At 44.8% G+C, this 144,179-nt stretch overlaps 1 protein-coding gene and 1 pseudogene across 1 annotated transcript; both read right to left on the bottom strand.

Annotated features, from left to right (window-relative positions):
- Window positions 1–30,802: 30,802 nt before the first annotated feature.
- Window positions 30,803–46,392, bottom strand: LOC141088508 (mediator of RNA polymerase II transcription subunit 28-like). Its single transcript, XM_073574634.1, has 4 exons — window positions 45,944–46,392; window positions 40,181–40,247; window positions 37,879–37,991; window positions 30,803–31,091 (listed from the first exon to the last, which is right to left on the bottom strand). Exons 1-4 carry the CDS (start codon window positions 46,094–46,096, stop codon window positions 30,894–30,896), a joined length of 531 nt encoding a protein of 176 aa, XP_073430735.1. The 5' UTR covers window positions 46,097–46,392; the 3' UTR covers window positions 30,803–30,893.
- An 11,482-nt stretch (window positions 46,393–57,874) lies between these two features.
- On the bottom strand, window positions 57,875–100,668 carry LOC141088507 (cytosol aminopeptidase-like; annotated as a pseudogene).
- Between the last annotated feature and the right edge of the window lie 43,511 nt (window positions 100,669–144,179).

Here is a 144,179-nt window from a genome sequence, read left to right as displayed (position 1 = left end):
CAGGTTTCTTTTTTGTAAAGAAAAAAGATGGCGGGTTACGTCCCTGTCTCGACTTCCGGGAGCTTAATCAAATTACTGTACGGAATACGTACCCCCTTCCGTTGATTCCCGATTTATGTAACCAGCTATCAGGGGCAAAGTGGTTTTCTAAACTTGACCTTCGGGGGGCATATAATTTGATAAGGGTCCGGGAGGGGGATGAATGGAAAACCGCGTTCCTCACGACCGAGGGACTATTTGAAAATTTAGTCATGCCGTTTGGTCTTACCAACGCCCCTGCCATATTTCAGAATTTCATCAACGTGGTATTCTCGGATCTCATTGGTCGTTTTGTCGTTATCTACTTAGATGATATTTTGATATATTCCCCCGACAAGTATTCTCATTTGGAACATGTACGAACTGTGCTCCAAAGGCTTAGAGAAAATCATTTGTATGCCAAATTGGAGAAATGTGTATTCTGTGTACAAGAGTTGTCCTTTTTGGGGTTAATTGTATCCGGTGAGGGTTTTCGCATGGACCCCAAGAAGGTGCAGGCCATTGCGGATTGGGTGCAACCCCGAAATCTTAAGGGTCTTGAGCGCTTCTTGGGGTTCGCCAATTATTACCGCAAATTTATCCGGGGGTTTTCGCAAGTGGTCAAACCTCTCACGGATCTAACATGCAAAGGTGCGGATGTGAGAAATTGGTCCTCGCTCGCAAAAGAGGCCTTTGCAACGCTGAAAAAATGTTTTATGTCTGCTCCTGTGTTAGTGCAGCCAGATCCGTCCAAACCATTCGTCGTGGAAGTGGACGCCTCTGAGGTGGGGGTGGGGGCGGTGTTGTCCCAAGGGCCTGCCACTCTAACCAACCTCAGGCCATGTGCTTTCTTTTCCAATAAGTTCTCTGCTGCGGAAAGAAATTACGAAGTAGGCAATAGAGAGCTTCTTGCGGTCAAATTGGCGTTTGAAGAATGGAGGCACTTTTTGGAGGGGGCCAGTCACCCGGTTACGGTGATCACGGATCACAAAAATCTTTCGTACATTGAGTCTGCTAAAAGACTAACGCCCAGACAGGCCCGTTGGTCACTTTTTTTTTCCCGTTTTCAGTTTACGATTACATTTCGTCCAGGGTCTAAGAATGTCAAGGCTGATGCCTTATCACGCAGTTTTCAGCCGGTGTCGCCCCCTGAGCCACCGTCCTCCATTCTTCACCCTGGGGTTGTGATAGCAGAGGTCTCATCTGAATTGGAACGGGAGATTCTGGGGGACCAGTCGCAGGCCTCGGCGGCCAAGCCGGAGGGGAAGTTGTTTGTCCCAGAGCGACTTCGCCTGAAACTCTTGCAGGAGTTCCATGAATCCAAGCTGAGTGCTCACCCTGGTATTTCAGCCACACGTCTGGCGGTGGCTAGGATCTTTTGGTGGCCTACCCTTGGTTCGGACATAAAAAAATTCATTGCTGGTTGTGGGGTCTGCGCTCGTTCTAAAAGCTCTCATAACCGGCCGGCAGGGGAGCTGATACCCTTGGCAGTGCCCGAAAGGCCATGGACTCATTTATCCATGGATTTTGTTACCAATCTCCCTCCATCTAAGGGTAATACAGTGGTATGGGTAGTGGTGGACAGGTTTTCTAAGCAGGCTCATTTCGTACCCCTGTCCGCACTACCGTCAGCTGAGACGTTGTCCAGGTTGTTTGTGCAGCATGTGATCCGGTTGCATGGGGTACCCCTGAATGTGGTGTCTGATCGTGGTGTGCAGTTTGTGGCTAAGTTTTGGCGTGCTTTCTGCAAAAAATTAGGTATGTCTCTGTCCTTTTCGTCTGCATACCATCCTGAGAGCAATGGGCAGACGAAGCGCACTAACCAGTCCCTGGAACAGATCCTCAGGTGTCTAACCTCTGCTAGACAGAATGACTGGTGCGATGCACTGCCGTTGGCTGAATTTGCCTTCAATAGTTGGGTGAGTCAATCCACTGGTAGGTCCCCTTTCTTGATTAACTATGGGTTCAGTCCTCATTTTGGTGAGTTTTCTCGTCTGGATTCGGGGTGTCCCAGGGCTGAGGATTCTGTTCAGCGGTTAAAAGATACATGGGCAGAAGTCCAGCGGTGTATATCTAGGTCTCAAGGCAGGTATAAGTTTTTCGCGGACAGGAAACGAACACCTGGTCCCATGTTTCGTGTGGGAGAGAAAGTTTGGCTCTCCACGCGAAACATTAAGTTAAAGATTCCGTCAGCCAAGTTGGGACCCAAATTCATTGGCCCGTACAAGATTGTGGAAAAAATCAATCCAGTGGCGTATAGGCTGTGCCTTCCACCCTCTTTCAAGATCCCTAACGTCTTCCACAAATCTCTACTGAAACCTTTTGAAGCAGTACGGGGAGACTCCGAGTCTGCTGCTCCTCCGGTTTTGGTCGAGGGGCAGGTGGAGTACGAGGTTGGTCATATCGTAGATTCCAGGTTGGTACGGCGGTCGGTACAGTACCTGGTTCATTGGAAGGGGTATGGACCGGAGGACAGGTCCTGGGTACCAGCCCGGTTGATGCATGCTGATCGCCTGGTGCGGGCTTTCCATGCTAAGTACCCGGGCAAGCCTGGGGGTCCAGAGGCCCCCCGTTGAGAGGGGGGTACTGTCATGATCTCAGTGCGGGTTTGACTCGCACACGTGGGGTTAATGTTTGGAACCAGTGCTGATGACTGGCATTTCTGGGGTTAAAGGTTGTGATCCCGGTGCAGGCTTACCTGCACACCTGGGGCTATGATTGTGGCCTCTCCCTGGTTCTGGGGGAGGCTTCTTATAGCCTCAGGACTCTCCCATCCCTGTCAGTTATACTTTCGCCCTTGGCATTGTGTGGTGACCCCTGAGTGTGTTAGTGCTGTGTTCTGGTTACTTGATTCTCTGTGTATGACTCGGTCTGTTCCCTGGATATCGCTTTGGATTCTGCCTGGTACCTTATATGTCTGTTTGGTTTTGATCTCTGCTTGGCCCTGATTATCCGCTCTGTCTCCTCCATGGTACTGTACTGTGATCCCGTGTATGACCTTTGGCTTTGTTTGACCTCCCATCTGTTTATCTCTCCTGTACCTCGCTGGTCTGTACTGTGCATAACCTCTGCTTTGCTTGGACTCTGAGTTCTCTTCCTTCTCTGTGTGCAGGACGCTAAGCCCCGCCCCCTTGCAGTCACATGACCATTCACATGACCATAGGTCCTATGCTGGCTTCCTAAACTTCAGCATCCACAGGTCCTGTGCATCGGTACTTTCTGGCTGTACCTGACCCCGGTACCCCTACATTGCGGGTGAGTCACTGCTCAGCGGAGGCTGCACGCCGGCGCTGACACTCAGGACACGTGCACTGGCTCAGTGAGCAAGTACAGTGCGGTGTTCCTGACAGTTTGTGTGTGACAATGGGTGGAACCTGGTGGCTGGTCTTTGGTGAGGCGAGCTCACACACTTGCCATGCCTGGTTCATGCACTTAACCAAATTGGTCAATGTTTTTTGAAAAGCGACATGGAGCTGGCAGATCTGCTGGTAAAAATACAACGCTCTAAATACCCATTTTAGAAAGTCAGCTACAGCTTCATCCGCCATTGCCGTGATTTCATCAGCGCTTGCTACTTCTGGCTCACTGACTGGTGTGTGATGACCCCAGGTCTTGGAACTCAACACTGCAGATGTAGGAAAGGATTTCTGAGCAGAAAAGGGCAGTTGGTGACTAATCTACCAGCATCAATAAGGTTGTCGGTATTCTATTCTGTCTTCACACATAATATATGAGGTGTGGACATGGATGTCTGACATGTGTGCCATCCTCCAAAACTTTGAGAAATCCACCAAGATGGTGAGCTTCAAAGACAACATGACTAATGTCTCCATCCTGCTTTTCTGTGTTCTAATTTGAATCTTGAAAGTTATTATAGAGCGAAAACATACTTACAGCTTTACAGTTTCAAACACAACAGTCCTAAATAACAAGGCTAACAATAATCAAATAATTAAACCCAAATAAAACTACCCTGCTTATGACAGCTTACAAGCTACAGTAAGCAACAACGATGATAATAATTCAACCCAAACAGAACAATCCTGCTCGTGACAAATTACAATCTAAAATTAGGTGGGGGGATCTTAAAACTACAGTGGTGTATTTACAAGAAGGTATTTACAGCAATGTTTGTACTCTGATCTTACTGAGGTTCGTTGTAAGTGTTGTAGGCCTGAGGACAAGGAGGAGGAGGACAGCATGATCAGTCATTCTGTTGGGGCGAGGACACGGAAGTGTTGCCTGTTAAGAGTCTGGGACTCATTGGGCTGACTTTATGCTGCGCTGCGTTTCCCTTGACCCTCGCATTATAAACATTTTCAGTGACACTCATTACTGGTTGGTGACACTACTAGATCCACGCTACAAGGAGAACTTTCAATCTCTTCTTCCAGAGGCAGAGAAGTGTACAAAAATGTTGCTGTACCAGAGGGCCCTTGTAGCAGAATTACTGAAAATATTCTCATGTGAGAACGCTGGCAGCAGACGTCAGAGTTTGTTGTACAACCAAGGAGTCCAAGCGACAGAGACAGAAGTACTATCCAGCTCAGGCAGGGGAACAATGGCAAAGTTCTGGGCCACTTTTCTCAGACCCTCCCATCGTGCCGGCACAGAGGCAAGGGGTGCTGGCACAAGAAGTGCAATGTTTGGGAAGATGCTGAGGGAGGACCTTGCAGATTGTACAAACATCCTCCGAGGTTCCTCTGTGCCTTTTAATTATTGGGTATCCAAGCTGAACATGTGGCATGAACAGGCTCTTTACGCCTTAGAGGTCCTAGCCTGCCCTGCTGCTAGCGTTCTGTCAGAGGGGTTTTTAGTGCCGCTGGTGGAATTATAACAGATAAGCTCATCCGCCTGTCAACTGACTATGCTGACAGGCTGACTTTTATAAAAATGAGCAAGGCCTGGATTGGGAAAGACTTCTGTACACCACCGAAAGAAAACAGCGAAACATAACCTCAAATACATTGTCTTTTTTGTGGAGGTGTATTCTCATGCACCTCTTCACAACCACACATCCGCTTCATGATTTGGTCTCCTTGGTGTTATCCTCCTCCTTATCCTCATTCTCATCATTCACAACCAGTAGAACACCCGGGTGAACGTATTCCGTGATGCAAAAGTCACTCAATTTTTGAGCAAGGGTGTTTGTATGATGCCCGTTACTAATTTGAAACCAAAACAAATGTTACTCCCCCAGGGGGGACTGTCATAAAAATGAGATGCACGTTTATTCTTCCCATTTATTCTTATATTTTCCAGTTTTACTATGTCTGGACCATCCTCTAAGGACCTAGTGTATACCTCTACAATATAAAAATATTGAAATACTATTCTATTATATTTTAATTTATATCCCTGTCTCTGAGCTGTTGCTAGGGACAAACATATCTCATTGGGCACATTCTGGCTTCATATCTATGAACCTGTGTTCGCCCCTCCCTTTTGTTTTTGCTTTCATAGGTGGTTTCACATTTTTTATTTGTTTGATTTCAGTATGATTTATCATTATGTCTCCTCATTCTCTGCCACTAAATCACGAGGGTTAACGTGCTCTGTGCTGCTACAGGCAGTCCAATTTTTGGCAATGGTGTCTATGATGCCCATAGTATATTTTTAAAAACTGTAGCCCCCATGGGGAAATGTTTGTCAGCCCAGGCACTGCATGTATATAACGAGAGTGACAGACTGGCCAAAAAAGGGAATTTAGGCCTAAAATGCCTCAATTTTTGGCTCACGGATGTTTGAGGCATGTCAGAGATAGACCCCACTGTAAAATGTGGCCTGTTTTTCAAAATAATGCAACATAGTGCTGTATATAAGTTGAGTACCAGACAGGAAATCACTGGCGCACCGGCCAAAATTCCACAAATTTTTATCACACGGACGTATGAGGCGTGTCACAGATATACCACACTGTCAAATATGTTTCTTTGTTTTTTGGTGGATGCAAAAGACCGCTAGATATAACGAGAGTGACAGACTGCCAAAAAAGGGAATTTAGGTCTAAAATGCCTCAATTTTTGGCACACGGATGTATGAGGCGTGTCAGAGATAGACTGGCAAAACTTTGAGCACACACAGATATGAGCTGCCAAGGAGATACCACTATGACAAATGTATGCCCTGTTTTTTTTGACCTAACTAGTGCTGTATATAAGTACAGCTTAACCCAGGAAAAATAAAGAAAAGCGCCCTACACTGGCAAATTATTGAGCACGCAAATATATGAGCTGACACGGAGATACCACTACATTAAATGTGAGGCCTGGTTTTTTTTGGGCTAAATACTGCTGTATTTAACCAAAAGTGACAGGCAGCCTAAAAAAAGATAACAGCCTTAAACTGGCCAAACTTCGAGCACGCACAGATATGAGCCGGAACGGAGATGCCACAACAAAATATGTGTGGCCTGTATTCTAATTACACCAGGGGCTAGCTATATACGGCTAAGATATCCCACAGGTAGTAGTAGCAGAACCAGAACACAGGAAGGGAATGGACCCTCTTGATATATGCAATGCTCTATATACACACATAAAGTGCCTGCAGGCCTGGCACTGATGCGTATACAGCGACGTACACTACCCTGCCTGCCTAACACTGGAACCTATATTCTCCGGAATCAATTCTTAGAAGGACTGTTGGTTTACCTGGATGTGATTAGTTAGGATGGTAGACCCCACACTCACTAAGAAATCCCCAATTCTGACCCTATCAAGGCAACCGCTCTCCCTACACTCTCTCAATCTGGAGCTGAATGCGCTGAGCAAGATGGCATCCGGTCTTTTATAACCCCTGATGATGCTGTGTGGCCAGCTAATCATTGCACGACCATAACAAAGATGGCTGCGGCGCTTCATTGCCTGGCAGACAATCCCTTCAGCGTGATTGGGTCTCTAAAGTCCGCCAAAAGTGCTGGGTGGAGACCCGAGTTCCCGCCGAGTAATCCCAGAAATGCTCGGTGCTCACCGTGTAAAGTGATACTCGGGCGAATACCGAGTAGTGGCAAGCACATTCGCTCAACACTTGTTACTATATCTCCTGTGCACACTTTGCTGCATTATACATGTTTTTATCACTTCCCTGGAATATGCAGCACACATTCTTCTATTGATTGATACTCGTCTATATAAGATTTGATAATTATCAAGAGGTTGATAGTTTATATGTAGGATTATTATTCCACTATATATATATAACCATCATATTGATGTGATATGAATTACCTATTAGATTAGATTCTCACCTTCATATTGGGATACATTTTGAGTGCACCATTTTAGCTCTACATTTGGAGGCTTCATGTATGGTTATTGTATGTATGTTTATGTCTGACAATCTTTTAAATTTGATTTTGATATTTGTGTAATAAAGAAAATCTTTCCAGTACCCTTGGCTAGTGATCCAGTATCTGTCTTTATAGGTTTTCTGTATTTAGTGGGAGAGCTCATTCAGGTGCTTAAAAAAATACCGTGTTGTATATTTTATATTATTGGGCTATGTAGTTTGGGTTATGTGCTAATAAATGAGGGTCCGTGCCATATCCAGAAGTCATTTAATATGATGTTTTATTTCATTGCTGTAAATGATGGTTTGCAATGTCAAAGATGTTAAATTATAATTTCTGGCATAAATAAAGAATAAAAGAAGAAAATTAGGATAGAAGGATGAGAGTCAGTGGTCACAGGTAGCTGGTGAAGGTCCTTCTATACAACTCCATCGCTGATGGTGGATCTGCTGGTCTTCAGGGCGCTGGATGCTTAGGATTCCTGTGCTTTAGATGGTTCTAGGGCAACAGTAACAACAAGCAAATATGCGAGCAGCCCTGGATAATCCGCGCCGGCAGGATGCTAATGTCCGGCGGAAGATGGAACCTATGAGAAGAGAAGTAAATATAATGTAAGTGATGGGACTCCATATGACATGATACTATTGTGCGGTCACTGGGGCCGGACGGCAGAGGAATATTATCACACAGAGGTCAGGGATCATTGTCAGCCATCATACATGTGATAATCCCATCACTGACAGATGACATCTGCTCCCCACGAATGATTCTCACAGACATCACATAACATGGAGCTGATTCTCACACTTACCTCGTCTCTTTTTCCCCTTTTCTGGTTTTTCTGTATCATTACTCAGATTTGTTGCAGATTTTCTTTCTTCCTGAGCTGGAAATTCTGATCAGAAAATAAAAAAAAGTCAGTAACGATTTGTCCTTATAGGATCTGCTTTGTCATAACATGGATGACATAGGAAACCTATAGTATTCTATAAAAACCATCTGGAAATATTTGAGCCTTGAAGTCAACATTCCCATTGTTGGTGCTGCAGACATGGACATACCTGACAGTGTGGACGAGGATGGCAAGATGGTAGTAACGTTGTCTCTATCAGGTTCGGGGACAGATTCTTTCTGCCTGTTTGGAAAAAGAAAAGCACGTAAATCACAGGTAAACCCAGTATAAGGGGTTGTCTCACTATAAGAACACCGACTATAAGGCCTAATAGGACATGTGACTGTCATAGTGGGGAAGGTCTAATGCTCAAAACTAACTTTTATAGAGCAGAGAGGAAAACAGCTACCAAGAATGTCTGACATGTAATACTACATCTCTCCTACAGTGTGGGGGGCAGCACGAAAAATGCATGACCGGCTACAATAATGATGGGCTGTTATCACAAGCACTTTGTAATGGCAAAAGCACAATGACCGCTAACCATGGGGCTGTGGATGCTGCATGTGAGATTATGGTATTTCTGTCCTATATTTGGTGTTATGCACATATATCTGCCCGGAGCTCCCAGTAATGACCCCATAATCTACTCACATTTCTGAGCTGTCGGTGTTGGATGTTGGAGTACACTCTGGAGAGGACTTGGGATCCTCATCATTCTTCATCCCGATTTCTGTGGTAGAGAGCTAAATGAGGACAACAATAAGGTATGAAATATTGTTTTTACTCTTAAATATTTTTTTACCTAACTTGGATTTATTGATCACACACTTACTTTAGCATGCCTTTCAGAAGATGACATAAAATTTAGAAAGTCAAGACTCTCATTGTCCACACTAGTGTCCTCCTCATCCTGTGAGACCAGCTGGTTGTTTATATCAGAGTTATCTACAAGACATAAGTAATGAAGTGTTATTAGAGGTTGTCAGTATAACACAGTCTCCATTTATCACTAATATTGAAGGGAACCAATGGTCACATATTAGGGAATAGGAGACAATCAGACACGTAGTCTATATGACGTCTCATTCTACTTACTGATGAAGCAGCTGGTGTCCATGTCTGATAAAAGCTGAGGGACATACTCCGGCTTCTGACTTAGGAGGTTGTCAAAGTCTAAGTCATTAAGGAATGGATGATCCTTGATCTGAAATGCTCCTCCTGGAAAATGAAAAACAAAAGTGATGCCGATATTGTCAGCCACTGCTCCATATCTGAGCAGTATATCATAATCTGACCTAATGATATAACTGAGCCGACATGAAGGAAAATGACTGAAAGTCTTAGTGCGGAGATCAAGAATTGGAAGAGCAGATAGAGAAGAGCTGATATCCTCATAGACATGAGCGATATGTCCTTGGTGTAACAACTAAATATTAACTCTATTATTTCTGTTACCTGTCCCAAGTCTATGCTCAGGATTTGTTCTGAGCAGCTCAGTGATGATGTTCTGAGCATCCAGGGGAGGAGCGCCGTCACAATCCCAAACTATGTCTCCTGTTGTATGGAAAATTATAGAAAATAAAACCTCTTTAATGAACTACAATATAAAGCAAAAGAAATAACTAAACCAGTATAACCAGTCAAAAATTATTACATTATTCTACTTACCAAGAAGAACATTTTTATATAGCTTATTCAGGGAATCTTCATCAAATGGTACACATCCCAGAAGAAATTCATGAAGGATGATCCCCATTGCCCACCAGTCAACAGGTCTTCCATAGCCTTGTTTCAGGATGACCTCAGGGGCTGTGTAATATAGGGTGCCACAGACCTGGAAACCAACAGAAAAAAAGATCAGATTGATGAAACTATACTGTAGTTATTACAAGTTCTCTCCATGAAAACACAAAGAAAGAAGATAGCATCAATGGAAAAGTTCTCTAGAAATGAAGAACGTAGAGAAGAGACAGTACTGTGATGAGTTTTATAAAGAACTAGCTGAGTTCTTGTAAGTAACGCCAACCTCACGGTCCTGGAACTCTCTGCTGATGTCCTCTGCTGATTCCTTGTAGATGTTGGTGTTTGATATCATTAGACCAAATTTTGCCAGCCCGAAATCGGTGATTTTTATGTGTCCAGAAGACGTTATCAGGAGGCTGTGAAAGAGAAGATGGGTTTAGTCTCACAGACTGTGAGATAATAAATGATAACTCTCCCTCTTTACTACACTACAGGTATTCACTTACTTATCCGGCTTCAGGTCTCTGTGCACCACACCGTAACTATGCAGGTATTCCACACCAAGGACCGCTTCTGCAAAGTACAAGCGGGCCAACGGGACAGATAAAGGACCTCTGGTGCTTAGAAGGGTCCCACAGTCTCCACCTATAGAAGAAAGGAAATATGACCGGTGAGGGGTTTATACAGCAGATCACCACGATGTATGATGAGAAGTGAGTAAATGCTGTGTGGGGATGTAACCGTCCACGAGGACAAGTCTTAATGATATGAGAGGTGATAAGATGTCAGCAGACTGGGCTGAATATAATACAATGTACGTTTCCTACCTCCTACATACTCCATGACCATACACAGGTGAGATTTAGTTGGGAAGGAGCAGAGCATGGAGACCACGAAGGGACAATCTGCGATTGCTAAGATGTCCCTCTCCAGATAGGCCCATTCCACTTTCTGTGGAGTATCCAGGTTCCGCTTGGCCATTTTCTTCATAGCGAAGATCTGTTGAGAGTCTTTATGGCGCACTAAGTGGACGGACCTGGAGAGAAGGAGAATCCATGGTTTATAATGAACCCTTATTAACAGTCTGTATATACAAGTCATTATATGATCTTTTGTAGTAATGTTTGATACCAGCAGTCCGGCCATCACTAGAAATCCATGAAATAACACTACATAGATCACCTATGGGGGTCTGCACAATGCCACGTCTGCCGGACCCTCACCCAGGTCACATTATAGATGAGAGAATCTACCGAAACTCATCTTGGGCAGATTCACTATAACCGACCAGTAGATACGATTCAGTCCAAATATACTGTAAATTGGTGTAAATTGAAAGTTCTCTATTTGCTGGAAGAAGACGCTTATTATGTTCTCCACACCCTAAGGCAGAATAAATGGGAGTGAAGGAGTCAAGTCCTCCGTCCTCTGCGCCCGTCTTTGGTTGTTCTCCCTTCTGCTGCTGAGGTCAGTGATCCGACTCACATGGTCATGGTGGAGGGTGGGGGTGCAGATGTCATTGGCGTCAGTATCGTGTCACCCCTCACGTGACCGTGTGCAGCCAATCATTATTCTAAGATTCATAATGGGAGCCAAGAAACTCAGAAGATCGGTTCGGAGGACGGGGAAGCTGAGGTGGAGGTGGCAGCATTAGAACAGATGAGGTCTAGGACCGGTGGGTGTAATGTATTATATCATCCCTTTCCTTACAGACTGATTTGTTACAGATCTGGTCGCTCAGCTCTATATAACTGAGCTGAATAGTGACATTGAGATGTGGACAGTGATGTGGACTCTGATCGTTTCCCTATGATAACACTGAATGGCAGAGCACAGAGGCAGCAGCATTGTCATAGGGAACCCTGAGAAATGGGGATTATGGGAACAGAAATCTCACCCAAAAGCTCCACTGCCGATCAGTTTAGATGTCTCATAGTCGCTCATACGCGGCTCTCCTGCCGGGATCAATGATCTGATCACGTCCTAAAAAAGAATAAGAAATTATATTAAGATATAGAAGCTGCAGGAAAACAGCTCAGACTGTAAAATCTTCTCCTATATTATGTCCCAGCCGATTTACACTGATGCGATGTAGGGGACGATACAAGCCGGACGTTCCTCATGGATGTAATATAAGGGAGATCCTCTATACATCGGTATTATTGTAAAGTGCTGGATAATACGAAAGATCACACAGGCAAGAACTTAATAGAAATCTGTCAGCAGGTTTTTCTATGTAATGTAAGAGCAGCATGTTGTAGGAGTAGAGACCCTGATTCCAGCTACGTTACTTAATATTCCATGTGCTGGTATTTCAATAAAATCAGTGTTTTATCAGCAGAAGAATGTCACAAAAGGACTAGCTATATTGTGTCATGTAGTCCCATTGTTCTCTGTAACCCTGCCCCCATCAATGATTTGCAACTTTCTGTCTATATACAGTGTACACAGAAAGCTGCCAATCAGTGGTGTCTGCGGTGTTATGCAAAGATCAGCATTCAGAGCACTGCTAGATCTGCAGCATAGAAGACTCACAATTTTTGCACCCAATAAAGTAAGTGATACATCGCTGGAATCAGGGTCTCTGCCCCAAAACATAATAATGCTCTTAGATTGGGTAGCAAAACCCAGGGACTGACAGGGAGTCCTGTAAAATGTAACACCAGATCTTGCCATATGTAACTGGTGATCCGTGGAAGATAGAGAGGATGAAGGTGCAGTGGCGTAGCAGTCCAGTGGCGTACCAGTAAATGTGGCAGACTACGCATCCTGGATTCGGATACAGTTGAAAGCAATGATGGAAGTGGGAGCTGTCAATTGACAGTGGGGGCCCTGTTTCGGGGCCCTAAAAGAGTTTACGGGGCGATACGTTGGCCATTATACTATTTAGAGGTCAATGATGAGGCCATTATACAATATGGAGGGTTATGTTGGGGCTATCATACTGTGTATTAGGGTTCTGCAGGGGCCATTATACTGTGTGGAGAGGAGTAAGGGCCATTATACTGTGCTGGGGTCACTGTGGGGTATTATACTTTGCGGAATGGGGGGTAATGTAGGGTCATCAAACTATGCGTCTGGATGTTGCTATCTTAGAAATCCCCGGGGTATCATACTGTGTTTAGAGGGCAACTTTGTTGACTTCTGCTATGGGGCCCATGATTTCTATGCATGACCCTGGATGGGTCCTTACCGGTTGATCCAATGGGCGGGTCGGACATTCTATTACACACAGGACTTCTTCGGCCAGTTCTTTAAGAAAAGCCAAATCTCCATTTTGATATTTTATTTCAGCCTATAAAGAAGAAAAAATAAAATCCTGAGATTATGAGAAGGGACATAATGGGGGCGGCCATTGTATGTGACATCTGCTCCTCTCTGCAGATACAACGACTCCATATCTGGGGACTCGTCGTGTTTTATATAGGAGGAAAGAAGAAGCTTCTCTCCCACCATTATTCTCTGTGATTATGGAGAAGTTTTGTGCGGAGCGTCCGCCATTTACCTGGAGAAGTAATGTCCTGATGTTGTGACATAAATCCGTCAGATACTCTGACGTTAGACGACGTTGTCGGTGTTTCCTCAGGCAATCCCTTACTAGCTCCAGCACCAGCTGGTGAGTGAAGCTGAGGACGCCATCGGGTGGTAGAAGCAAAATGTCCGGGCGATTATTGATAACAATCTCCCACAGTGCTTGTACCTGATGATTTTCCAAAAGTAATTCAGCCATAGTGAAAAATTGCAAATGCTCTCAGTCACTATAGAACCAAAAATGGCGCCGGTGACCCAGTGTACATTCTAGAAGTAGTGACTGAGCTGTGATGTCACAATGGCCAAGAATCACCAGTGATGTCATAATGGAATCTTGTGATAGAATCTTCGTGCTGAACTAACGCCAATGGTGAACATACCCTAATGATGCGCTGCGTCATATCATGGGAAATATTGGACATATTTTGCACCTCACGTGTTTTTTTCACCATAGATCATTTATTTCACTGTTTGCAAAGTTTACTATTAAAAACTGCTAAACCTACAGAGCGTAGAAGCAGCAAAATATCCTGTCCTAAGATATTAATGCAAATATAAAATGATGGAAATAAAAAATGCCAGATTGGGAATACATATAAAATATTAGAAAGCTTTATTGAAAAACCATTAAAAAAAGGAATAAGAGACCCAAGCCGACACAAAAATAAAACTAAACAGAAAGGATGGTATAGATGGCAATAATGGCTGCAATGATCCATGACTGCATATACAGGAGCTTCTCACAAAATTAGAATATCATCAAAAAGTTCATTTATTTCAGTTCTTCAGTACAAAAAGTTAAACTCATATATTATATAGAGTCATTACAAACAGAATGATCTATTTCATGTGTTTATTTCTGTTAGTGTTGATGATTATGGCTTACAGCCAATGAAAACCCAAAAGTCATTATCTCAGTAAATTAGAATACTTTATAACACCAGCTTGAAAAATGATTTTAAAATCAAAAATGTTGGCCTAGTGAAATGTATGTTCAGTAAATGCACTCAATACTTGGTCGGAGCTCCTTTTGCATCAATTACTGCATCAATGCGGCGTGGCATGGAAGCGATCAGCCTGTGGCACTGCTGAGGGGTTATGGAAGCCCAGGTTGCTTTGATAGCAGTACCAATACCTGGTTTATAAACAACAGTATCACTGTGCTTGGTTGGCCAGCAAATTCGCCTGACCTTAACCCCATAGAGAATCTATGGGGTGTTATCAAGAGGAAGATGAGAGACACCAGACCCAACAATGCAGATGAGCTGAAGGCTGCTATCAAAGCAACCTGGGCTTCCATAACACCTCAGCAGTGCCACAGGCTGATCACATCCATACCACGCCGCATTATTTATGACTTGTGTTTTGAAACTGTTAAGCTGCAAAGCGCTGCGGAATATGTTGGCGCTATATAAATAAAGATTATTATTGTTATTGATGCAGTAATTGATGCCACAGGAGCCCCGACCAAGTATTCAGTGCATGTAGTATACATACAGTACACTTCAGTAGGCCAACATTTTGGATTTTAAAATAATTTTTTGAAGCTGGTGTTATAAAGTATTCTAATTTACTGAGATAATGACTTTTGGGTTTTCACTGGCTGTAAGCCATCATCATCAACATTAACAGAAATAAACACGTGAAATAGATCACTCTGCGTGTAATGACTCTATATAATATATGAGTTTCACTTTTTGTATTGAAGAACTGAAATAAATTAACTTTTTGATGATATTCTAATTTTGTGAGATGCACCTGTAAAGTAATAGATCAAGGGACATCGCCAAATTGATTTTGAATAAAGTGTATCACAAAGATCATTATACATGAAGCTCTATGGGCAGGAGCAAGTAACTTGTACATAGTTGGTAAAAGCCAAGTTAGATGAAAGATGTGAGAAATATATATGCAAATGGAATAAGATATCAGAAAGAAAAGGAGTCCACTGGCGCCAATACTCAAATGAATAGTGGTGTTAAGCAGCCTGCTGGGAGGACAGTAACCACCTATTGTATAGTTACAATACACGTACAGAGATCTTTGGAAATATCCCCACGCGGTAACTCAATTTGTTTGCCGATATTTGATCACAGCAGCCATGAATCTGTTTTTATTCATGATTCAATAAAAATTTCTGGATTTTATCTCCTGGAGCTGGACCTTTCTTTTCTTTTCTGGACTTCCATATACGTCTTGGCAGAGACGTGTCCGTGCTCGGAGCTTTCAATCAGTTCTCATGAACTTACTAAAGGTGAGCTGAAATTTATCCTTCACAGTACTTACGCTCTGCCAATGTGACATGGCACCCTCAAACCATTCCAGCAAAATCTGAACTCCAATATGGCGCTTCTTCCCTTCTGAGCTTTGCACTGTGCCTCAAACATAGTATTCCCCCACATTTGGGGTACGGGCGTACTCAGGAGCAATTACACAATAAATTGTATGGTGCAATCTCTCCTGTTACCGTTATGAAAATGCTAAATTTGTGGCCAAAATAACATTTTTGTGGGGAAAATGTGATTTTTTTTATTTTCATGGCTCAAGGTTATTAGCTTCTGTGAAGTACCTGGTCTTCAATATGCTCACCACACAGCTAAATACATTCCTTGAGGGGTCTACTTTCCAAAATGTGGTCAATTGTGGGGGGGTTTCCACTGTTTAGGCACATCAGGGGCTTTCTAAATGAAACATGATGTCTGTTAAGGATTCCAAGAAATTTTACTTTCAAAAAGTCAAGTGACGCTCCTTCCCTTCCGATCTCTGCCATGCACGCAGAGTAGTTTTCTCCCTCATATGGGGTTTCAGCATGTTCAGGAGGAATTACACAACAAATGTTGGGGTCCAGTTTTTCCTGCTACCCTTGTAAAAATAAAAAAGTTTCAAGCAATTTTTTTGTGAAAAAAGTTAAATGTTCATTTTTTTTCCACATTCCACAAATTCCTGTGAAGCATCTGAAGGGCTAATAAACTTCTTGAATGTGGCTTTAAGCACATTGAGGTATACAGTTTTTAGAATGATGTCACTTTTGGGTATCTTCTATCGTATAGACCCCTAAAGGGACTTCAAATCAGATATGGTCCCTAAAAAAATGGTTTTGCAAATTTTGCTGTAAAAATGAGAAATCGCTGGTCAACTTTTAACCCTTATAACTTCTTAAGATAAAAATTTTTTGGCTCCAATATTGTGCTGATGTAAAGTAGACATGTGGGAAATGTTATCCGTTAACTATTTTGTGTGATATATCTCTGTGATCTAAGGGCATTAAAATTCAAAGTTTGAAAATTGCATTCTATAATGCTGTAGATAAGCCCCCGGTCCGACCTGCAAGATAAGAAAAATAAGTTTTATTATACTCACAGGGGGGCGGTCCGATGCGGTCTGGTCTTATGGGTGTCGCAGTCCGGGTCCGGCGCCTCCCATCTTCTTGTGACGCCGCCCTCCTGCTTGATTCTTAGCTCCCCGGCATTGAGCTCCAGCACAGGCGTACTTCTCTGCCCTGTTAAGGGCAGAGCAAAGTACTGCAGTGCACAGGCACCGGGAAAGGTCAGAGAGGTCCAGCGCCTGCGCACTGCAGTACTTTGCTCTGCCCTCAACAGGGCAGAGAGTTACACCTGCGCAGGAGTGCGACACAAAGCAAGCAGGAGGACGACATCGCATGAAGATGGGAGGTGCCGGACCTAGACCTGCGACACCCATTAGACCGGCCTGCAACGGACCGCCTCCCCGGATGAGTATAGTAAAACTTATTTTTCTTATCTTTCAGGTCGGACCGAGAGCTTATCTACAGCATTATAGAATACTGCAGATAAGGCTAGGTTCACATTGCGTTAGGGCATCCGTTTAACAAATCCGTTAAACGGATGCGCTAACGCTTATGTCATTTTTGGAATCTTTAGCGCCATAGCGCTAACTGTATGCGTTAACGCATGGTAACGCTCCGGTACCTAGCGCTACCATGCGTTAGCCCATACATTCCTATGCACAGTGAAAGGGTCCATTCGCTGTGTGTTAATGCCAACGCACCCAAAAATGCTGCAAGCAGCGTTCGAGGGTGCGTTAGGAAATAACGCATAATTGCTAATGCATGCCGATTTCGGCATGCGTTAGTATGCGTTATTAACATTGCGGTCAATGGCTGTGCTAACGGATGCGTTAGATAGTGTTTGCGCCGCTATCTAACGGAAAGCGCTAGCGGATTGACCCTAACGCAATGTGAACCCAGCCTAAGCCCTGAACGGCGGTGGCCACATTTTTATAGAGGCAAAAAGAGGTGACAGGTTCCCTTTAATTATCAAATCATAATAATTTTGTCTAAGGAGGTAATCACTACAAAATTAAAATGGCTGCCATCCTCTTAAACTGACAGAAACCTGTCCTAGAATGTGAGGACAGGTACCTGCGAGCATGTGCAGCAGGACGCTGCGCCCTCCTTCATGTATAGGAAGATGTGCTCCACTAATACTACTGGAGATCCCAGAGGTGCTGCGGTAAGAAAAGGCCACTAAAACTTGTGTGTGTCCTATCTATGTGATCTTACACTGGAGATACCAGGGTTCATTCAGAAAGAGGAGACTGCTCACACTGCTGTCCACCATGTCTATCTGATCTAATACTAGAGATACCGGAGTGCTAAGGTCAGAAGAGGCTGTCTATGGATTTAAATTTGACACAATCCAACATATCAATGAACATAATACTTTTTCTATCTAGAAAAAAGAACGTTCAAGAATGGCTAAATAAGGAGGCAACTCCCATGGAAGTATATGAACCTATATAGAAATGGAGTGTAACGCCAAAAAATTCAACAAGGCAGTTATATTATAGTATCAAAAATATTAACTTTTTATTAGTACAATAGCAAAACAAGTACATTAAAAAGTACAATCAAAAATGATCAGGGAAAGTGAATGACACAGAGGAATGGAATCGCCGCACATATATGGTGAGTACAATGGTACAAAGAATTGTCCAAAAACTGCCTAAAGACCCATGCCCATGCCGCAAAGTCTCACATATGGCCATCTATTAAAGCAAAGTTACTGCCAAAAGGCATAGGGAATTCATACAGAGGCTTCCATCAACATGCTGTGTGCAAGGAAAATGGACAGAGAAAAAGTTAGTCACCAAACTTACCCATAAGGGAGGTATGTGTGCGGGGTGTCCAGTCCCCAGAGCCCCTACGCACGTTTCGCGCTGGGCTTCATCGGGGGGCATATGTGGTGCTGTTGCGTGTGCGGGGGATAAAATATGTATGGCACAGGTGTCCGGAATTAGCATCGCCGCGGGAGGATGTGAGCGCATGAGAGGCCGGCCCCAATCGCGGAACGTCACTTCCGGCCGTCATAATCTGTGGGAGGGACAAGGAGAGGTGCCACTCTCCTGACGTCATTGTCCCAGCCCAGATATACTGACGCCTTCCGGGACGCCCGCTCAAGACAGGACAAGCCGCGCATGCGCAACCCCGCGGCGGCCATCTCTGATATTGGCAGAGGGAAGGGCAGAATAGAATAACACGGCCTACAAGGAGGCACAAAAGGGAAAAGGAAGGGAAACAGGAGAGAGGGAAGGAAGGAAAAAAGGAGGAGAGTTCAACAATGATACCAATGGCCATACAAAACCACAATCTTCCACAAACAAAATTAACGTGATTCACCGAACCCACGTAAAATATGTTTAACAGCCATTGTGATTTACGAAAGAAAAAAACAACAAAACAATATTAAACATATGACAGAAAAGTCTAGATATATGCAATTATAACTATTAATATAAAAAGCACCATACATTGATATCCAAATGTGACCAAAGCACATATTTACTCATAAATAGTATAACATCATACAATTAGGGCATAGCCCATAATCAATTTCATTACTGATCTTTATATCAAAAGAGTGCAACATGTCATCTCATCTAATCAAGATACCATTTAATATGCTATATATCCAAACATTAAATTAAAACACAAAAAATAATAAAGAACACACAAATGGCTCTGCAAGATCTGCATGGAAAAAGGTCAGTATAAAACCTGAGAGAACTTTCTTCCCTCTTCTTAAACTCCATATCCAGCATACAAAAGGGTTCCACATAAGAGTTTCTCCACCCTCCACTCCACGATTCCGATTCGTGCACCCAGGATAAACCCCGCAATACGTACAAGGATTCATATTAATTGTACACTAAAAAAATTAAAATAAAAACAGCAATTAAAAACAAGAACGAAAAACACCTTATATATACATATATAAAAAGCCAGAAAGACATATTAACACTACAAAAAGGGGGCAAAGGATAATTTCTCATTGAGTCCATGAGGTGTCATGGACCCTAAAGTGACTATCCACCGACACTCCAGCTGGGCTAAGATCTTCTTATAATCTCCACCCCTAGTCCCAAGATGTACTTTGTCAATCCCTTTCACTTTAAATGTCCGTGGATCGCAATTATGGACTTGCTTAAAGTGCCGAGGGATAGTCTTCAATATTGCAATATCTGAGATCTCCTTTGCCACCCTTATGTCCCTTACATGCTCCCTAACCCTCATGCGAAGCTCCCTAGAGGTGAGTCCCACATAGATCAAGTCACATGCACATGTGGCATAATATACCACATGTGTGGTACTGCAAGAGATATAATTTGTGATATGGTATTCCATACCACCATCGGCCGCCTTAAAGGTGGTTGCCCTAACAATATTTTGGCAGGCCAGACATGAGCCACATGGATAACATCCCCACCTCTGGGGCCTGGCACAAAAAGGGTTAGTGGATTTAGCCACATAGTGACTTCTCACGAGATGGTCTTTTAAATTTCTTCCCCTTCTAGAAGTCAAAAGGGGTCTATCAGGTAGGATTCCCTTTAGTGTAATGGATTTAATAGCATAAATTGATCCCATGGGATATTCTACCAAACGGGCAGGTGACAGGCATTCATAAGGATGGGTCTGTAGGTCTTATGGTAAGATTTTATCAATAGTATTTTTTCCATTTGAATAGTGACAGTATATCTAAAAAAAACTTTCTGATAACTATATGTTTATGTAAATTGTAGTTAAAATTAATTTGTATTAAAACTAATAATTTCTTAAATGAATCTTACAATCTCGACCATATAAAAAATATGTGTATAAAACGTTCCCAGAGGGGCAGATCTGCACCAAGTCAGCGACCCCAATACAGTAGTGTTCAAAATAATAGCAGTGTGTTCAAAAACATGAGTTATGCACAAAATCTTCATACTAGTTTTTATTTCCAGCATAGGGAATATTGCACACTGTTTTCTAATTTAAAACATGAAGAGAAATATAGATAATTTTAACAACTTTACTGAAAATAGCAAAAAAATGAACATTGTGCTGTTCTAAAAAATAGCAGCGTCTGCTATTGTCTTTACAAAGTCACAATATGTATTGTTTTTGTGGATTTAGGATTCCTGTGAATCAGTAACCTAATATTTAGTTGTATACTCACACTTTTATACACCTGCTTCACATCTATGTTGCATAGAGTCAACCAACTTCTGGCCCCTGACAGCTGTTATTCCAGCCCAGGATGCTTGGACTACGTCCCACAATTTTTTGGTATTTGTTGGCTTTGCCTCAGAAACGGCATTTTTGATGTAGCCCCACAAATGTTCTATCAGATTAAGGTCTGGGAATTTGGCTGGCCGCTCCAAAACCTCAATTTTGTTGGACTGGAACCAAGATTTTGCTTGTTTACTGGTGTGTTTACCGTCGTTGTCCTGGAAACATAATTGCCGGTAGGTCTAATACCTATTTTCTAATACCTATTTTCCAGGACGTCCCTCCTGACAGCACCATGGAGAATACCAAAGTACCTCCTCAGGGTGGGATTACTGCCTGGAGAACTTTTCTCCCAAAAGCAGTCTGTTAGCTAGATAACATGTCTAATTTGTAATGACTGCAAAATGTATTAAGCCTAGCCCAGGTTGAAGCCTTAAAAATTTGGTCTACTGATGCCACCAACCCTCTTGGCCCAGGAGGTTGATACCACTCTAGCCGAGTGGGCTCTTAAAGGGAACCTGTCACCCCCCCAGGCGTTTTTAAGTAAAAGAGCCACCTTGTGCAGCACTAATGCTGCATTATGTCAAGGTGGCTCATTATTTAGCGTCCCTTCCACCGCCGAAATAAGAGTTTTTAAAATTAGTCAGACATACCAGAATTTTGACCAGGGGGCAGGTCTTTCCCCCTCTGACACCGATGCCTCGCATCCATCATTCATTTCCTCCTTATGTCTTTGCTCCGCCTCCTCTGTGTTAAATTCAAATGCTGGCACCTGCGCTGTAATATATTTTCTTGGGCATGCGCAGTTAGCGCTGCCTGTTCTCTCACATCACTTCATGGCCTGGCTATCGCACCTGAGGTGGACGTGCTGCCAGAGATCCCGCCCCACAGTCGCTTATGATTTATTCACACTGCGGCTGAGTATCTTGGGCATGGGAGCCGCAGAGAACTACTGCACATGCCCAGTTTTTCTTCTCTCTATTCTTTCCCCCAAACAAGAGGAACAAGTTATAGTCCTGCCTCCAACTACAAGTGGCTTCTATGTAATCCTTTCATTTAATGGTACAATCTCTGCTCCTGCTACATTCCCTGTTTGCTGTCATCTAGTGCAACCTTTCATTTAATGGTATCTAACAGTGCCTACTGAATGTTTGCTAAATTCATTTGTTGCATTGAACTCAATACTTACTGCTGTCCAGCCATGTTGGGGCCAGTAGAGATGTTATCAGGTGTAAGGTGTTACTAGCATATGGATGTAGCCAGGCCCTGTGCCTTTGATTGTCACTCTCACTTGATCCTCTACTCAGTTCTATATATTCAGATGCCGCCTAGGGGGGCATGTGTGCGGGTCAGGCATGTGTGTCTCCCTGGAGCATAAGTATCTGAACATGCAGTTATTACTACGGCAGCTATTCTCGGCAGGAGTCAGGACCCCACACTATCTACCTGTCCCTTTTGGGTATGTCTGCTGAGTAAGCCCTTCTTATTACTTGGACTTAGCTTTTCTTAACCTATCTTATTTCATCACCATGTTTACATATGCCCTCACATTGTTTGCTCCTTTAATCCTCACTCTCCTTCACTATCCCCAAACCCCAGCACCCTCTAACCAAATAATCATCTCCCCTTCCCTCCCCACCTGACCTCCTCTGCTGAACTGCTACTCAATCTCAAATCTGTCTGAATGAAACATAAAACAAGCTGCCCACTCTCCTTCTCCCATCTGCTCTCCCTTTCTCTGCTTCTCCTCATTGCTGGTGACATATCTCCCAATCCTGGACCCCCACAGCTCATACCCCCCATTACTACCCCTTCCTATCACTCCCTATCTAATAAGAACTAACGCAATCTTTCCAACTTAAAACCTGTGCCATTGACACTCAACCCCCTGCTCCCTCTCTCGGGAGCACTTTGGAATGCCCGCTCCATCTGCAATAAGCTCCATGTGATTCATGACTTCTTTCTCTCTTGCAATCTTGCCTTCCTCGGCCTCACAGAAACATGGCTGACATCCTCTGACACCGCCTCCGCTGCTGCGCTGTGTTACGGCGGCCTCCACTTCACCCACACTCCTCGCCCTGCCAACAGACACGGTGGAGGAGTGGGTCTTCTCCTTTCTTCCAACTGCACCTACAACCCAATCCCACCTCTTCCCTCCCTAATCCTCCCCTCTTTTGAAGTCCACTCTGTCCGCATCTACTCTCCCTCCAACCTCCAAGTGACTGTCATATACCGACCTCCAGGCCCAACCACTGCCTTCATTGACCAATTCTCTACCTGGCTTCTTCATTTTCTTTCAACTGACACCCACACTATCATCATGGGTGACTTCAACATCCCCACTGGTACCCTTCAGTCAGCAGCCTCCAAACTCCTGTCCCTTACTTCATCCTTTGGACTTACTAAGTGGTCCTTCTCAGCCACCCACACAGACGGACACACATTAGACCTGGTCTTCACCCATCTCTGCTCTCTTTCTAACTTCACCACCTCCCCTCTCCCTCTATCTGACCACCATCTACTCACTTTCTCATCCCTGTCCTCCTCACCAGGCACCTAGGTCCAGCAACATGCGCACCCCCGCTGAAACCTTGTGCACCTAGATACCCACGTGCTGACTCTATTCTACCACTGGCATCTATATCCTCACTCCATGACACACAGTGCCACTGCTTTCTACAATGCCACTCTCGCATCAGCTATTGACGCGGTTGCCCCTCTCGTTCATGGCAGAATGCGACGTATCAACAGACAACCCTGGCATAACAACACCACTAAAAAGCTCCGGCAAGTGTCCAGGATTGCAGAGCGGCGCCGGAAGAAAACAAATTCGCAAGATGACTTCACCACATTCAAACAGGCAACACTCAATTTCAAATTTGCCCTCACCTCTGCTAAACAGGCCTACTTCACAACCCTCGTATCTTCCCTATCTTACAACCGCAAACAGCTATTCAAAACTTTTAACTCTCTCCTCTGCCCACCACTACCTCCTCCAACCTCCCTCATCTCTGCCGAGGACTTTGCCACACACTTCAAAAACAAGATTGACCAAACAAGGCAAGTCTTCATCACTCAACCACCACAACCCCTTTGTATACCAGACCAATGCCCAAACCCCATAACCTCACTCTCCAACATCACTGAACGGGAGCTTAGTCGTCTCTTCTCCAAATCGCACCTCACAACCTGTGCACTCGACCCCATCCCATCCCACCTCCTCTCCAACCTCACCACCACACTTATCCCATCCCTAACCCACCTCTTCAACCTATCACTAACGTCCGGTACCTTCCCTTCTGCTTTCAAACATGCCACAATCACGCATATCCTTAAAAAGCCAACCCTCGACCCAACCGCTATGTCCAGCTATCGCCCAATATCGTTGCTCCCATTCGCTTCCAAACTCCTGGAACAGCACGTCCATGCTGAACTTTCCTCCTACCTATCATCTAACTTGCTCTTTGACAATCTACAATCTGGTTTCCGCCCCCATCACTTCACTGAGACAGCCCTGACCAAAATTACTAACGAACTACTTACAGCCAAATCAAATGGACAATACTCTATACTCCTGCTTCTAGACCTGTCCTCTGCATTCGACACAGTTGACCACTGCCTCCTACTACAGATCCTCTCCTCCTTTGGCATCAAAGGCCTTTCCCTAAATCTGAACTCATCATCTTTCCTCCATCTCTCAGATCTTCCTTACCCGACCTAGCAATAAAAATTAATGACACCACACTTTCCCCAGTACCGGAAGTCCGCTGCCTCGGAGTAACCTTTGACTCTGCCCTGTCCTTCAAACCACACATCCAAGCTCTTTCTACCTCCTGTCGCCTCCAGCTCAAAAATATTTCCAGAATCTGTCCTTTCCTCAACCCTCAGTCTACTAAAATGCTTGTGCATGCCCTCATCATCTCCCTCCTCGACTACTGCAACATCCTTTTCTGTGGTCTCCCTGCTAACACCCTCGCACCTCTCCAGTCCATCCTTAACTCTGCCGCCCGACTAATTCATCTCTCTCCTCGCTACTCCTCCACTTCTCCCCTCTGCAAATCTCTTCACTGGCTCCCATTCCCTCAGCGTATCCAGTTCAAATTACGTATACTGACCTACAAGGCCATCTATAACCTGTCTCCCCCATATGTCTCTGAACTAATCTCCCAATACCTTCCCTCATGTAATCTCCGGTCCTCCAAAGACCTCCTTCTCTCCTCCACAGTTATTCGCTCCTCACCCAACCGCCTCCAAGACTTCTCCCGAATAGCCCCTATTTTCTGGAATTCTTTGCCCCAACAAATCCGACTATCAACCATATTTGGATCCTTCAGATGGAACCTGAAAACCCACCTCTTCAAGAAAGCCTACAGCCTGCAATGACCCCGCTACCTCCTTCTCTCTCACCACTACCGGTGATCTCACCTCAACCAACACCGAAACTGCTGCAATCCACCAACCTACTGTCTCCTTCCCCACCATCCTGTAGCATGTAAGCCCGAAAAGGCAGGGTCCTCTGTATCAGTCTATGATTGTTAGTTTGTTTACTGTAAGTGATATCTGTAATTTGTATGTAACCCCTTCTCATGTACAGCACCATGGAATCAATGGTGCTATATAAATAAATAATAATGAAAAAAAAAAATAATAATCAATGACAACCTGTCTGACATATAACTTGTGAAGGGCCGCTCCTTCTCATTTGAGGGGTTTTCGCAGAACGAGGGTAGAACAATTTCTTGGTAAATACAAAAGGCGCTCTAATTTTAGGATTATACGGTCATCCCAAATCTGAAGATATGGGTCCCGAATGGACAAGGCCTGAATCTCCCCTACATGTTTTCCTGTAGTACCAGCTACCAAAAATGCTGTTTTTATGGTATGCTGTGAAATGGACATCTTTTCCCCAGGGACATAAGGATTCGAACATGGGGACATAAGGACCAAATTAAGATCCCAGGAGGGAACTGACCACCTGATTGTGGGGCACAGACGCTGGATTGCCCTGACAAACCTTATTACCCATGGGTGAGTGGCCAGAGAGTAGGCAAAGTGCTTAAGGTCGGGGTCAGACTTGCGAGAAACTTGCATGAGTCTCACATCTCAATATCCGGCACTGCCACCAGTACTCGGGACCGGAGCACTCAGCTGCATGTATTTCCATGTAGCTGAGGACTCTGGTCCCACGTGCCGGTAGCAGTGTCGGGTATTGAGATGCGAGACTCGTGCGAGTTTCTCGCAAGTCTGACCCCGGCCTAACATCGCTATATGGACTTTTAAAGTACTGGGTCTAAGCCCCTTATTAAAACGAGCCTGAAGGAAGTCTAAGACGCTTGGGATATCGGGCTTCCCCGCAATAAAGTCAGAACTGGCACTCTAAAAACAGATCTTCCAGATCTTATAATATATTGCAGAAGTAACTGGCTTTCTACTGGCCTGGATTGTGGTTATAACCTGGTCTGACAGCCTCCAAGCTCTCAGGATGTCCTGCTCAGGGTCCAAGCTGAAAAATGAAGCCTTTCCGGATCCTCATGGAAGACTGGGCTTGGATGGATGAGGTCTTTACTCCATGGAAGCAGAACCAAGTCTTCTAATGCCATAGTTAGCAGCAGCAAAAACCAACTTCTTTTTGGCCAGTACGTGGTGATCAGAAGTACCTTCGCCTGATCCTCCTGTATCTTCCGGAGGATGGCAGGAATGAGTGCTATGGGGGGGGAAAGCGTAGGACAGGGACCGTCTCCATCTCTGACTTAATGCGTCGACAGCTTCTGGATGGTATGATGAGTTCAGCGAGTATAATCCGTCTGTCTTTGCATTTTTCCTGGTCACGAACAGATCTATCTGAAGCCTTCCCCAGAGATGACAGAAGTACAGGAACACCTCGTTTAGCTCCCATTTCGTTGCCAGACCTTTCATCTGCTCAGGTAGTCCACCACAACATTTTGAGACCCCCTCGAGATGAACTGCTGTCGGACTGTCTTCTATGCCCATGAAAAAAATCTCTTTTGCCATATCCTGGAGCATTCAATGTCTGGGACCCCCTGGAGACACAGGAAGGACACCGCCGTCACATTGTCCGACAGAATCTTGACGTGCTGGCCCCTTAACAGTGCTCGATTAAATCTTAGGGATTCCGACACAGCGTAGAGTTCTCTGTAGTTGGAAGACCTGGAACGCATGTCCGATGGCCATTCTACCTGGAGAATACTTCCTACCAGGTGCTCTCCGCATCGCTACTTGCTGGAGTCCGTGGTAATTACCACCCATGAAGAGGCAATCCAATGAATTCCCACTTTTACGTTTCCTGGCTGAATCCACCAAAGTAGTGACCTCCTTTCTGCCGGGGATAAGGATGTTTTTCTGTCAAGGGTAGACTGTCGTCGATCCCAGGCTGACAAGACCTCTCTCTGCAAGGCACGAGTGAAACTGTGCCCAATGAACACAGGGGATACAAGCCATCATGAGGCCCAAAGCTCTCATTGTGGATATGATGGAAACGTGACCTTTCAGGAGCTCTCTCATTCTGCTCCTCACCGATTTCTGTTTCTCTACTGGCAAGAAAGATGTTCTGTGACTGGAGTCCAGCAACACCCCTTAGAAAATCTTCCTTCTCTCTGGTGCGAAATCTGATTTCTGTCTTTTTCTGCGCAAAAGAGGGAACCAGTCAGGGGCTGTGATCAGAGGCAGCGGATTGCGCACAGCGCCCTTACCCCTTCCTGCTCAGTCCTGCCCGGATTCTCCATTGCACTGCTGTTATTCTGTCCCCCGCGAGATTCAGGGAAGGCACCACCTGTCTTGCCGAATTCCGTGTTCCTTTTTGGAACGCACACCGACCTTTTGCCCCGACGTCTTGCTCTGACGTCACTGGAATTGCGACGGCCTTCTCCACCGCGCAACTTCCGGTAGTAGCGATGACTTGCCGACCAGTATCGGAGCCGAGAGCCTCCCTGTGGGAGGAAGCGGCTCTTCTGAGGAGCCTCGTCCGCTCACTGATCTCTGAGGCTGAGGGACTCCCACCCAGGGAAGTGTCAGTCCCGGATTCCTTGACAGGGGGAAGGATTGGACAAGCTGCATGATCCCCCTGGGCCCATCCGGTAAGCAAACTTCCCCTTGTGCATTCCTCCATGCAGAGACAGGAAAAACACTGAGGGAATTGGGGTGAAGAGGGGCCTTTTATCCTCTTGTGTGCTTTCCTGTCCCTGTCAGGAGGAGGAAAACCTCCATGGTGCTGTCAGGAGGAACGTCCTGGAAAAGAACAATTTTACTTTCATCAGTCCATAAAATGTTTCTCCATTTCTCTTTAGGCCAATTGATGTGTTCTTTGGCAAACTGTATCCGCTTCAGTACATGTCTTTTTTAACAGTGGGACTTTGCAGAAACTTCTTGCTAAGATATTAGCTTCACTCAGGCGTCTTCTGTCACAGTGCTCACAGGTAACATGAGACTGTCTGTGATCATCTGGGAGTTGATCATTGGCTGAGTCTTTGCCTCCTGGCTTTTCTTCCGTTTCCTTTCACGTCTCTCTGGTTTGGCTTTCCATTTTAAAGCACTGGAGATCATTTTAGCTGAATGGCCTATTATTGCACTTTTTCATAAATTTAACCCTCTGCAATCAACTTTTTAATCAAAAGTATGCTGTTCTTCTGAGCAGTCCCATATTTCTTTGGCTTTCAGACAGAAATACATGTACAGTGCTGTGCAAATTAATTGGGACAAAGCATTTTTTTAAAGTAAAATCGTAAGTTGGCTACCAGTCAGTGATTCAAACCAGTTTTAACTGCTTTGAACTGGCACTCACACCTGCTCAAAGCAGTTAAAACTGGTTTGAATCACTGACTGGTAACCAACTTACGATTTTACTTAAAAAAATGCTTTGTCCCAATTAATTTTCACAGCACTGTACAACATGTCCTGGCTTGACCCTTAAATAAGGAAGAAAAGGGGGAAATAGGGGAAGTGGAGTTTTTAATAAAATTGTCCTTTATTATAAATCATAAATTAAAATATTAAATTTAAATGAAATTATCATACATCATAAGATGTACATTGGATCATAGTATTTATTTTATAAGCACCACTATGATCACTAGTTCCCAAGTGACTGTCTCAGAATTATGATATGATATCCCAGCCACTGATCCTAGAATAGGCTGGGTTTCAATTTAATATGGGCATTAAGAAGATCCAATGGCTTGATGTTGGATTGCCATCATTGATGTCACACCCTAAACGTTCCCGTTATTGTATTAAATTCAGAGGCTTGTATTATGCAGCACTTGGATAATTATTATTATGTATTACCTGCAGATACATAATTGTGGCACTGTAAAGCTGTGGGCAGAGAAGTACATCGGTGTCGGCTGGGGGTATCATCGGCACTGCAACTCAAACCACTCTGCTAGTTGCACAACTGCAAACTAAAGAAGATAGGCAATTGTGCCGCCGTCTGCCAATAGTGTAGTAAGTATGAATGCCGGTGATCCCCGATCCACCTGTCGGTGTTAACTACGGGGATCGTCTGCGCTGCAATTAAGATCGCTCTTCTTCACGTCTCGTGTCAGGAGACCATGTGAGGATTGATATCAGCCCGCCAGTCCCTAAATCTCATTACCCGTGTCTCAATCAGAGATCTGACGGGGAGTAGCGTGGTGGTGGATATACGAATAGTGCCTTCATTAGTCTGAGATAATATTCTACTTGGGATGAAGTCACTGACGTGCATTTCGCCGGGGTGGCCAGCTTTCTCTAAGGGCGGCGCTCATAGCAATACGGCAGTGACAATCATAGATATCTACCGGAGACCTATGGTAGTCATGCCAACCCATCGGTGACCCGCAATCACGTGACGGGGGTCACCGATAGGCGGATTTCCGGCTCGCTTGCCGAAAGTGCGTGTTAAATGCCGCTGTCAAGAGTTTGACAGTGGCATTTAACGGGTTAATAGCCGAGGGTGGATCGCGATTCCAACCGCGGCTGTTCTGGGCACATGTCAGCTGTTCAAAACAGCTGACGTGCTGGAAAAGAAGTGGGCTCACATCAAAAGGAGGTTGTCTGAAATTGGCGTATTATTATGCCCAATGTCGGAAAGGGGTTAAGGACCAGGCAGATGTGCGGCAGCTTTGCACAACTCAGAGCCTGTGAGCACAAGCCTGGATTCTAATGCAGAAATTGTGTTCTCTCATTTCCAGATGGACAATTATAAGGATCTGTTGCAACTAAGACCGTTCTTTCTATTTCAACGGTAGCACCCTCTGGTCTGGGTGTCAGCTAATTTGCCAACAGATCACAAGTTGGATTCATTTGATATATGTTCTATAGGAGTGTATAAAATCATGGGTATTCATCGTGTATATAGTCCAGCCTGATGAAGGGGCTAGACCGTCTCCGAAACACGAAGCAACGATGAAAGCTTTTATACAATGACCCCAGTGGTACATCACCTCATCATCCATGGCAGCACTGAACCAAACCCCGATTTTTCTCCCTTCCTTGGATTTCTGCCTGGATGTCAGAGTCCAGCAGGTGGAGCAACAGAAAATCAGAATCGCCTCATTATTCCTCAGCGCTGTGCCTGCTCTGACACAACAGGCTCAGGTAAAAAACAACACTCTTACTACGATCTGCGCAAGGTACGCTTTCCTTTCTCTATCATGTACTCAGATGGACACTTCTATTATTTTTGCACCACCTCAGTTCTCTGCCCGTCATACATGTGACACTTACTGCGCAGGACAGAGTATTTTAGCTTTTTTGAATCTGACACTTGGAAACATTAAGAAACACTGAAATACACCAGTTTATAGAAGCATTTTTTAATTGACTCCCCTTTCCAAAATATAGTATAAAAAAAAACAAACAAAAATATTCTTTACAATTTGTCCTTCAGGTCACGTCTGCTTCATTGGCGCAGGGATATTGGCAGAGGCTTGCTCCAGGAATGCCAGAGGCCCTTGTGGCATTTCGCTTGGCTTCTTAGGCGGACCATTAATCTCCTCTAGGACTTGCTGCCAGCTCCGTAGCTTAGCCAGGTGCTTCTGAATGAGCGCTTCCTTCCTCTGCAGCTCGCTCCTCAGTTCTGTCACATCCTATCAGGAGCAAATGTAGAAAAAAAAAAAAAGGCAATTTATATTGTAGCAAGGGTTTGATGATGGCAAACAGCAAACAATGCTTCCTGGCAGGAGGAGGTTTGCTGTTATGTCTACCAGGGCTGTGGAGTCGGAGTCGTGGTCGGTGCTCATTTTGTTGGAGTCGGTATAAAATGGACCGACTCCGACTCCTAAAATATATAATAAATTGGGTACAGTAGTTCAATGCAGAATGTGCTGAATATTTTTTCATAGGAATTTGGGAAAGTTATGAAATGTCCTATAAATGGCTGTTCTATTCCTGATCTAAGGCTACATTCACACACAGCGTTTTTCCAGCGTTTTTTGAGGATACGTTTTTCAGTTGCAAAAGCAGATCAGCTTTTTAAAAAAAACGCATCACGAGCTCATAGATAATGTTTTCAATAGCAAAAGTAGATTAGAAATCTGCTCTATATATCCATTTATCCATATCACATCTGTACCAAAAAGAATGAAAGCTGGATAGCACACAGACTAACACTCCTTTTTTTAGCACCAGTCAGGTACATCTCATAGCTGCCCAAAAGGACGCCCAGGACAGGCATTGCTCGTCTTCAGTAACATCAACTGATAGTTGGAATAAATAGACTGCATTCATCACCACATCTTCTTAAGATGCAGGCTTTATTTTCAAGTGTAGGGGTGTGAAGTATGAGGTTCTGCAGCAGCTGAGGTGTGCAGTATGAAATTCTGCGGAACAGTATGAGATTCTGCCTCCCCCGCTAGGTTTGATCCTGGCTACGCCCATAGTGTGAATGAAGCCTGAGGGTTAGGGGTTTATCTTAGCCGAGATAAGTCATAGTGTGTGTGTTTATATTATATACACACACACACACACACACACACACACAGTACAGGCCAAAAGTTTGGACACACCTTCTCAATCAAAGCGTTTTCTTTATTTTCATGACTATGAAAATTGTAGATTCACTCTGAAGGCATCAAAACTATGAATTAACACATGTGGAATTATATAATTAACAAAAGAGTGTGAAACTACTGAAAATACTGTATGTCTTATTTTCTAGGTTCTTCAAAGTAGCCACCTTTTGCTTTGATTTCTGCTTTGCACACTCTTGGCATTCTCTTGATGAGCTACAAGAGGTAGTTACTGGAAAAGGTTTTCACTTCCCAGGTGTGCCCTGTCAGGTTTAAGAAGTTGGATTTCTTGCCTTATAAATGAGGTTGGGACCATCAGTTGTGTTGTGCAGAAGTCTGGTGGCTACACAGCTGATAGTCCTCCTGAATAGACTGCTAGAATTTGTATTATGGCAAGAAAAAAGCAGCTAAGTAAAGAAAAAGGAGTGGCCATCATTACTTTAAGAAATGAAGGTTAGCCAGTCCGAAAAATTGGGAAAACTTTGAAAGTGTCCCCAAGTGCATTGGCAAAAACCATTAAGCGCTACAAAGAAACTGGCTCACATGAGGACCGCCCCAGGAAAGGAAGACCAAGAGTCACCCCTGCTGCGGAGGATAAGTTCATCCGAGTCACCAGCCTCAGAAATCGCAGGTTAACAGCAGCTCAGATTAGAGACCAGGTCAATGCCACACAGAGTTCTAGCAGCAGACACATCTCTACAACAATTGTTAAGAGGAGACTTTGTGCAGCAGGCCTTCATGGTAAAATAGCTGCTAGGAAACCACTGCTAAGGACAGGCAACAAGCAGAAGAGACTTGTTTGGGCTAGAGAACACAAGGAATGGACATTAGACCAGTGGAAATCTGTGCTTTGGTCTGATGAGTCCAAATTTGAGATCTTTGGTTCCAACCACCGTGTCTTTGTGCGACGCAGAAAAGGTGAACAGATGGACTCTACATGCCTGGTTCCCACCGTGAAGCATGGAGGAGGAGGTGTGATGGTGTGGGGGTGCTTTGCTGGTGACACTCTTGGGGATTTATTCAAAATTGAAGGCATACTGAACCAGCATGGCTACCACAGCATCTTGCAGCGGCATGCTATTCCATCCAGTTTGTGTTTAGTTGGACCATCATTTATTTTTCAACAGGACAACGGCCTCAAACACACCTCCAGGCTGTGTAAGGGCTATTTGACCAAGAAGGAGAATGATGGGGTGCTACGCCAGATGACCTGGCCTCCACAGTCACCAGACCTGAACCCAATCGAGATGGTTTGGGGTGAGTGAAGGCAAAAGGGCCTACAAGTGCTAAGCATCTCTGGGAACTCCTTCAAGACTGTTGGAAGACCATTTCTGGTGACTACCACTTGAAGCTCATCAAGAGAATGCCAAGAGTGTGCAAAGCAGTAATCAAAGCAAAAGGTGGCTACTTTGAAGAATCTAGAATATAAGACATATTTTCAGTTCTTTCACACTTTATATAATTCCACATGTGTTAATTCATTGTTTTGATGCCTTCAGAATGAATCTACAATTTTCATAGTCATGAAAAGAAAACTCTGAATGAGGTGGTGTGTCCAAACGTTGGTCTGTACCGTATACATGTACATGTATACAGTGTATTACATATTTACAATTTATTACAGTTTTTTGTGTTCTAAAGTTGTATTCCAATAAATATTATGTTCTAAATATCTTGATTATTGGATCATAGAAATGATTAAATGTCTGATGTTCACATTGTACTACAATAAATTTTTCACTTAAATATAAGCAATATATGTGGGAGTCGGAGTCGGTGTAAGGGAAATTGAGGAGTCGGAGTCGGTGTAAGGGAAATTGAGGAGTCAGAGTCGCAGGTTTGGCTTACCGACTCCATAGCCCTGATGTCTACTATGGTTATATTTAAAGGGGTTTTCTAGGATCTAAAATACATGGCTACTTTCTTCTAGAAAGTGTCATATCTGTCAGCCAGGAATGTCTGGTACTGCAGCTCAGCTTCGTGGAAATTAACGTGGACAGCTGTTTCTGGAATAAAGCAGCCATGGTTTTCTAATCCTTCTGGACAATCCCTGTAGGATATCTCCATGAATAGCAGATTTGCATTTGATTCTTCTGCATCTTATCAGTATGTAACATGAGCTGTTTTGCTGGGAAATTGAAACAGATTTCAGACTATGCGTTGCAGAAAGTGAAATCTACAATTCCACAACACGGATTAACGCGTCAATTTCTGCACAAAAATGATCAGCAACGTACAGTTTGGTCCATATATATTTGGACAGAGACAACATTTTTCCAATTTTGGTTCTAGACATTACCAAAATGAATTTTAAACAAAACAATTCAGCTGCAGTTGAAGTTCAGACTTTCAGCTTTCATTTGAGGGTATCCACATTAAAATTGGATGAAGGGTTTAGGAGTTTCAGCTCCTTAACATGTGCCACCCTGTTTTTAAAGGGACCAAAAGTAATTGGACAATTGACTCCAAGGCTATTTCATGGACATTTGTGGGCAATCCCTTCATTATGTCATTCTCAATTAAGCAGATAAAAGGCCTGGAGTTGATTTGAGGTGTGGTGCTTGCATTTAGGATGTTTTGCTGTGAAGGAAACATGCGTCAAAGGAGCTCTCCATGCAGGTGAAACAAGCCATCCTTAAGCTGCAAAAACAGAAGAAACCCATCCGAGAAATTGCTACAACATTAGGAGTGGCAAAATCTACAGTTTGGTACATCCTGAGAAAGAAAGAAAGCACTGGTGAACTCATCAATGCAAAAAGACCTGGGCGCCCACGGAAGACAACAGTGGTGGATGATCGCAGAATAGTCTCTATAGTGAAGAGAAACCCCTTCACAATGGCCAACCAAGTGACCAACACTCTCCAGGAGGTAGGCGTATCAATATCCAAATCTACCATGAAGAGAAGACTGCATGAAAGTAAATACAGAGGGTTCACTGCACGGTACAAGCCACTCATAAGCATCAAGGATAAAAAGGCTAGACTGGACTTTGCTAAAAAACATCTAAAAAAGCCAGCACAGTTCTGGAAGAACATTCTTTGGATAGATGAAACCAAGATCAACCTCTACCAGAATGATGGAAAGAGAAAAGTATGGCGAAGGCGTGGCACAGCTCATGATCCAAAGCATACCACATCATCTGTAAAACACGGCGGAGGCAGTGTGATGGCTTGGGCATGCATGGCTGCCAGTGGCACTGGGTCACTAGTGTTTATTGATGATGTGACACAGGACAGAAGCAGCCGAATGAATTCTGAGGTATTCAGAGCCATACTGTGTGCTCAGATCCAGCCAAATGCAGCCAAACTGATTGGTCGTCGTTTCATACTACAGATGGACAATGACCCAAAACATAAAGCCAAAGCAACCCAGGAGTTTATTAAAGCAAAGAAGTGGAATATTCTTGAATGGCCAAGTCAGTCACCTGATCTCAACCCAATTGAGCATGCATTTCACTTGTTAAAGACTAAACTTCAGACAGAAAGGCCCACAAACAAACAGCAACTGAAAACCACCGCAGTGAAGGCCTGGCAGAGCCTCAAAAAGGAGGAAACACAGCGTCTGGTGATGTCCATGAGTTCAAGACTTCAGGCAGTCATTGCCAACAAAGCGTTTTCAACCAAGTACTAGAAATGAACATTTTATTTACAATTATTTAATCTGTCCAATTACTTTTGGTCCCTTTAAAAACAGGGTGGCACATGTTAAGGAGCTGAAACTCCTAAACCCTTCATCCAATTTTAATGTGGATACCCTCAAATGAAAGCTGAAAGTGTGAACTTCAACTGCATCTGAATTGTTTTGTTTAAAATTCATTGTGGTAATGTCTAGAACCAAAATTAGAAAAATGTTGTCTCTGTCCAAATATATATGGACCGAACTGTATAAATGAGATTTATCATGTCAGTTAGCTGGTACTGTATTACTTTCTGGATTTCCACATGCAAATCCACACGGGACATCAGCCACAAACATGCAAAGTGTGGACATAACCTTTAGTTCCCCCACAGCGCTCCATCAGCCTTACAATGGATACTATTGCCACCTGAGCGACCATGTTGTCTTACAGTAAGGTCTGTTAGGGTACACAGGTAGATAGATAACCCTCCAGGTAAAGTGATATACGGTTTTATTTCTTGGGCAGGGCTGGATGGGGCCGCACATGTCTTATATAGCGTGTTATGCCTGTAAGGCTAAGTGCACACGTACCGGAACTCTCGCAGAAATTACCGCGAGAATTCCGGAATTCCAGTCCGCGGGAAAAATCGCATTTTAAATTCCCGCGGTTTTCCCGCGGAAAAACTAGCATTTTGCAAGCGTAATTAGCTTGCAAAATGCTAGCGTTCTCCAAGCGATCTGTTGCATTGCTTGGAGAACTGATTGACAGGTTGTCACACTCATCAAACATAGTGTTTGACAAGTGTGACCAACTTTTTACTACTGAGGCCGCCTATGCAGCATCAGTAGTAAAAGATAAAATGTAAAAAAAAAAAAATAAAAAATGGTGTTATTCTTACCCTCCGACGTCCCTCGCATCCGTTCCCAGTAATCCTTTGCGAAAATGCCCGCGATGACGTCAGTTCTCGCGGGATCGCGACGTCTCGCGGTAATTCGCGATGACGTCGCGCGAATGACCGCGAGACTTCGCGATCCCGCGAGAACGGACGCCATCGTGGGCATTTTCGCAAAGGATTACTGGGAACGAGAGCGTGAAGAGAAGCGGGAAGACTGCGTGGGACGCCGGAAGGTAAGAATAACAATATTTTTTATTTTTAAATTCTATTTTTTACAGGACAGTCTCCTCTCCTCCGGACCGTGGGTACCATCCGCAAATGCTCTGCTTACTTTCCGCATGGTGTGCACAGCCACATGCGGAAAGTAAACGGAACAATGCATTCCTATGGGTGCGGGATCGCCGTGATTCCGCAAATTAATGAGCATGCTGCGGTTTTTACCACGAAGCGATTCCGCCGCGGTAAAAACCGCAGCATTAGTACAGCATTGTGGAATCCCATAGGAATGCATGGGATGCTTATTTTTCGCGTTTTCGCGGTTAAAACCGCCGCAGAAACGCGAAAAAAACGCCACGTGTGAACTCAGACTTAGTGGCACAACTCCCTTATTGCAGCCCTGTACATACAAGTGTGGCGGTGAATGGGGCTGCAGCTTTGGCCCTTTCATAGCACTAATCAGTACGGGCCCTAAGGACAGGTCATGAATGTTTAAAGGGAATCTGTCAGCAGAGAATGACTATTCTGATGTGGCAAACAGTCCCGTGCAGTTTCCCACCATCTTCACCCCCTCTATTTTGATTGACAGCTCTGGCTTTATAAAGTCAGTAAAAGGGCGCTGATAAAAGTGAAAACAAGTATGTGAAAAGGTGCACTGAACTGTTTGGCCACACCAATGGTGCACCAAGCGCCTGTTCATGGTTGGAACAGCCTTCAGCGCCAACAGTCTCTTTTAAACATGTTTAACACATTGGATGTCTGTTGGCTGAGCAATCATTCAGATGGCAGACATTCCAGCCGCCTCTCTCATACACATGAGGCGCGCGTCCCGCGTTTTCTATGAGGGAGCCATCGCCTGGCACGTCTGGCTGCAGATTATCTCAGGGAGACAATGCGATCGGCAGGCCAAAAATCAGACCTTCCATTTCATTATGCCCCCCCAACAAACTGTCAGAGGAATTCCAGACACAGACTGTGGGACAATCCTGGAGATATCAGTGGGCTCAGCTGACATTAATCAAATGTGTATGGGGTTTAAGTCCTGGAGACCTCTTTGAGATAAGCCAGTTTGCTATGGAGACATCATCCTTAGGAGTAGTGAGGAGATGACATGGTCCTCACAGTAGGATATTCACCTCCTTAATAACCTGCTCCGGCTTCTGGACAGACAGCTGCAATCTCTTCTGTAGGAAGAAACATTCTGTTTGTCTGGCCACATCCAGGAACTTCTGAATACACTGTTCAACACCTGAGGAGGAGAGAAGAAGACCGGGAACGTTTCAGACTGGTGCTACCACATAACAGACGCAGCATGGACCCCTGGGCTGGGGCTGTAGACAGACATTTGCAGTAAAGCGCTTTCAAAACATTTCAGCAGTAAGGGGACCGTCTGCTACGTCTCTGTGCCTATCTGGAATAACGGACACTTTCAGAAAAAAAAAAAAAAAGTATAAATGGAGCTCACATGAGTTTATGGTGATTTATCTAAACTCTCACACAAATGCAGTCACATTTCCACGCTCCTGGCATTTATTCCCTCCTTGTATTACGTCCAGTACGCTGTAATCTCCCCACCATCGAGTACAGGCCGTCACACATCATAAACCTCTCATTTCCACTGATCCCACATCTCTCCTCAGCCTCCATGTCTCTTAATGGATTGTGTTTCTCAAGCTGGGCAGCAGACTGAACAGTTTCAGTACCGGAGCTGTGTTATGTGAGTAATTACTTTTTAACTATAAGAAATGTCTGTGTGGTGGAAGAGGAATCATTGGATCTGTAGTTCTTCACATACAGTGAGGGAAAAAAAGTATTTAGTCAGCCACCAATTGTGCAAGTTCTCCCACTTAAAAAGATGAGAGAGGCCTGTAATTGACATCATAGGTAGACCACAACTATGAGAGTCAAAATGAGAAAACAAATCCAATTACGATTTCAGTAAGTCTTCACAAGGTTGGCGACACTGTTGGTGGTATGTTGGCCCATTCCTCCATGCAGATCTCCTCTAGAGCAGTGATGTTTTGGGCCTGTTGCTTGGCAACACAGACTTTCAAATCCCTCCAAAAGTTTTCTATGAGGTTGAGACCTGGATACTGACTAGGTCACTCCAGGACCTTCATGTGCTTCTTACGAAGCCACACCTTCGTTGCCCTGGTGGTGTGTGTTGGGATCATTATGCTGAAAGACCCATCCACATTTCATCTGCAATGCCCTTGCTGATGGTAGGAGATTTGCACTCAAAGTCTCACGATACATGGGCCCCATTCATTCTTTCGTGTACACGAATCAGTCGTCCTGGTCCCTTGGCAGAGAAACAGCCCCAAAGCATGATGTTGCCATCCCCATGCTTCACAGTAGGTATGGTGTTCTTAGAATGCGGAGTTGCATACAGTCTCCTCCAAACACGACGAGTTTTGTTTCTACCAAACAGTTCTACTTTGGTTTCATCAGACCATATGACATTCTCCCAATACTCTTCTGGATAAACCAAATGCTCTTTAACAAACTTCAGACGGCCCCGGACATGTACTGGCTTAAGCAGGGGGACACGTCTGGCACTGGAGGATCTCAGTCCCTGGCGGTATAGTGTGTTACTGAAAGTAGCCTTTGTTACGGCAGTCCCATTTCTATGCAGGTCATTCACTAGGTCCCCCCTTGTGGTTCTGGGATTTTTGCTCACCGTTCTTGTGATCATTTTGACCCCATGGTGTGACATCTTGCGTGGAGCCCCAGATCGAGGGAGATCATCAGTGGTCTTTTATGACTTCCATTTTCTTATTATTGCTCCCACAGTTAATTTCATCACACCAAGCTGCTTGCCTATTGCAGATTCAGTCTTCCCAGCCTGGTGCAGGGCTACAATTGTGTTTCTGGTGTCCTTCGACAGCTCTTTGGTCTTCACCATAGTGGAGTTTGGAGTGTGACTGTTTGAGGTTGTGGACAGGTGACTTTTATACTGATAAGTTCAAACAGGTGCCATTACTACAGGTAATGAGTTGAGGACAGAGGAGCCTCTTAAAGAAGAAGTTACAGGTCTATGAGAGCCAGAAATCTTGCATGTTTTTAGATGACCAAATACTTATTTTCCTCCTTAATTTGAAAAATAATTCTTGCCAAATCAGACAAAGTGATTTTCTGGATTTGTTTTCTCATTTTGACTCTCATAGTTGTGGTCTACCTATTATGTCAATTACAGGCCTCTCATCATTTTAAGTGGGAGAACTTGAACAATTGGTGGCTGACTAAATATTTTTTTCCCCACTATGTAATTTAGACAACAAAAGCCAAAGCAGCATCAAAAAAGGTAATAATGAGTAATAACGACCTCTGAGCCATGGTGCCATCACCTGGTTTGTATGGAGAGCTATTTGGATAAATTTGGTAAAAGAAGTAAAATCCCTATAAACGACAGAGACTCAGCATCTCGGCGTATGTTACCTGTGCGGATCTCCTCCTGGTCTGTGCCGTTCACATAGTCCTGGCTCACGAGAGAAGCAAAGCAAGCCTGTAATAGAGAGGAAAACGAATTACATCTACAATGGATTATACCATTTCTGAGGCGGCCATGTTACAGCGTTGCCTCGACTAGAAGTCCTTCTCTGTGGAGCAAGTGTGAGTGACAGCTGCCATCTCCAACAAGCTGCGGAAAACCATGAAACTGACAGTGGGCAGGAACATGGCTGCCCTGCAAGCACCCAGAAGAGGACGGGACATGTCTGATCTCCATGCACGGCCGGGCAGTCAGGGAAGGATTGGGGTGAAACACCCCTAAAGTAGAAACATTGTAGTAAGGGATGCTGTGTATAGCTCAGGGCGCACAGACCAGACGTTGTCCCAATGCGCCGAGTACTGGAAACACTAACAATTTCTTCCGTATTTCAGTGATTTCCAGCTGTTACAAAACTACAACTCCCAGCACGCCCTAACACATTATTAATATACATTTATATAGCACCATTTATTCCAAGGCACTTTACATGTGAAATGAGAAATATAGACAAGTATAATAAACATTTGTAAGACAAGGGACACGCAAGTACATAAGGAGAGGGGACCCTGCCCGCGATGGCTCACAGTCTACAGGGATGGGTGAGGATACAGTAGGAGAGGGTAGAGCAGGTCGTGCTGTTGTGTGTCGGAACAGGTGGTTCTTCAGGTTCTTCTTGAAGGTTTCCGTTGTTGGTGAGAGTCTGATGTGTTGCGGCAGAGCGTTACAGAGTATGGGGGAAGCACAGGAGAAGTCTTGTATGTGGTTGTGGTGGGAAAAAGATACGGGGGGAGTAGAGGAGGAGATCTTGAGATGATCGAAGGTTGCGTGCGATTAGGTACCGGGAGACCATGTGACAGATGTATGGGGGAGACAGGTTGTGGGTGGCTTTGTATGTTATGGTTAGGGTTTTGAACTGGAGCCTCTGGGCAATAGGAAGCTATTGAAGGGCCTGGCATAGGGGGGAGGCTGGGGAATAACGGGGAGACAGGTGGATTAGTCGGGCAGCAGAGTGCAGGATGGATTGGAGTGGTGCCAGAGTGCTGGAGGGGAGGCCAGAGAGTAGGGGGTTGCAGTAGTCGAGGCAGGAGATAAGGGCATGCACTAGTGTTTTTGTGGTTTCATGGTTGAGGAATGCGCGGATCCGGGAAATAATTGAGTTTGAGGCGGCATGAGGAGGTAAGGGCTTAGATATGTGGTTTGAAAGAGAGGGCAGAGTTGAGGAAGACCCCAAGGCACAGAGCATGCGGGACTGGGGAAAGCGAGCAGCCATTCACAATGATGGATAGGTCTGGTGTAGGAGTAGAGTGAGATGGGGGAAAGATGATGAATTCTGTTTTGTCCATGTTCACTTTGAGAAAGCGAGCAGAAAAGAAGGCTGAAACAGCAGACAGACATTGTGGGATTTTGGTCAGTAAGGAGGTGAGGTCAGGTCAGGTCCAGATAGGTAGATCTGCGTGTCATTGGCGTACAGGTGATACTGCAAACCGTGGGATTCTATGAGCTGTCCCAGGCTGAAGGTGTAGATGGAGAAGAGTAGGGGTCCTAGAACTGAGCCTTGAACACCAACAGGGGGCGCGGTGAGGAGGTGGTGTGTGAGAGGGAGACACTAAATGTTCGGTCTGTTAGGTATGATGAGATCCAGGATAGGGCCAAGCCTGTGATGCCAAGAGATGAGAGAATTTGTAGCAGGAGAGAGTGGTCCACGGTGTCAAAGGAGAAAGACAGGTCCGGGAGAAGGAGGACAGAGTAGTGTCGCTTGCTCTTGGCGGTTAGTAGGTCCTTGGTGACTTTAGTTAGGGCAGTTTCAGTTGAGTGATGTGGTCGGAAGCCAGATTGTAACCGATCACATAGGGAACAGGAGGAGAGGTGGGAGGACAGTTCAAGATATACATGCTGTTCCAGTAGTTTTGAGGCATAAGGGAGAAGAGATATCGGGCGATAGTTAGACACAGAGGATGGGTCGAGGGAGGGCTTTTTGAGGATGGGTGTGATTGAGGCATGTTTAAAGGATAATAATCTTTATTTTTATATAGCGCTAACATATTACGCAGCGCTTTACAGTTTGTACACATTAAGAGGGAAAGACACCATTTGTAAGTGAAAGGTTGAAGAGGTGTGTTAGAGTTGGGATGAAGACTGTGGCAAGGTTAGGGATGAGGTGGGACGGGAGTGGGTCAAGCGTACAAGTGGTGAGGTGTGATCTTGACCAGGGGCGGACACTGACAGCTTGGGGCCCCTGTGCAAGAAATGTGTCTGGGCCCCCCTCCTTTTATGGCGTCAAAGCTACGTGTGTATATAGCCACACACACATACATGTATATATATTACATAATCTCCTTTATTATGTATATTGCTGTCCCTTACAGTGTGCCCTCTCGTTATGTACAGTACGGTCCCTTGCATTTTGAATTATATAGAGCCCTGTTTTTTATTACTTACCGTCCTGTCTTGTTAGCTGTATAATGCAATGATGGCTGATGGAGCATGGGAAAGCTTCTTTTCTAATGGAGGAGCTGATGGACTGGTAGCCTGGTCACCGGCTCCTCGATCAGCAGTCATTTTATATCTAAAAAGATAGGGGACTATGTAATAAAAGAGGGCAAGAATACACTATGTAAGAGACAGCACTGTACATAACAGCAGAGGAAGGTATATAATAAGGGACGGCACTATATATAACTAGAGAGGATGGTACGTAATAAGGGACGGTGTTATACATAATAAAAGAGGAAACTATGTAACTAAGGATGATGTTATACAGAATTAGTGAGTACACTATATAATTAGGGACTGTGTTAGACATAGTAAGTAATAATAATGTCTTCCTCCACCTCCCCCTGTTCCTAAGGCAATTATAAGTCCCCCTTCCTCCCATCCCAATCCCCCACACGCCTCATTGTTCTCCTCCCCTCACATCTCATTATTGTCCTCTCCCCCAAGCCATCATTGCCCTCTTCACCACCTCCATCATTTTCTTCTCCCCCACCACTATTTTGGCTTTCTCCCCCACCACTCCCATCATTGCCCATTCCACCACCTCCACCTCCCCCATTCATTGCCCTTTCCACCACCATCATTGCATTCTCCCCCACCACCCCATCATCATTTCATTTTTCCCCACCATCCCATAATTGCCCTCTCCCCATCACGGCCTTCTCCCCATCACCCCATCATATCATTGCCCCTCGGGCCCGGAGAAATCGGCCAAATTGCCCTCCTCATTAGCCGCCTTGCAGGGCCCCCTGGAGGCTCTGGGCCCCTGTGCAGTTGCACAGGTTGAACCGGCGGTATGTCCGCCCATGATTTTGACAGGAGGGTGGAGAGCTGATCTTCACATGCAGAGAGTTGTGATTTCCTAACAGGTTAGACACCATAGATGTAAATTGGCTGCACTTACATGTAAGTGCCCTGTTTCTCCTCCTGGAGAGCGACATGCCAGGGTAAGGAGGCTTATAGGCCATACAATGCTCCTCTGGGAAATTAAATATGCAAATTGTCTCTTCAGAGAGTAAGAGGACTTGAACTCTAGCGCCATCTACTGGAAGTAGCGATCCTAAAATTAACTATCGACCCTTTAACGAGCCTTGCCATATGACTTTGGATAAAAGTCAAACCAAAATCTCAACTTGCAGACGTGTTTTGAGATATTACCCCTCCTCAGTGCAAAGCATGAGATCTAATTTTGCTGTATGGAGAGGCCTCTGACTGAGGTCTAAAGGGTGGCATCTCTCTTTGTGGAGAGTGACATACCTCCCAGGAGCATTGTATGGCCTTTAAGTCTCCTTACACTGGCATTCTAGACATGTCACTCTAAACATGGAGATTGTTACCCCGTAGACCCAAGTCAGATGCCTCTCATACACCAAATCAGATCTCATGCTTTGCACTGAGGAGGAGTTACACCTTCCAAACATGTGTCAGCAAACAGATTCTGGTTTGGCTTTTATCCTAAGTCAGTAACCGATCTCAGACTGCGCCAACTTGTGTGATGGAAAAAGTCTGTGTGGCCGCACCCAGCACCACCCTAACAAACCACTGGAAACCATTAGGACACGTTCACACAATACTTTCTTGAGTGGAAACAAGTCCAACAACTATGTTTTCAGAGAAATCTGATTTCTTCTCCTCCTGGACTGATCACTTTAAAAATAATCAATTCTTGGTTAACATCGGAATTCATTGTTACATTAATGAGACGGAAGACAGTTGGTGCCGATAAGATTCTATGTAGATGAGGGAGGAGGAGCTAAAGGCAGAGCTCCTCCCCCCTCCTCTCTACAGTGAACTGTCTTCTCCTGTCTCAGTAATGGGATTTTGAGAATAAGAAAGAAGCAGATTTCTCTGATGTATTACAACGTGTCTAATCTTCATGTGTCCTATCAATTCATGACATAGAAATGAAAACAGCAGCTACTGTAAAAGGAAAACCCTCATCATATGAACAGCACAGAGGATTTCCCATAGAAATGAATAGGAAGTTTTCCTATTGTTTTTCACTCAGTGTGAACATACCTTAGGGTGCCTTCACATTGCGTCTATCCCCCCGGTCAGCGGCGCTGTCGATGGTTACTTCACCGTCCCCCACAAAACAGGATTCGGACATATTTGCCAACAGGGCCATAGACTACAATGGTGCTGACAGAGCGAGCATGGGCTCGAACGTCCATCATTTTCGGGCGTGTACACCTACTAGACACAGTCTCCTCTGTCCGAGCGTCCGCCTCCAGTAGTCACATACACCTGAAAATGACGCACGTCAGAGCCCACGCTCGCCCTGTCACCACCATTATAGTCTATGGCCCCGTCAGCTCATGCGTCCGAAACCCGTTTTTCGGGGAGGTTCGGACATAAGCCCCAACAGGGACAAGGAACGGTGACAGAGCGAAATGTGAGCACACCCTTAGAACAGAGGGAATGCTGGTTATTGTGGTGCATAGACCCCGGTGTTCCCGACATGGCGGCATGCAGACCCCTCCATCTAACTCCCCGGTAATACACCGGAGCCGCCGTTACAGAAGTCAGCGGGGTCTGCCATAGAGGAGGCAAAATACAAATCATCTCTTCCCTCAGACCAAGATGTTAGGTATACAGCTCCAGAGCCAGGGGGGGGGGGCTGCAGTGCTCCAGAGCTGGGGGGGGGGGGGGGGGGGGCTGCAGTGCTCCAGAGCTGGGGGGGGGGGCTGCAGTGCTCCAGAGCTGCTGGGGGGGGGGGGGGGGCTGCGGTGCTCCAGAGCTCGGGTGGGGGGGCTGCAGTGCTCCAGAGCTGCTGGGGGGGGCTGCAGTGCTCCAGAGCTGGGGGGGGGGGGGGGGGCTGCAGTGCTCCAGAGCTGGGGGGGGGGGGGGGGCTGCAGTGCTCCAGAGCTGCTGGGGGTGGGGGGGGGTTGCAGTGCTCCAGAGCTGCTGGGGGTGGGGGGGGGGGGGTTGCAGTGCTCCAGAGCTGTTGGGGGGGGGGGGGGCTGCAGTGCTCCAGAGCTGCTGTGGGGGGGGCTGCAGTGCTCCAGAGCTGGGGGAGAGAAGCACCAGTGTCCTGTGTGCATGCTGGGACTTGTAGTGAGGCTGCAGACTACTAATATACACCTGTCCCTCCTCCATCATCTGCAGTGCAGACTGTGCAGCTGCTGTGGAACTACAACTCCCAGCATGTTGACGTCATCAGGGAATGCTGGGAGTTGTAGTCGGACGGCCCCAGTTTCCAGTCTGCACGTTCCTACCTCGAACGAGGACTCCAGCTCGTCCACCAGGGTGCTGTTGGTGTTCTTCGCCCCGGGAGGAATGGACATCAGGCTAGGCCCTGCTCCAGGCTGCATGGGCGGCGGAGGCCCGGGAGGCTGCCCGGAGAACATCCCGCTGAGAGAAGACGCCATGAGACAGAAGAACAGAACAGGGCTACTGACGTCACCGGACGTCTTCCTGCACAACCACTACTGGCATGCGCCCTACGCCGCCATCATTGATTTGGTAACTGATTTTTTTTAATGCTTTATTTTCGGAAGAGAATGTGCTTCCCAACAACAAAGTATGTCCGGAGCTGGGAATCGCCACACAGCGGCAAAGCGTGGAATAACAGCTACAGCCGTGTTTTTTTTTTAGCCACCAGATGGCGCCATAGCACAGGGAAACGAGAGCAGGGCCCGAGCGGCTCAGACTGGTGGGGAGTCATGGATACAGGGCTGGACCGTCCCGGCCTGCACTTGTGCGCATGAGCAGAAGATGACAGTCACTGCTCTACAGTCATAGATGTAACAGCCAGAACTTTTTTCCTTTCCTTTTTTTTAGGGGTCAAAGAACCAGACTGGAGTCTATATTCTACAGTTGTGATAAGATACATATCACGTCGCCATTTTCCTGTAGAGTTCTCATTTTTCGGGGGCTGAGGGTTATTCTTTGCCCCCAGGGGTTTTTATTGATGCCACTTTCCAATGTTGCAGCGACCAAAAAACCCCATAATCCTGGCGGTTTGGTTCTTATCTCGTTCCGCTGCTTTCTGAGCGGATTAGTTTCTATTTTCATACATCGTATTTTTACGAATTATTATTATTTATATAGCACCATTGGTTCCATGGTGCTGTGCATGAGAAGGGCTGACATACAGATCACAGATGTCACTGACAGTAACAATGACGGACTGATCCAGAGGGAATGCAGCAATAGGGAGAAGTGGGGAGATCCGAACTTCTGTGGTTCCCCCATATTTTTACCCCCAAGGGTGGTTTGCTCGTTCATGACCGGCCAATATTTACAATTCTGACCACTGTCCCTTTATGAGGCCATAACTCTGGAACGCTTCCATGGATCCCGGTGATTCTGACATTGTTTTCTCGTGACATATTGTACTTCATGTCAGTGGTAAAATTTCATTCATATAACTTGTATTTATTTGTGAAAAAAACGGAAATTTGGCGAAAATTTTGAAAATTTCACAATTTTCCAACTTTGAATTTTTATGCCCTTAAATCACAGAGACACAGCACACAAAAAACTTACTAAGTAACATTTCCCACGTGTTTACTTTACATCAGCACAATTTGGGAGCAGCAAATTTTTTTTTGTTAGGAAGTTATAAGGGTTAAAAGTTGACCAGCGATTTCTCCTTTTTACAACACCATTTTATTTTTACGGACCACATCACATATGAAGCCACTTTGAGGGGTCTATATGATAGAAAATACCCAAAAGTGACACCGTTCTAAAAACTGCACCCCTCACGGTGCTCAAAACCACATTCAAGAAGTTTATTAACCCTTCAGGTGCTTCACAGGAAGTTTTGGAATGTTCAAAAAAATGAACATTTAAATTTTTTCACAAAAAAATTACTTCAAATCCAATTTTTTTTTTTTTACCAACGGTAAGACGAGAAACTGGACCCCAAAATGTGTTGTGCAATTTGTCCTGAGTACGGTGATACCTCATATCTGGGGGGGAACCACTGTTTTGGCGCATGGCAGAGCTCGGAAGGTGAAGGAGCGCCGTTTTAGGCCATGTGCACACGGTGCGGATTCTGCTGCGGATCCGCAGCGTTTCTGGTCCTGTTGGTCCGCAGCAGATTTAGCTGCGTTGTACAGTACCATTGCTTTCAATGGTAAACTGGAAACCGCTGTGCACATGCTGCGGATTTTTCCGTGCGGTTTTGCTGCAGTTTACAATCCGCAGCATGTCAATTCTTTTCATCCATTATGAGGTGTAAAACCGCAGATAAACCACAGGACTTTAATCCTGCAGATTTATCTGCAGTTTTCACTACAAAATCCACAGAGGCAAAAAACTCCGTGTGCACATAGTCTTACTTTTCAATGCAAAGTTGGCTGGAATAGAGATCGGACGCCATGTCACGTTTAGAGAGCCCCTAATGTGCCTAAACAGTGGAAACCCCCACAAGTGACCCCATTTTGGAAACTAGACCCCTTACGGAACTTATCTAGATGTGGGGTGAGCACTCTGAACCCCCAAGTGCTTCACACACATTTATAACGTAGAGCCATAAAAATGTAAAAATCATTTTTTCCACAAAAATGATCTTTTCGACCCCAATTTTTTATTTTCCCAAGGGTAACAGAAGAATTTGGACCACAAGAATTATTGTGCAATGTGTCCTGAGTACGCTGATACCCCATATGTGGGGGTAAACCACTGTTTGGGCGCATGGCAGAGCTAAGAAGGGAAGCAGCGCCAGATTTTACTGTTATGGTTTGCAGGTGCCATGACTCACTGGGAGAGCCCATGAGGTGCCAAAACAGCAGAACCCCCCATAAGTGAGCCCATTTTATGACTTACACCTCTCAGTGAATTCATCTAGGGGTGCAGTGATCATATTGACACCATGGGTATGTCACAGAATTTTATACCATTGGACAGCCATGCGAAGAGACTCAGGAGAAACGGAGCGCTATTTGCCTATTCAAGTGAATGGCTCTGTGCACATGTCAGTGTGTTCCACAGACCATGTGTCCATGGGCAAAACATGCTGACATGTCCGTTTTTCAATGTCGTCGCTGGCCACAAAACATCCATCACACGTGCATACGCATAACACACATGGATGTCATCCATGCGACACGCATCGGCGCCGGGGAAGAAGCATTACAGCAAGTGCTGTTCCCCGGCGCCGGGTGCTGATTATAGCTCTCATCAGTCTCCCCTTCTTGTGCTGATCGCCCGCAGAGCAGGGGAGAATGACAAGATCAGCATCCGGCGCCGGGGAACAGTGCTTACTGTAACGCTTCTTCCCTGGCGCCCGTCCATGTGGTACTGATGCTGCACACGCATGCCACACGTGTGCCGTAAGTATTACACACATGGACACTGACATCTCCGGTACCGGAAATATCAGGAAGTGTGAAAGAGGCGTTATAGCGGGTTTTTATGTTTGGCAGCTGTCACACACTAAAAGACGCTTTTTATTGCAAAAAAATAATTTTTGCATCACCACATTTCGAGAGCTATGATTGTTCCATGTTTTGGCCCACAGAGTCATGTGGGGTCTTGTTTTTTGCGGGACCATTTTTTGGCACATGACGTTTTTTGAGAGACAGAATGAGCAAAAGCCAGCAATTCATGAATTTCTTTTTTTTTTGGGGGGGGGGGGGGGCGTTTACACCGTTCCACGTGTGGTAAAATTGATAAAGCAGTTTTATTCTTTGGGTCAGTGCGATTACAGCAATACCTCATTTATATCATTTTTTGTGTTTTGGTGCTTTTATACAATAAAAACTTTTATATAAAAAATTATTATTTTTGCATTGCTTTATTCTGAGAGCTATCACTTTTATTTTTCAGGTGATGGAGCTATATGGCGGCTTATTTTTTTTTGTGGGACAAGATGACGTTTTCAGCCGTACCATGTTTATTTATATCCGTCTTTTTGATCGCGTGTTATTACACTTTGTTTGGCAGTATGATGATAAAGCATTGTTTTTTGCTTATTTTTTTACTGGGTTCACTAAAGGGGTTAACTAGTGAGACAGTTTTATAGGAGAGGTCATTACAGACACAGCGATACCAAATATGTGTACTTTTATTGTTTAGATTTTTTTAATTCAAATATTTATTTAGTGATAGAATATTGATTTTTTTTATTTTTTAAATATTTTTACAATTATAGAATATAGATTTTTTAAAAATATTTTTACAGTTATTTAAACTTTTTTTTTACTTCATTCTATCTCTTACATGTTGTCCCACCATGGGACAATCATTTTTTGCAGGCTGATCGCTTAGACTATAGCATGCAGATGAAGATCTGCATGCTATAGAAGCTGTCAGCGCTGCACTTTCTGCACACTGACCTGAGAGACTTCCTGATCATGCACTGCGCATGACAGGAAGTTTCTCAGCTCTGGTACCCGGGTGTTGTCGGATTGCCATAGCAGCGATCGTCACGCCGCGGGGGTCTCCGATCCAAAGGCAGAGGGGCTGTCAGCCCTCTGCTTGCTCCCAGGATGCTGTGATCGCATTCGATCACAGTATTCCGGGGGATAAAGTGCCGGGAGCGGTCTGTGACCAGCGGTGTGGGGGGCCCACCAGCCCAGGGAAAATTGCCCCATTATAATCTGCCACCATAGCGCCACGCCCCCATGTATCAACCCTTTCCTCCCCCTCCCAGACCCACCGGCCACCGCAGCGCCAGCCCCTCACTGATAAATCCCTGCTCTGTGCGCACACGACCTGTGATGAGGTCACAGGAGGGGAGGAGTCAGGGGTTTCAGTAGAGGCCCCTGATCATGTGACCCCTGACTCCTCCCCTCCTGTGACTTCATCACAGGTCCTGTGCACACAGCCATCATTGTATTGTATGCGGGACTCTGCTGTGCTGGTTGTCATGGTGCTGGATGAGGAAAGTATGTGTGGGGTCAGGAGGGGTTTACAGGATGGATGTAGCTGCGTGTGTGTGCGAGGTGTACGGAGCAGACCCGCGAATGTGCGAGGTGTACGGAGCGGAGCCGTGTGTGTACGAGGTGTACGGAGCGGAGCCGTGTGTGTACGAAGTGTACGGAGCGGAGCCGTGTGTGTACGAAGTGTACGGAGCGGAGCCGTGTGTGTACGAGGTGTACGGAGCGGAGCCGTGTGTGTACGAAGTGTACGGAGCGGAGCCGTGTGTGTACGAAGTGTACGGAGCGGAGCCGTGTGTGTACGAGGTGTACGGAGCGGAGCCGTGTGTGTACGAGGTGTACGGAGCGGAGCCGTGTGTGTACGAAGTGTACGGAGCGGAGCCGTGTGTGTACGAAGTGTACGGAGCGGAGCCGTGTGTGTACGAAGTGTACGGAGCGGAGCCGTGTGTGTACGAAGTGTACGGAGCGGAGCCGTGTGTGTACGAGGTGTACGGAGCGGAGCCGTGTGTGTACGAAGTGTACGGAGCGGAGCCGTGTGTGTACGAGGTGTACGGAGCGGAGCCGTGTGTGTACGAGGTGTACGGAGCGGAGCCGTGTGTGTACGAGGTGTACGGAGCGGAGCCGTGTGTGTACGAGGTGTACGGAGCGGAGCCGTGTGTGTACGAGGTGTACGGAGCGGAGCCGTGTGTGTACGAAGTGTACGGAGCGGAGCCGTGTGTGTACGAAGTGGAGCCGTGTGTGTACGAAGTGTACGAGGTGTGCGGAGCGGAGCCGCGCGCGATGTATGGAGCAGAGCTGCGCACGCGAGAGGTGTACGGAGGGGAGCCGCGCGTGTACGAGGCGTACAGAGCTGAGCCCTGTGTTTACAGAGCTGAGCTGCACGTGTGCAAGGTGTACGGAGCGGAGCCGCGTGTGTGTACGAGGTGTACGGAGCGGAGCCGCATGTGTGTACGAGGTGTACGGAACGGAGCCCTGTGTGTACAGAGCTGAGCTGCACGTGTGCGAGGTGTACGGAGCGGGGCTGCACGTGTGCGAGGTGTACGGAGCGGAGCCACGCGTGTACGGAGCGGAGCCGTGTGTGTGTACGAGGTGTACGGAGCGAAGCCGCATGTGTACCAGGTGTACGGAGAGGAGCCGTGTGTGTACGAGGTGTACGGAACGGATCCCTGTGTGTACAAAGTGTACAGACCTGAGCCATGTGTTTACGGAGCGGAGCCATGTGTGTATGAGGTGTATGGAGCAAAGCCGCATGTGTACAAGGTTTACAGAGCAGAGCCATGTGTGTACAAGGTGTACAGAGTGTGGCCGTGTGTGTATAAGGTGTACGGAGCAGAGCCGCATGTGCACGAGGTTTACGATGTGTGTACTGAATGGAGCTGTGTGTGCGAGGTGTACGGAGCGAAGCCGTGTGTACGAGGCATACAAAGCGGAACAGTGTGTGAATGAGGTGTGCGGAGCCATGTGTGTACAAGGTGTATGATGGGGAGCATTCATACCTCCCAACCGTACCAGATTTTGAGAGTCTGCCCCAACTGCCCCTTCCTGGAGCTTACTTTTCCCGTGGACACAGGAGTATATGGCGGAGCCCCAAGGAGCACTTGAAAACTCGCACATGACATTCTATCGGAAGTGACGTGATGGAAAATGACCAGAGGAGATTGTGACGGAACCATGGAGGCTCTTCAGGGAATGCTTCAGATCATCACCATGTCCTCCTTTGAGAGCGCGGACAGCGGGATCGCCTTGGACTCGGGGATGTCGGCCATGTGAGTGGATCATGATATGTCCTGCACCAGGAGGCTCAGGTGGGCACTACAATGTGAGCTGGTATAGTATCTTTATAGAATCTTTCTTTCCCCTCTTTCCTTGTCTTTTTCTTTCTTTCTTTCTCTGTTCTTTCACTTTCTGTTCTTTCTTTCCCCTCTCTTTCTCCCTCTCTGTTCTTTCTTTCTTTTTTTCTCTCGTTATTCTTTCTTTCACCTTTCTCTTTCTTTCTCTCTTTGTTCCTTCTTTCCCCTCTTTCTTTCTCTCTCCCTCGCTGTTCTTTCTTTCCCCTCTTTCTTTCTCTTTCTTTTTTTCTCTCTGTTCTTTTTTTCTATCCCCTTTCTTTCTCTGTTCTTTTTTCCTTTCTCTCTGTTCTTTTTTTGTTTCTCTCTGTTCTTTCTTTCTCTCTTTTCCTCAGTACCAGTCAATGTGCCCACAGTACCAGCCACTGTGCCCTCAGTACCAGTCAGTGTGATCAGCAGTGCTAAATGGGTGTGGTTGGGGCGTGGACATGGGTGTGACTAGTTGTGAAATGGGTGTGGTCGGGCGGCCGGTAGCCAATCATCATAGTGGAAGGCATCTGTTTCCATCAACTTTGTTATATGTGGGCAGTGGGCACCTCTAGTAAGGTGGGCACAAGATGGCGGGTTCTTGTCACCTGTGCCTCACACAAGTTACTATGAGATGTAAATGACCAGAGGAGATTGTGACGGAACCATGGAGGCTCTTCAGGGAATGCTTCAGATCATCACCATGTCCTCCTTTGAGAGCGCGGACAGCGGGATCGCCTTGGACTCGGGGATGTCGGCCATGTGAGTGGATCATGATATGTCCTGCACCAGGAGGCTCAGGTGGGCACTACAATGTGAGCTGGTATAGTATCTTTATAGAATCTTTCTTTCCCCTCTTTCCTTGTCTTTTTCTTTCTTTCTTTCTCTGTTCTTTCTTTCACTTTCTGTTCTTTCTTTCCCCTCTCTTTCTCCCTCTCTGTTCTTTCTTTCCCCTTTCTTTCTTTTTTTCTCTCGTTATTCTTTCTTTCACCTTTCTCTTTCTTTCTCTTTGTTCCTTCTTTCCCCTTTCTTTCTCTCTCCCTCGCTGTTCTTTCTTTCCCCTCTTTCTTTCTCTTTCTTTTTTTCTCTCGTTATTCTTTCTTTCACCTTTCTCTTTCTTTCTTTCTCTCTTTGTTCCTTCTTTCCCCTCTTTCTTTCTCTCTCCCTCGCTGTTCTTTCTTTCCCCTCTTTCTTTCTCTTTCTTTTTTTCTCTCTGTTCTTTTTTTCTATCCCCTTTCTTTCTCTGGTCTTTTTTCCTTTCTCTCTGTTCTTTTTTTGTTTCTCTCTGTTCTTTCTTTCTCTCTTTTCCTCAGTACCAGTCAATGTGCCCACAGTACCAGCCACTGTGCCCTCAGTACCAGTCAGTGTGATCAGCAGTGCTAAATGGGTGTGGTTGGGGCGTGGACATGGGTGTGACTAGTTGTGAAATGGGTGTGGTCGGGCGCCCGGTAGCCAATCATCATAGTGGAAGGCATCTGTTTCCATCAACTTTGTTATATGTGGGCACCTCTAGTAAGGTGGGCACGAGATGGCGGGTTCTTGTCACCTGTGCCTCACACAAGTTACTATGAGATGTATTTTATTCCTGCTATATTTCTTGGCATACTGAAATGTTTTGACCAGTTGGAAGTTGTACAACCTGAGGATTGTGCATGTGTGCACTGCCCGCATGTAGTAATATGTGTCTGTGTGTATATATATATATATATATATATACTTACTCCGACCCCTATATAAACCCTGCCCCTCCAACCGCCGTCCACTTTCCCATGCTCCTGTTCCAATCCTGGGGTCTTTTTTGGTCCCCCTTGGTCCTCCACATGCTGAACATCTGGGACATGACTAACATTGCGCAATGTGCGCTTGTTCGTCGCCAGATGCAGCGTCGTGTTCAGTGTGTGAGGAGACGGCGACTTGTCTGTGGCGTTAACCCCTCTGCTGCCATGCTGGACACAGCCTGTGACGAGGAGCGTCTCTTCCTGTGTATCCGGCCACAGGCTGCACATCGGAGGCTGCTTCTTCTATCTGGGGAAGTTCATGAAGCAGAAGCCTCTGTGTGACTCATGTGAAGTAACTTGTCTGACAGGTCATGGGTCCAGGTCAGCAGGTGATTGCAGGCTATTAGCTGGTTTCGATGTTAGGTACAGGTGAGTCAGGACTAGATGTTGGGTGGAAGCCTTCCACTATTTGTAAGACCTCGTGCACACGCTGAGTATTTGGTGAGTTTTTCACTCAGTATTTGTAAGGCCTCATGGACACACTGAGCATTTGGGGTTTTTTACCTCAGTATTTGTGAGGCCTCGTGCACACGTTGCGTATTTGCAGAGTTTTTTTACCTCAGTATTTAACCCCTTCCCGCCACGTATGCGTCATGAAAACTAGTGACTTCCCGACCCCGTCACATGACCGGAGGGCCTATGGAGTCTGAACAGCCCGGGGCCCTGGCTACCCTTAATCCACCCCTGTGCATCAGCATTGCTGTGTGTAGCAGAGATCACAGTCTTCTATGAAAGCCAGCCATAAGCCGGTGCTCACAGTAGGATCGTAATGGCAGGTGCAGAGGTCTTCTGCCGACCCCCGGCTGTCACGACAATCCAATTGCGCCCCACGATCACGTGTCGGGTGCATTGATGGTCAAGATGCATGACGCACTTCTGGCCGGCACGTGTTAAATCCCACCGTTAGTAATAGACAGTAGTAGACAGCGAGATGTAACCGGATAACAGCCACGGGCAGAGCACCACTACACTCAAGGCTGTTAAAGGCACATGGTGACTGATTAAATCTGCCATCATGTGCGGGGAAAAGTTGTGGGTCGGTGTGCAAGCCCGCATCAAAGACAGGCACAAACTTTGACGTAAATGTACGTCAAAGGTCATGAAGGGGTAAATGATCCAGCAGCTCTCAGGAGATTAATTTTCTCCCTATATCTGAATGTTCAATAAGGCGGACAGGGAACATTATATTGCTATTAAAGGGCAGATTATTCTTCTAGCACCATTACGTCCATGACACCTTACATGTTAAAAGAGTGTAAAAAAAAAAAAGTACAATAATCATGAATACAAGTCATCGACTGGTACAGGAGGAGAGATAGGACCCTGCCCGTGAGGGATCACTGTTTACAAGGGATGTGTGAGGCTACAATAGGGAGGGTAGAGCTGTTTGTGCAGCAGTATGATGGAACAAGGGTTACTGCAGGTTGTCTGAAGAGGTGAGTCTTTAGGTTTCTTATGAAGGTTCCCATGGTGGGTGAGAATAGATGTTGGGAGACTAACTCACAGCTGTATGGAGGAGACAGGTTGTGGATGGCTTTGTATGCCATGATTGTGGTTTTGAACTGGAGTCTCTGGTCAATCAATGAGGAGCCAGTGAAGGGATTGACAGGGAGAAGAGGTGGGGGAATAGGTGTATTAGTCGGGCAGCAGAGTTTAGGATAGTATTGAGGGATGCAAGTGTGTTAGAAGGGAGGTCACAGAGCAGGAGATTGTAGTCTTTGAGATGGGAGATGATGGGGGCATGCACTATTGTTTTTGCAGATTCCTGAACCAAGAATGCATGAATCCAGGAAATATTTTTGAGTTGGAATTGGCAAGAAGTGGAAAGGGCTTGGATATGTTGTTTGAAAGAGAGATGAGAGTCAAGGATAACCCCAAGGCAGCGAGCAAGTGAGATTAGGGAGAGTGAACAGGCGTTGACTTTGATGGCCAGGTCGGTTGGGAGGCGGGTTGAGAGAGATGGGGGAAAGGTGACAAATTCTATTTTGTTCATGTTAAGTTTTAGAAATTTAGCTAAGAAGAAAGATGAAATAGACAGATGTTGGGATTCTGGTAAGCAAGAAGGTGACATCAGGTCCAAAGAGGTAGATCTGTGTGTCATCAGCATAGAGGTGATACTGAAAACCAAAGGTGTAGATTGAGAAGAGCAGGGGTCCTAGAACTGAACCTTTGGGGACATCTATAGATAGGGGGTGATGAGGTGGTGTGCAAGAGGGAGACAATGTCCGGTCTGTTAGGTATGACAAGATCCAAGATAGGGCCAAGTCTGTGATGCCAAGAGATGAGCGAATCTGTAGTAAGGGGGAGTGGTCCACTGTGTCGAAGGCAGAGGACAGGTCTAGGAGGAGGACAGTCGTGTCCCTTGGCTTAGGCAGTTAGTAGGTCATTGGTGAGCTTAGTCAGGGCAGTTTCAGTGGAGTGATGCAGCTGGAAGCCAGATTATAAGTGGTCAAAGAGGGAGCAGGAAGAGAGGTGGGAGGACAGTTCAAGATGGACGTGTTGTTCCAGTAGTTTTGAGGCATAGGGGAGAAGTGATATGAGTCGATAGCTAGATACAGAGGATGGGTCAAGGGTGGGCGTGATCAAGGTACATATAAAGCATAAGGGGGAAGACCCCAGTTGTTAGTGAGAGGTTGAAGAGGTGGGATGAAGACTGGTGAGGTTTGGTATGAGGTGGGACAGGATCAGTCAAGTGCACAGGTGGCGAGATGTGATCTGGAGAGTAGAGCGGAAAGTTGGTCTTCTATAATGGCAGAGACACTGGTTTTGGAGGAGGAGGGCTGAGTTATGAGGAAGGGCTGTAGGCCTGAGCTTTCTCAGATGTTAATTTTCTGCTTGAAGAATTAAGCAAAGTCTGCAGCTGATATGAGAGGAGAGAGAGGGGGTGCTGGGGGATGGAAGAGACAACTGAAACTACTGAATAGCTGATTAGGGTTGCGAGACAGGGAGGATATAAGATATGAGAAGCAGATTTGTTTTGCTGCAGTGAGTGTGGACTTGAAGGTGGCGTTTTCCAAGGAGACAGGTCCCCATTAACTATACAAAAGGAATCTACTGAGAACAAATGCCAGGAAGATCCCTTCCACTAATATATTCAGTAAATCTACATCAGGAGAAAACAGCATCCTGAGTGAGAAACTCCACAACTGCTTTGTAGCGTGACCAGGAGCTGAGCAGATTGATATATAGAAGATTCAGGGAAACCCGTGACTTAATCATTTACACTTTGCGGCCCAGCTCCATACACATATGACTTGCACAGTACATGCACGGCAGATAGTAAAATATACCCAGCTCATGATGAATTGAACCCTTTAAGTCTTTCAACTTGTGGTTTTTGCTGACTTTGTTGCACTAGATTCATCAAAATGGCACATGAGACTCGAGTTTTGAGCATAACCTCAAGCTGTCTTTTTCCTAACTGGTTCTGCGAGTGCTTAACTGGGAAAAGTTGCAGCCAAATAACTGATATATTCACTCCAGGGAGGACTAGAAGAGTAGAATTGTGCCAAATTTTGCAACTTTTTTTTTTTTAAATAGTCGCATTTAATGAATCTGTTTAATTCATCTGGAAAGTCACACTGACATAAAAATCAGAAACCGCTTGGAGGAAAAAAAAAAAGTACAAATAGTTTGATTAATTTGTCACGTCCAAAATGCAATGATGAATCGTGCCTAAAGCGTTCAACACCTATAAAACAAATGTGTGAGATATGACTGGCAGATAAAATTTTTGATTTTTTCTTTATTTTCAGACATTTCTCCACTCAGCACGTAGATGTATTAAAATTGCAGAATCATCTGAAGATGGAGGCGCAGATTCTAGATTTGCTTTGGTCGTGTTAGTAAAAAAAATAAGTGCATAGCAAGGTCATTGCGCTTTAGTTCATTACGTCCACATAGGACGAAGCAGATCCGGTAACTGATGTCCGGATTATTTGGGCTTCTTGTCCTTACTCAGCAGATCGGCGAATTCTACCAGAGTCCTTGTGGGGCGGCCGGACATGCCCTTGCGCAGATAAGGGACCTCATCCTTGTTGGACATGACTCCGGCTATATCCAGGTGAGCCCAGTGCGGGGACGTGACAAACTCCTTCAAGAAAGCCGCGGCCGTACACGCACCCCCAGATCTGCGAGAAGAAAACCTTTCATTAGTTTCTGTGGAGCAAGATACATTACCTCATGTATACTACTGATGTGGAAATTGTAGGTTTATTTTTTAATAAAATCCACATAAAAAGGAAAAAAAAAAACCCAATAATAATAATAATATTCCCATGATAGAAATTGATGACATATCCTGTAGGGGTGCACCCATGTGGTTAGGATCTCACCAATCATTTCTATAGGAATTCCAACAGATGAGCAAATCTGGATCTCCGTTTTGGTGATGGATGGAGGTCTCAGAGGCGGGGGTCGCTCTATGAGATACTTTAGAAACCTACTACAACCACCATATTTACATCCATTACCTGCTGTACTTCCCGACATTATTAAGGTCTGCGAGGGCCGACTCAGTCACTTGTTTAGTGTAATGATCAAAGAGAGGCATTCTCCATACACGATCCCCAGTCACAACGCTGGCCTGGAAGGAACATGAAACATCAGAAGTAAATTCAGCAATGTGGAGGACATCCCACAGGTCTAGAATACATACTTGGTGCCTTCCCACAAAAGGTGCAGGTGTACGGAGTTCTCTCAGGAGCTGAGCCGCCCCCATACAGAACAGATGCTGGCAGTGTTACACAGCTGGCAACTGCCTCTAGTAGCAACAACTGGAGCTAGCTCAGATCGCTGTATGACAGCTGAAATAGTGCTGAATGGGAAGGTGCTGATGGTTTCGTTGGCAGCCAGACACCTTCTGAAGGCCCTCATTGCCTCCATCTTTGTGCTCCTACGCAGCCTTGCCCTATCTTAATAGGCGACTGGTAATTTTTACTATATATTGCTGCAGTATACAGAACAAGTTCAAGTAAAGAAAAACACACCCTGACAGTATGAATTGAATTCCTTTTCCTGATCTGAATCTATTTGGCATTGCTGCAAAATGAAGGAAAAACAATGAAAAATGTTAAGAATTACAATACTGGAAAAGACAAAAAATAAAGCCAAACTGAACATTTTTTTGGTCAACATAACCTCCAAAAAATGCAGTGAAAAATCAAAACGTTGCATGGACCCCATAATTGGGTCAAGGAAAAGAAAGAGAAAAAAAAATCTCGCCATGTGAAAAACAAGCTCTTGCACAGCTATATGAATGGAAGAAATTTTTTTATTCTTTTTATTTATTACAAAAGTTCCAAATGTTTTCTTTAAGACCAAACAAAGGGGGGAGCCCAAACCTATGCAGCTTTGGCACTGTTGTAATTGCACTGACCTGAATAATTGTGTTCCAGGTCATTTACTGCACAATGAGCGCTATAAAAAAAAAAATTAAAAAAAAAAGACAAATATAGTACAAAAAGTGAATGGTGTCTTTCAAAACTAGAACACACCCTCCTCCCAACCCAAAAAAAAAAAAAAAAAAAATCTCTCGTACAGTTATGTTAGTGGACAAATAAAGAGCTACTGGAATAAGGAAAGGGGGGGGAATAAAGTGAAATGAACAATGATTCAGACAGAAGAGCATGTTATGACAAGAAGATAGAAAGTAAAATGTTTCCGACCTCTTGAAGGTGATTCCAAAGCCAAGAAGAATTGGTGAAGACTCCAGTGGCTGCAGATCCCAGGGCTACGTCCATTGCACCTACACAACAATTCCCGGTGAGCCGTGCTCCTCGTGAGAAGACACAGGCAGACATCTACATACAATAACTGCATACAGCTGCAGTACAATCCCACAAAGTGAAACGGATAAAGCCGGGCTCCATCTGCACCAATCACATCCTGGTAGCTGGTTGTGTCTACTGACACTTCTTCCACCATTCATATTCCACCCAATTGCAGCCGCCATAAAGCACAGACCACCAGACAGACAATGCAAAACTAATAAAATATACAGCTAAAGAAAAAACAAACATTATTTCTCTACGACATACATTAATTATATTTTTTTGAAATCCAAATTAAAAGGGTTCTCCAGTTATTACCCATCCATAGGACTGGTGATTAGAGTTGAGCGAATTTGTTCGGGTTCCCTCTTATTCGGCAAGCTATAAGCGCTTACCAAATAAGCTGCAGAGGGAACCCGGCTTCCTGGATCACACCGGCTGAACGGCTCTGCAGCTGCATGTGTCGCGCCTGTGTCAGTCACAGCATGTGACATATGCAGCTGCGGCGGCGATCAGCTGATGGGCAGGCGTGATCCAGGAACCCGGGTTCCCTCTGCAAAGTCGCCCAAGTCTACTGGTGAAATCTTACTGATCGGTAACCGTATTGATCGGCAAAATTGGAACTTTTATCTCTGGTTAAATAGAGCGGCAATGCAGATACCTGACCGCTGCTCTGCTCATCCTATGGGGGGCTGCCCAGTGCTGCACTCGGCTTTTTCTGGCAGCCCCGTAAGAGGAGGTATGGAGCAGTAATCAAGTATCCAATCTGCCACTCAATTTTGTAACTTGAATTAAAAAAAAAAAGCTCAATCAGGGACAGTTATTCCCTGGTCAGACCCTCACCGATCAGTAACGGATCATCTATTCTGAGCTGGTGAAGGGGGATGGGGCCTGGCTACACCCGCCCATTAAATTCATCAAAAGTGGGGGGTGATTCTTACTCTACAAGTGTTACTCCAGTCCTGTTTCTTGCGAGGTGCATGGATCCGCACAGCAGTGATAACGAGTTTGGGGCATCCTAAGTGGCGCGCGCCTCTGACGTTGAGACCCCACACTTAATGAATCGGAGCCCATGTGTACATTCTTCCAGCCCCTTCCATCATGTGTACGCAGCTCCCATACCTGTTAATGTCGCTGCATTTACGATCGCTCTTGCATTAAAGTTGTGTGCGTAACACAGAGCGTCCGCCAACAGCAGCCGTCCCTCCGCGTCAGTGTTATCTACCTGTGAGGAAACAGCAGCAGTCATGGATTTACTACTTTGCCATCTATAAAATAAAACAAACTAAATTGCTGTTCAGATCTGATCAGTACAGGGCAAGGGATCAATACTTATTAGAGGAGAACCCTTCATCTTGCGGTTAGATATCTGTATTCTATTGAAATATAGGACTCGCACTTTATCTATAATAGTCACAAAACTGGTGGCATTAGAGAACAATCCGGCTCTATCGTGGTCTATTCTAGAAAGATCCTGCACTGTAATAAATCTAAACCCTGAAGGACTGAATACAGCAATTTATCCACTATTGTGGGATGGGTTTATATTTTGCTCGTGTCCCCCTTCTGTGGAGGCTTCTTGCCTTGTCTTTTCAATTGTAATTTGTTTTTATATATCCATCGAAAAAGTCAATATTTTAATTATGAAGCTGGAATCTCTTCCTATCTGACAGCTACTGACTATTGCAGGAACAGATATAGGTGGTGTATTGAATAGTGAAGTGTCTACCATTATCCTCCTTGGATATATAGGATTAAGCAATACCAGTGTTGCTTTATATAGGAAAAAATCCCGCTCTCATTGGAGCACCACCATGACAGCCATAAGGAGTCTTCAGCAGACCCCCAGCTGTCATGGCAACCCATTGTGAGACCGCGAGCACCTCGCATTGGAGCCAACAGCCAATTAGAACAGCGCGCTCCTCAGGACGTGAGCTGTGAATGCCGCTGTCAAAAGACTGGCAGCTAAGTTTAACAGGTTAACACCTGTGGACAGAGCTCCGCTCTACACGAGGATGTTAGAGGCAGATGATGGCTGAATAACACAGCCATCATCTGCTGGGAAAGATGCAATCTCAGTTCCTGAGCTCGCATCAAAGACAGGGTGCCGACAGATATCAGTAAGGGGTTAAAAAACAAAAACAATAATATGTTTGGGGGTTCAGTACTGGATTAGTGTAAGGGACTCTATACTAATACTACACAGCACAATGAAAACACTTGCCTTACCGGGGCCCCCAACACACGCTACGCCATTGACTATACATGACAAATGTATGGCCACTCCTCAGTGCCACTTTGAACTGGATAGCACTACTAACAATGGCTCAGGGTGGCGAGTTTTGAGCTGGTTCTCCATTGTTTGGTGGTGTTGGTACAGAACACTTTCCAGCTTCACACTGACCATGTACATCTAATGGTCCAACCCATCACAGGCCCCGCTACACATTGCCTTGGGTTACAATGAGATAAGAGCATAAACCCAGGGGCCAGATCTCCATTTATATCATGTTTACTAGGGAGCCAAAAGCTGAGGAAACCTAGGGCAAAGCTGATATTTGTATTCGTCACCCTACTAAACTCCTACTAGTCAGGATAATGGCCGTCACCACAGCCGGCAATGGGTGAAGATTACCTGGATGGTCTTCCCCGTTCTTGGCCTTCACCACATCCCCAGGCTTATTAGCTCTGCCGCTGGGCATATTTTCACAGTGGAGCCAAACCTTACAGGACGAGATTAACACCATCATTAGTTTTACAGAAACATATTACATACAAGATAAAAAGTATCAGACAGGAGTAGAGATGCCATAGAAAACCTAGGACCAATGCTGAGTAACTACAATGGCCGCTGTTTGGGAGCCTCTTGGCAACAGGACCAAAGACTTGGCCGACTTCCTACTGTTCTGATAAGCCGCTGCGTGACGGGTGTTTTACTTTGTACCAAATTGATTTTTTTAAGTAATTTACTGCAGAATAATCAAATATAAAAAAAATGTCCTAAAAAGTGGTCCATGGGATGGGACAAGAAAGTAATCCATTATCGCATTTTGCCTGTTTTAAAGTTTATTTTTGTGTGTTTACGTGTCTATTTTTCTGTTTTTGCTGTCCCCGCCATTGTTGCCAGAGTTTGGGTGGTTTCGTGGAGTTTTTGTCCGATTCATCAATGGATTTAAAAAGAAAAAATGCAGGTCAGCTATCTACTCCAATCTCCCTCTTCAGTTTTTTTTTCTTTTAGAGAAACTTCACAAAAAAAAGTGCCACAATTCTGGGCAATTCTCCCCCCCTCCATGGAAGACAAAAAGCAATTTTAGAGAACTTTTTATATGTCACACTTAAACGCTTTAAGTTTTGATCAGTGAGGGTATGCGAGTTTAGCACCCCCCCACTGATCCATAAAACAAAAAGGTCAGGGGCACTATAATCAGAATTGTGCCCTTTTAGCTCATTTTTGGAGGGGCAGGGTTAGCATTGTATATGCTCACAAAAGTATATAAGTGGTCTGCGAAGGTTTCAGCACTCCGACACCATTAATCAAAACAGTTGATGTGTCGGAAGTTACCGTACTTAAATTGGGAGGGGAAAACATTTACAGCCAGATTTTTAAAAATTGTTCCACTGCATTTAAAACAAAATTAATTTTCAAATATTCCACAAATTTGTGTACACAGCTCATACCACGGTATGTGGTTCAATTGGTGGCATAAAAGTAAAAGTGAATAAAACTGTCATTTTCATATAGCCTTTATATAACTAAAATTGAAAGATAAATACTGTATTATTTTGCACTACACTCTAGGTTTAGAGAGCACAAAATAGGAAAAACATTTTTCCTACTAACTAAAACTTCCCGGGTAAAATGGAGAGGTCATGATCACTAATTTTAATGCACTAGGGTAGAATAGGAATGTAATAGATCAATTGTTAATGTGTATTATACACACACAGATCTGCTACGTATAGACACAGCTCTGAAACATTTGCTCATTTATAGATGCACACAGCTCTGCTACATTTGCACATTTATAGATGCACACAGCTCTGCTACATTTCCACATTTATAGATGGAAAACAGCAAAAGAGCAAAAAGGTTTACCCGTACAGGCCTCCAGACAAATGCACCATCAGGATGCAGTGGACCCATACAATTAACCCCTTCATGACCCAGCCTATTTTGACCTTAGCGACCTGGCCATTTTTGACAATATTGACCAGTGTCCCTTTATGAGGTAATAACTCAGGAACGCTTCAACGGATCCTAGCGATTCTGAGAATGTTTTTTCATGACATATTGGGCTTCATGTTAGTGGTAAACTTAGGTCGATAATGTTTGCATTTATTTGTGAAAAAAACGGAAATTTGGCGAAAACTTTGAAAATTTTGCAATTTTCACATTTTGAATTTTTATTCTGTTAAACCAGAGAGTTATGTGACAAAAAATAGTTAATAAATAACATTTCCCACATGTCTACTTTACATCAGCACAATTTCGGAAACAAATTTTTTTTTTGTTGGGAAGTTATAAGGGTTAAAAGTTGACCAGCGATTTCTCATTTTTACAACAAAATTTACAAAACCATTTTTTTTAGGGACCACCTCACATTTGAAGTCACTTTGAGGGGTTTATATGGCAGAAAATACCCAAAAGTGACACCATTCTAAAAACTGCACCCCTCAAGCTACTCAAAACTACATTCAAGAAGATTATTAACCCTTCAGGTGCTTCACAGCAACTAAAGCAATGTGGAAGGAAAAAATGAACATTTTAATTTTTCCAACAAAAATTTTCTTTTAGCATCAATTTTTTCATTTTCACAAGGGCAACAGGATAAAATGGATCCTAAAATTTGTTGGGCAATTTCTCCTGAGTACACCGATACCTCATATGTGGTCATAAACCACTGTTTGGGCGCATGGCAGGGCTCAGAAGGGAAGGAGCGCCATTTGACTTTTTGAATGGAAAATATACTGTAATATTTAGCGGTTGCCATGTCGCGTTTGGAGTGTCCCTGTGTGCCTAAACACTGGAGCTCCCCCACAAGTGACCCCATTTTGGAAACTAGACCCTCCAAGGAACTTATCTACAGTCATGGCCAAAAGTTTTGAGAATGACACAAATATTATATTTTCACATGATCTGCTGGCCTCTGGTTTTTATGTGTGTTTGTCAGATGTTTTTATCACATACAGAAATATAATTGCAGTCATATTATGAGTAGCAAAAGGTTATATTGACAGTTAGAATGAGTTAATGCAGCAAGTCAATATTTGCAGTGTTGACCCTTCTTCAGGACCTCAGCAATTCTCCCTGGCATGCTCTCAATCAACTTCTGGATCAAATCCTGACTGATAGCAGTCCATTTTTGCAAAATCAATGCTTTTATTTTGTCTGAATTTGAAGGTTTTTGTTTGTCCACCCGTCTCTTGATGATTGACCACAAGTTCTCAATGGGATTAAGATCTGGGGAGTTTCCAGGCCATGGTCCCAAAATCTCTATGTTTTGTTCTCTGAGTCATTTAGTTATCACCTTTGCTTTATGGCAAGGTACTCCATGTTGAAAAAGGCATTGTTGATCGCCAAACTGCTCTTGGACGGTTGGGAGAAGTTGCTCTTGGAGGACATTCTGGTACCATTCTTTATTCATGGCTGTGTTTTTAGGCAAGACTGAGAGAGAGCCCATTCCCTTGGCTGAGAAGCAACCCCACACATGAATGGTTTCAGGATGCTTGACAGTTGGCATGAGACAAGACTGGTGGTAGCGCTCACCTGGTCTTCTCCGAATAAGCCGTTTTCCAGACTTCCCAAACAATCGAAAAGGGGATTCATCAGAGAAAATGACTTTACCCCAGTCCTCAGCAGTCCACTCCCTGTACCTCTTATAAAGAAGCAACCGAAAAAACAGTGCATAAACATCCAAAATAGGTAGAAATAACATGAATCTTTATTAAGGACACAGATAAAAATTGGCATGACAGAAGTGACACAAGCAGAATGCACAGAGGTACAGAGATTCCCTAAGGTATATCAATATGGTATAATGTATCTCCATTAGTGGTATATACAAGCCGACTAGTCATAGTGAAATAAAGGGTAAAATCCCCAGACCGTCAGGCAACCCCAAAGAAGGGGGTTATGAGAGATCAAAATACAAACATAATACTCATACCTAAGGGGGCACTGGACCACCGGCGCAAGGAAAACAGCCCAACGTACGTTTCGGAAGCTACACCGCTTCCTTCCTCAGGGGGTGTGTCATAAAAGGCCACCGGGTGTACTATAAATAGGGGTCCAAATAAACCTGATCGCCAATCAGGGGAGCGACCAACCACCCACCCACCAACACGTCCGGGCTGGCGCTGACAATACACGGGGCCCCGTGATGTCAGACGCCAGACCACGGGCGGATGGGGGTGGAGTTAGGCGCGCGTCACCCGCGCATGCGCAGACGGCCACAAAATGATCGCGGCCATCTTGACTGGGGGCATAATAGATGGCAAACAGAAAAATATGATATCTAACATAGTATTTGACCAAAAAAGAGCGCCAAATGTTTTACCAGTATCTACTGCATCACATAGCGACTATATTAGGCACCATGGATAAGTATCCAATAGCATAGGTGGATAAGGTAACCGCACATGCGCAAATGACCATAAAAAATTTATATACGGCCATCAAAGATGGAAACACACCTAATAGTAAGCGTAAAAAATACCAATGTATTTATATGAAAATTTATAGATTGTTACAAAGCATCAAAAATGATTAAACACGAGGGTTATAAGGATATAGGGTAAACCACGTATTCCAGTCCTATACAGGTTTATGACAACAATATATATACCCCATGCATTAGTTTAGTCAAAAATTATAGCCATAAAAATGTACATAGTCCTATTATAATCTAAATGGAATAAGTTAGCCCAAAAATAATGCCATTACAATGAAATATAAAGAATAATCTCTATCAGCCGCATTATTATGCATTGCCCCCATATATATAACTACATATGCTTGTAAATAGAGGTGTATACAGCCATATATCAATGATCACCACATAGAAGTCCACCCATAAAAAATGGAAAAAAAATGGGCAACAAAGAGAACACATCTTCATCTTCTTGTATAGGAGAATGTTGATATATTCATAGAAGAGACGATCATATTTATCCAAAGCCTCCAGAAGATATTTCGGACCCAGACAACCCAACCAAAAAGATGCCAAATCTAAAAGACTAAAATAAAACAAAGTTAAAAAAGTTAAAAAAGACACAACAAATGTCACTCCAGAAGTGTAACAGTACCACAACGGGGGAATAGGTGGAGGAGAAGAGGGAAAGATAAAAGGAAAACTCACAAAAATGGAACGAATGAAAGACATTCGTTAAGGCCATATGGATGGACTGTTTTCAATTTCCAAATCCATTTAGCTTCTAATTGACTCAATCTTTTAGAGAGACCCCCACCTCGAATATCAATTTTCAGGGCCTCAATGCCCCATACCATAAGTGAGGTGGAATCACAGCCATGGTGCTCCTTGAAGTGTCTAGGTATAGTCCTCAGGGTGGAAGCATCCGTGTGGCCACGAGCCGCCTGAATCCCCAACACGTGCTCCCTGACTCGGACCTTGAATTGTCGCGTAGTAAGGCCTACATAAATAAGGCCACAGGGACACGTAGCATAGTATATGACATACCTAGTCGTACAGGTAATGCGTTGTCTAATACTGAAGACCTGATCTCCACTCGAATTGTTAAATTCAGTACACCGCATAATGTTGGGGCAGGCGACACAGTGGCCACACGGATAACAACCAACCCCGGGAATGTGACCATCCAGAAAGGTAGTTTTAGAGACCACAGCGTAGTGGCTCATAACCAGATGATCCCTTAAGTTTCTAGACCGTCGGAACGCCATGGCTGGTCTCTCTGTTGTGATCCTGTTAATGACCGGGTCAATGCGGAGGATAGGCCATGCTTTATCAAGGGCAGAACGAACAGCCTCTGATCTAGAGCTAAAAGTAGTAATAAACCTAACAGTTTGGTTACCCCTAGATGTATTGGACATCCCTGATCTATATAATAAATCCTGCCTAGTAGCATGCTTAGCTCGATTGAAAGCAATTTTGATGGATCTCCGGCTATATCCACGTTCTAGAAATCGTTGACGAAGCTCATCCGCCCGATGAAAGAATGTCTCATCTGTAGAACAGATACGGCGCAGTCGTAAAAATTGACCGATGGGTACCGCCTTAATGACATGTCTCGGATGTGCGGATGAGGCGTGCAGCAAGGAATTTGTCGCGGTAATCTTTCTAAATATGTCTGTTTGCACCATCCCATAGGGGTCCCTCCTTACGGTAACATCCAAAAAGTCCAATTCATTAGCATCAGATGTGAACGTAAGTATAATATTACGGTCATTGTTGTTCAATTTTGAGATAAGCTGCGCAAGGTCGATGGAGCTGCCTTGCCAGATGAAGAATATATCATCAATGTACCGCGTCCAAAGGGGGACACGGCACATTGACGCATCCTCATCTGACAAAAAGAGGTCCCTCTCCCACAGCTCCAGGAATAGGCCAGCATAGGTGGGCGCAAAGGCCGCACCCATGGCGGTCCCCTGGAGCTGGAGGTAGACCTGTTATAGAAAATTGACCTATAACCCCCTCTCATACTTATCTCAGCTGGAAACAATTCTGAAAAGATCTCTACGGGATGGCGTTATCACCAAACCATTATTTTCAGCATTAATGGTTCCTGAACCCACGATCCCAACTCTGTATCTGCTCCCTAAGATACATAAGAGCTCCTCGGTGCCACCCGGACGACCTATAGTGTCGGGACGTGGCAACTTTCTGGAAAATATAAACAAATGGATAGATTACCACCTGCAACCTCTTGTTATGAGCCTCCCTTCCTTCCTCCGTGACACTGGGGATCTGCTGCGCAGGGTCAACAGACTCTGCCTTGAGGGTGACACTCTTCTAGTTTCAGCAGATGTGGAGTCCCTATATACTAACATCAGACATTCGGATGGCCCGAGAGCCGTGAAATTCTTTTTGGAGACTTCTCCTTTGGCTCCCAGGCTTAGGGACCTTCTGCTGGAACTATTAGAGTTCACCCTCACGCACAATTTTTTTGTGTTCAAGGGGTCCTTCTACCTCCAGCTCCAGGGGACCGCCATGGGTGCGGCCTTTGCGCCCACCTATGCTGGCCTATTCCTGGGGCTGTGGGAGAGGGACCTCTTTTTGTCAGATGAGGATGCGTCAATGTGCCGTGTCCCCCTTTGGACGCGGTACATTGATGATATATTCTTCATCTGGCAAGGCAGCTCCGTCGACCTTGCGCAGCTTATCTCAAAATTGAACAGCAATGACCGTAATATTATACTTACGTTCACATCTGATGCTAATGAATTGGACTTTTTGGACGTTACCGTAAGGAGGGACCCCTATGGGATGGTGCAAACAGACATATTTAGAAAGATTACCGCGACAAATTCCTTGCTGCACGCCTCATCCGCACATCCAAGACATGTCATTAAGGCGGTACCCATCGGTCAATTTTTACGACTGCGCCGTATCTGTTCTACAGATGAGACATTCTTTCATCGGGCGGATGAGCTTCGTCAACGATTTCTAGAACGTGGCTATAGCCGGAGATCCATCAAAATTGCTTTCAATCGAGCTAAGCATGCTACTAGGCAGGATTTATTATATAGATCAGGGATGTCCAATACATCTAGGGGTAACCAAACTGTTAGGTTTATTACTACTTTTAGCTCTAGATCAGAGGCTGTTCGTTCTGCCCTTGATAAAGCATGGCCTATCCTCCGCATTGACCCGGTCATTAACAGGATCACAACAGAGAGACCAGCCATGGCGTTCCGACGGTCTAGAAACTTAAGGGATCATCTGGTTATGAGCCACTACGCTGTGGGCTCTAAAACTACCTTTCTGGATGGTCACATTCCCGGGGTTGGTTGTTATCCGTGTGGCCACTGTGTCGCCTGCCCCAACATTATGCGGTGTACTGAATTTAACAATTCGAGTGGAGATCAGGTCTTCAGTATTAGACAACGCATTACCTGTACGACTAGGTATGTCGTATACTATGCTACGTGTCCCTGTGGCCTTATTTATGTAGGCCTTACTACGCGACAATTCAAGGTCCGAGTCAGGGAGCACGTGTTGGGGATTCAGGCGGCTCGTGGCCACACGGATGCTTCCACCCTGAGGACTATACCTAGACATTTCAAGGAGCACCATGGCTGTGATTCCACCTCACTTATGGTATGGGGCATTGAGGCCCTGAAAATTGATATTCGAGGTGGGGGTCTCTCTAAAAGATTGAGTCAATTAGAAGCTAAATGGATTTGGAAATTGAAAACAGTCCATCCATATGGCCTTAACGAATGTCTTTCATTCGTTCCATTTTTGTGAGTTTTCCATTTATCTTTCCCTCTTCTCCTCCACCTATTCCCCCGTTGTGGTACTGTTACACTTCTGGAGTGACATTTGTTGTGTCTTTTTTAACTTTGTTTTATTTTAGTCTTTTAGATTTGGCATCTTTTTGGTTGGGTTGTCTGGGTCCGAAATATCTTCTGGAGGCTTTGGATAAATATGATCGTCTCTTCTATGAATATATCAACATTCTCCTATACAAGAAGATGAAGATGTGTTCTCTTTGTTGCCCATTTTTTTTCCATTTTTTATGGGTGGACTTCTATGTGGTGATCATTGATATATGGCTGTATACACCTCTATTTACAAGCATATGTAGTTATATATATGGGGGCAATGCATAATAATGCGGCTGATAGAGATTATTCTTTATATTTCATTGTAATAGCATTATTTTTGGGCTAACTTATTCCATTTAGATTATAATAGGACTATGTACATTTTTATGGCTATAATTTTTGACTAAACTAATGCATGGGGTATATATATTGTTGTCATAAACCTGTATAGGACTGGAATACGTTGGGTTACCCTATATCCTTATAACCCTTGTGTTTAATCATTTTTTATGCTTTGTAACAATCTATAAATTTTCATATAAATACATTGGTATTTTTTACGCTTACTATTAGGTGTGTTTCCATCTTTGATGGCCGTATATAAATTTTTTATGGTCATTTGCGCATGTGCGGTTACCTTATCCACCTATGCTATTGGATACTTATCCATGGTGCCTAATATAGTCGCTATGTGATGCACTAGATACTGGTAAAACATTTGGCGCTCTTTTTTGGTCAAATACTATGTTAGATATCATATTTTTCTGTTTGCCATCTATTATGCCCCCAGTCAAGATGGCCATCTATTATGCCCCCTTTTGGAAACTAGACCCCCAAGGAGCTTATCTAGATGTGTAGTGAGCACTTTGAACCCCCAAGTGCTTCACAGAAGTTTATAAACGCAGAGCCATGAAAATAAAAAATCATTTTTTTTTCCTCAAAATGATTTTTTTAGCCCGATATTTTTTATTTTCACAAGGGTAACAGGATAAATTGGACCCCTAAAGTTGCTGTTCAGTTTGTCCTGAGTACGCTGGCACCCCATATGTGGGGGGGGGAACCACTGTTTGGGCGCACGGCAGGGCTCAGAAGGGAAGGAGCGCCATTTGACTTTTTGAATGGAAAATTAGCTCCAATCGTTAGCGGACACCATGTCGTGTTTGGAGAGGCCCTGTCTGCCTACACTTTGGAGCTCCCCCACAAATCACCCCATTTTGGAAACTAGACCCCCTAAGGAAGTTATCTAGATGCATAGTGAGCACTTTGAACCCCCCAGGTGCTTTACAGAAGTGTATAACGCAGAGCTGTGTAAATAAAAATATTTTTTTTTCCTCAAAATTTTTTTGATTTTTTGATTTGATTTTTTAGCCCGCTATTTTTTATTTTCACAATAGTAACAGGAGAAATTGGACACCAAAAGTTGTTGTCCGGTTTGTCCTGAGTACGCTGGTACCCAATATGTGGGGAGGGACCACTGTTTGGGCACATGTCGGGGCTTGGAAGGGAAGTAGTGACGTTTTGAAATACTGACTTGATGGAATAGTCTGCGGGCATCATGTTACGTTTGCAGAGCCTCTGATGTGCCTAAACAGTGGAAACCCCCCACAAGTGACCCCATTTTGGAAACTAGACCACCCAAGGAACTTATCTAGATGTGTGGTGAGCACTTTGAACCCCCAAATGCTTCACCGAAGTTTATAACTCAGAGCCGTGAAAATAAAAATCATTTTTTTAGCCCCCAATTTCTTATTTTCCCAAGGGTAACAGGAGAAATTAGACCCCGAAAGTTGTTGTGCAATTTTTCCTGAGTACGCTGATACCCATATGTGGGGGGTAAACAACTGTTTGGGCACACGTCGGGGCTCGGAATGGAGAGAGCGCTGTTTGACATTTTGAACGCAAAATTGGCTGGAATAAATCGTGGCGCCATGTCGCGTTCGGAGACCCCGTGATGTGCCTAAACAGTGGAAACCCCTCAATTCTAACTCCAACTCTAACCCCAACACACCCCTAACCCTAATCCCAACCATAACCCTAACCACAACCCTAACGCCAACACACCCCTAACCCTAATCCCAACTCTAACCCTAACTACAAGCCTAACCCTAATCCCAGCCCTAACCCTAATTCCAACCCTAACCCTAATTTTAACCCTAATTCCAACCCTAACCCTAATTCTAGCCCTAACCATAACCCTAATTCCAACCCTAACCCTAATTCCAACCCTAACCCTAATTCTAACCCTAATTCTAGCCCTAACTATAACCCTAATTACAACCCTAACCCTAGTTCGAACCCTAAATGGAAAAAAAAAATATTTTTTTTATTTTATTATTTGCGCCTGGCTATGGGGGTGATAAAAGGGGGGTGTATTTACTTTTTTTTCATTTTGATCACTGTGAGAGTGTATCACAGTGATCAAAATGAAAAATGAACGGGCAGCCGGCAAATTCATGGGCGCCGCCATCTTGAACAATGGCAGGCGCACTGCGCATGCGCCCGCCATTTTCCAAGATGGCGGGCCGCTGGGAGCCACGGCGGGACACCGGGAGCACCATCAGAGGTCCCAGGGGGGATCGGAAGGTGGGAGGGAGCGATAGGAAGGGGAGGGGGAGCAGATGATGACGGCGGCGGCAACCGGTTGTTTCATCGGTATTCTTGCACCTGTGTTGCCATCTTAACCCCTTCACGACCCATGACGCCTACGTAGGCGTCATGAAAAGTCGTGCCCAAACGACCTATGACGCCTACGTAGGCGTCATGCTATAAATAGCCCCCCTGCGGGTCGGGTGACCGGGGTCAGTCGGTGTGGGGGGGGGGGTCGGGTGTCGGTGTCCAGCCATGTCCGATGCTATTGCAGCATCGGCCATGGCTGGATTGTAATATTTCACCAAATTTCATTGGTGAAATATTACAAATCGCTGATTGGCTGTTAAAAGTGAAACAGCCAAACAGAGCGATCGTAGGCACGTGGGGGTTAAGCCACGCCTCCTGGGATTAACCGTAGAGTGTCCTCTGTGTGCGGGTCGGGTGACCTTTCAGTGACCCCGGTCACCCGACCCGCAGGGGGGCTATTTATAGCATGACGCATACGTAGGCGTCATAGGTCGTTTGGGCACGACTTTTCATGACGCCTACGTAGGCGTCATGGGTCGTGAAGGGGTTAAGATGGCAACACAGGTGCAAGAATACCGATGAAACAACCGGTTGCCGCCGCCGTCATCATCTGCTCCCCCTCCCCTTCCTATCGCTCCCTCCCACCTTCCGATCTCCCCTGGGACCTCCGATGGTGCTCCCGGTGTCCCGCCGTGGCTCCCAGCGGCCCGCCATCTTGGAAAATGGCGGGCGCATGCGCAGTGCGCCTGCCATTGTTCAAGATGGCGGCGCCCATGAATTTGCCGGCTGCCCGTTCATTTTTCATTTTGATCACTGTGATACACTCTCACAGTGATCAAAATGAAAAAAAAGTAAATACACCCCCCTTTTATCACCCCCATAGCCAGGCGCAAATAATAAAATAAAAAAAATATTTTTTTTTTCCATTTAGGGTTCGAACTAGGGTTAGGGTTGTAATTAGGGTTATAGTTAGGGCTAGAATTAGGGTTAGAATTAGGGTTAGGGTTGGAATTAGGGTTAGGGTTGGAATTAGGGTTAGGGTTAGGGCTAGAATTAGGGTTAGGGTTGGAATTAGGGTTAAAATTAGGGTTAGGGTTGGAATTAGGGTTAGGGCTGGGATTAGGGTTAGGCTTGTAGTTAGGGTTAGAGTTGGGATTAGGGTTAGGGGTGTGTTGGCGTTAGGGTTGTGGTTAGGGTTATGGTTGGGATTAGGGTTAGGGGTGTGTTGGGGTTAGAGTTGGAGTTAGAATTGAGGGGTTTCCACTGTTTAGGCACATCACGGGGTCTCCGAACGACATGGCGCCACGATTTATTCCAGCCAATTTTGCGTTCAAAATGTCAAACAGCGCTCTCTCCATTCCGAGCCCCGACGTGTGCCCAAACAGTTGTTTACCCCCCACATATGGGTATCAGCGTACTCAGGAAAAATTGCACAACAACTTTCGGGGTCGTGAACGGGTTAAGATGGCAACACAGGTGCAAGAATACCGATGAAACAACCGCTCGCAGCCTACCAATACATGGAGGGGGCGGTTGCCTGGTATGTTAATGCACAACAAAACACTTGTATGCGGCGCTGTTCACACTATGGCCATGCACAGCATCCAGGCCAGCCTAGTAGAGACACCCTTCTATGAGCTCAGGCGGGCTGGCCCAGCGCTATCAAAATGCATGCCATGTGAACAGACACCGCAGTTTACAAGACCAAATGGGCCCAACTGCACCCTGAATAAAAAGTGCAAAAAACACATTAAAAAATGTGGAGCATTGGCTGACATTTTGGCCAAAATACGCAAGCCCGTAACCTGCGTCAAAAATCTCCACGTTTACGGGTACCCAACACTAAATCCTAAGCTGATATTTTGGCCATCTTAATTATATGGGTCCACTGCATCCTGACTGCATTTGTCTGGATGCCTGGACGGGTAAACCTTTTTGCTCTTTTGCTGTTTTCTATTATTGGTGGATTTTCAAGTCTGTGCCGTATCACATTTATAGATGCACACAGCTCGCTACATTTGCACATTTATAGTTGCACACAGCTCTGCTACATTTCCACATTTATAGTTGCACACAGCTCTGCTACATTTGCTCATTTATTGATGCACACAGCTCACTACATTTGCACATTTATAGTTCCACACAGTTCTGCTACATTTCCACATTTATAGATGCACACAGCTTGCTACATTTGCACATTTATAGTTGTACACAGCTCTGCTACATTTCCACATTTATAGTTGCACACAGCTCTGCTACATTTGCACATTTATAGATGCACACAGCTCACTACATTTGCACATTTATAGTTGCACACAGCTCTGCTACATTTCCACATTTATAGTTGCACACAGCTCTGCTACATGGGCACATTTATAGATGCACACAGCTCTGCTACATTTGCACATTTATAGATGCACACAGCTCGGCTACATTTCCACATTTATAGATGCACACAGCTCTGCTACATTTCCACATTTATAGATGCACACAGCTCTGCTACATTTGCACATTTATAGATGCACACTGCTCGCTACATTTGCACATTTATAGACACACAGTGATTGGAAAGGATGCGGTGTCTAGTAATGGGCAGTCTGACTCTTTCGGGTGACCTGGATAATTTGGCTTCGCTCAAAGAGAGCAGGCTCCTTTGGATCCCAATTAAATGTGAGATCACCCTAGAGGACACATACACACATTTAAAATGGACTTTATACTGCCGAAACCCCGCAAACGTGTAGCCAACCAATACAACTGCTGGCAGGGTTTCAGCCACCAAACACTGTAATTTTACCCCCAGTGAGAGCCATTCAGAGACTTCAGGTGGCCCTCACTGGGATGCTGGCTCTCTTCGTTCACAGAGCCAGTTCTTTGTACGGGGTCGCTCGTGAACCACTAGAGTTTGCGTTCTCCTCCATCACAGGAAGCTTCCTCCGGAATTTAAGACACACACTTTTTAGTAGTAAGTTTTTCTTACTAAAAAGTGCATCTGATAATTTTTGGGGATAACCACACTTACTTACCAATGAGGTTAATGGGTAATTTGAGAGTCGCAGCAGTCAAGATGGCAGAACAGACCGTCGCTGCACCACCCATATCCGCTCTCATTGCATCCATTCCAGATGATGGCTTCAAGGAAATCCCACCACTTAGAAAAAGAGACATTTTGGGGTCAGTGGTACTTTCAACAAGGCACAAAATGCTCTGTAGTTTTAGTCTGCACATATTCATCAGGAGGATGTGCGCCCAGCTGATAGTTGCTGCCCGGGGCAGGGACTGTGCTAGTAGTAATACATTGCTTCCATCATCTAGGTACACACAAGTAAAAAAACCTCCATACTGTCCAATAGTAGTCAGCAAGTGTTTTCAAAGGTTGTGCAACCCAATGTCATACCGTACGTGATGTGTCTCTGACCTGTCAAAAGTAACTCCTTTCCCCACAAACACAAGAGGAGGCTCGTTAGGCTCACGGCTGCCAGTATAATGGATTTCCAGGAACACCGGCGGCTCATCAGATCCTTTGGCCACACTTAAAAACGCTCCCATTTGTTGCTCTTCTATCCAGGACTTTGATCTAGGAAACCAAAGTGGAAGCATATCACTGCATGGCATACAGTCGCTGTAACTATAGTCTACTGGTTAAAAAAAATGCAACATTGTATGTATTCAAATAACCAAAATTCAGTCCTAGTTACAAGAGTTCTAAATTGCACAAAAAAAGCCCAAAAAAGAAAAAACTCAAAACATGAAATACATACAAGAAAGGTATACTGCAGAGAATGATGGGGTGGTTGTATTAATACATTTAGAATATCCCCTGGAAGAAGCATTTCTTGCGAAACACTTCATCTCACATCTCATCCTTTCTGCAATATTTACAGCAGATATGTCCGCAGTCTTACCTAGTGAGCACCTTAACCCCGTCCCCCAATGCTCCAGTCTTCTGTTGAATTATCTCAGCAAACTTTGACGGAGTCACATAATTCGCTGGAGATTCCATCAAGTAACGAGCCAAGTTCTGCCCCTTCGCGTAGGAAACTCCTTTTTGCCAGGCATCTAGTTCTTCACTAAATAGAACAAATCATTCTGGGTAAACACACTGCAGGCTAGATACAAAGATGATTTTTTTTCCAACTTTATGGAAGCCGTCCACAGATTTTCTAATATGCAGCAAATACGCAAAAAAAGGGAAGAAAAAAAAAAAGATACAATAACAAAAGATGTACCTGTGTAAGAGTAAGATTGCAACCGCATTCTCCACATCACCACTAATACTATACAACTGAAGTACTAATCTGCCACCAATATTTCCTTATTTTTACATTAGGACGATTTCCAATGTATACTTATTATATTGTTATCCCAATATTTGTGCCATATGTACAATAATGTGACAATTTTGCTGAATGTTATCACATTTGCGCACACACAAAAAACAAAAAACAAAAATACAGGAAAATAACCAAGGAGTATATACTTTTAGGCTATGTGCCCACGCTAGCGTTTTTAAACGCTCAGGAAAAGGATCCCCTTTCCCAGAAAACGCGCGTCTTTTTCCGCGATTTTTGACGCGTTTTTGACGTGTTTTTTGACACGCGATTTCTGGGATCATTGGGGATGGCTAAAAACGCTGAGCAATGCGGGAATTAATGAGCATGCTGCGTTTTTAGCCGCTAAGCGATTCCTGAGCAGTTAAAAACGCATGCATTGGCACAAAAAGCCAAAAATGCATGCAAATGAATTAGAAGCATCTTGTAAGCATTTCTGCAGCGTCTGAGCCGGCACAAACGCTGCGGAAACGCATACAAAAATGCAACGTGGGCACCCAGCCTTAAAATGTTTAATTATTATTATTATTATATTATTATTATTATTAATGTTAAAATTGACACAACAAAAGAAGAACAAAGGAACTACTGGACAGTCAATAGTGGGGACGCTATAAAGTACCGGTGACATGAGGTAGTACGCTTATCATACAGTTAGGTCCATATATATTTGGACAGAGACAACATTTTTCTAGTTTTGGTTCTAGACATTACCACAATGAATTTTAAACAAAACAATTCAGATGCAGTTGAAGTTCAGACTTTCAGCTTTCATTTGAGGGTATCCACATTAAAATTGGATGAAGGGTTTAGGAGTTTCAGCTCCTTAACATGTGCCACCCTGTTTTCAAAGGGACCAAAAGAAATTGGACAATTGACTCCAAGGCTATTTCATGGACAGGTGTGGGTAATCCCTTCGTTATGTCATTCTCAATTAAGCAGATAAAAGGCCTGGAGTTGATTTGAGGTGTGGTGCTTGCATTTGGAAGGTTTTGCTGGGAAGGAAACAGCGGTCAAAGGAGCTCTCCATGCAGGTGAAACAAGCCATCCTTAAGCTGCAAAAACAGAAAAAACCCATCCGAGAAATTGCTACAACATTAGGAGTGGCAAAATCTACAGTTTGGTACATCCTGAGAAAGAAAGAAAGCACTGGTGAACTCATCAATGCAAAAAGACCTGGGCGCCATGGAAGACAACAGTGGTGGATGATCGCAGAATAATCTCCATGGTGAAGAGAAACCCCTTCACAACAGCCAACCAAGTGAACAACACTCTCCAGGAGGTAGGCGTATCAATATCCAAATCTACCATAAAGAGAAGACTGCATGAAAGTAAATACAGAGGGTTCACTGCACGGTGCAAGCCACTCATAAGCATCAAGAATAAAAAGGCTAGACTGGACTTTGCTAAAAAAACATCTAAAAAAGCCAGCACAGTTCTGGAAGAACATTCTTTGGACAGATGAAAACAAGATCAACCTCTACCAGAATGATGGAAAGAGAAAAGTATGGCGAAGGCGTGGTACAGCTCATGATCCAAAGCATACCACATCATCTGTAAAACACGGCGGAGGCAGTGTGATGGCTTGGGCATGCATGGCTGCCAGTGGCACTGGGTCACTAGTGTTTATTGATGATGTGACACAGGACAGAAGCAGCCGAATGAATTCTGAGGTATTCAGAGCCATACTGTGTGCTCAGATCCAGCCAAATGCAGCCAAACTGATTGGTCGTCGTTTCATACTACAGATGGACAATGACCCAAAACATAAAGCCAAAGCAACCCAGGAGTTTATTAAAGCAAAGAAGTGAAATATTCTTGAATGGCCAAGTCAGTCACCTGATCTCAACCCAATTTCGCATGCATTTCACTTGTTAAAGACTAAACTTCAGACAGAAAGGCCCACAAACAAACAGCAACTGAAAACCACCGCAGTGAAGGCCTGGCAGAGCATCAAAAAGGAGGAAACACAGCGTCTGGTGATGTCCATGAGTTCAAGACTTCAGGCAGTCATTGCCAACAAAGGGTTTTCAACCAAGTACTAGAAATGAACATTTTATTTACAATTATTTATTCTGTCCAATTACTTTTGGTCCCTTTAAAAACAGGGTGGCACATGTTAAGGAGCTGAAACTCCTAAACCCTTCATCCAATTTTAATGTGGATACCCTCAAATGAAAGCTGAAAGTCTGAACTTCAACTGCATCTGAATTGTTTTGTTTGAAATTCATTGTGGTAATGTCTAGAACCAAAATTAGAAAAATATTGTCTCTGTCCAAATATATATGGACCTAACTGTATCTTATAAAGCAGCATAGACAACGGTACAAGGGGCAAAACATCCAACAGTTCAAGCCAAATAGCTTACAGCATGGAAGCATTACTTACATAAAAGGTCCTACTTGTTAAAGCGTTCCCACCGCCCCAACGTACGTTTCATCCAGTACTTCCTCAGGAGGCGTGTGAAGTACTAGATATCTTATTTATAAGATATGATAAGCATACTACCTCATAAAATCCCTGGTCTCTGCTGCAGATGTAATAGCGCTGTGAACCCTGAGCTGTGTATAATCCCACCCACATCCCTGACTGGCAACTTACTGTGTATAGGCAAAAAGCTGCCAATCAGTGGTGGAGATTACACAGATTAGCTGGACTGCCTGGCACGCTACATCCAGTCCCCCAATGATCATCTCTTTGCTGATAAAACAATGATTGTATTGAAACTACAGCAAGCAGCTGATCAAGTGACACATCGCCGGAATCAGTCCCTATAGTATGCTGCTCTCAGATTACATACCAAAACCTACTGATGGATTCCCTTTTAATACTGTGATAAATATATATAGATTTTCGACAATGCAGCTAATTCTGGAACACGTTTACTGCAAACGTCTTGGGAAACATTATGCAAAATGCTATAAAAGTGTCATTCCATGTGGGGTACAGTTAATCCGGTGCTTTTCCTATAGCGGCACAGACGTTGCAGCACAATTATGATGTTCCTGCACTTGACTCGCAGTGTTGAGCGCCCAGAGAACATACAGTGCCTTGCGAAAGTATTCGGCCCCCTGGAACTTTTCAGCCTTTTCCCACATATCATACTTCAAACATAAAGATACCAAATGTAAATTTTTGGTGAAGAAACAACAACAAGTGGGACACAATTGTGAAGTTGAATGAAATGTATTGGTTATTTTAAATTTTTGTGGAAATTCAAAAACTGAAAAGTGGGGCGTGCAATATTATTCGGCCCCTTTAATGTAACATTTTGTTGCGCCACCTTTTGCTGCGATTACAGCTGCAACTCGCTTGGGGTATGTCTCTATCAGTTTTGTACATCGAAAGACTGAAATTCTTGCCCATTCTTCCTTGGCAAACAGCTCGAGCTCAGTGAGGTTTGATGGAGATCGTTTGTGAACAGCAGTTTTCAGCTCTTTCCACAGATTCTCGATTGGATTCAGGTCTGGACTGTGACTTGGCCATTCTAACACCTGGATACGATTATTTGTGAACCATTCCATTGTAGATTTTGCTTTATGTTTGGGATCATTGTCTTGTTGGAAGACAAATCTCCCATCCCAGTCTAAGGTCTTTTGCAGACTCAAACAGGTTTTCTTCAAGAATGGTCCTGTGTTTGGCTCCATCCATCTTCCCATCAATTTTAACCATCCTCCCTGTCCCTGCTGAAGAAAAGCAGGCCCAAACCATGATGCTGCCACCACTATGTTTGACAGTGGGGATGGTGTGTTCAGGGTGATGAGCTGTGTTGCCTTTACGCCAAACATATCGTTTGCCATTGTTGCAAAAAAGTTCGATTTTGGTTTCATCTGACCAGAGCACCTTCTTCCACATGTTTGGTGTGTCTCCCAGGTGGCTTGTTGCAAACTTTAAATGACACTCTTTATGGATATCTTTGATAAATGGCTTTCTTGCTACTCTTCCATAAAGGCCAGATTTATGCAGTGTACGACTGATTGTTGTCCTATGGACAGACTGTCCTACCTCAGCTGTAGATCTCTGCAGTTCATCCAGAGTGATCATGGGCCTCTTGGCTGCATCTCTGATCCGTCTTCTCCTTGTATGAGATGAAAGTCTAGAGAGACAGTCGGGTCTTGGTAGATTTGCAGTGGTATGATACTCCTTCCATTTCAATATGATCGCTTGCACAGGGCTCCTTGGGATGTTTAAAGTTTTTAAAATCATTTTGTATCCAAATCCGGCTTTAAACTTCTCCACAACAGTATCACGGACCTGCCTGTTGTGTTCCTTGGTCTTCATGATGCTCTCTGTGCTTCAAACAGAACCCTGAGACTATCACAGAGCAGGTGCATTTATACGGAGACTTGATTACACACAGGTGGATTATATTTATCATCATTAGTCATTTAGGACAACATTGGATCACTCAGAGATCCACAATGAACTTCTGGAGTGAGTTTGCTGCACTGAAAGTAAAGGGGCCGAATAATATTGCACGCCCCACTTTTCAGTTTTTGAATTTCCACAAATTCAAAATAACCAATAAATTTCATTCAACTTCACAATTGTGTTCCACTTGTTGTTGATTCTTCATCAAAAATTTACATTTGATATCTTTATGTTTGAAGCATGATATGTGGGAAAAGGTTGAAAAGTTCCAGGGGGCCGAATACTTTTGCAAGGCACTGTAGATGTGAAGAGCTTACTGAGCCTTTGTAGGAAAGGTTTCTGTGGCTCAGTGTGTAACACTTGCTTTGCAGCACTGGGGTCCTGGGTTGAATCCCGCCAATAACATCTGTAAGGAGCTTGCATGTTCTCCCAGTGTTTTTGTGGGTTTCCTCCCACACTCCAAAGACAGACTGATATGGAATCTAGATTGTGATCCCCATTGGGTACAGGGATGATGTCTGTAAAGTGCTGCGGAATTAATGGCGCTATATAGTGGAATAAAATAAACTCTACCTTCCATACGGCATTGTTGAGACTTTTTTCTTCTTTTTGGCCTTAAGCTCATCATATTCATATAACCCCAGAACGGCCCCTTCTGCCGCGGCCTGAGCGCCTCTGCAGGGGTCAACGTCAACATGTGCAATCTCCAAATCCTGCATGTGCCTACAGCCCGCTGGGTGGGAAAGCAACAAACAGTCAGAAGTCAGGGCAGGTAAAGCCCCCACACGCAATAGATGTCCGGCTGACTGCTAAGGCACCAGACCCCTCACTACATGGCCGAGTGTTCCTGTGTTCTCTATGGGGGGGCCGCTGTCGGACTCCTCCAGCGTCAGCTCATCTCCATGGAGAACAAAAGGGTTGATGCTTTTAAACAGGTGTCTGACCTGTCATAGACCCCCGTACACGGACTCACTGCTGACCTCTCACACATTGGCAGGGTCAGTCCACTTTATGCTGGTTTTACATTAGCATTTTTTGCGCAGCACAACGTGCGTGTCCATGGGCATGCCTACCTATGTTTAACATGGCGCGCGCATGGTCTTGCGTTTGCACGCGTTCATACGCATTTTCGTGCACACGCGTTTTTTCGCCGTGTGCGCCTTGGCGCGCCCGACGCAACCTGTTGCATTTTTTGGTCTGCCGAAAGGCGTAAAAACACGCATGCGCACAGAATGTGACAAAATAAAGCATTACAGTCTATGGGAATGCAGGTGTGTGCATGGACATGCGTTCGTCTGTGTTTTCGTGCGCATGCGTTTTTGGGGTAAATATGTGTAGACACTGGTTTTAACCCCTAGAGAACGAATGCGCAAAAAAACCGCAAACGCATGCAAAAACACATCATGCGTTTTTTGTATGCGTTTGTATTGGGCACGATGCGCTGCACAAAAAAACACTAAGGCCTCTTTCACACATCAGGTTTTCGCTGTCAGGCGCGATCCGGCGCTTTTGACAAAAACCGGATCCGGCGAAATGCAATGCCGGATCCGTTTCCCCCCATTGACTTGCATTTGCGCCGGATCGCGCCGGATGGCCATGCGTTTCATCCGGTTTTCGCCGGATTTGGCAATGTGTCTCAATCCGGCGTCTGGAAAAACGGCTACTGTAACGTTTTTTGTCTCCGGCGAAAAAGCCGGACACGCCGGATCCGGCGCGTCCGGCTTTTTCACACAATGAAAGCCTATGAGCGCCGCAATGCGCCGGATTCGGCGACAGCCGGATCCAGTGGCCAGATCCGTTTTTTTTGGTCTGAGCATGCTCAGTAGCTCTGCCCACAAGACACATATATAAAAGCAAGACAGTGGGACCCTCAGCCACACCCAACATGCCACCCAAGACAGCAACCAGGCGCAGGAGAAGGCAGGAGACCACTGCAGCAGCACCATCAGCACCACCACCACGCCAAATGGAGCAGCAAATGGAACATGCTGAGGAGGGGAGTCCAGCAGCAGATGAGAGACGGTAATTATCAAATCCCCCATTCCTCCAAACTAGGGCCATGGAATATCAAGATATTCATTGGCCCTTTGTTTCTCTTTATTCAACAGCCGCCCAAGAGATGCAGCAGCAGCACTGGCAGCAGCAACACCACCCACAGCCATGGAGTCTGGCCAGCAGGAAGACAGCACATCTTCTGGGAGCCCTCCCTCTCATCGTCAGCGTTTGACGGTAAGTTTTTATTTACCAAAATCCATCATCTCTGGAATATATGTGTATTCATTGCCTTTTATTTCAAAACAGGAATCACAAGCTGAAGAGGAGCTCCCAGAAGAAGAAGGAAGGGGTGGACAGACACCTGGAGTGGGCTCACAATTGGTAAGTTTTTGGCATCAAACGCAGAAACACAACATCACACTACACACAACACATAGAAAACAATGTTCTGCAGACCACACACAGCAAACAAATGCCTACATCCTAAGAAATAACATTTTTTGTTTTCTTCTCTAGTCTTCCCAATCTGGTGCTCGGTCAAGAGGTCCTCGCAGTGCCTCCCAGGGTCGTCGGCGACAGCAACGCGGCGGTCACCAGCGTGTAAGTATAAATATTTTTGCTTTGTTTTTTTGCACTTTTTATTTCATTTCTTTTGTGGAGGCCAATTATGTTATTTTTGTCTTTTTCTTTAACAGCCTTCACAGCGTGGTCCCGACTCTGACGGTGAGGATAGAGGAATCGATGTGGACCACCTCATCGATCTCGTCAGAGAAAGGGAGCCGCTCTGGAATATGGCTGACCGACGCCACGCTGACCTGATCGTTACCCGACGACTCTGGGAGGAAATCTGTTCGCTCCTTGTGGACCGCTGGGAGGACCTCGATGCTCGGGCCCAGATTAAAGAGCGTAAGTATATACAGTACCGGTTGCTTGATGTAAACCAGTGTTTCCCGAAGAACAGTCCTCGTGGTCCCCACGGATCATGTGTTCAGGATTTCTATTTGCTATGGAAATCCTGAAAACATGACCCCTGGGGACCATGAGGACTGGAGTTTGGGAAACACTGATGTTGTATACTAACCACTTTGTCCTTTCTCGTTTCAGGGGACAGAATTGTGAAGCGGTGGCGGTCTGTGAGGGATCGTTTCAAGAAGGAGTTCAATAAAGAGATGCGGGCCCCGAGTGGATCTGGAGGACGCAGGAGCAAGTACAAGTACGCACAAGCCCTGTCGTTCCTCCAGGATACAATGGTCACCAGAAGGTAAATATTACACACCACATGTGAAAAAAAAATGTTTAGATGTAACAATTTTTTTTCAGCCAGGGCCATACCATGTCACTATTTTAATTGTTTTTTTTTCTCTTTATTCCACAGCACGGTGAGCAGCACTCGGGAGCCTGCACGGTTGGACCCTTCTGAGGCGATCCCTGAGGAGACCGGCACCGAGGGACACTTCGACCGCCCCGGTACATCTGCACCTTCACAGCCTTCCAACACATTCGACCCCTCTGTCCCATCCACCAGCACAGGAGCATCGTGGCCGCCTACATTACATGAAGCTGCTGGTGAGGAGATCGCTTTCCCTTTACCCCACCCTTCTGCCCCTGCCACCTCTAGTACACCTGCGGGTACTGGGCGGCAGCGGCAGAGGGGTCAGGAAAAGACTTATGCGCCAGAGTTCTTGCATCTGAATGAATCTTTCCAGAACTGTCTAAAAGTCTTGTCAGAGCAAATCTCCTCAGGCTTTCAGCAGATCAACTCCAGCATTCTGGAGGTGAAGACACTTCTGCAAACCATGCATTCAGAAGCAAGATCTTCGCCAAACCACACCTTTTTCAGGTCTGTTGTGGAGCGCATGGAAACGCTATCTCCTACCCAGCAGATGCATGTAATGCATTCATGCCACGGTGCTCTCCAGCACGTTACCTCCCAACCTCCTCCTCCCACCCCAGTAGTTCCTCCACCTGCACCCCCTCCAGCCACTTTCCATCCTCCCCCTCCTATTACATACCATCCACCTCCCCAGTACCAGCAACCTCCCCACTTCCAGCAACCTGCCCCATACCAAACTCCTTCCCCATACAACTTGCCATCAACATCATCTGCTCCTACAGTCCCTGCCCAACCCTCCACTCCACCACCCACCACCTCTTCTGCCTCCCACATGTCCACCCATTCTGTAGCTTTTTCCACACCTTCACCTCTAACTGTTCCTTCCCCACCACGATCCCAGTCCTCTCTCCACACTCCCAGTGTCGAAGTGTCCCGCAGCCCCTCCAGCAGTATTTCCACCACACACTACACAGATTTATAATATGTGTATTTTAATAAAAATGACCAGTTTTATGGTTTCAAAGCTTTATTAAAAAAGTTTATTAAAATTTAAAAACAGTTTACTATAAAAAACATTTTTCAATAAAAGTTAAATTATTTTACACTGGTTATCTGTCATTTCTTTCTGCGGCCAAAAAGGTTAAATACAGGGTATTTAAAAGGTAAAAAGGTATTCAAAACTAGGTATATAACTGTGGGTAAATTTTAGCTTTTTGCCACAGTTGTGTTCCTGGTTGTGTTTGAAGCAAAGTATTTCACCTAAAAAGTTGTGTTTATTGTTGGTGATTTCCTAACAATGTACACAACTTTTGTTAAAAGGTGAAATACTTTGCATAAAACACAACCAGGTACACACCTGTGGCCTAAAGCTAAAAATAGTAAGACCATGACAAGATAGCCAACTTTGGTTGGCAAAGGTATATACTGTTGGTACAGAAGGTACACAATTTTGGTTAAGGGCACAAATCTTTCACACTCTGTCATCCTGCCAGTGTACTCTGCCTTGAGGTGACAAAGTATAGTGCAAAATTGTCCCTCATTACTGAAACCGTCACAGAACTTCTAGTGGTAATGTCATGGTAATCTTGCAAGGTGGCTTCTTCAGAGGTGTCCTCAATGGAAATGGGTTCCTTGCAGATAACAAAATTGTGGAGTACCACGCACGCTTTGATCACCTCATCCACAGTTTCTGTCTTGAGGTTGATCGCAGTCAATAGGACCCGCCATTTGGCTGTCAGAATACCAAAGGTACATTCAACCATTCTTCTTGCTCTTGTTAGGCGGTAATTAAAAATGCGTTTTGTTCTTGACAATCCTCTGCTACCGTACGGTTTCAAAAGGTGTTCTTACAGCTGGAAGGCTTCATCCCCTACACAGACAAATGGCATAGGTGGACCAGATGTTTGCGGCAGCGGTCTAGGTGGTGGGAACTGGAAGGTGTTTCCATACAGTTTACGCCCCATGGCAGACAGTTTGAAAACTTGAGAGTCATTGGAGCGGCCATAGGCCCCAATATCAACAGCAATAAATTTGTATTCCGCGTCAGCGATGGCCATGAGGACAATTGAAAAATATTTCTTGTAATTGAAATATTCCGATCCCGATCCGGCTGGCTTTACAATGCGGATATGTTTCCCGTCCACAGCGCCCAAGCAGTTGGGAAACTGACATATCTGTTGAAACTTTTCTGAAATTTCAATCCACCTCTCTGTTGTTGGCTCTGGTAAAAACTCTTCAGCTAAGGAGTCCCACAGTGCACGGCATGTGTACTTCACTATTCCAGATATGGTGGAAATCCCGAGTCTGTACTGGAAATGCAGTGACGAAAGGGATTCTCCAATTGCAAGAAATCTGTGAAGAATTAAAAAACAATCAATTAGTTTTAAATCACAGCATTACATACCAAAACTCAGCTATAACACTTGGAGATACAAACTACCACCAACAAGATTGCAGTGAAAGTGTGCTCTGATGCGATCACATCCAATAAATGTGGCTTACCTTAAAGTCACCATCAGACGCTCTGCGGGTGAAACAGAGAAGCGGCAATAGGTGTCTGCTTTTCTTATGAGGTGTGCAATGCGCTCCACCAAGTAATCAAAATTCTCCATTTTCATCCGAACATATCCAAAAAATTTATCCGGGTTTCGTCGAAGGTCCATGCAGAGTGTAGAATAGACCCCACGCGTCATTCTCTTGGCTGTGATGGGGTGGATCCACAAACGTCGTCTACGATGCCTGATGCGCTGCTGTCTCGCTCTCTCCTTCTCCAGAACAATCACCCTCAAACGATTCGCCTCCGCTATAAAATCCGCCAAATTCTTCAAAATATTTCCAATGACAACATCCATCTTCGCCAGTAACTTGCTCTTCTCTCCAACCTGCACTTTCTCCTCTACAACCTGTCAAAGAAGGGCTGTAGGAACACGCTATATATAGTTTTCCAGTAACCAATCCCGTTCGGAAGGCCACAAGGGGTGTTTTTAAAAACCGGATCCGGCGTAATCCGTCGAAAAACGGATCGAAAAACGGATGAACCGGATGAGACGGATCCGGTTTTGTCTGTCAAGAACAAGACGGATCCGGCAGAAAAACGGATCCGTCACATCCGGTTTTATGAAATATTTGCCCGATCCGGCGCTCCGGCACAACGCCGGATCGCGCCTGACGCCGAAAACCTGATGTGTGAAAGTAGCCTAATGTGAAATTAGCCTTAGAGTAATGTGTAATGGGGTTTTATTCACATTTGTAGTTATTTGCCATAATTAATCACAATAACACAGAAAAATAAAGCAGCAGGATGAGAAATGTGTCTATTTACAGCATCAACAATAGTCAATTCTGGCTGCATACACCGGCAACAGATATAGGATTTTTTTTTTTTTGCTTAGAAACATGTATTTGGAGCAGAAAATATAATTTTTTACATTGCTTTTTTTAATTAAACATTGTGCACAGTTTAGCTTTTCCAGGCTCTTAGGTTTTCTCACATTTCGATGTGGTCTGTGGTTATAGATCAGATGAGTGAAACTCAGAAAAGTTACGAATTCATAGAATCATAGATTCGTAGCGTTGGAAGGGACCTCCTGGGCCATCTGGTCCAACCCCCTGCTCAAAGCAGGATTCGCTAAATCATCCCAGTCAGATGTCTGTCCAGCCTCTGTTTGAAGACTTCCATTGAAGGAGAACTCACCACTTCTCGTGGCAGCCTGTTCCACTCATTGATCACTCTGTCAAAAAGTTTTTTCTAATATCTAATCTGTGTCTCCTCCCATTCAGTTTCATCCCATTGCTTCTAGTCTTTCCTTGTGCAAATGAGGATAAAGTTGATCCTTCTACAATGTGACAGCCCTTGAGATATTTGTAGACAGCTATTAAGTCTCCTCTCCGTCTTCTCTTTTGCAAACTAAACATTCCCAAATCCTGCAACCTTTCCTCATAAGACAGGGTTTGCAGACCGGTCACCATTCTGGTTGCTCTTTTCTGAACTTGCTCCAGTTTGTTGATGTCTTTTTTAAAATGTGGTGCCCAAAACTGGACACAATATTCCAGATTAGGTCTGACCAAAGAGGAGTAGAGGGCAATAATGACTTCACGTGATCTAGACTGTATGCTTCTGTTAATACATCCTAGAATTGCATTTGCCTTTTTTGCTGCTGCATCACACTGTTGACTCATATTCAGTCTGTGATCTATTAGTATACCCAAGTCTTTTTCACATGTGCTGTTGCTTAGCCCTATTCCTCCCATTCTGTATATGCTTTTTTCATTTTTATTGCCCAGATGTAGTACTTTGCATTTTTCCCTGTTAAAAACCATTTTGTTAGTTGCTGCCCACTGCTCCAGTTTATTTATATCTTTTTGAATCCTCTCTCTCTTCTCTAGTATTAGCTATCCCTCCTAGCTTTGTGTCATCAGCAAATTTAATCAGTTTACCCTCAATTCCTTCATCTAAATCGTTGATAAAGATGTTGAACAATACAGGACCCAGGACAGAGCCCTGTGGTACCCCACTTGAGACATTCTTCCAACTGGATGTGCAGCCATTTACGACCACTCTTTGGGTCCGATCACTAAGCCAGTTATGAATCCACCTAACAGTTGCCTTGTCCATTCCATACTTAGTCATTTTTTCAATAAGGATTGTATGAGATACTTTGTCAAATGCTTTGCTGAAGTCAAGATATACTATATCTACAGCATTTCCTTGATCCACCCAATCAGTGATTCCATCATAGAAGGAAATTAAGTTAGTCTGACATGACTTATTAGTTACAAACCCATGCTGACTCTGTTTAATCACTTCATTCTTTTCCAGGTACTGACATACATGTTGTTTAATAATTTGTTCAAAGATCTTTCCTGGTATAGAAGTCAGACTCACCGGCCTATAGTTGCCTGGGTCCACCTTCTTCCCCTTTTTGAAGATAGGAACAACATTTGCTCTTCTCCAGTCTTCTGGGACTTCTCCTGTTCTCCAAGAATTTTCAAAGAATTCATTCAGACCAAGCTCACTGATAGATTCTCAGTTAACTCATCCGGCTGCAAGCAATAGGCCTTGCAACTCCGAGGCTTCAGAAGTCAAAGGGTGAAAAACTTTTAATGAAACCTATTTCAAAATGATTTTTTAGCCCCAGATATTTTCACGTGAGAGGGGAAAAAAAAGTTCCCAAAAGGTGAATAGCCCTTAATTAGAAAAGGAGGACCAAGCAGAATATTTGCTGGGTGTCAGATGTAACATAGTAATTAAGGTTGAAGGGAGACTTTAAGTCCATCTAGTTCAACCCATATCCTATCCTAACTTGCCCTAACATGTTGATCCAGAGGAAGGCAAAAAAACCCCATGTGGCAAACAGTGAGCTTCATATTGGGGAAAAAAATTCCTTCCCGACTCCACATACGGCAATCAGACTAGCTCCCTGGATCAACGCAACACTAAGGAAACTAGTGTATATACCCTGTAATATTATACTTTTCAAGAAAGGCATCCAGTCCCCTCTTAAATTTTAGTAGGGAATCACTCATTACAACATCATATGGCAGAGAGTTCCACAGTCTCACTGCTCGTACAGTAAAGAATCCGCGTCTGTGAGTATGCTTAAACCTTCTTTCCTCCAGACGTAGAGGATGCCCCCTTGTCCCCGTCACAGGTCTAAGAGTAAAAAGATCATTAGAAAGGTCTTTGTATTGTCCCCGCATATATTTATACATTGTAATAAGATCACCCCTAAGCCTTCGATTCTCCAAACTAAATAACCCCAAGTGTAATAACCTGTCTTGGTATTGCAGACCCCCCCAGTTCCCTAATAACCTTGGTCGCTCTTCTCTGCACCCGCTCCAGTTCAGCTATGTCTTTCTTATACACCGGAGACCAGAACTGTACACAGTATTCTAAGTGTGGTCGCACTAGTGACTTATATAGAGGTACAATTATGTTCTCCTCATGAGCATCTATGCCTCTTTTAATGCATCCCATTATTTTATTTGCCTTTGCAGCAGCTGCATGACACTGGCCACTAAATGTGAGTTTGTCGTCCACCCATACACCCAGGTCTTTTTCAGTGACTGTTTTACCCAGTGTTTTACAATTAAGCACATAATTATACATCTTGTTCGTTCTACCCAAGTGCATGACCTTACATTTATCCCCATTAAAGCTCATTTGCCATTTATCAGCCCAAGCTTCTAGTTTACATAAATCCTCCTGTAATATAAAATTGTCCTCCTCTGTATTGATTACCCTGCAGAGTTTAGTGTCATCTGCAAATATTGAAATTCTACTCTATATGCCCCTTACAAGGTCATTAATAAATATGTTAAAAAGAAGCGGGCCCAAAACTGACCCCTGTGGTACCCCACTGCTAACCGTGACCCAGTCCGAGTGTGCTCCATTAATAACCACCCTTTGTTTCCTATCCCTGAGCCAGCTCTTAACCCACCTACACATATTTTCCCCTATCCCCATTGTTCTCATTTTATGTATCAACCTTTTGTGTGGCACCGTATCAAAAGCTTTTGAAAAGTCCATGTACACCACGTCCACTGCATTCCCTTGGTCCAGTCCGGAACTTACCTCTTCATAAAAGCTTATCAGATTAGTCTGACAGGAACGGTCCCTTGTAAACCCATGTTGATATTGGGTCATAAGTTTATTCTTCTCCAGATACTCCAGTATAGTATCTCTTAGAAAACCCACCAGGATTTTACCCACAGTTGAGGTTAAACTTACTGGCCTATAATTTCCAAGTTCAGTTTTTGTCCCCTTTTTGAATATTGGCACCACATTTGCTATACGCCAGTCCTCTGGTACAGACCCTGTTATTATGGAATCTTTAAAGATTAAAAATAATGGTCTGTCTATGACTGTGCTTAATTCCTGCAGTACTCGGGGGTGTATCCCATCCGGGCCCAGGGATTTGTCAATTTTAGTGATTTTTAGACGCCGCCGTACTTCCTGCTGGGTTAAGCAGGTGACATTTAATGGAGAATTTTTATCCCTGATCATGTTATCCGTCATGGGATTTTCTTGTGTAAACACTGTCAAAAAAAAGTTATTTAGCATATTGGCTTTTTCCTCATCCTCCTCCACCATTTCACCCAGACTATTTTTAAGGGGACCAACACTATCATTTTTTAGCTTCTTACTATTTATGTAGTTAAAGAATATTTTGGGATTATTTATACTTTCTCTGGCAATGAGTCTCTCTGTCTCAATCTTTGCTGTTTTGATTTGCTTTTTACAGAATTTTTTTAATCTTCTGTATTTAGTTAATGCCTCATCACTACCTATTTGCTTTAATTCTTTAAATGCTTTATTTTTATCTCTTATTGCGCCCCTTACAGCTCTATTTAGCCATAGTGGTTTCCTCCTATTTCTAGCATGTTTATTCCCATACGGTATATATTGTGCACAGGTCCTATTCAGGATGCTAATAAACGTCTCCCATTTTCTTGGTGTATTTTTATGTCTCAGGATATCGTCCCAGTTAATTGCACCAAGATCATCTCTCATCCGTTGGAAATTTGCCATCCTGAAGTTTAGTGTCCTTGTAACCCCTCTACTACACATCTTATTAAAGGATACATGAAAACTTATTAATTTGTGATCACTATTACCCAAGTGACCCCCAACCCTTACATTTGATATGCGGTCTGGCCTGTTGGATAATATTAGGTCTAGCAGTGCCCCCCCTCTTGTTGGGTCCTGAACCAGCTGTGAAAGGTAATTGTCTCTCATAGTTGTCAGAAACCTATTACCTTTGCCGGAACTGCAGGTTTCGGTTCCCCAATGTATTTCAGGGTAGTTGAAGTCCCCCATAATAATGACTTCTCCTTGAGTCGCAGCTTCATCTATTTGCTTTATGAGGATATTCTCTGTTGCTTCCATTATTTTTGGAGACTTATAACAAACCCCTATCAGTAATTTATTATTTTTCCCCCCTCCCCTTATCTCTACCCACAGGGACTCTACATTTTCATTAGATTCATATATATTATCACGCAGGATGGGTTTTAAGGATGATTTTACATATAAACACACGCCTCCCCCTCGTTTATTAGTACGGTCATTTCTGAACAGACTATAGCCCTGTACATTAACCGCCCAGTCATGGCTCTCGTCCAGCCATGTCTCAGATATCCCCACCATGTCATAATTATGCTCCAACAACATTAACTCCAATTCCTCCATCTTGTTGGTGAGGCTTCTGGCATTAGTATACATGCACTTTATGTATCTCTATGTACCTCTATTCTTTCTTAAATTATTAACTGTTCTAACCCCACCCCCCCATGCCACCCCCACCTTCATTATTTGTGCCCAGGTCTCTATCTGCACTGTCTTCCCCTCCTATAAAAGGAATACCCTCCCCCCCGTCCCTAGTTTAAACACTCCTCCAACCTTCTAGCCATTTTCTCCCCCAGCACAGCTGCACCCTCCCCATTGAGGTGCAGCCCGTCCCTAGCATAGAACCTGTAGCCAACGGAGAAGTCGGCCCAGTTCTGCAGGAACCCAAACCCCTCCTTCCTACACCAATTCCTGAGCCACTTATTAACCTCCCTAATCTCCCGTTGCCTCTCTGGTGTGGCACGTGGTACAGGAAGTATTTCCGAAAATACCACCTTGGAGGTCCTTGCTTTAAGCTTACAGCCTAATTCCCTGAAATCATCTTTAAGGACCTTCCACCTACCTCTAACTTTGTCATTTGTGCCAATGTGCACCATGACCGCTGGATCCTCACCAGCCCCTCCCAGTAATCTGTCAACCCGATCAGCGATGTGTCGGACTCGAGCGCCAGGTAGGCAGCACACCGTTCGACGATCCCTGTCTTTGTGACAGATTGCCCTATCTGTTCCCCTAATAATTGAGTCTCCCACTACCAGAACCTGTCTGGCCTGCCCTGCTCTCCTATTTCCCCCCTTACTGGAGCAGACACTCCTCCGGCTTTCAGAGGACATGCCTTGCTGCAGCAGTGCTACTCCTGCACTAACACTCCCCTCATCTGCCAACTTAGCAAACTTATTGGGGTGTGCCAGATCAGGACTAGCCTCCCTGGTGCTCTTCCCTCTACCCCGCCTTCTAACTGTCACCCAGCTAGCTGCTTCATTGTCCTGCAGCTCCAACCTAGCATCCCCCCTCATCTATCCCATTGAGCGTCTGCTCAGTGAGCAGAAGACTCCTTTCCAGATTGTCTATGGATCTCAGTGTTGCCAGCTGCACATTTAGATCCAGAATCTGGGCTTCCAAATGCACAACGTGCTCACATCTCGCACAGCAGTATGCACCCTCGACCGGCTGTTCAAGGATTTCATACATGCGGCAAGACGTGCACTGGATGGCATTGGCAATAGTGGAGCACATCCTAATGGGGATTGCAAAAGACAATACGATAAGCAAAAATAAATAAAAAGTATTAATAAAATATAACAGCAATTCAGTAATACCTCCCTTGGAAACTCCCTGAATCCAAAGTCACTGAATCTCAAGTCACACACTTACCACAGTTCGCACTTACGCTCATGTCACACTCAGCTCGTTCACACTCGCTCAGGCAGAAGATTTAAAAGAATTTTTTTTTTTTCCCCCCTTTTACCAGAACACCACCTTGCTGCTCAATGCACTTCCAAAAGGAGTTAAGCCCCAACCAGCTGCCCCTTATAAACCCTTAATTACTGTATGAACTCCCACCCTTAATTAACCCCTTGTGAATATAGTTACACATCAAGATTTAAATTCAATATAGTTAACCCTTAAAAACACAGATAGTAAAATAAGAGATTAAAGATTAGAGAGAGAAAAAAAAAAAAATAGGTTAAACAAGCCCCCAAGCCCCCCAAAAATTGGACAGGTAGAAAGCACTCAGCAACCTACAATTCAGCAACTCACACAGGTATTTGTTATAGGTTTTCCAAACACCTCTTCACTGAATCTCAAGTCACACACATACCACAGTTCGCACATACGCTCAGGTCACACTCTGCTCGTTCACACTCGCTGAGGCAGAAGATTTAAAAGATTTTTTTTTTTTTTTTTTTTCCCCCCCCCTTTTACCAGCACACCACCTTGCTGCTCAATGCACTTCCAAAAAAAAAAAAAACGTGTCAAGAATGTGACAAGACTAAGTCTAGCCATTCCCTTTAACTAATAAGCTGATGTACATTTTCCTTTTAGTTCACTACTGAAGTATTAAGAGAATCACTGCCAAAAATACAAAGGTCAGCGGTAACCACAGCCACGACCGGTCACACTAAGTTACCTGATACCGCAGCCCTAATGTTCTCCTTGCTTTCATTCCAGAGCTCCTGCTGGTGGACACCTGGCGACTGCTTCCCCAACCCCACCGTCACCACACTGGGGAAATCCTGCCATTGAAAGAGACCTGTTAATGACGGGGTGAAATTCTGTTCACAGCTCATGGGTACAATTGTACGTAGAAATAGGTCAGACCCATCAAATGCCGAGATAAAATGTGGTCAGGACACCGCCATAGTGTACATTCACTTAGGACAAACTGTGGCCGGCCTGTGGGTCACATGCAGCCCTTTGGCGGTTTCGTGTGGACTGGAACAGCCAAAGGCATGGAATCAGCGGAGTACCGCCCAGGAGTTGGGGGTGGCAGGGTGAGGGGCCTGGTATGGCATAGCATCACAAGTACAGTATAACACTATCTGCATCCTCAGAGTGTAGATACTGCTGAACACAACGGTCGAACAGGCAAGAGTCAGCTCCCTCCTCCACCAGTCAGAATGAGACAGCGCAGCGGGCAAGATGACATTACTAGATGTCTGTTACTGAGCCTCAGTACTTACAGCAAAGCACATGGGAGAAGCAAGGCGAGGCGAGTAGTCATTCACTTGTGAGTGAGGGAAGTCTGGGAGGCATCATACTTTGTGTGGGGGAGGGTTGGGGGATCCATCATGCTGTACTATGAGGAAGCCATCACACGGTGTTTGGAGGACAGTGCTTTAGGGTCCCTCTCGCTGTGTGTTGAAAAGGTTTGTGGGATCCCCCATGCTGTGGGAGGGAGGGCTCCATCATGCTGTGTGAGGCCATCAAACTGCTTGTGGGGGGAAGGGCTGTGGGGTCCCATATGCTCTGCGTCGGGGAGAGCTGTGAGGGGCACATCATACTGTGCGTGTTGGAGAGGGGCATGGTGGCGAGGGGCACATCATACTGAGCGTGTTGGTGAGGGGCACATCATACTGAGCGTGTTGGTGAGGGGCACATCATACTGAGCGTGTTGGTGAGGGGCACATCATACTGAGCGTGTTGGTGAGGGGCACATCATACTGAGCGTCGTGGCGAGGGGCACATCATACTGAGCGTCGTGGCGAGGGGCACATCATACTGAGCGTCGTGGCGAGGGGCACATCATACTGAGCGTCGTGGCGAGGGGCACATCATACTGAGCGTCGTGGCGAGGGGCACATCATACTGAGCGTCGTGGCGAGGGGCACAGAGGTCCCAGCCTCTTCTTCACGGCAAAAATGTTACAACATGAACAGAGTTGAGAAAAAGACCTTAATCCTATTGTTCTACAAACCTATGAATACAGAATCAACCCCTTCAGTGCCAAGTCCAAGAAGTTAGACAATATGTTTCTGATTGTTTGGAGTGGAATAGATCTGCACAACACAAGAAGAATGTGAATCTAAGTGTGAGGAGGAGGAAGGGCAAGCAGACAAGAAAATGAAAGTGAAACTTTGAGCACAATACTGCAGCATAGCCACAGACAGACAAGTCTGGATCTGTTTGTGTGTACGATCTGAGGTTTATTACATTCTTTCCTTATAATGGCAGCAGGCCGTAAAAGAGACCCAGTTTGGGAATATTTTAATGAAGCTCCTTCGCCTATCGGTAAGGCAGGCATGCGTGCAAAATGCAAACGATGCAACAAAGAGATGCAAGGCCTGGTGGCGCGAATGAGGCAACATCATGAGAAGTGCGGTGATGAAGATGACCAAAGAAACACTTCTGAACAGGCAGGATCTTCAGGTTGGTAAACATTTTTATTGAATCCTATTTCTAAAGACTGAACTGTCATGTGTGAGAAAAATTATATTTCTTATTACTGCATGTTACTGTCATTTGGTACAGTTATGAAGAAAAACAAATATTCCTTTTGGGGCAGGGGCAGTGATGTGTTGTGTACAATAAGCAGAAATTGTATAAACAATAAAATAACAGCATTGACTTTTTTTGTTTAGGGGAATTCATGGATTCTGGAAACTATCCACCTCCAAGATCACCATCATCCTGTTCTACAGTTTCAGAGTTATCCATCCAGGATAGTGCTTCATTAGCAGCATCATCATCAGACACCCACAGCCACATATCACCATCACCCAAAAGGAAGACAAAACCTTTACCTCCTGGAACCACCATAGATAGGTTTGTGATAAGAACTAGCAGATTAGAAAAAGAGTTGATTGATGAAAAAATTGCCCAGTTTATTTATGCAACGAACTCTTCTTTCCGTCTGACTGAGAACCCACATTTCATTAATATGGTTCAGTCACTGAGACCAGGATACAGTCCACCCAGCAGAGCTGATGTTGCAGGGAAACTGCTGGATCAAGTGCATGACAGAGAAATGGAGCAATGTGCAACAGCTCTGGAGGGTAAAATTGTTAACCTAAGTATTGATGGGTGGAGTAATGTCCACAATGATCCTATTGTATGTGCTTGTATAACAACAGAAGAAGGTAAAGTCTTCCTTGCACAAACAACTGATAAGTCAGGAAATGCACACACAGCAGAATACTTACAAGAAGTGGCAGTAAAAGCTATAACGACATGTGAACAAAAATTCAAATGTCTAGTACGCAGTTTGGTCACTGACAATGCTGCAAACGTATCCAAGATGAGAAGAGATTTAGAAGAGCAGGGAGGGAATACAAAGCTGCTAATAACATATGGTTGCAGTGCTCATTTGCTGCACCTCTTAGCCAAAGACTTAAGTGTTCCAGAAATAAAGGCTAATGTTGTTGAAATTGCTAAATACTTCCGTAATAATCATTTTGCTGCAGCAGCTCTGAAAAGGATGGGTGGAACCAAGCTAACGCTCCCACAAGATGTTAGATGGAACTCTGTGGTGGACTGTTTTGAGCAGTATATCAAAAACTGGCCTATTCTGATGACACTTTGTGAAGAAAATCGAGATAAAATAGATGGCACTGTCACGGCCAAAATCCTCAACATTGGGCTTAAGGAAAATGTTGAACATATGCTGAGCTTCCTGAAACCCATCTCTCAAGCTTTAAACAAAATACAGAAAAATAGCTGTTTTATTGTGGATGCTGTTGAAATTTGGAAGGAACTGAGTGAACACTTAAAAACAGAACTACACATGGACAGAATTAAATTACAAGCAGTAAACAAACGAATGGGACAAGCACTGACTCCAGCTCATTTTTTGGCAAATATTGTCAATATCCAATATCAGGGTCAAAACCTAAGTGCTGAGGAAGAGGAGTTAGCTATGACATGGGTATCCAGCAATCATCCATCTTTAATGCCAACTATAATAAACTTCAGAGCTAAGGGGGAACCATTCAAGAAATATATGTTTGCTGAAGATATTTTAAGGAAGGTCACACCAGTAAACTGGTGGAAGTCACTTAAGCGCTTGGATTTAGAGACTGTTCAAGTAATGATTTCACTTTTAACAGCAGTAGCTTCTTCTGCAGGCGTTGAAAGAATATTCTCTTCCTTTGGACTCATTCATTCTAAATTGAGAAATCAGTTGGGACCCAATAAAGCAGGAAAGCTTGTTTTTCTTTTCCAGATTATGAATAGGAACAAAGAAGAAGATGATGATGAAGATGACGACAAGTGAGCTACAGAGGACAGCAGGGACAGTAGTATTTAAGTTTTTCATGTGTCGGCTGGGCTGACAGTCTAAGTTTCTTAAAATATATATATATTTTGTTTAGCCAAATTAGTTAACAAACATGGATGTTTGTGTAAGCAAATAACTTATGCTGTAATGTTGTTATTGTTTCAGTTGAATAAATCTATTTAAATTGTTATTAAGGTCAGGATTATTTTTCTCCTTCCTAAGTACAACAGAACAGTGGTGTCCAAATATGAATGATTAACCCATTAAACTGGGGAGAAAAAAGTAATATAAAAAGTGATTCTAAAAATCTTCATCTACTTGCATGTTAAAGTAGCAAGAACTAGTTTAGGTAGAAACTTTGATTTAAATCACTGATTTAAATCAAGCCTTACTGACTAGTGATTTAAATCGTGATTTAAATCGTGATTTAAATCAGTTAGATTTAAATCAAATCCACCCTGCTCAACCCTGACATAGTAATGATACGGCAGAATGTAAACCCACATATAAGTGCTGTCTACACCCCGTCCTTCCCCTGACCTATATACAAAAAATGGCAGCAGATGGACAGGGGTAATACACAACTATAGGACAGGGTGTAGCCATGGCGACACATAGGGCTGCATAAAGGCTTTATACACAAAACAGCGGGACCCTCATAATACTCATTTATCTTTCCCGCTATATTACCAGATAATTACACATCACATAGTAATAATGAGAACGTGCCTCATGCAAACCATAAAACACTCGCGTCTTCCCCTTCTTCAGTGCAGGCCCGGACCTGTAAAGGAAGACCATGGATTACTATGGGGGCGATGGGGTGGGAACAGTCTGCGTTATACACGGATAACATTGGATTTCTACCTTGTCAGCTGAAGTCGCAGTTTTCCTGAAACAGCATTGTCGAACCTGTCTGCGGCCCGGCTCAGGGGGAGACTTTCATCCTCATTCTTATCATATACACCGAGAACAAGGCCCTAAAGCAGAAAGATGGAAATAGCTGAGGCCGCAGTACGGCTCCTCGATGTGTAATATGGCGCCATAATGGCCCCCATACCACTCCGAGGCTTCTTCATGCTCCCCCACCACCACGGCTTCTGGGAGGGAAAGGAAACATCTATATCACAGAGGTAACAAATGGTGGAAGGTGCGGTGGGCCATGCACACGGCTTCAGAACATGGCGCTAGCAGCAAATCCGGGGAGCCAAAAATGTAACCAGTGTATTGGATCCAATTCTCAGCCATTTATGAGCCATGGGAAATAAATTCTGTTGCCATTATTACCTATGGTCGGGGGGCAGCCGAGAGGTTTTTCGTGTTTTTATAACAGACCCACGGTTGAGTTTGATCAGTCAGATCAAGAGGGCAAAAAAAAAAGCTGCCGGCGGTCGGAGCGCCCTAATACGCCAGCCGCAGCGCCATCCTCCACCGTATACTGCACAGGGGAACAGCACAGATACAGCCAGGGCATGACACAGATGTGTGCAGACGTGAACAGGTTAAAGGAACCGATAGCAAGGGGCGAGATGAGGGCGGCTCGCGTTATAGCGGGGTTTTACCTTGCGCCCAGAGTTGTAGGAACGTGCAGACACGGAGAACGCTCTGCAGCAGCTCCTGTGCACACTGCTGTGGAGCGCCGCTCTGAGGGGCTGCAGCATGATCTCCGCTCTGGAGTGGCAGTAGCTGTCACTGAGGCTCAGCTGGTGCCCCGCACATGTGCACAGAGACCCAGGATGATGATGTCATCACACGGAGCCACGACGCCCGGCCTCCCTGCATTGACGTCAGCCACAGGCAGCAGAAACCTATCACAGCTCATGGGTGCCACCTTGTGGCGGTACATCATACTGCAAGGCTCTAAGAAGATCTACAAACTGTTCTGAGGTCTCAGTCTCACGTCTGTTTCCTTTCTCATATGTGAAGAATAAAAAACAATAAAAGCAGACCGCTCTCCATCACTGTACTGGGTCAGAGCTTACCCATCAATGTTAAGCCACCCTGCTGTTCAAATCTTGTTTTTGAGCATTTTCTTCCTCTTCGGCTACATGTCACCTCTCTGAGGCGAATATCTTCTGGAATCCACTCCGAATTTTACACATCAAGTAAAACAGCTGAAAAAAAACATTTCATATTATAATATATATATATATATACACACACTATACTGGATAATAAAAACCTCCCCAAAAAAGGAGTTTTTCCTGAAGCGGTTCCACTTGAAAAATTTGTTGTTTTTGACGTCCTTAAAAAGCTCCATCAGAATTTAGATTTCATGATATGTAAAAAACAAAAAAACTGGCAACTGGCGGTGTTGGAGCCCAGGATCAATCATGGAGTAGGCTGAGGCCTACTTGGAGCAAGTGTAAAATCTGATGTAGTGTGAATGTGGAGGGAGCAGGAGACATTGCCGGACACACAGCAGGGGAGCAGCTGGCGTTACTGAACCCCACTAACACTGGAGCGTGTGTTTTTCTCTGTGCAGACGGCACTTCTGAGCAGCAACTGGTGGTGTTGGAGCCCAGGGATTACAGTTCAGGTGGCAGAAACATGAACACAACAGCAGACCTGGATACTGTTGCCAACCAATTATTTATTCTGGAAGAGGACTGGCAAATTCCGGCGAGATCCAGGCCTTGTTCATTTTCAGAAAAGTAAGCCGGTCAATGTTATCGGAGGATAGTCGCGTGCGACGGTCTGTTAGTACACCACCTGCGGCACTAAAGACTAGAGTTGAGCGAAACGGGTCGAAAAAATTCAAAAGTCGCCGACTTTTGGCAAAGTCGGGTTTCATGAAACGAAACCCGACCCTAGGATGAGGTCGGCCACGAGGTCGGCGACTTACGCGCCAAAGTCGCGTTTCAAAAGTTTGTTTTGCGCTCTTTTTCAGCCAATCAGGATCCACGGACACTGTGGGTAACGTGATGACATAGGCACGGGTCACCACCATCTTTCAGAAGGGCATGCAAGTGATTGGCTTGCTTTGGTGGGCGTCACAGGGGGTATAAAAGGGCGTGCACACCGACCGCCATCTTACTTCTGCCGATCTTAGTATAGGGAGAGGTTGCTGCTGATTCTGTAGGGAGAGCGTTAGGCAGGGAAGAAGACAAAAAAACTGCTTCTGCTGCTAGCGATTTGGCCTGCACAACACACCAGTCACTGTGTGTGCAGTGCAAGGGGAGGCTATATAGTGGTGTATCAGTGGTGTTGGTTGTTGGGCTGCCTTTTAAGGTTTCCTGACATTCTGGCATTGCTGTTTACCCACTGCTCTGCAAACTGCTTTTTTAAAAGCAATCCCAATTTTTTTTTTGTCCTGCTGAGAAGAAAAAAAAACTGCTTCTGCTGCTAGCAATTTGGCCTGCACAACACACCAGTCACTGTGTGTGCAGTGCAAGGGGAGGCTATATAGTGGTGTATCAGTGGTGTTGGTTGTTGGGCTGCCTTCTAAGGCTTCCTGACATTCCTGCATTGCTGTTTACCCACTGCTCCGCAAACTGCTTTTTTAAAAGCAATCCAATCTCCCTTATCCTCTAGTCACTTTTGTCACAGCTGTGCCATCGAGCCTGTCACATAGCGCTCAGATATTCATTGGGCCTCACACAATCCAAAAGTGTCCAGTGTCCAAAAGTGTGTGCAGAGATTCAAAATCTCCCTTATCCTCTAGTCACTTTTGTCACAGCTGTGCCATCGAGCCTGTCACATAGCGCTCAGATATCAGTGGGCCTCACACAATCCAAAAGTGTCCACTGTCCACAAGTGTGTGCAGGAATTTCAAATCTCCCTTATCCTCTAGTCACTTTTGTCACAGCAGTGCCATCGAGCCTGTCACATAGCGCTCAGATATCAGTGGGCCTCACACAATCCAAAAGTGTCCAGTGTCCAAAAGTGTGTGCAGATATTCAAAATCTCCCTTATCCTCTAGTCACTTTTGTCACAGCAGTGCCATCGAGCCTGTCACATAGCGCTCAGATATCAGTGGGCCTCACACAATCCAAAAGTGTCCAGTGTCCAAAAGTGTGTGCAGATATTCCAAATCTCCCTTATCCTCTAGTCACTTTTGTCACAGCAGTGCCATCGAGCCTGTCACATAGCGCTCAGATATCAGTGGGCCTCACACAATCCAAAAGTGTCCACTGTCCACAAGTGTGTGCAGAAATTCAAAATCTCCCTTATCCTCTAGTCACTTTTGTCACATCAGTGCCATCGAGCCTGTCACATAGCGCTCAGATATCAGTGGGCCTCACACAATCCAAAAGTGTCCAGTGTCCAAAAGTGTGTGCAGATATTCAAAATCTCCCTTATCCTCTAGTCACTTTTGTCACAGCAGTGCCATCGAGCCTGTCACATAGCGCTCAGATATCAGTGGGCCTCACACAATCCAAAAGTGTCCACTGTCCACAAGTGTGTGCAGAAATTCAAAATCTCCCTTATCCTCTAGTCACTTTTGTCACAGCAGTGCCATCGAGCCTGTCACATAGCGCTCAGATATCAGTGGGCCTCACACAATCCAAAAGTGTCCAGTGTCCAAAAGTGTGTGCAGATATTCAAAATCTCCCTTATCCTCTAGTCACTTTTGTCACAGCAGTGCCATCGAGCCTGTCACATAGCGCTCAGATATCAGTGGGCCTCTCACAATCCAAAAGTGTCCAGTGTCCAAAAGTGTGTGCAGATATTCAAAATCTCCCTTATCCTCTAGTCACTTTTGTCACAGCAGTGCCATCGAGCCTGTCACATAGCGCTCAGATATCAGTGGGCCTCACACAATCCAAAAGTGTCCAGTGTCCAAAAGTGTGTGCAGATATTCAAAATCTCCCTTATCCTCTAGTCACTTTTGTCACAGCAGTGCCATCGAGCCTGTCACATAGCGCTCAGATATCAGTGGGCCTCACACAATCCAAAAGTGTCCAGTGTCCAAAAGTGTGTGCAGATATTCAAAATCTCCCTTATCCTCTAGTCACTTTTGTCACAGCAGTGCCATCGAGCCTGTCACATAGCACTCAGATATCAGTGGGCCTCACACAATCCAAAAGTGTCCAGTGTCCAAAAGCGTGTGCAGATATTCAAAATCTCCCTTATCCTCTAGTCACTTTTGTCACAGCAGTGCCATCGAGCCTGTCACATAGCGCTCAGATATCAGTGGGCCTCATACAATCCAAAAGTGTCCAGTGTCCAAAAGTGTGTGCAGATATTCAAAATCTCCCTTATCCTCTAGTCACTTTTGTCACAGCAGTGCCATCGAGCCTGTCACATAGCGCTCAGATATCAGTGGGCCTCACACAATCCAAAAGTGTCCAGTGTCCAAAAGTGTGTGCAGATATTCAAAATCTCCCTTATCCTCTAGTCACTTTTGTCACAGCAGTGCCATCGAGCCTGTCACATAGCGCTCAGATATCAGTGGGCCTCACACAATCCAAAAGTGTCCAGTGTCCAAAAGTGTGTGCAGAGATTCAAAATCTCACTTATTCTCTAGTCACTTAGGTCACAGCTGTGCCATCGAGCTTGTCACATAGCGCTCAGATATTCATTGGGCCTCACACAATCCAAAAGTTTCCAGTGTCCAAAAGTGTGTGCAGAGATTCAAAATCTCACTTATTCTCTAGTCACTTAGGTCACAGCTGTGCCATCGAGCTTGTCACATAGCGCTCAGATATTCATTGGGCCTCACACAATCCAAAAGTGTCCAGTGTCCAAAAGTGTGTGCAGAGATTCAAACTCTCACTTATCCTCTAGTCACTTTGGTCACAGCTGTGCCATCGAGCTTGTCACATAGCGCTCAGATATTCATTGGGCCTCACACAATCCAAAAGTGTCCAGTGTCCAAAAGTGTGTGCAGAGATTCAAAATCTCACTTATTCTCTAGTCACTTAGGTCACAGCTGTGCCATCGAGCCTGTCACATAGCGCTCAGATATCAGTGGGCCTCACACAATCCAAAAGTGTCCAGTGTCCAAAAGTGTGTGCAGAGATTCAAAATCTCACTTATTCTCTAGTCACTTAGGTCACAGCTGTGCCATCGAGCTTGTCACATAGCGCTCAGATATTCATTGGGCCTCACACAATCCAAAAGTGTCCAGTGTCCAAAAGTGTGTGCAGAGATTCAAAATCTCACTTATTCTCTAGTCACTTAGGTCACAGCTGTGCCATCGAGCTTGTCACATAGCGCTCAGATATTCATTGGGCCTCACACAATCCAAAAGTGTCCAGTGTCCAAAAGTGTGTGCAGAGATTCAAACTCTCACTTATCCTCTATTCACTTAGGTCACAGCTGTGCCATCGAGCTTGTCACATAGCGCTCAGATATTCATTGGGCCTCACACAATCCAAAAGTGTCCAGTGTCCAAAAGTGTGTGCAGAGATTCAAACTCTCACTTATCCTCTAGTCACTTAGGTCACAGCTGTGCCATCGAGCTTGTCACATAGCGCTCAGATATTCATTGGGCCTCACACAATCCAAAAGTGTCCAGTGTCCAAAAGTGTGTGCAGAGATTCAAAATCTCACTTATTCTCTAGTCACTTAGGTCACAGCTGTGCCATCGAGCCTGTCACATAGCGCTCAGATATCAGTGGGCCTCACACAATCCAAAAGTGTCCAGTGTCCAAAAGTGTGTGCAGAGATTCAAAATCTCACTTATTCTCTAGTCACTTAGGTCACAGCTGTGCCATCGAGCCTGTCACATAGCGCTCAGATATCAGTGGGCCTCACACAATCCAAAAGTGTCCAGTGTCCAAAAGTGTGTGCAGAGATTCAAAATCTCACTTATTCTCTAGTCACTTAGGTCACAGCTGTGCCATCGAGCCTGTCACATAGTGCTCAGATATCAGTGGGCCTCACACAATCCAAAAGTGTCCAGTGTCCAAAAGTGTGTGCAGAAATTCAAAATCTCCCCTGTCATATAGACACCTTGTTTTACATACTATATAGTTTGTTGGATTTTGTCTACATTTCTACCAAAAATGAGGAAGGCTGGTGGAAGAGGCCGTGGAATTGGGCGGGGGTTGGCAGCTGGTAATGATGGTGTTGGTGGTGGATCTGATGGTAGTGGCAAGAGCAAAATAGGACCGAATGCAGGAGGTGTTGAGCCTGCGTCATCGTCTGGCTACATAAGGCCTCGAACGCTTAGTTTTCTAGGAGTTGGCAAACCGCTTTTAAAGCCAGAGCATCAGGAAAAAGTTTTGTCTTACATTGCTGACTCAGCCTCCAGCTCTATCGCCTCCTCTTCTTCAGTTGTAAAAAGTAAAAGCACTGAGTCGTCATTGGAGGCTCATGTTCATGAACCACACCTTTCCTTGTGTCCTTCACCCCAACCAAGATTGAAGGATGACGCAGGCCATACTACTGATTACTCCATGGAGCTGTTTTCACATACCATGCCTGGATTATCAAGTGAAATGGTGAATTACCCAGGCCAAGATGAATCTGACATGGAGTGCACTGATGCACAGCCGCTGATGGATGATTCTGCTGGTACATTCACTCAGAGCACTACATTGTCCTCGCAGTGTACAGAGCCAGATTCTGACCCTGATGAGACTCAGGTGCCCCTTCCCGCACACTATACCACCATACACGGTGACACAGAGGAAGGTGCACATGACATAGAAGAGGAGGTGATGGATGACCCAGTTGTTGACCCAGATTGGCATCTATTGGGGGAAGAGGGTGCTGCTTCCAGTAGCTCAGATGAGGAGCATCCACAGCAGACATCGACATCGCAACAGCTGTTATCTGGCAGGCCCGGAGCACTCCAAAGACAGGTTCCAAACATCAAAAGAGTTGCTGGACAGCTTGTCCAGAGGGTCAAAAGATCACAGCGTGCTAGGCCGCAAAATGTCTGCCAAAGTAGGAAGAGTGCAGTGTGGCACTTTTTTGAACAAAATCCTCATGATCAGGCCAAGGTTATCTGTAAGAAGTGCGCAAAGACCTTTAGCCGAGGGAAAAATCTGAAAAATTTGAATACCAGTTGCATGCTTAGACATTTAACCAGCATGCACTTGCAAGCGTGGACACAACAACAAACCTCAAGTGCCACATGTGCAACTGATCACAACGAAGGTAGTCAGCAACGCTACATTGTTTCCCCCACTGTAAGCCCACCGGTTAGCACAGCAGCAAATGTTGAGGTGTCGTTGCAAGGCCACAGCAGTCAGGGAATCCCACTGTTATATCAACGAAAGACTGATTCTAGGCCATCAGAAAGAACACCAACTCCATCACCATCATCAACCCTCTCTCAGTCCGCCCTGTCCACCGCTACTTCCACCATATGCAGCTCTCAAGTCCAGCTCACCCTCCCAGACACTATGAGTAGGTCAAGAAAGTACTCAGTCTCTCATCCGCGTACACTGGGTTTGAACGCCCACATTGCCAAACTAATCTCGTTTGAGATGATGCCCTTTCGGTTGGTGGAAAGCACAGCTTTCCGCGAACTCATGGCCTATGCAGTACCACGCTATGACCTACCCAGTCGCCACTTCTTCTCTCGCAAAGCCATCCCAGCCCTCCACCATCATGTGAAAGACCGCATTGTCCATGCACTCAAGCAGTCAGTGAGCGGAAAGGTGCACCTCACAACTGATGCATGGTCCAGTCAGGATGGCCAGGGCCGTTACGTGTCCATCACTGCGCACTGGGTTAATGTGGTGGATGCAGGGTCCACAGGGGACAGCGGTGGTGGGACAGTGCTGCCTAGCCCACGGTATAGGAAACAGTTGGCTGTAGGCGTTCGACCCTCCTCCTCCTCCACCTCCTCCAGAAGCGAAAGCTCGTCCACAGAGCGCAGTCGTACGAGCACTCCATCTGCAGCTGCCACTGTTGCACATGATGTGTCCCCCTATCGAGCAGCTAGTGGAAAGCGTCAGCAGGCTGTGTTGCAGATGATGTGTTTGGGCGACAGACACACCGCCGAGGTACTGGCCGAGTACTTGAAGCGACAAACTGAGTCATGGCTGGGCAGTGTACATCTTGAGGCAGGCAAGGTAGTTAGTGATAACGGCCGTAATTTTGTGGCAGCCATAGCCCTTTCAAAACTCAGGCACATACCTTGCTTGGCTCACACCTTGAACCTGGTGGTGCAGTGCTTCCTCAAAAATTATCCAGAGTTAACAGCCCTGCTCCAGAAGGTGCGAAGACTGTGCGCGCACATCCGCCGGTCGCCTGTACACTCCGTTCGTATGCAGAAGCTGCAGCGATTGCTCCACCTTCCCAACCACCGCCTCATTATCGACATTGCAACAAGGTGGAACTCCACCCTGCACATGGTGGAGCGGCTGTGCGAGCAGAGGCAGGCCATAATGCATTTGTGGGAGGATACACAGCCAGGCACTTTGAGAGCAGACATGGAGTTGACAGGTGTGCAGTGGTCGAAGCTGAAAGACCTTTGTAAAGTCCTTCAGTGTTTTGAGGAATGCACACGGCTGGTAAGCGCAGACAACGCCATCCTAAGCATGAGCATCCCACTTATGCGTCTGCTCATGCAAACTTTGACGCACCTTAAGGAGCAGGCGTCTGCAGCCAATGTTGATGAGGAGGAAGAGGAGGAGGGAATCCTTGATGACATTCAGCCATTGTCTGCTCAGGGACCTCTCCTGGACGAGGTGGAGGAAGAAGAGGAGGAGGATGATGGGGATGATTACTTAGGGGAGGAGGATGCATCTCGTGGGGCAAGTGAAAATGTTGGCGTGGCAAGGTCTGGTACAGGGTTTGTGCGTGACTGGAGGGATGTGGATTTGCCAGAAAGTGCTCCTCCACCCAGCACTCGCAGTGCATCATTGACACCGGGAACATTGGCCCACATGTCAGATTATGCCTTGCAGATCCTAAAAAGGGACCCCCGCATTGCCAAAATGATGAACGATGACGACTACTGGTTGGCCAGCATCCTGGATCCACGCTATAAAGGCAAATTACAAAACATCATGCCACAGGAGAACCTTGACCTAATATTGGCTAATAAACAAGCAACTCTGGTAAATCGGTTGCTTGAGGCATTCCCAGCACACAGCAGCGGTGATGGTTCTCACACGAGCCGTACGGGCCGGGGGCAGCTTGGCAGAGGTGTTCGTGGTGCACACAGCAGAAGTGGCGTTGGAGACAGGGGTTTCATGACAATGTTGTGGACTGATTTTTCAAATACCGCTCACACAACTGGTAATACTGCATCGATGGAAAGTGACAGGAGACAGCAGTTGTCAACTATGGTAACAAACTACTTTTCCTCCCATATCGATGTTCTCCCACACAGGTCATTCCCCTTTGACTATTGGGCCGCTAAACTGGACACCTGGCCTGAATTGGCACAATATGCCTTACAGGAGCTCGCTTGCCCAGCTGCAAGTGTGCTATCGGAAAGAGTCTTCAGTGCAGCTGGATCAATCCTGACAGAAAAAAGGACCCGTCTGTCAACCCAAAATGTGGATGATCTAACCTTCATTAAAATGAACCACGCATGGGTTTCCAAGGATTTTGTCCCACCTTCCCCTGATGACACATAGGGTGACAGAAAAATGGCTTGCTTTGGTCCACCTCTTCCTGGTACTTCACCTATTTCGCCTTTTGCATCAGCTGAATGTCCAACATCAACATATGCCACTTTCTAAAACTCCCTAACTGTGCTGCCTCCCCCCCCATGGCCAGGGTCACCACCTACCGCACGACACCGTGCGAGTGCCGTTGCCCTGGACAGGTGGGTAGGCCAACTCTTGGGCGCGGGCACTGGCACAGGGTCCCTCATAGTGCAATCAAGTGTCTCTGACGGTGGTGGTGCACACCCGCCGTCAGACACACCGCTGTACTATGAGGGGCCCAGTGCCAGAACCGACGCCCACGAGTGGGCCCCCCTTGCTTGGGCAGGGCCCCAGCATTTGCAATCTTTACCTCTCCCTGCTCCTCCGCTGTGTAATCTGGGCCGTCAAATCCATACTGTGCCTGACACCGTCTGAGCCTGCCTCCTGAGACATATATTTTGAATGTGTACGCTATCCATACATGTTATCCAGGGATACGGTACCCTTTCTAACCTTTGTGCAATCACGTGCAATCCATACTGGGCCTAACACCGTCTGAGCCTGCCTCATGCTGTATAGACATATATTTTGAATGTGTACGCTATCCATACATGTTATCCAGGGATACGGTACCCTTTCTAACCTTTGTGCAATCACGTGCAATCCATACTGGGCCTAACACCGTCTGAGCCTGCCTCATGCTGTATAGACATATATTTTGAATGTGTACGCTATCCATACATGTTATCCGGGGATACGGTACCCTTTCTAACCTTTGTGCAATCACGTGCAATCCATACTGGGCCTAACACCGTCTGAGCCTGCCTCCTGAGACATATATTTTGAATGTGTACGCTATCCATACATGTTATCTGGGGATACGGTACCCTTTCTCACCTTTGTGCAATCACGTGTAATCCATACTGGGCGTGAGAACGGCTGGCGAGCTGTTAAGCAAGCTACAGCACCTGTCCAGACAAGTACAGGGATTCCCTAGCGAGGAGACTTATTTGATTGTTTTCAATGTTGGGACAGCAATTTTTGGGGAGCACTATACTCTGGAGAATGATAGATGGGGCCCACCATACACTGGAACATTCCAAAGGCGGACATCAGACACTGGAGCAGCATTTACAGGGCCCATTATACACTAGAGCATTAGAAATGGGGCCCATTATGTTTGGAGCATTATTTGGGCCCATAAGACAGTGGAGCTTCATCCATGGGGACCAACATATACTGTAGCATTATGTGGAGCTCATCATATACTGTTTCAAACATTATATGGGACCAATGATTCTGTATGGAGAAATAGATGGGCCTCGTCATGAGATGTAAAAAGTGAGGTATTTTTCATTGTACTATACCGCTATTTCTCTGCCGTATCGGAGCATGATGAGTTGTGGTATGTGTTAAAGAGGCGGTCTTTCGCCCAGGGCACATGAAAACCTGGAGCCAGCCCTCCCCCCCCCCAGTTTGTAGCCAAATAACCCCCATTTTTCAGTGCGTAACTTGTATTATGAAGTTAATTAAGGTTGACAAGCTTAAGAAAGAAGAATTGATGCTTTTGGCATTCAAATGGGCACTGTAGGTGTGTTTCCTGTCCTCCTCTCACTGCCGACTTTTATTCCCCATTGACTTACATTGGGTTTCGTGTTTCGGGACGACCCCGACTTTTCCCTATAATCGGACGATCTTGCTCGACCCGACTTTTGGAAAAGTCGGGTTTCACGAAACGAAACGCGACCCTAAAAAACCAAAAGTCGCTCAACTCTAGTTATTAGTAATCGTATTAACAATATTGATCTTGAAACTGATTTGTCTTCTACGGATACTGACTTCTCTGATACTGAGGGAAGGGGTAGAAGCAATAGGGGGAGGAATAGAGGTAGAGTTAGAGGCCGTGGTCATCGTGGTCCCCTGGATAGATCCGACACTACTGCGGGATCGCATTTTTTAGATCAGAGTTATCCTCTAAGGAACCGTCAACATCCGGTACGGAAATAAGAATCATTCCTGAGGATAACTATTCTAATATTACTTTACCTATCAGTCGTGTCCCTAATTCAGCATCCTCATCGGTCGCTAACGGTATACAAGTAGTTAATCTGTCCTCCAGGGTGCTCAACCGTGAAGAACTACAGGTCTTGCAAAAGGGTCTTACATTTGTCCCCAGTACAGACTTTGATCTGTTTCGGTCTATAAAAGATCTTAATTTGTTTTTACGTAAGGTACGTTGGAGAAAGTTTTTTCTTCAACAGGATAACCGTACCTGTATAGATATGGGGATTCCTGTTGATTTGTTGCCAGACGTACGCCTGTTATCTAGTATTGGTGTAGTGAACCCCAACGATCTTGGAAGGGGTCCCTTTACTGATTTAAAAAACAGGAGCACCAAAATGCCCCCTCCCATTGGAGATGTGTCTGCTATAGATATTTTTGAAAACTTGGTTACAGAAGATTTGAAATCCTTACAAGGAAAGAAGATCTTTTCCAGGTATAATTGTACGAAAACAGAAATGGCAGTAATCAATAAGCTTGAGGAGGATGACCGCATTGTCATTAAACCCTCAGATAAGGGTGGCAATGTAGTCATCCTTGACTCTACACAATATTCCAAAATGTGTGAGACCCTCCTTGAGGACAGAGTGAGCTATGAGATTTTAGATCATAACCCTACCTCTGATTATTTGTTTGAACTTAAAAGCATCTTGGATGAAGGTCTATCCATGAGAGTTATTGACAAATCTGAATTTGATTTTTTAATGCCTAAAGATTCAATAGTTGCTACCTTTTACTGCCTACCGAAATTACACAAGGGTCTTTCCCCTTTAAAGGGGAGACCTATTGTGTCAGGAATGGGCAGTATTAGCCACAACATTGGCATTTATTTAGATCGTGTCCTGAAACCCTTCGTCGCCTCTTTACGATCCTTCGTGCAGGATACCCCTGATCTTCTTCGGAGAATAGAGGGATTATGTGTTGATCCTGAGGTTAATCTGGGTAGTATTGATGTGGAGGCGCTTTACACTTCCATACCGCACGATAAGGGGCTTGAAGCTGTGTTATATTTCCTGAACACCAGAGGATGTCAATACCGTGCCCACAGCGAGTTTGTCATCAAACTACTTCGTTTCTGTCTCACTAAGAATTTCTTCTTGTTTGATCATAAGATCTACCACCAGCTCAGGGGCACCGCTATGGGGAGTCCATGTGCCCCGGCATATGCAAATTTGTTCCTGGGCTGGTGGGAGGAGACCCAGGTCTTCAGGAGTGGCTTGGATGTCATGGGACGAATCGAGCTGTGGGTTCGATATATTGATGACATCCTGATTTTGTGGAAGGGTTCTAAGGATAGTTTTTCTGTATTTGTAGTTACACTGAATCACAATGAGTGTGGTCTATTTTTTACTTCTGTGATTGACCCGTTTTCGTTGTCCTTTCTTGATATATTGATTGAGAGGAAAAATGATGGCACTATTACCACCTGCACTTACAGGAAACCCACGGCTACTAACTCTTTGTTGAGGTGGGACAGCAGTCACCCTATACATCTTAAACATGGAGTACCCAAGGGTCAATACCTCAGGATACGTAGAAATTGCTCTACAGATGAATCTTTTGAGAGACAGGCGAGAGAACTCAGAGACAGATTTTTGGATAGGGGTTATCCTCTTGATGTTTTGAAACGTGCCTACAAACATGCTAAGGGTAAAAACAGAATGGAACTCCTTAAACCCAGACCCAGAGTTGAAAATAAAGGTGAAATGAGGTTGATTACCACTTTTGATAATGGAGCAAGTGATGTACGTGCTATCCTGGCCAAACATTGGCCTGTGTTATTAATGGATAAGGATGTTGGAGGAGAACTTTCGATACGACCTCTAATAACGTACAAGAAAGGCCGTTCATTGAAGGATCGGCTGGTCAACAGTCATTTCAGAGGTAGCAAATTGGTATATCATAAACTATAAAACATAACCTTTAATGATTCCTTAAAAACCATGCATCAAATCTAGACAAACATGTGCCAAAGTGCAATTGTGTAGTGCTCTATTTAAAAACAAACCGTTATGTACTTTATGAGGTACCATATGGCCCTAGACATTATCGTATTTCTTGTCCAAATATTTATAAACCTGGACTCTCCGACCATATGGGCCTTATACATATATATTCATATGCCAAAGGGCCTTTATGTCATCAGAATTATTACTTGTTAGACATATACTCAGCCCGTATACAAATAGCATAGCGTGTGTACAGCACCGGTCAAATGCATAAACATAAAATCACCTCATCAGCAATTTATATCTATTTATGATACCACTGTAGAAACTAAGACCGCTGTACTTATCTTTGGACGCTTCTATAAATAACGGATGATCAGGTAAGGTCCATCTGAAAACCCCAGAATCATGACCCGATCTCCAGAATTGTCACCCAACGCGTTTCATCAATGTCTGACTCATCAGGGGTATTGTGACATCTTTTTCTGGCGCATAGCTCGCCCATTGTGAGATAGCTGCCTTTTATAAATCGCGGCATACCGCGGCTTATTGCCGTTTCCGGTTGCCCCGTTCAGTACTTCCGGTTTGCGCATGACGCCGGCATCTGCTCAGGCACCTTGCCCCACTTCCTGGGTTTTCCTAAACAGGCGCCGCGCGTCATGTTGGGACAGGAACCGACCCTACCCTGCCCCACTTCCTGGGCGTAACCGGGCCTGTCGGTCTGCATATCAAAATATTGCGTGATTGGTCTAAGCAGTCATCTGACCATCACGTACCATTAGGAGCCGCTCACTTTGTTTTACTACATCAATCTAATAGTGCGGCTTCATTTACTCAATCACAAAATGTTGATTGCGTCCCCCTATCATTATTTATACGGGATCTGAATTATTAAGTCATTTTATGATTGCATAGGCGTTATGAATCAGTACAAAACGCCAACACCCATATTATGGACATTGTCAAGGATTATCTTGTGAATAAAAACAAATTCTTTACACCCCATCGTAGGGAAAGAAACAGAAAAAAGAAAATGAAAAATAATCAGGGTACCGTCTGCAAATTATGTATAATGTGGAATTTGTTCAATTATTTTATTGCATGCATAATAGGGGATACCACCAACCTCCATGTATCTGTAGGAATTATAGAAAGGGTGCCCACTAAATCTGGCCCTAAATGTCCCTAACTGACTGTTCCCTACCTCACGCGGAGGTTGGCACCCTAAATTCCTGCGCAATGGCGCCCCCACTCCTCGTCGGCTCTCCCTAAGCTAAAAAGCCCTATTAAAACTCCCTACAAGAAGGAAGAAAAGGATAGTGTCTCATTAAGTCCTTTGGGATATACAGATTGTAATGAGAAAATCCAATATGCTTCTCTTTGGAGTATACGTTTATCCCAATCACCTCCTCTTGGATTTTGGGGGACCTTTTCTATGCCCATGAAACTGACCGCCTTCACATCACCCTTATGTCTTTGATTGACATGAGTGGCTACCGGTGTATCACGTTTATGGATTATATCTCTATGGTGTTCACCTACCCTCACCCTCAACTCCCTCTTGGTCTTGCCGATGTATTCAAGGCCACAACTACAGGTGATTTTATATACCACTCCTATTGATCTGCAATTAATGAATTGACCAATACGATAGATCTTTCCTGTGACATTGCTCTGAAATTCTTTACTTTGGTGAATAGAGGTACAATATTTACAGCTACCACATCTGTAACAGCCTTTCGGCTGTGTACCTAACCATGTTGGGCTGTATGAGGTTCTCTGGGTATAATGGCTGCGGACCAACCTATCCCTCAAGGAGCGGCCCCTCCTAAATGTAATTTGTGGATTATCCGAGATCAAGCCTCCAAGATCTTTGTCCATACATAGAATTGGCCAATGTCGGTTCATAATGGTTCTCAGCTCATTTGCCCCATTGGAAAAAGTGGTGATGAACCTTATGATATTGTCTTCATTGGTTTGCTGTTTGGGTATAAGTAGTTCTTTTCTTTCCTTCTCTACCGTAGATTTATAAGCCCCTTTAAGAATGTCATCTGGGTATCCTCGTTCATGAAAACGAGATCTAAGGTCATCTGCTTGTCTCTTAAAGTCTCTCTGATCAGTACAGTTCCTTTTCATGCGTAGGTACTGGCCTTTAGGAATACCTTTTTTCAAGGGGACTGGATGACTGGATTCCCATCTTAGAAGGGAGTTCGTAGAGGTAGGTTTCCTGTATGTTTCTGTAACTATACGGCCATTTTCTCCCCTCTTAATGACTATGTCCAGGAAGGGTAGTCTATTCACACTAACCTCACATGTGAAGCTAAGACCAATATCATTTATATTAAGATCTTTCACAAAGGTTCTAAAACTGTTCTCATCACCTCTCCAAATAACAAATACGTCGTCGATGTAACGGAGCCATAGCACTATTTTGTCCTCCGCCACACCAACCTGCTCACCAAAAACGACATTTTCCTCCCACCAGCCCAGGAGCAAATTAGCGTACGATGGCGCACAGGGATTGCCCATCGCAGTGCCCCTGAGCTGATGGAAGAACCTGCCATCAAAAAGAAAAAAATTTTTTGTGAGACAGAATTCCAAGGCTTGCATAACAAACAGGTTATGTCTCTTACATTGGACGCCCCTTGTCTTTAGGAAATAGTCCGCAGCCATCAGACCTTTATCATGGGGAATGGATGAGTACAAGGCTTCTACATCTATTGAACCCAATATCATATCGGTGTCCAATTCGATGTGGTCAAGTTTCAATAAAAGGTCGGTGGTATCCCTTGTATAGGAACTAAGTGATGTAACAAATGGTCTTAAAATTTTGTCTACATATATACCCAGATTTTGGGTTAGACTTCCTATACCCGATATAATCGGTCGGCCTTTCAAAGGCGAAAGGCCTTTATGAATCTTAGGCAGAGCATAGAATGTTGCCACAGTCGGGTGTTGTGGAATCAAAAATTCTCTCTCATTTTTATCAATGAGTTTTGCTTGGAGGGCCCCATTCACCAACTTCTTAAGATCATTCAAGAAAGTGTTAGTGGGGTTTTGTTCCATTCTTTCATATCCCATAGATCTATCTAACAATGAGTAGCACATGGTTTTATATTGTGCTACATCCATCAATACTATATTTCCCCCTTTATCTGCGGGCTTCACTATTATAGTATCGTCTCTCTCTAGCTCCAGAAGCCCATCCATCTCAGACTTGGTAAGGTTATGGAATCGTCTTTTTTTCCCATTATCCAATTCCTTGATATCTCTAGATACCAGGTTGGCAAATATGTCAAGGGCCCCTATATCGTTGCTAATAGGTGGCATTTGTTTGCTCTTATTTTTTAATTGTGTGAATGGTCCCTCACCCAAATCGTTGGGATTCATATCCCCCAAATTGAACAAAAATCTCACATCATTAAGTAGGTCTCCCTCTATACCCAATTCAGTGCAGCTTTTTTTATCCATATTTATGAAATGTTTTTTCCACTTAAGTTTACGGATGAAGAGCTGTAAATCCTTAATCGTTTCAAAACATTCAAGATCTGATGTTGGGACAAAAGACATCCCCTTACTGAGAACCGCCATCTGTTCTTTACTTAGGGATTTCGAGGAAAGGTTAATTATATGATTGTCTATACGGGGTTCCTGCCGTTGAACCTGTTTCTTAATGGGTAGCTTGTGTCTAAAAAATGATCCCTCTGTGGGGAACCTCGACCAGATCCTCTCCCCGCACGTAGACTCCCCCTTCCCCTTACTCTCCCTCTTCCAGGTTTGTACCTCGTTTCTGAATCAGAAAACTCAGCCTCTGAAGATGATATATCTGTCTCCTGCGATCTGTTGGTTTTTCCGTAATACACTGAATATGCTTTATTATCCCTGAATTCTTGTAAATCCCGGATAAAATATTTATGCTTCCTTTCTTTCAGATGATATTGAAATTTTTCTATAATGTTTTGTAGACTAGATTCTTTCACCGTAAACTCGGCCTCTGCAGAAAATTTCTTCGTAACCTCTATCTGCTCTCTCAAACGTTCATTAATGTTATTTAACATACACTTCTCCTCCTCAAGGAGTATTTTCATAAGTTTCAATGAGCTATCAGTTGCTTCTTTCTCTAATTTGGCCAATAGTGTTGTATTCTTATATCTATAACCAAAGTTAATTGATATTCTAAGATGGCGGGGAACTATTCCTGCTTTTATATAACTTTCCAAGCTCTGTACCTCCCACCACGAAGTGACCTGTTCTTTATAAACCTTGGTCAACTCTTTAAAAGCAGCACTGAAAGAGGGTATGTACTTTTTCTGTGTAAAGGTACCATCTGAAAATACATCTTTCGCTTCATTGATCCACTGATTGGTGTCTATTCCTGTAGCAAGAAATCCTGCCATGTCCAACTATTACAAATATATAGCAGGGGTATCTCAAACCAATGTCAGATATTTAGAGGTAGCAAATTGGTATATCATAAACTATAAAACATAACCTTTAATGATTCCTTAAAAACCATGCATCAAATCTAGACAAACATGTGCCAAAGTGCAATTGTGTAGTGCTCTATTTAAAAACAAACCGTTATGTACTTTATGAGGTACCATATGGCCCTAGACATTATCGTATTTCTTGTCCAAATATTTATAAACCTGGACTCTCCGACCATATGGGCCTTATACATATATATTCATATGCCAAAGGGCCTTTATGTCATCAGAATTATTACTTGTTAGACATATACTCAGCCCGTATACAAATAGCATAGCGTGTGTACAGCACCGGTCAAATGCATAAACATAAAATCACCTCATCAGCAATTTATATCTATTTATGATACCACTGTAGAAACTAAGACCGCTGTACTTATCTTTGGACGCTTCTATAAATAACGGATGATCAGGTAAGGTCCATCTGAAAACCCCAGAATCATGACCCGATCTCCAGAATTGTCACCCAACGCGTTTCATCAATGTCTGACTCATCACAGTCAGAGTCAAGTTTCATTTTATTGAAACTTGACCACATCGAATTGGACACCGATATGATATTGGGTTCAATAGATGTAGAAGCCTTGTACTCATCCATTCCCCATGATAAAGGTCTGATGGCTGCGGACTATTTCCTAAAGACAAGGGGCGTCCAATGTAAGAGACATAACCTGTTTGTTATGCAAGCCTTGGAATTCTGTCTCACAAAAAATTTTTTTCTTTTTGATGGCAGGTTCTTCCATCAGCTCAGGGGCACTGCGATGGGCAATCCCTGTGCGCCATCGTACGCTAATTTGCTCCTGGGCTGGTGGGAGGAAAATGTCGTTTTTGGTGAGCAGGTTGGTGTGGCGGAGGACAAAATAGTGCTATGGCTCCGTTACATCGACGACGTATTTGTTATTTGGAGAGGTGATGAGAACAGTTTTAGAACCTTTGTGAAAGATCTTAATATAAATGATATTGGTCTTAGCTTCACATGTGAGGTTAGTGTGAATAGACTACCCTTCCTGGACATAGTCATTAAGAGGGGAGAAAATGGCCGTATAGTTACAGAAACATACAGGAAACCTACCTCTACAAACTCCCTTCTAAGATGGGAATCCAGTCATCCAGTCCCCTTGAAAAAAGGTATTCCTAAAGGCCAGTACCTACGCATGAAAAGGAACTGTACTGATCAGAGAGACTTTAAGAGACAAGCAGATGACCTTAGATCTCGTTTTCATGAACGAGGATACCCAGATGACATTCTTAAAGGGGCTTATAAATCTACGGTAGAGAAGGAAAGAAAAGAACTACTTATACCCAAACAGCAAACCAATGAAGACAATATCATAAGGTTCATCACCACTTTTTCCAATGGGGCAAATGAGCTGAGAACCATTATGAACCGACATTGGCCAATTCTATGTATGGACAAAGATCTTGGAGGCTTGATCTCGGATAATCCACAAATTACATTTAGGAGGGGCCGCTCCTTGAGGGATAGGTTGGTCCGCAGCCATTATACCCAGAGAACCTCATACAGCCCAACATGGTTAGGTACACAGCCGAAAGGCTGTTACAGATGTGGTAGCTGTAAATATTGTACCTCTATTCACCAAAGTAAAGAATTTCAGAGCAATGTCACAGGAAAGATCTATCGTATTGGTCAATTCATTAATTGCAGATCAATAGGAGTGGTATATAAAATCACCTGTAGTTGTGGCCTTGAATACATCGGCAAGACCAAGAGGGAGTTGAGGGTGAGGGTAGGTGAACACCATAGAGATATAATCCATAAACGTGATACACCGGTAGCCACTCATGTCAATCAAAGACATAAGGGTGATGTGAAGGCGGTCAGTTTCATGGGCATAGAAAAGGTCCCCCAAAATCCAAGAGGAGGTGATTGGGATAAACGTATACTCCAAAGAGAAGCATATTGGATTTTCTCATTACAATCTGTATATCCCAAAGGACTTAATGAGACACTATCCTTTTCTTCCTTCTTGTAGGGAGTTTTAATAGGGCTTTTTAGCTTAGGGAGAGCCGACGAGGAGTGGGGGCGCCATTGCGCAGGAATTTAGGGTGCCAACCTCCGCGTGAGGTAGGGAACAGTCAGTTAGGGACATTTAGGGCCAGATTTAGTGGGCACCCTTTCTATAATTCCTACAGATACATGGAGGTTGGTGGTATCCCCTATTATGCATGCAATAAAATAATTGAACAAATTCCACATTATACATAATTTGCAGACGGTACCCTGATTATTTTTCATTTTCTTTTTTCTGTTTCTTTCCCTACGATGGGGTGTAAAGAATTTGTTTTTATTCACAAGATAATCCTTGACAATGTCCATAATATGGGTGTTGGCGCTTTGTACTGATTCATAACGCCTATGCAATCATAAAATGACTTAATAATTCAGATCCCGTATAAATAATGATAGGGGGACGCAATCAACATTTTGTGATTGAGTAAATGAAGCCGCACTATTAGATTGATGTAGTAAAACAAAGTGAGCGGCTCCTAATGGTACGTGATGGTCAGGTGACTGCTTAGACCAATCACGCAATATTTTGATATGCAGACCGACAGGCCCGGTTACGCCCAGGAAGTGGGGCAGGGTAGGGTCGGTTCCTGTCCCAACATGACGCGCGGCGCCTGTTTAGGAAAACCCAGGAAGTGGGGCAAGGTGCCTGAGCAGATGCCGGCGTCATGCGCAAACCGGAAGTACTGAACGGGGCAACCGGAAACGGCAATAAGCCGCGGTATGCCGCGATTTATAAAAGGCAGCTATCTCACAATGGGCGAGCTATGCGCCAGAAAAAGATGTCACAATACCCCTGATGAGTCAGACATTGATGAAACGCGTTGGGTGACAATTCTGGAGATCGGGTCATGATTCTGGGGTTTTCAGATGGACCTTACCTGATCATCCGTTATTTATAAAAGCGTCCAAAGATAAGTACAGCGGTCTTAGTTTCTACAGTGGTATCATAAATAGATATAAATTGCTGATGAGGTGGTTTTATGTTTATGCATTTGACCGGTGCTGTACACACGCTATGCTATTTGTATACGGGCTGAGTATATGTCTAACAAGTAATAATTCTGATGACATAAAGGCCCTTTGGCATATGAATATATATGTATAAGGCCCATATGGTCGGAGAGTCCAGGTTTATAAATATTTGGACAAGAAATACGATAATGTCTAGGGCCATATGGTACCTCATAAAGTACATAACGGTTTGTTTTTAAATAGAGCACTACACAATTGCACTTTGGCACATGTTTGTCTAGATTTGATGCATGGTTTTTAAGGAATCATTAAAGGTTATGTTTTATAGTTTATGATATACCAATTTGCTACCTCTAAATATCTGACATTGGTTTGAGATACCCCTGCTATATATTTATATATATTCAACAGTCATTTCACCAGACCTTCCCGTACAACTTGGTTGCCCACCAATGTGAATGGTTGCTTTAGATGTGGCCACTGCGTTGCTTGTTCCCACATTTCCCCTGGTGCTGGCTTTGTCAGTAATGTTACTGGACAGGCATATCAAATTAGGGAATTTATTAACTGTAGCAGCAAGGGAGTCATTTATAAGGCCTCATGTACATGTGGCAAAGAATATGTGGGTAAAACCATTAGGGAATTCAAACGTAGGATTGGGGAACATATTGGAGACATTATCCATAAGAGAGATACCCCTATTTCACGCCACATTAATCAGTGTCAAGGAGGGAATGTTAATTCCATCCAATTTCTGGGGATTGAAAGGGTAAAAAAACCACCAAGGGGTGGTAATTGGGATCGCATCATTCTACAAAAAGAGACTAAGTGGATCTTTTGTTTGAACACCATGACCCCAAGAGGGCTTAATGACCAACTCAATTTTGGCTGCTATATCTAGGGTTTGATATGTGTGCTATTTATTATTTCCTTTGTATATACTGTAAAATACCCCCTTTTTTATATATGTGTTTGCTACCTTTATATTCTGAGTTTGAATTTTTGTTATTTTCCACCTTTTTATTTATTTTGATTCTGGCAATGCTCTCTTGAGGCCTTCTGATTGGGACAATATCCATCCCATGTTTTAGGTTGTTGGGTACTATTTTTCGCAATCATTTTGGTGGTTGAGGCCTTTTAGAGATGCATGATCTGTCTATCCGCTTGTTTAATATCGGCTCACGGACTGATTAAAGCGCGTATGACGATATTGCCTTCTAGCAGTATTGCGACCTTTGTCGCATGCTTTACTTCCGCCCTGCTGGCACTGCTTAAACATGAGTGCGCATGACCGGAAGTGTGGCGGCCATTTTTCTTGCTGGCACCGATGAGTGCGCATGGCCGGAAGTGCGGCGGCCATTTTGCTTTTGGGCAGTATGACGCAACCGGAAATAGGGCGGCCTTTGCCGTGGGATACGCCGGCGTTTACACACTATTGCTTGGTATAGGAGATGGGCGTTTCTTATTAACACACTCATCATGTGCCTGCGTCCCACAAGGGGTAATGGTGGACGGCGTGCGTTCCAAGTCATCTCAGGTGGATGTGTTCTATTTGATTGGCAGTTCATTTAAGTGCCCTCCTCATCAGTCTGCCTCACTCCATTGTCATCTTAGGAGGCAGCCTGTATACTCTGTGATGATGCCCAATTTGTGCTAATAGGTCCCCTGAAGAGTCATTAAGTGATGAAACGCGTCGGGATGCACAGGGACTTTGTAGGGCTATGGTTTATAGGGATTAGATGTGGACTGCCCTTGTTAGGGCGGGAGTCATGGGTGTCAGTATTTGTAGCTCAAACAGGGCTTGTATAGGGTGAACCCCCTTTTCTTCCTGACCTGATATGACTCTGATGGGACATCTGATCCTGGACATCCTCCATCTTCATGTGGTGAGATCTTTCCTTTTCACATTATGTTGATGGCCTTATTATTATGATGTCTTTGTTATATACATGAATAGGCATATTCCTTGATAACCTTTACAGGGTAGAGGTCTCTTTAGTTCCTCTGATAAGGAAACTGTTCATTTTTTACTTGGACTTTTTTGCACTGGTTTAGTGCAAGTACCTTTTTGGTTCAATCTCTCAAAATTTTGGACTTGGAATAGCCACATGTATATATTGGTAGTAATCTGTTACAGAGACTTATACAGTTACCTCCATTATGATTTGTGGCATTTGATTTAGTGATTTACTTGCACTACTATCTTTGGTAGCTTTTACATCTATTATTAAAAGTTATGTTTTATGTTATTTCTCTATTGCTGATTTGCTACTTTGTATCGTGAGAATTTGTGGGTATTTAATCCACTTTTGTGCTGTATTTCTACCCCCTCTTTCCAAGCCAACAGATTCAGAGAACAGAAGTAGAGAATGAGATGGCTCCTGTCCAGGGCTCTCTGACTGCCTGGGCAATTTGGAAGGTGGTGAAGAGACAGATGGTTGTGTGGCACCCTCAGGAGTATGGCCGCCACACTGGCTTTGCCTTCTTCCAGGGGAGGGTAATGCCAGGCTTGGAGGCAATGACGGCAATCTATGCATGCAACACATTTCCACTCTAGGCCAGCAGGGGGGACTCTGAACCAGAATTAAGGGGAGGAGTGCTCTCTGAGGGCCAAGAGGAAGGAGGAGTCAGTTAGTCTGTGGAGGGTGAAGTGTGCAGACGTGTGGAAGGAGCGCTGAGATAGAGCTGAGAGGAAGAGCTCATCTCGAGTGAGCGCATGAACTGGAGCCTGGTCTCCACGGTTGTATGGATACTAACAGTCCTGTAACAGACACCAGAGGAGTAGGAGGCTGTAAATGCCCTATACCCATCTAAGACTTGAGGGCACAACAGCAGCTTGGATAGTGAGCCGGGACTCAGGAGAAAGGAGTCCCCGAGATAGGCTACAGCTGTCTGCCATGCAAGTAAGGTTCTTGAGAACATCTGACAGGAGGAACTTCAGTGTAACTCAGTACTGGAGATCCCTTAAGTAAGCGCTAGGAAAGGAGACTGCACAGCCCTCCTGCTGAGAGAGAATCCTTGAGTTGCTTCCAGGCTAGCCTGCTCCGTTACCATCTGTAATCAGGACCCTGGACTGCAGTTATCAAGTAAAGGTACAGAAAATGCACCCCGCTGTGTCTTGTCTGCTTCCTACCTTTCGGGCACCGCTACATCCCCGTGCCAACCACATCTACACTGCCCTGGGACTACAGCTTCACCTGTGAGGAGCTTTTACATCTTTGCTGCACCATACCATCAGTCATTTTATTTTTAGGACCACATCACATTTGAAGCCACTTTGAGGGGTCTATATGATAGAAAATACCCAAAAGTGACACCATTCTAAAAACTGCACCCCTAAAGGTGCTCAAAACCACATTCAAGAAGTTTATTAACCCTTTAGGTGCGTCACAGGAATTTTTTGAATATTTAAAAAAAAATGAACATTTAACTTTTTTTCACAGAAAAAATACTTCAGGTTCAATTTTTTTTATTTTACCAAGGGTAACAGGAGAAATTGGGCTGCAAAAGCTATTGTGAAATTTGTCCTGAGTACGCTGATACCTGATATGTGGAGGGGAACCACTGTTTCGGCGCATGGCAGACCTCAGAATGGAAGGAGCGCCATTTGACTTTTTCAATGCAAAATTGGCTGGAATTCAGATCGGATGCCATGTCGCGTTTGGAGAGCCCCTGATGTACCTAAACTATTGAAACTCCCCACAAGTGACCCCATTTTGGAAACTAGACCCCCCACGGAACTTATCTAGATTTGTGGTGAGCACTTTGAACCCCCAAGTGCTTCACAGAAGTTTATAACGCCTGGTCGTGAAAATAAAAAAATCATTTTTTTCCGCAAAAATGATATTTTTGCCCCCAATTTTTTATTTTCCTAAGGGTAACAGGAGAAATTGGACCCCAAAAGTTGTTTTGCAATTTGTCCTGAGTATGCTGATACCCTCTATGTGGGGGTAAAACACTGTTTGGGTGCATGGCAGAGCTTGGAAGGGTAGGAGCACTATTTGACTTTTTCAACGCAGAATTGGCAGGAATTGAGATCAGACGCCATGTTGCATTTTGAGAGCCCCTGATGTGCCCAAACAGTGGAAACCCCCCAATTATAACTCCAACCCTAACACCAACACACCCCTAACCCTAATCTCAGCCCTAGCCCTAACCCTAGCCCTAACCCTAGCCCTAACCCTAGCCCTAACCCTAACCCTAGCACTAACCCTAACCCTAATGGGAAAATGGAAATAAATACATTTTTTTTATTTTATTATTTTTCCCTTACTAAGGGAAATTCGACTGTGATGAGTCAGACATTGATGAAACGCGTTGGGTGACAATTCTGGAGATCGGGTCATGATTCTGGGGTTTTCAGATGGACCTTACCTGATCATCCGTTATTTATAAAAGCGTCCAAAGATAAGTACAGCGGTCTTAGTTTCTACAGTGGTATCATAAATAGATATAAATTGCTGATGAGGTGGTTTTATGTTTATGCATTTGACCGGTGCTGTACACACGCTATGCTATTTGTATACGGGCTGAGTATATGTCTAACAAGTAATAATTCTGATGACATAAAGGCCCTTTGGCATATGAATATATATGTATAAGGCCCATATGGTCGGAGAGTCCAGGTTTATAAATATTTGGACAAGAAATACGATAATGTCTAGGGCCATATGGTACCTCATAAAGTACATAACGGTTTGTTTTTAAATAGAGCACTACACAATTGCACTTTGGCACATGTTTGTCTAGATTTGATGCATGGTTTTTAAGGAATCATTAAAGGTTATGTTTTATAGTTTATGATATACCAATTTGCTACCTCTAAATATCTGACATTGGTTTGAGATACCCCTGCTATATATTTATATATATTCAACAGTCATTTCACCAGACCTTCCCGTACAACTTGGTTGCCCACCAATGTGAATGGTTGCTTTAGATGTGGCCACTGCGTTGCTTGTTCCCACATTTCCCCTGGTGCTGGCTTTGTCAGTAATGTTACTGGACAGGCATATCAAATTAGGGAATTTATTAACTGTAGCAGCAAGGGAGTCATTTATAAGGCCTCATGTACATGTGGCAAAGAATATGTGGGTAAAACCATTAGGGAATTCAAACGTAGGATTGGGGAACATATTGGAGACATTATCCATAAGAGAGATACCCCTATTTCACGCCACATTAATCAGTGTCAAGGAGGGAATGTTAATTCCATCCAATTTCTGGGGATTGAAAGGGTAAAAAAACCACCAAGGGGTGGTAATTGGGATCGCATCATTCTACAAAAAGAGACTAAGTGGATCTTTTGTTTGAACACCATGACCCCAAGAGGGCTTAATGACCAACTCAATTTTGGCTGCTATATCTAGGGTTTGATATGTGTGCTATTTATTATTTCCTTTGTATATACTGTAAAATACCCCCTTTTTTATATATGTGTTTGCTACCTTTATATTCTGAGTTTGAATTTTTGTTATTTTCCACCTTTTTATTTATTTTGATTCTGGCAATGCTCTCTTGAGGCCTTCTGATTGGGACAATATCCATCCCATGTTTTAGGTTGTTGGGTACTATTTTTCGCAATCATTTTGGTGGTTGAGGCCTTTTAGAGATGCATGATCTGTCTATCCGCTTGTTTAATATCGGCTCACGGACTGATTAAAGCGCGTATGACGATATTGCCTTCTAGCAGTATTGCGACCTTTGTCGCATGCTTTACTTCCGCCCTGCTGGCACTGCTTAAACATGAGTGCGCATGACCGGAAGTGTGGCGGCCATTTTTCTTGCTGGCACCGATGAGTGCGCATGACCGGAAGTGCGGCGGCCATTTTGCTTTTGGGCAGTATGACGCAACCGGAAATAGGGCGGCCTTTGCCGTGGGATACGCCGGCGTTTACACACTATTGCTTGGTATAGGAGATGGGCGTTTCTTATTAACACACTCATCATGTGCCTGCGTCCCACAAGGGGTAATGGTGGACGGCGTGCGTTCCAAGTCATCTCAGGTGGATGTGTTCTATTTGATTGGCAGTTCATTTAAGTGCCCTCCTCATCAGTCTGCCTCACTCCATTGTCATCTTAGGAGGCAGCCTGTATACTCTGTGATGATGCCCAATTTGTGCTAATAGGTCCCCTGAAGAGTCATTAAGTGATGAAACGCGTCGGGATGCACAGGGACTTTGTAGGGCTATGGTTTATAGGGATTAGATGTGGACTGCCCTTGTTAGGGCGGGAGTCATGGGTGTCAGTATTTGTAGCTCAAACAGGGCTTGTATAGGGTGAACCCCCTTTTCTTCCTGACCTGATATGACTCTGATGGGACATCTGATCCTGGACATCCTCCATCTTCATGTGGTGAGATCTTTCCTTTTCACATTATGTTGATGGCCTTATTATTATGATGTCTTTGTTATATACATGAATAGGCATATTCCTTGATAACCTTTACAGGGTAGAGGTCTCTTTAGTTCCTCTGATAAGGAAACTGTTCATTTTTTACTTGGACTTTTTTGCACTGGTTTAGTGCAAGTACCTTTTTGGTTCAATCTCTCAAAATTTTGGACTTGGAATAGCCACATGTATATATTGGTAGTAATCTGTTACAGAGACTTATACAGTTACCTCCATTATGATTTGTGGCATTTGATTTAGTGATTTACTTGCACTACTATCTTTGGTAGCTTTTACATCTATTATTAAAAGTTATGTTTTATGTTATTTCTCTATTGCTGATTTGCTACTTTGTATCGTGAGAATTTGTGGGTATTTAATCCACTTTTGTGCTGTATTTCTACCCCCTCTTTCCAAGCCAACAGATTCAGAGAACAGAAGTAGAGAATGAGATGGCTCCTGTCCAGGGCTCTCTGACTGCCTGGGCAATTTGGAAGGTGGTGAAGAGACAGATGGTTGTGTGGCACCCTCAGGAGTATGGCCGCCACACTGGCTTTGCCTTCTTCCAGGGGAGGGTAATGCCAGGCTTGGAGGCAATGACGGCAATCTATGCATGCAACACATTTCCACTCTAGGCCAGCAGGGGGGACTCTGAACCAGAATTAAGGGGAGGAGTGCTCTCTGAGGGCCAAGAGGAAGGAGGAGTCAGTTAGTCTGTGGAGGGTGAAGTGTGCAGACGTGTGGAAGGAGCGCTGAGATAGAGCTGAGAGGAAGAGCTCATCTCGAGTGAGCGCATGAACTGGAGCCTGGTCTCCACGGTTGTATGGATACTAACAGTCCTGTAACAGACACCAGAGGAGTAGGAGGCTGTAAATGCCCTATACCCATCTAAGACTTGAGGGCACAACAGCAGCTTGGATAGTGAGCCGGGACTCAGGAGAAAGGAGTCCCCGAGATAGGCTACAGCTGTCTGCCATGCAAGTAAGGTTCTTGAGAACATCTGACAGGAGGAACTTCAGTGTAACTCAGTACTGGAGATCCCTTAAGTAAGCGCTAGGAAAGGAGACTGCACAGCCCTCCTGCTGAGAGAGAATCCTTGAGTTGCTTCCAGGCTAGCCTGCTCCGTTACCATCTGTAATCAGGACCCTGGACTGCAGTTATCAAGTAAAGGTACAGAAAATGCACCCCGCTGTGTCTTGTCTGCTTCCTACCTTTCGGGCACCGCTACATCCCCGTGCCAACCACATCTACACTGCCCTGGGACTACAGCTTCACCTGTGAGGAGCTTTTACATCTTTGCTGCACCATACCATCAGTCATTTTATTTTTAGGACCACATCACATTTGAAGCCACTTTGAGGGGTCTATATGATAGAAAATACCCAAAAGTGACACCATTCTAAAAACTGCACCCCTAAAGGTGCTCAAAACCACATTCAAGAAGTTTATTAACCCTTTAGGTGCGTCACAGGAATTTTTTGAATATTTAAAAAAAAATGAACATTTAACTTTTTTTCACAGAAAAAATACTTCAGGTTCAATTTTTTTTATTTTACCAAGGGTAACAGGAGAAATTGGGCTGCAAAAGCTATTGTGAAATTTGTCCTGAGTACGCTGATACCTGATATGTGGAGGGGAACCACTGTTTCGGCGCATGGCAGACCTCAGAATGGAAGGAGCGCCATTTGACTTTTTCAATGCAAAATTGGCTGGAATTCAGATCGGATGCCATGTCGCGTTTGGAGAGCCCCTGATGTACCTAAACTATTGAAACTCCCCACAAGTGACCCCATTTTGGAAACTAGACCCCCCACGGAACTTATCTAGATTTGTGGTGAGCACTTTGAACCCCCAAGTGCTTCACAGAAGTTTATAACGCCTGGTCGTGAAAATAAAAAAATCATTTTTTTCCGCAAAAATGATATTTTTGCCCCCAATTTTTTATTTTCCTAAGGGTAACAGGAGAAATTGGACCCCAAAAGTTGTTTTGCAATTTGTCCTGAGTATGCTGATACCCTCTATGTGGGGGTAAAACACTGTTTGGGTGCATGGCAGAGCTTGGAAGGGTAGGAGCACTATTTGACTTTTTCAACGCAGAATTGGCAGGAATTGAGATCAGACGCCATGTTGCATTTTGAGAGCCCCTGATGTGCCCAAACAGTGGAAACCCCCCAATTATAACTCCAACCCTAACACCAACACACCCCTAACCCTAATCTCAGCCCTAGCCCTAACCCTAGCCCTAACCCTAGCCCTAACCCTAGCCCTAACCCTAACCCTAGCACTAACCCTAACCCTAATGGGAAAATGGAAATAAATACATTTTTTTTATTTTATTATTTTTCCCTTACTAAGGGGGTGATAACGGGGGGTTTGATTTACTATTTATGGTGGTTTTTATGTTTGGCAGCTGTCACACGCTAAAAGACGCTTTTTATTGTAAAAATAGTTTTTGCATCACCATATATTGAGAGCTATAATTTTTCCGTATTTTGACCCACCGAGTCATGTGAGGTCATATTCTTTGCAGGACGAGTTGACGTTTTTATTGGTACCATTTTCGGGAATGTGACATTTTTTGATCGCTTTTTATTCCGATTTTTGGGACGCAGAATGAACAAAAACCAGCGTTTCATGAATTTCTTTTGGGGGGGTGCGTTTACACCGTTCCGCGTGCGGTAAAATTGATAAAGCAGTTTTATTCTTCGGGACAGTACGATTACAGCGATACCTCATTTAGGTCTTTTTTCATGTTTTGGCGGATTTATGCAATGAAAACAATTTTATATAAAAAATAATTATTTTTGCATCGCTTTATTCTGCGAGCTATAACTTTTTTATTTTTTCGCTAATGATGCTGTATGGTGGCTCGTTTTTTGTGGGACAAGATAACGTTTTCAGCGGTACCATGGATATTTATATGCATCATTTTGATCGTGCGTTATTGCACTTTTTGTTTGGCGGTATGATAATAAATCATTATTTTTTTTTTTTATTTTTTAAGGGGTTCACTAAAGGGGTTAAATAATGGGACAGTTTTATAGGGCGGGTCGTTACGGACGCGGCGATACCAAATATGTATACTTTTATTGTTTTTTTTTTTATTTTCAAAAAATGAATTTATTGGGGAATATTTTTTTTACTAATTTATTTAGCGATTTTTTTAAAATTATTTTTAAACTTTTTTTTAACTTTATTACATTGTCCCAGGTGGGACATCACTGTCGTGTGACAGATCGCTGATCTGTCACATCACAGATCACTGTGACAGATCAGCGATCTGTCACAGGCACTGCTGCAGACTTCCTCATGCCTGCGCTTTGCAGGCAGTGAGGAAGTCAGCTCCCTACAGGCCCCCGAAGGTCCCCGTCGCCATCTTGGGTCCAGGGACCTGTAGGGAAAGAGCCCCCCGCAGCAGCGCTGCACATTGTGCTGCCGTGGGGGGCTCAGGGAAGCACGGAGGGAGCCCCCTCCCTGCCGATGCTTCCATTTAACCCCAGGTACACCGCGATCGTGTTTGATCGCGGTGTACAAGGGGTTAACGTGTTGGGGGCGGTCCGTGGCTGCCCCTGACACATTGTGCCGGGTGTCAGCTGTGATAATCAGCTGACACCCGGCCGCGATCAGCGGCGCTCACCACGTGGGCGCTGCTGATCGCGCTAGACGTACTATCCCGTCCCTGGGAATAAAGTCACAGGGCACATGGATGGGATAGTACGTCTTATGGCAGAAAGGGGTTAAAAAGCCAACCCTATACCCAACCGCTATGTCCAGCTATCGCCCAATATCGTTGCTCCCATTCGCTTCCAAATTCCTGGAGCAGCACGTCCATGCTGAACTTTCCTCCCACCTATCATCTAACTTGCTCTTTGACAATCTACAATCTGGTTTCCGCCCCATCACTGCACTGAGACAGCCCTGACCAAAATTACTAACGACCTACTTACAGCCAAATCAAATGGACAATACTCTATACTCCTGCTTCTAGACCTGTCCTCTGCATTTGACACAGTTGACCACTGCCTCCTAATACAGATCCTCTCCTCCTTTGGCATCAAAGGCCTTTCCCTATCCTGGATCTCCTCATACCTTTCCAATCGCACATTCAGCGTCTCCCACTCCCACACCACCTCCTCATCCCATCCTCTCTCTGTTGGAGTCCCCCAAAGCTCTGTTTTAGGACCCCTACTCTTCTCAGTCTATACACTTGGTCTGGGGCAACTCATAAAGTCCCACAGATTCCACTACCATCTTTATGCTGATGACACCCACATTTACCTCTCTGGCCCAGACGTCACCTCTCTGCTGTCCAGAATCCCAGAGTGTCTATCAGCCATATCCTCCTTCTTCTCCTCTCGCTTCCTCAAGCTCAATGTGGACAAATCTGAACTCATCATCTTTCCTCCATCTCTCAGATCTTCCTTACCTGACCTAGCTATAAAAATTAATGACATCACACTTTCCCCAATACCAGAAGTCCGCTGCCTCGGAGTAACCTTTGACTCTGCCCTGTCCTTCAAACCGCACATCCAAGCTCTTTCTACCTCCTGTCGCCTCCAGCTCAAAAATATTTCCAGAATCCGTCCTTTCCTCAACCCTCAGTCTCCTAAAATGCTTGTGCATGCCCTCATCATCTCCCTCCTCGACTACTGCAACATCCTTTTCTGTGGTCTCCCTGCTAACACCCTCGCACCTCTCCAGTCTATCCTTAACTCTGCCGCCCGACTAATTGATCTCTCTCCTCACTACTCCTCCGCTTCTCCCCTCTGCAAATCTCTTCACTGGCTCCCATTCCCTCAGCGTATCCAGTTCAAATTACTAATACTGACCTACAAGGCCATCTATAACCTGTCTCCCCCATATGTCTCTGAACTAATCTCCCAATACCTTCCCTCATGTAATCTCCAGTCCTCCCAAGACCTCCTTCTCTCCTCCACAGTTATTCGCTCCTCACCCAACCGCCTCCAAGACTTCTCCCGAATAGCCCCTATTCTCTGGAATTCTTTGCCCCAACAAGTCCGACTATCAACCACATTTGGATCCTTCAGACGGAACCTGAAAACCCACCTCTTCAAGAAAGCCTACAGCCTGCAATGACCCCGCTACCTCCTTCTCTCTCACCACTACCAGTGATCTCACCTCAACCAACACCGAAACTGCTGCAACCCACCAACCTACTGTCTCCTTCCCCACCATCCTGTAGCATGTAAGCCCGAAAGGGCAGGGTCCTCTGTATCAGTCTGTCATTGTTAGTTTGTTTACTGTAAGTGATATCTCTAATTTGTATGTAACCCCTTCTCATGTACAGCACCATGGAATCAATGGTGCTATATAAATAAATAATAATAATAAAAAAATAATAATAATCGATGACAACCTGTTTGACATATAACTTGTGAAGGGCCCGCTCCTTCTCATTTGAGGGGTTTTCGCAGAATGAGGGTAGAAGAATTTCTTGGTTGGTACAAAAGGCGTTCTAATTTTAGGATTATACGGTCATCCCAAATCTGAAGATATGGGTCCCGGAATGGACAAGGCCTGAATCTCCCCTACATGTTTTCCTGTAGTACCAGCTACCAAAAATGCTGTTTTTACGGTATGCTGTGAAATGGACATCTTTTCCCCAGGGACATAAGGCTTTGAACATGGGGACCTAAGGACCAAATCAAGATCCCAGGAGGGAACTGACCACCTGATTGTGGGGCACAGACACTGGATTGCCCTGACAAACCTTTTTACCCATGGGTGAGTGGCCAGAGAGTAGGCAAAGAAAGTGCTTAAGGTCGGGGTCAGACTTGCGAGAAACTTGCATGAGTCTCACATCTCAATATCCGGCACTGCCACCAGTACTCTGGACCGGAGCGCTCAGCTGCATGTATTTCCATGCAACTGAGCACTCTGGTCCCACGTGCCGGTAGCAGTGCCGGGTATTGAGATGCGAGACTCGTGCGAGTTTCTCGCAAGTCTGACCCTGGCCTAACATCGCTATCTCGACTTTTAAGGTACTGGGTCTAAGCCCCTTATTAAAACCAGCCTGAAGGAAGTCTAAGACGCTTGGGATATCGGGTTTCCCGCAATAAAGTCAGAACTGCCACTCTAAAAACAGATCTTCTTCCAGATCTTCTAATATATTGCAGAAGTAACTGGCTTCCTACTGGCCTGGATTGTGGTTATAACCTGGTCTGACAGCCTCCAAGCTCTCAGGATGTCCTGCTCAGGATCCAAGCTGAAAAATGAAGCCTTTCCGGATCCTGACGGAAGACTGGGCTCGGATGGATGAGGTCTTTACTCCATGGAAGCAGAACCAAGTCTTCTAATGCCATAGTTAGCAGCAGCAAAAACCAACTTCTTTTTGGCCAGTACGTAGTGATCAGAAGTATCTTCGCCTGATCCTCCTGTATCTTCTTGAGGATGGCTGGAATGAGTGCTATGGGGGGGAAAGCGTAGGACAGGTACCGTCTCCATCTCTGACTTAATGAGCCGACGGCTTCTGGATTGTATGATGAGTTCAGCGAGTATAATCCGTCTGTCTTTGCATTTTTCCTGGTCACGAACAGATCTCTCTGAAGCCTTCCCCAGAGATGACAGAAGTACTGGAACACCTCATTTAGCTCCCATTTCGTTGCCAAACCTTTCGTCTGCTCAGGTAGTCCGCCACAACATTTTGAGACCCTTCGAGATGAACTGCTGTCGGACTGTCTTCTATGCCCATGAAAAAAATCTCTTTTGCCAGATCCTGGAGCATTCAATGTCTGGGACCCCCTTGGAGACACAGGAAGGACACCGCCGTCACATTGTCCGACAGAATCTTGACGTGCCGGCCCCTTAACAGTGCTCGATTAAATCTTAGGGCTTCCGACACAGCGTAGAGTTCTCTGTAGTTGGAAGACCTGGAACGCATGTCCGATGGCCATTCTACCTGGAGAATACTTCCTACCAGGTGCGCTCCGCATCGCTACTTGCTGGAGTCCGTGGTAATTACCACCCATGAAGAGGCAATCCAATGAATGCCCACTTTTAGGTTTCCTGGCTGAATCCACCAAAGTAGTGACCTCCTTTCTGCCGGGGATAAGGATATTCTTCTGTCAAGGGTAGACTGTCGTCGATCCCAGGCTGACAGGACCTCTCTCTGCAGGGCTCGAGTGAAACTATGCCCAAAGAACACAGGGGATACAAGTCATCATGAGGCCCAAAACTCTCATTGCGGATCTGATGGAAACGTGACCTTTCAGGAGCTCTCTCATTCTGCTCCTCAACGATTTCTGTTTCTCTACTGGCAAGAAAGATGTTCTGTGACTGGAGTCCATTTGGAAGGTGAAGCCTTCCAAATGCCACCTCCTGAAGCCCAAGGTACAGTACCTCGGTCATGTGGTCAGTGCAGAAGGTGTGGCACCAGATCCTGACAAGGTCACAGTCATCCGGGACTGGCCAAAGCCCAGCAGCCTCCATGAAGTACGCCAATTCCTTGGACTGGTAGGTTACTACCGAAGATTCATCAAAGGCTTTACTGAAATAGCCACCCCTATGCAAAATCTCCTGGTGGGGCAGTTCAAGAAAACCAAACAGAAGAATTCCACCTTTGAAAGGTCGGAGGAGTTGGAGAGGTACTTCACCAGATTGAAGATGCCTCTCACAGGTGACGAAGTTCTGGCCTACCCAGATTATGACAAACCCTGTGTGCTGTACATTGATGCCAGCAATGTGGGAGTAGGAGCAGTACTGTCGCAGGTACAGAACGGAAAAGAAAGAGTGATCTCCTACGCCAGCAAGAAGCTGCGTCCCACCGAGAGGAACCCTGACAGCTACAGTTCAGTTCTTCCCACCAAGGACAACATCTGCAAGGAGTTTGTATGTTCTCCCCGTGTTTACATGGGTTTCCTCCGGGCACTCTGGTTTCCTCCCACATTCTAAAGACATACTGATAGGGAATTTAGATTGTGAGCCCCATCGGGGACAGTGATGAAAATGTGTGCAAACTGTAAAGCGCTGCGGAATATGTTAGCGCTATATAAAAATAAAGATTATTATTAAGATTATTATTTCAAGCTGGAGTTCCTTGCCATAGTCTGGGCTGTCACCGAAAGGTTCAAACATTACCTAGCCTCCGCCAAGTTTACCATCTTCACGGACAACAACCAGTTGACACACTTGGACACTGCAAAACTAGATGCACTGGAACAGCGATGGATGGCTCGGCTATCTAACTATGAGTTTACCATCAAGTACCGGGCAGGGCACAAGAATGCCAACGCTGATGCGCTGTCCAGGATTCCTAATCTGCCAGATGCAGGAGAAGACCCTGAGGCTCTAGAAGAAATAGAGCTACCTCCCTTCCACCGGCCAATTGCAGCTCAACGTACTCAAGGAGTAAGAAACAGACGGTCTGGCTTGAAGGAGGTCACCCTGAATCCATTGCCCCATCATGACTGGGCAGAAATGCAAGATAGTGACCCTGCAGTCCACCTGGTGAAAGAGCTGCTGGCACAAGCTGACTCACGCCCAGAGTCGGATGCCCCTGAAGAAACCCAGCAGTTGTGGAAGGAGAGAGGCCGGCTGTTTATCTAAGAAGGAAAGCTGTGTCGGAGGAGTATCAATGCCTGCACTCATGAGCTGGTCTGGCAGGTGATAGTCCCAAAGAGAGAGGCATCAATGGTCCTGGAAGCATACCACAACGGAGCTGGACACTTCGGAAGGAAGAAGTTGGAAGCATTGCTCCGGGAGAGGTTCTATTGGGCTGGTATGAGGAAAGTCATTAAGAGGTGGTGCCGGGAGTGTGGACATTGCAACCTGCGCAGAAAGGATCGAAACAGCCAGAGAGCTCCTCTACAGCCAATCATCACCAAACAGCCCCTTGAGTTGGTGGCCCTGGACCATGTGAAGCTGGTTCCAAGCCAGTCTGGCTACATCTATGCTCTTACCATTGTGGACCACTACTCAAGATTCCTGGTAGTTGTGCCTGTCAAAGATCAATGGCCAGGACAGCAGCCAGAGCATTCCAACAGCACTTCTGTAGACCACATGGGTATCCTGAAAGAGTGCTTACAAATCAAGGTCCAGCTTTCGAGGCAGAAGTGTTCCAAGAATTCTGTAACCTGTATGGTTGTAAGAAGATCCGGACAACTCCGTACCACCCACAGACCAATGGCATGTGCGAGAACATGAACCAGGTAGTGATTGACCTCCTGAAGACTTTGCCCTTGGAGGAGAGAAATCTGTGGCCAGAGAAGTTGCCAGATCTGGTAGATCTTTACAATCATATTCCAGTGAACTCCACCAACTGTACCCCAGCATACCTGATGAGAGCGAGACCTGGCAAATTGCCTATAGATTTGGACATGGGAGTCCTTACGCCTGTGGTGCCATCCCCAGATGCTGAATGGGATACAGAAAGACAACAGTAGTACAGAAGAGTACAAGAATGTTTGGAAAAGAGTTTGGCCCAGGCAAGACAAAAGCAGGAGAAGTTTTACAATCAGAATGCACCTGCAGTTCCCTTGTCACCGGGAGAGCAAGTTCTCAAGAGAAAAAGAAGACTGCATAAGCTGGATGATCAATGAGAAGCTGAACCTTATACCATTCTGCCCTCAAACTTTGATAATACCAAGGTATGCCTTATTAGCAAAGATGGAGGAGAAACCTCAGCAGCAATATCAAGAGATCATCTGTAGCTGTGTCCTGACTTGTTAAGGGAAAGAGTGGAAGAACCAGATAACATCCAACCCATAGAGGGAGAAGAGAAGGTCAGCACAATACTTGGAGAATTCCCTGCGAATTGGACTAAAGTAAACGATGCTATAGTGGTGCCAGTGTTGACATTTCCTCAATTGGCAGTACAGGAGACGTAACTCCAGAAAACCCTGAGGATCAGGAAAATAAGGCAGCAGATGCCACACCAGCAGTGGAGCCAGAGAACCCTCGCCCTGCCAGTGGTGAACCTGTTATGCCCGTGGTGAGTCTAAGAGTCCATAGGAGAATACTACCTAGTTTACCCAGTTTACCCTCAACAGAGTTACGCAGGTCTACCCACACCACACAAGGTATACCACCCATCAGATATCGTATATAGCAAAGTGAATGTAAATGTTGAAATTGTATGTATATATGTAACTATTCTCAAGTTTTTTGTGCCTACAGGTAACCTGTAAGACTTTCCTTTAAAAATTTTCCCGTTCTGTTTTATGGACATTGTACCACAGGACTTGTGTGGTCAAAAACTTTACTTGTATATAATTCACCATTTGCCAGGAATGGACCATGGACATTGATGCTTGAACTTATCATCATAGGACCATTTTTGAAGCACTTGGTTTTTGTAACTTTTTCATTTTTTAAATCTTGTGCAATTATTATTGTTTAACTGTTTGTATGTTTTCATATTTTGTTCACTAGGGGGGAATGTGGCGCCCCCAGGAGTATGGCCGCCACACTGGCTTTGCCTTCCTCCAGGGGAGGGTAATGCCAGGCTTGGAGGCAATGACGGGTCTCTCTCACAGTCAATCTATGCATGCAACACGGTTCAACTCCAGGCCAGCAGGGTGGACTCTGAACCAGAATTAAGGGGAGGAGTGCTCTCTGAGGGCCAAGAGGAAGAAGGAGTCAGTTAGTCTGCGGAGGGTGAAGTGTGCAGACGTGTGGAAGGAGCACTGAGATAGAGCTGAGAGGAAGAGCTCATCTCGAGTGAGAGCGCATGAACTGGAGCCTGGTCTCCACGGTTGTATGGATACTAACCGTCCAGCAACAGACACCAGAGGAGTAGGAGGCTGTAAATGCCCTATTCCCATCTAAGACTTGAGGGCACAACATCAGCTTGGATAGCGAGCCGGGACACAGGAGAAAGGAGTTCCCGAGATAGGCTACAGCTGTCTGCCGTGCAAGTAAGGTTCTTGAGAACATCTGACAGGAGGAACTTCAGTGTAACTCAGTACTGGAGATCCCTTAAGTAAGGGCTAGGAAAGGAGACTGCACAGCCCTCCTGCTGAGAGAGAATCCCTGAATTGCTTCCAGGCTAGCCTGCTCCGTTACCATCTGTAATCAGGACCCTGGACTGCAGTTATCAAGTAAAAGTACAGAAATTGCACCCCTCTGTGTCTTGTCTGCTTCCTACCTTTCCGGCACCGCTACATCCCCATGCCAACCACATCTACACTGCCCTGGGACTACAGCTTCACCTGTGGGGAGCTTTTACATCTTTACTGCACCATACCATCAGTCCCAGCGGATCTGCATGCAGCGTCGGCTCAACACCTCCCTTGCCGAGCACCACAGGTGGCGTCATGAACTATTCATCTAACTACATTCCACCATTCAATCTCCCCTGTTACATGGGTGCCCAGGGCCACGGACTGGGTCACCACTGCTGTGACACATCCCGCTGACACTGGCCCGGTACCGAGTACCCCACAGCCCTGGGAGGGCAACCCAGTTGCTCTTCAGTGCTCTGGCCCTGAGAGGATGTGGAAGTCATTGAAGTCGATGCGTTAGCTGCCATCCATCCGACAATGGCTTCAATTTGTTCGTCCCGCAGCAGTGGGGTACGGCGAGGTCCTACAAAGCTGCGCATAAAGGACTGTTGCCAGGTAAAACTGGGGGATGCTGAGTCACTGGTGCCCGCAGCAGGCACAGAATCCCCATGTCCTCTCCCTGCTGAAACTCCACGCCCACGCCCATGACCACGTGCCTTATTCCCTGCCTTCTTCATCTTGGTAGACTGATAAAGATAGGCAGAAAAGTACAAAGGGGGGGCTTAGTGTGCTTATTCCTGAACAGCTGCTAACAGGTATAATAAACACTAATTTTATAAAGTGTGTGGACTACACTTTAATATGAGCTAATGTGGCCTACACAACTGTAAAGTGGAGTGTTTGGTGAACTTTATTTACGTGTTTTTTTTTCAAAAAAACAAAAAGGATGTGACCAAAGATTTGAAAGCGATAGTATCACAAACTTTTTGGAGCTATTACAATGTAGGAAGGTAACCTACAATGCAATAGATCAGGCTCCAAAAAATAGGCTAATACTAATCTGGCTGCGGCTGCAGGGCACAAGCCAGCAAAAAGGCTCCTCTATCTACTCCTATATAGTGTTTGCAACCAACCAATGTAGATGGATATGAATGGAAGCACACTAATAGGAGAAAAAAATCAGGAAAAATTAGCTGCAATAAAACAAAAAAAGGATTATGTATGAGGCAGTGACGCACGCTGAGCGGACTACAACCAGAGGTGGCTGCAGAACACACTACAACGTGAGCTGCACTCACACACAGAGACCTCACAGACAGCCGTGAACAGTGCAGAGAACTGGGCACTAGCACTGAAAGGCTGCAGAAAGGCTCCGCTGTCTACTCCTAAAGTGTTTGCAACCAATGTATATGGATACGGATGGATGCACACTAATAGGAGAATTAATGAAAAATGAGCAGCAATAAAACAAAAATATGTATGAGGCAGTGACAAACCATGAGCGGCCTACAACCAGAGATGGCTGCAGGACACACTACAGCATGAGCTGCACTCACACAGACCTTGCAGACAGCTGTGAACAGCGCTGCAAGGCAAAAGAAAGCTACAGTGATTGATAATGTAGCCTGGGTAAAGCACAATATTATTTAGCAAATCGCTATTTCTAACTGTCCCTCAGAGTCTTGAACAGCAGCCTGTCCCTAACTGAATTCACAGCAGAGTGAACCCTAAATGGCGGCGGCGGCTTTTATAGTGCATCATGACATCATTTCAGCAGCCAATCACAGCCATGACATTAGTTAACATGCCTACATGCCTAACAGGATGTGCCCACACTTCTGAGGATTCCTCATTGGCTGAATCAAATCAAACTGGCTCATAGCATTATGGGAACTTCCGATTCCGGTATTCAATATGCAAAAAGTTTGGGAACTCAGTATCGGAATTCCGATACCGCAAATATCGGCCGATACCCGATATTTGTGGTATCGGAATGCTCAACACTATCCATAACGTGTTTCATAAATCTCTGTTGAAGAGGTTTGTTGAGCCAGTAGTTCCCATGGCGGCGCCTTCTGACCCTATATTGGTTAAAGGCAATGTGGAATATGAGGTAGAGAAAATATTGGATTCTTGTTTGGCTAGACGGAGACTCCAGTACTTGGTCAAATGGAGGGGATATGGCCAGGAGGATAATTCTTGTGTCTCTGCTTAGAATCATAGAATAGAATCATAGAATCATAGAATCATAGAATTGTAGAGTTGGAAGGGACCTCCTGGGCCATCTGGTCCAACCCCCTGCTCAAAGCAGGATTCGCTAAATCATCCCAGTCAGATGTCTGTCCAGCCTCTGTTTGAAGACTTCCATTGAAGGAGAACTCACCACTTCTCGTGGCAGCCTGTTCCACTCATTGATCACTCTAACTGTCAAAAAGTTTTTTCTAATATCTAATCTGTGTCTCCTCCCATTCAGTTTCATCCCATTGCTTCTAGTCTTTCCTTGTGCAAATGAGAATAAAGTTGATCCTTCTACAATGTGACAGCCCTTTAGATATTTGTAGACAGCTATTAAGTCTCCTCTCAGTCTTCTCTTTTGCAAACTAAACATTCCCAAATCCTGCAACCTTTCCTCATAAGACAGGGTTTGCAGACCGGTCACCATTCTGGTCGCTCTTTTCTGAACTTGCTCCAGTTTGTTGATGTCTTTTTTAAAATGTGGTGCCCAAAATTGGACACAATATTCCAGATGAGGTCTGACCAAAGAGGAGTAGAGGGAAATAATGACTTCACGTGATCTAGACTGTATGCTTCTGTTAATACATCCTAGAATTGCATTTGCCTTTTTTGCTGCTGCATCACACTGTTGACTCATATTCAGTCTGTGATCTATTAGTATACCCAAGTCTTTTTCACATGTGCTGTCACTTAGCCCTATTCCTCCCATTCTATATATGCTTTTTCCATTTTTATTGCCCAGATGTAGTACTTTGCATTTCTCCCTGTTAAAAACCATTCTGTTAGTTGCTGCCCACTTCTCCAGTTTATTTAAATCTTTTTGAATCCTCTCTCTCTCTTCTCTAGTATTAGCTATCCCTCCTAGCTTTGTGTCATCAGCAAATTTAATCAGTTTACCCTCAATTCCTTCATCTAAATCGTTGATAAAGATGTTGAACAATACAGGGCCCAGGACAGAGCCCTGTGGTACCCCACTTGAGACATTCTTCCAACTGGATGTGCAGCCATTTACGACCACTCTTTGGGTCCGATCACTAAGCCAGTTATGAATCCACCTAACAGTTGCCTTGTCCATTCCATACTTAATCATTTTTTCAATAAGGATTGTATGAGAGACTTTGTCAAATGCTTTGCTGAAGTCAAGATATACTATATCTACAGCATTTCCTTGATCCACCCAATCAGTGATACCGTCATAGAAGGAAATTAAGTTAGTCTGACATGACTTATTAGTTACAAACCCATGCTGACTCTGTTTAATCACTTCATTCTTATCCAGGTATTGACATACATGTTGTTTAATAATTTGTTCAAAGATCTTTCCTGGTATAGAAGTCAGACTCACCGGCCTATAGTTACCTGGGTCCACCTTCTTCCCCTTTTTGAAGATAGGAACAACATTTGCTCTTCTCCAGTCTTCTGGCACTTCTCCTGTTCTCCAAGAATTTTCAAAGATTATAGAGAGGGGTTCAAAAATTTCTTCTGCTATCTCCTTCAGTACTCTGGGGTGTAATTCATCTGGACCTGGAGACTTGAATTCATTTAGGCTAGCTAAGTGTTTCCTCACTATCTTTCTGTTTATAGATATCCTGGATTCTTCTATTCCCTTAATAGGACAGTGAATAACAGTTGATGTTACATTTCCTTTCTGAGAGAAAACAGATGCAAAATAGGAATTTAAAAGTTCAGCCTTCTCAACATCCTGTCTTACCATTTCATCATTTTCATCCTGTAAAAATCCTATAGCATCTTTGACTTTTCTTTTACTTTTGACATATCCCCAAAATCCTTTATTATTGCTTTTGACATCTCTTGCAAGCCTCAATTCATTTTCAGCTTTAGCTAATCTGATTTGTGCCCTGCAAGTTCTGCAGACAGCATTATATTCTTCTTTAGATATGCCTCCCTCTTTCCATTTTATAAAGATTTTTTTCTTCCTTTTTAGCATGTGCTTAAGTTCTGTGTTCATCCATCCTGGTTTCCTTAACTGCTTCCTATTCTTCCCTCTTTTCGGAATTGTTAACAACTGTGCTTTGAGAATTTCATTTTTCAAGATTTCCCATCCTTCCTGGACATTTTTGTCTTTAAGGATATCCAGCCATTGGATCCCTCCAATTCTCTTTCTGAATCCCTTAAAATCTGCCTTTCTGAAATCTAACCTTGACGTCTGAGTCTTCACAGGTCTTCCGCCTCTAGTTATCCAAAATTCTAAAATAGAATCTTCTGACATTCATGCCGATAGATTGGTTTGTGCTTTTTACTGTGCCCATCCTGATCGGCCTGGTGGCGTGGATGAGGGTTTGGTGACCCCTCCTCAAAGGGGGGTACTGTTGTGAATTCACTTTCTGGTCTACCTCTGGTTGCTGGTGAGGGTGGTGGAGCTGATTGTATTGACAGAGGAGTCGTGAGTTCTCTTTCCGGGCTACCTCTGGTGGTTGCAGGAGGTAATGAAGCTGATCTAATTAAGAGACCAGCCACCTGATAATGAGGACGACGATTGGACATCTGGAGTCTCTGACTGGATTTAAGACAGCCGACTCCCTCTATCCATGCTGGTGATTTTACCTGCCTCCTGAGGTCTTACTTTCCAGTTCAGTCCCTGCATTCTCAAGCTAAGTATTCTTTGCTATTGTTCACATTTGATTTGGTTTTGTCTATTCAGTTTTGTGTGCTCAGCCAGGCCCGGCTGGGGCTGTGCTGAATTTCCATTCTTATGTTACTGTTTGTGCCAGGTTGCTTTTTGGCCCTTATTAGATTGGCCTCTTTTGCTCTGTTTTCAGAATATGCCAGAGTGCTGATATAGTGGGTGAAGTCTAGTGACTTCAGGGTTTTTTTGCTATCAGATGTGTTGGACATTTTTGCAGGGTTTTTTGGCATGATTGCAGACAGCATCTTTCCTTTCCTGTCCTTTCTAGTTAGTGTGGGCCTCATCGTTTGCTCAGCCTATTTTCCTACCTGTGTTTGTGTTTTCATCTTGTCTCACCGGCAATATATGTTTGGGGGCTGTCTATTCCTTTGGGGTCTGCTCTGGGGCAGTTTAAATTTCCCTTTTTCTTGCTTTAGGCTTATTTAGTCCTCCGGCTGTGTCAAGGCATCTAGAATCATCGTAGGTACGCTCCACGGCTACTGTTAGTTGTGTGGATAGGATCAGGGGTCTGCAATCCACTTAGTTACCAACATCTCTGGTTTTCTGTGGCTTACCTTGGTCTTGTTTTCCTCCTCGATGACCCAATCATAACAGCCACTGCTGTAAGGACGGAGCACGCTACTCAGCGTCCGATGCGCTGCTTGTCCACGCCAAAAATCTTTGATGTCTTGCCCGATTTATCTTAAGCTGGCCCCATGCCACTAGGTCAATGGGTCTGTCTGCTGCATTTTGACACAGTGTTGGCGCATTAGGTGCATAGTGCACTGCCCCCCTTCGTCTCCTCTTCAGCCTCCAGCTCAAAAAGGTAGCACATCAATCTCATGCTGGAACACTGCAGCACTGCCTAATCAAAGTGGGAACAGGCTGTGCTGAAGCTAATATGCTTCTGTGGAAAACACCACAATGCTGTAAAGTTGTGGACAGCTATGAAACAGCAGGCATATTTGTGGATGAGACTGGTGAACCCACAGTCAGGCATGTTTGTGTGTGACAATGGGTGGAACCTGGTGG

Source organism: Dendrobates tinctorius, unplaced genomic scaffold (assembly GCF_039654945.1).
Source record: "Dendrobates tinctorius isolate UK_male_01 unplaced genomic scaffold, ASM3965494v1 ptg000039l, whole genome shotgun sequence".
Classification (NCBI taxonomy): Eukaryota; Metazoa; Chordata; class Amphibia; order Anura; family Dendrobatidae; genus Dendrobates; species Dendrobates tinctorius.
The sequence above is the reverse complement of the archived record's forward strand: the minus strand, read 5'-3'. Positions and strand labels throughout refer to the sequence as shown.

What these genes read in the sequence shown, in the direction of transcription:
- LOC141088508 (XM_073574634.1), bottom strand. Translation starts at nt 46,096, where the DNA reads ATGGCGTCTTCTCTCAGCGGGATGTTCTCCGGGCAGCCTCCCGGGCCT. An exon ending in CCAGGAGGAGATCCGCACAG is followed by an intron (nt 37,992 to 40,180) that starts GTAACATACGCC and finishes TCTCCTCCTCAG; the next exon opens with GTGTTGAACAGTGTATTCAG. An exon ending in CGGAGCAGGTTATTAAGGAG is followed by an intron (nt 31,092 to 37,878) that starts GTGAATATCCTA and finishes TGCTCCTGATAG; the next exon opens with GATGTGACAGAACTGAGGAG.